Here is a 139,970-nt window from a genome sequence, read left to right as displayed (position 1 = left end):
AAACATCATGACCAAAAGCAACTTGGGGAGGAAAGAGTGTCTCTGGCTTACAGGTTGAAGCTTATCATCAGGGGCAGCCGAGGCAGGAACTCAAGCAGGGCAGGCACCTGGCACAGCAACCACAGAGGAATGCTGTTCACTGGCTTGCTCAGTCTGCTTTCTTATGCCACCCAGGCCCACCTGCTCAGGAGGAGCTCTGCTGCCCGCCGAGGGTTGAGTTCTCCCACATCAGTTATGAACTAAGAAAATGCCTGTGGACTTGTCTACAGGTCCCGTGGTGGAGGCATTTTCTCAGCTGAGAGTCTTCTCAGATAACTAGCTTGGATCAAGTTGACAAAAAAGCAAACAAAACAACCTCCCCCCCAACACACACACACACACACACACACACACACACACACACACACACACACACACACAACCCAAAACCAACCAGGATACAGAGAAAATCAGATCCACCAAGACCAGTAGAAGAGACTTACATTTCTTTTAATGTTTTAATCCTTGTGTGTTTTCATAGCCTTTATATCTGTCACATGGGGGCTTCCATAGGCAATTCCATTATTTCTACATCAAAGCTAGACTCCAGCTGTGTTTAAAAATTCTTTTTAGATTTACTTACTTTATGTATATGCGGTTTTTTGCCAGCATGTATACACATGTACCACATGCAGGCACGATGCCCACAAAGGTCAGAGAGACAACAGATCCTCTGGAGCTGGAGTCACAGGTGGTTGTGAGCCACCATGTTGGTGTTGGGAACTGAACCGAGATCCTCTGTAAGAGCAACAAATGCTCTCACCACTGAGTGATCCATCTCTCCAGACCCCTCCCAGCTTCGCTTTAAAGATGGATTCGTTTTAAAGTTCACAGGTCAGGTGTCTTGGTACGAATCTGTAGTTCCAACTACTCTGGAGGCAGAGGCAGGAAGATCACTGGAGTCCAGGCCCACTGGGGCAACATGACAAGACCCTGTCTCGGAAAATAAATTTCAAAAGAAGTCCATGGAAGACCAGAAAACTGGGCCTGACCCAAACAGAACAGAACAAAGGATAAGACAAATTATGTTAGCTGTTAAGCAGATTCCCATGTTTACGCACCTTCAGAATGGCCTTCCTTTATTTACAGCTGCAGCTTTATAGAGAGCACACCCAGAGGCATTCCCGTCCATCACTTTACTCTCCGTGACCATAAACAGAGCAAGCTTAGAAATGGGCTAACCCCTATATGAATCTGTAGGGTCCCTGAATAAAAGCCCTATGCTTCCTTTGTTAGGGAGAGCATTGCTTTGGAGATGACTCCCCAGCTCTATTTCCCACTATAGGAAACCAATCTCTGCCCTGTCATGTCTTGGCTATGCACACACATTGGCTTTGCCCTCATCAAGCTGTGAACCCAATGCATTTACTTATCCCATATCACATATATGTCTTGTTTTGCTTTCTAGCTTCAAAAACAAACCAAACCTGAAAAAAAGAAACTTGCTGACATCTTCAAACCATTCACATCAAATCAATTTCCCTAGAAAACTCTGTTAGAGTTGTTTGTGGGGGTGGGGGGGAGCTGAGCTAACCTTAGCTTCCTCTAGGACAGACCCACTTCAGCTCTATCTCAAGGAAAAGCCAGACACGCCCTTTTCTGCTACCATGTTCCCATCATATTTTTCTTTTAGAGTAGTTGACATCTGTTTAGTAACTACTTGATTGCTAATTTTTCTCTCCTTCAGGTAATGTAAATTATTTTAAGGGTAAAGATTTACTTTTTCTCAGCTGGAGGTTATGAAACTCACGTATAATCAATCATAGCACTCGGTAGGCTCAGGCAGGAGAGGTCAAGACCAGCCTGGGCTACATAGAGAATTTGAGGCCAACCTGATAACCTGTTTCAAAAAATATCTGATAAAGTTTATAAATATCAAAGTAGGGATTGGAGAGATAGCTCAACCCTGGTTGCTCTTCCAGAGGATCTGAGTTCAATTCCCAGCACCCATATGGTGGCTCACAAACATCTGTAACTCAGTTCCAAGGGATGGAAAGCCCTCTTCGGCTTCTGCAGGCACCATGAATACATGTACTGCACAGACATACATGTAGACAAAACATCCATATACATAAATAAATTTTTAAAAATTAAACATAAAGAAATATCAAAGAAACATTTTCACATATAATAATACTTATGATAAAAGCTGATTCCTGGGGCTGAAGAGATGGCTCAGCTGTTAAGAGCACATGATCTTAAAGAGGACTGGAGTTCTGATCCCAGCACTCACGTCTGGTGGCTGCCAACAGCCTGTAGCTTCCGTGCCAGGGGTTTGATGTCCTCTGACCTCCGAGGGCACTGAATTCATATATATAAACCTACACACACACACACACACACACACACACACACACACACACACACACACACACAAAACTAAGTTAAAACAAGGCAGGGCATGTTGGTATATGTCTCAGAATGAAATATAGAACATGGGACATGGTGGTGAACGTCAATCCTAGTACTTGGGAGGATGAGACAAGCATGTGTTGTGAGTTTGAGGCTAACTTTGGTTACATAGTGAGTTCTAGGACAGTCTGGGCTGCAGACTAAAACCCTCTCTGAGCAAACAAACAATAAACAAGTACAAGAAGAGGGCTGGGCTATAGCTCACTGGTAGAGTGCTTGCCCAGCATGGGAAACCCCCAGTTCAATCTAGAACCAGGACTAGAAAAAAAGAAGGTTGTGGTAAAATCTTTTGTGTGAAGTCGTACAATTGTTGGTGTCAATAGACACTAGTATAATCCTTTTGGAATGTAGAAATCTTTATTGAGTCATAAAAATGCTTTCTTTCTTAATTGGCTGTTCAAAGAAATTATTTGGAGGGAAATATCAATAAACAAAACCCATTATTCATTTTACTAAAAAGAAAATTAGATACAAAACTTCCCAACAAACCCAGATTGCTAAACTTAGATTCTAGCATATCCAGTTGGGGGTATTATACAGTAATTATTTTAGAATGTGCATTGCTTTAAAATGAAAATATAACAATTAGTTCAGTGGAAAGGACACTAACATGCTAACACATGTTCACTGTGGGTTAGCGATGTTAGCTTCATTTGCTTATAAAGTATGTAAAAGGAAAACCAGTTGTGTCAGAGAGATAAAGTATTTTTGCTTTTCTTAAAAATTTCTTTTATGTTGTCAGAAGAAATGTTTTTATAATTAAGAGAGAAAGAAAAAAAGAGACCCCTCAAGCCTAAATCTGACAAAAATCATAGTGGTTATGTCTCCCAGGCCCCTTAGATGAAGATGAGAAGTCACATCTGAAAGTCCCAGAACAGCCCTGCTTTGATGTTGGGTAGACTAAACAACCAGATGTTCCGCTGAAGTTTTCCATTTCCATCTGAAAGGCTGACATTATGTAGCTATAGCCTGAGTGTATAACCCATGTCAGTTTCCATAAGGTTCAATGACTTGCTAGCATGGCCCCACACAGCTGTCCTGGCCTTTTTCATGGTGCTCACAATGGCCATCTATAGCCACAAGTGTACCTAAGTCTTTGATTGCCTATTACCTAGAGTGTGAGGGCTCAACTTAATCCTTTGTGCTGTGGCTCCTGCTGATTCTCATTGTTTCCCTCCCTTACAGAGTCTTCCTACTGTAGTTGCTAGGAACATTCCCTGACCTTGAGACACCAGGGTTCCATCAGTACTGTCACTGTTTCTGCTCTTTAGGGGATGCATTCCCACCATTCTTTGAGCTGTTAGGGGTCAGAGTGCTTGGGCTTTGTGTTCACTATAGAACTGAATCTCCCACCACCACCTCCTGTGGCATTTTGAGCTCCATTTTCCCAACAAAGAAAGGGAGAAGAAGTTAAATATCTCGTCTAAAGTCATATAACCAGAAAGAACAGAGGCAGGGTTTAGCCCAGCTGATCCCAAAGTCTGATCTGGGTGTGATGGCACATGCCTGCAATCCCAGCACTTGGGGAGCTGAGGAAGGAATAACACTCTGTTGTAGAATATTAGTTTAAGGTGTGTTACATTTGTTTATGCTGTGGAACATTTGTTTAATGATGCAAAGATGTGTTGCATTCCTTTATGTTGCATTTGTTTAACTCTGTGAAGCTGGGTTACTTTGTCTGCCTAAAACACCTAATTGATCTATTAATGGCTGAACGATCAATAGCTAGGCAGGAGAGAGAAATAGGCCAGGCTAGCAGGCAGAGAGAACAAATTGGAGGAGAAATCTAGGCTAAAGAACAAGAAGAGAGAGGAACAAGAAAAGGAGAAAGAGAGGAGGACCCCAGGGACCAGCCACACAGCCACCCAGCCAGCCATGGAGAAAGAAGGAAAGAAAGATATATAAAATAAAGAAAGCTAAAAAGCTCAGAGGCAAAACGTAGTTAAAGAGAAAGGGCATAATTTAAGTTAGAAAAGTTGGCTAGAAACAAGCCAAGCTAAGGCCAGGCATTCATAAGTAAGAATAAGTCTCCATGTGTTTATTTGGGAGCTGGGTGGTGGGCCCCCAAAGAGTAAAAAACAAAACAAAACAAAAAACACCAACTACAGCACTCAAATTGGAGGCCAGCCTGGGCTGTAGAGTAAGACCTTGTCTCAAAAAACAAAACAAAAATTAAAAATTGTAGGTATAGTTATGCCTGTCTTATACTTCACTACTTTCTCCTTAAAAAAAAAAAAGACGTTTTTAAAATTTTATTTAGTCATTAATGTGCATGAGTGTTTTGCCTACATGTATGTAGTATGTGCACCTACCAGTGTATGCCTAGTGTCTGTAGAAGTCACAAGAGTGTCAGATCCCCAGGAATTGAAGTTATAGATGGTTGTGAGCCAGCATATGGGTGCTGGAAACTCAGGTCCTCTGCAAGAGCAGCCAGGGCTTTTAACCATTCAGTCATTTTTCCAGCCTCCTAAATCTTAAAAAAAAAAAAAAAAAAAAAAAAAAAAAAAGGAGCCGGGCGGTGGTGGCCCACGCCTTTAATCCCAGCACTGGGGAGGCAGAGGCAGGCGGATCTCTGTGAGTTCAAGGCCCGCCTGGGCTACCAAGTGAGTTCCAGGAAAGGTACAAAGCTACACAGAGAAACCCTGTCTCGAAAAAACAAACAAACACACAAACATTTGCTGGGTGATGGTGGCACACACCTTTAATCCCAGCACTCAGGAGGCAGAGGCAGGCGGATCTTTGTAAGTTCAAGGCCAGCCTGGTCTACAGAGCGAGATCTAGGAAAGGCGCAAAGCTGTACAGAGAAACCCTGTCTCGAAAAACCAAAAAAAAAAAAAAAAAAAAAGGATATAAGCTATGAACTATGAACAGAGGAGTTTTATTCCCAGTACTGAGGAGGCAGAGGCAGGTGGATCTCTATGAATTTAAGGCCAGCCTGGTCTACATAGTGAGTTCCAGGACAGCCAGAGGTACATGGTAAAAACCCTGCACCTCCCCACCTCCCCATGCTGGCTGAAATTTAAACCTGTCTTGTAGCCTCTAGGCTTAAAGAGGAAGGAACCGCCGGGTGGTGGTGGTGCACGCCTTTAATCCCAGCACTCGGGAGGCAGAGCCAGGCTGATCTCTGTGAGTTCGAGGCCAGCCTGGGCTACCAAGTGAGTTCCAGGAAAGGCGCAAAGCTACACAGAGAAACCCTGTCTCGAAAAACCAAAAAAAAAAAAGAGGAAGGAACCGCCGGGTGGTGGTGGCACACGCCTTTAATCCCAGCACTCGGGAGGCAGAGCCAGGGTGATCTCTGTGAGTTTGAGACCAGCCTGGTCTATAGAGCGAGATCCAGGATGGGTACCAAAACTACACAGAGAAACCCTGTCTCGAAAAATCAAAAGAATAGAGAAAGGAAATAGGCATGGTAGTGTATATCTGCAGACCTGGATCGTGCTGTGTAAATTAGGCTGGCCTAGAACTTGCCTCTGCTTTAAAACTGCTGGGATTATGGCCATGCACCACCACATCTGGCTTTTTGCTGTTTGTGAGAGATAGGCACCTAGAACCTGACATCTACCCCAGCCAGACTGGCCTCGAACTTGTGGCAGTCCTCTTTGTTTTGACGCTGCACGCGGAGACCTCCGGCTGGCCAGGGTATCCCACGCAGGAGGGAAAACATGCCGGGCAGATGTAGCGGCCAGTGGCGGCATGTCATTCACAACCCAGGTGCTGCATCCGCACAGAAATAAATTTATTATAATAGATGAAGAGAAAGATAGGGAAAGAACAGAGAGGAAGAGAGGGAGGAGGTTCGAGGGTGCACACCTCGTGGGAATGGAGAGAAAGAGAGCAGAAGAGAGAGAGGAACAGAGGGGTTTTTCCTTAAATCAGGCTTTTACATCAGGATGCAGGGCGGCCCCAAGGAGTGGGTGTCCAAGGGGTGGGTCAGAATATTACACTCTTGCTCTGTTTCCTTGGTGCTGGAATTACAGGTGTGTACCATTACGCTTGGCTCAGAACAAGGTTCCTTTTGTTGTTGTTCTTTTTATTTTATGGTTTTTGTTAGTTTGTTTTCCCCAGACAAATCCTTACTGTTTAGTTTCTGGCTGTCCTAGAACTCCTGATCATCCTGCCTCCAGCGTGCTGGGATTACAGGCGTGTACCTCCATACCCTGACACCCTCCTTCCCTTTTTCCGTTTTGTTTTTCAAGATGAGATTTCTCTATGTAGCCTTGGCTGTTCTGGAACTTGCTCTATAGACCAGGCTGTCCTTGAAAGAAACTCAGAGATTCACCTGCCTCTGCCTCCCAAGTGCTGGGATTAAAAGTGTGGGCCACCACTGCCCAGTTTATGCTCTGCCCTTAAAAAAACAACAACAAAACTTTTATTAAACATGTTCTTTGAGCCGAGCGGTGGTGGCGCACGCCTTTAATCCCAGCACTCGGGAGGCAGAGCCAGGCAGATCTCTGTGAGTTCGAGGCCAGCCTGGACTACCAAGTGAGTCCCAGGAAAGGCGCAAAGCTACACAGAGAAAACCAAAAAAAAAACAAAAACAAAAAAAACAAAACAAAACAAAAAAAACATGTTCTTTGACAGTCTCATACATTTACATAAAGAATCTGGTTACACTTACCCCGACTCGCTCTTACCTCCCTCCTACCTCTGTCAACTCCCCACTCCTCCCAACAAACCCCTTTCTCATATTCTTTCTGTTCTGTTTTGTGGCACCAAGCTTAACCAGGGCCATCTGTGTGACCACAGGGTTTGGAACTGTCCACTAGAGCCCTCTGGGCTCACCAGTGGGTGCAACTACAGACAGTGACTGTCCCAGTCCTGCTGGTTTTCGAAGTGGTATTTTCCCAGCACGAAAGCACTGTTTCTCAGTATAACAAAGACTAAACTCTTATGTAAATTCGGTAGTAAATAGACAAAGTTTATTTTTATCTTTTTTTTATTTTTTTATTTTTTTTTATTTTTTTTTTTTTTGGTTTTTTCGAGACAGGGTTTCTCTGTGTAGCTTTGCGCCTTTCCTGGATCTCACGCTGTAGACCAGGCTGGCCTCGAACTCACAGAGATCAGCCTGCCTCTGCCTCCCGAGTGCTGGGATTAAAGGCGTGCGCCACCACCGCCCGGCTTATTTTTTTATTTTTGAGACAGGGTCTTACTATGTAGCTATGGCTCTCCTGGAACTCACAATGTAGATCAGGCTGACCTTGAACTCACAGAGATCTGGCTACCTCTGCCTCCCAGGTGCTGGGATTAAAGGCACATGCCATTACACCGGGCTCAAAGTTTAATTTTTATTTCTACTTGGAGAATTATATTTTTTATAAAAGTTTACAAATCATAGCTTTTATTTAAACTTTTTTTCTAGTATTAAAAAAAGTTGCCTTGATGGCATATTAAGATGTAAAGCTTGGATGTGAGGGTGATCTGGCTGCGACATCTGTCACCCCATTGATCGCCAGGGTTGATTCAGCTGATCTGGCTGGCTAGGCTGGTGTCCCCTTCTTCCCTCACCGCTCCATGTGCGTCCCTCCCGAAGCTGCGCTCAGTCGAAGAGGACGACCTTCCCCGAATAAAGGAGAACTGGTCTTCGGTCAAGGGTATATGAGTAGCTGCGCCCCTCTGCTAGAACCTCCAAAAAAGCTCTCAAGATGTAAAGCTGACAGGCATATGGGGCATGCCTTTAATCTCAGCACTCCAATGAAGGAGCAGGCAAATCTCTGTGAGTTTGAGACCAGCTGATCTAAGGAGCGAATTCCAGGCTGGTCAGGGCTGCATCTTGCAACTCTCTCTTAAAAAAGACTAATTTAAAAAAAAAATTAAAAAAAACCGCTAATACTAATTGCTTGGAGGGCAGTTAGATGCCCCAAGTGGAACCTAGTCTCTAGGTGCTGTCTTACAGATGGAACCAGTGCTCACTGAACCAGCATTTTGTGTTTTGTTGGATCAGGCACTGCAAGTAAAAAGCCAAGGAGTCCACACACCTGCATTTGTGTAGTGTTAAAAAAGAAAAGAAACAGCCGGGCGGTGGTGGCGCACGCCTTTAATCCCAGCACTCGGGAGGCAGAGCCAGGCGGATCTCTGTGAGTTCGAGGCCAGCCTGGTCTCCAAAGCGAGTTCCAGGAAAGGCGCAAAGCTACACAGAGAAACTCTGTCTCGAAAAACCAAAAAAAAAAAAAAAAAAAAAAAGAAACAGAGACCACAAATCAAAGAGCTGGTCATATAGCTCAGCAAGTAAAGACACCTGCCTTGGAAACTGACAGCCTGGGTTTGATCCCGAGACCCACATGGGGAAGGAGAGGATGGACTCCTCATAAGTTGTTGCTGACCTTCTTTCATGTGTGTGCCACTAGTAATAATACTTTTTTAGTTTTGTTTTGTTTTGTTTTGTTTTGTTTTGTTTTGTTTTTACAAGACAGGTTTCTCTGTGTAGTTTTGGTGCCTGTCCTGGATCTCGCTCTGTAGCCCAGGCTGGCCTCAAACTCACAGAGATCCGCCTGCCTCTGCCTCCCAAGTGCTGGGATTAAAGGCGTGCGCCGCCGCCGCCGCCGCCGCCGCCGCCGCCGCCGCCGCCGCCGCCCGGCAATAATAATTTTTTTAAAACACACAAACTGGTGGTTGCAGAGATAGCTCTGTAGTTAAAGAGCATGGGATCCTCTTTCTGAGGATCAAGGTTCGGTTCTCAGGACCTACATGGAAGCCCACAACTGTCTGTAATTTCAGCTCTAGGGTGATCCAACACCCTTTTTGGACTTCTTGGGCACCAGACACCCTTTGTGTGTGTGTGTGTGTGTGTGTGTGTGTGTGTGTGTGTGTGTGTGTGTGTGTGTGTGTTAGTTGCATGCAGATGGTTGTGAGCCACCTCATACGAATGCTGGTAACTGAATTCCAGTTCTCTGCAAGAGCAACCTTCACTCTTAACTTCTGAGCCATTTCTCCAGCCCCAAGCTTGGGACTTTTATCAACTGGTTTTTGAGAAATACTGCTTTATCCCCTGGCATGCAAACAAGAAAGTATGTGGATCTCTATTCTGTTAGCAGGTAGTTTGTGTCCACTGGGAAGGCCATCCAAGGGTATAGCCAATATTTATATAGGAGGTCAGAGATGCACAACTGAGGAGCACTAGAAACGCCCTGATTGAACTGCTCTGGAGTTCATGTTAGTGTTTGACTTTCAATTACATTTGCCAAAAGATTCTTTCATTGATTAACCCAGTTTGAATTCATTTTCTATGACTTGCAACAGAATGGATCCTAATTTGAAATACAGATGTATATGAAGACTATGCTTCAACTTCCATTTTCCCTTCTGCTCCAGATTTCCAGAAAGTGGGATGGAGCTAAATCCTGTGTTCAAGGAGATAAACAAAGAGAAGCCTGATGTTAGATGGAATAAAGGGAGTGGTGACCTTAGGGCAAGATTCTACCAAGTTACTTTCCAACTCATAAAAAGGAATTAAAGCAAAGCTTAGAGCTGGGTGTGATGGTGCATGCCTTTAATCCTAGTACTTGGGAGGCAGAGGCAAGCAGATCTCTAAGTTCCAAGCCAGGCAGGTCTAAAGATCCAGTTTCAGGACAGCCAAGCTTAGGCAGTGAAGGAAACCATCGAAAACAGAAAGCTTATGAAAATGTATTTGAATGAAGGGGCCATGTTCCAGCCCCAGTAAGCAGTATAACTTGGCAGCTTTGGCCACATGGTTCTGAATTTAGATTCAAGGATAGAAGAAAGGGGTTATGGAATCTCCCTTGAGAATAAAGAAAGCCACTGAATCCAGGTGTATGTCAGGGGTGTCTCTGCATGGAGGCCTAGAGAGGCCATTGTGTGAAGCTGTGAAAGTGAAGCCTGGATTGCCTTGGAGAACACAAAATGTCAGAGATGCCAGAGTCATGGGATACCTCCTGAGGAAAGCTGCTAATAGCAAGTGGAACCAGCCCAAGAGAGAGAAGTGTGTTGCAGTCAACAAAGTTGAATGGAGTTGGAGATCTGAAGAGCACTTTGACATCAGACATGCAGATGCTGAGTTTGGAGTTTGCCTGGCTGGTTTTTGGTCTTGCTTTGGTCCAGTATTTCCTCACTATGCTCCCTTTTCTACCTTTTGGAATGGCAATGTATATCCTGTGCCATTATATGTTGGAAGTATGTAATATGCTTTTTCATTTTGATTTTAAAGGGAATTACAGTTAAGAGATTGCATAAGTCACAGAAGAGACTTTGAACTTCAGACTTTTAAACAAGTTTGAGACTGTTATAGACTGTGGAATGTCTTTCTGTATGCTGTGAATATGTGTTGCTCTGATTGGTTGATAACTAAAGCCATTTGGCCTATGGCAGGGCAGGATGGAACCAGGTGGGAAAATCCAAGGGAGATAGTGAGAGGAGAAAGGAGACGCCATCCCGCCTTCCAGGGAGCAGCATGTAATGGCACAGAGGTAAAGTCATGGAACACATGGCGACATGTAGATTAATAGAAATGGGCTGAGTTTAGTTATAAGAGCTAGCTAGCAAGAAGATTGAGCCATAGGCCATGGCCATACAGTTTGTAATTAATATAAGCCTCTGTGTGTTTATTTGAGTTTGAGCTGCTGCGGGATGGGCAGGACACAGGAAGATTTTTTTAAAGTTGGACTAAATGCATTTTGCATTATGGTATGGCTACAAGCCTATGGGGGCCAGGGAGTGGAATATGGTTTGAATAAAAATGGCCCCATAGACCCCATAAGGAGTGAGGAGTGGCACTATTAGGAGGTGTAGCCTTGTTGGAGGAGGTGTGGCCTTGTTGGAGGAGGTGTGTCACTAGAGAGTGGGCTTTGAGGTCTCAGAAGCTCAAACCTGGCCAGTGTGTCACTGTCCCTTCCTGCTGCCCGTGGATCCAAATGTAGAACTCTCAGCCGCCTCTCCAGCACCATGCATGCCATGCTTCCTGCCATGACAATAATGGACTAAACCTCTGAATTATAAGGCAGCCCCAATTAAACGTTTTCCTTTATAAGAGTTGCTGTTATGGTGTCTCTTCAGAGCAATAAAACCCTAAATAAGATGCCCTCCCTTTGGGCTAGAGAGATGGCTCAGCGGTTAAGAACATTCACTGTTCTTCCAGAGGTCCTGAGTTCAATTCCCAGTACCCACATGGTGGCTCACAGCCATCTGTAATGAGATCTGGCACCCTTTTCTGGCCTGCAGGCATACATGCAGACAGAACACTGTATATGTAATCAATAAATAAATCTTTAAAAAAAAAAAAAAAAGAAGATGCCCTCCCTGTCTTGCTTCCTCCTCTTTCTTTCTGTGGCGCTTAGAATTGTACCAAGGGCTTTGAGCATTCTAGGCAAGCATTCTACCATCAGGCTTTATCATCAACCCTTTAAAAAATTTATTAGTGTGGGGCAGGGAGATGGGTGTGCTACAGTGCACACGTGTAGGTCACAGGACAACTTGTGGGAGTTGGTTCTCTCCGTTCAACATGAGTTTGGGGGATTGAATTCAGATCATCAGATTGGTGGCAAGTGACTTTACCTACTGAGCTATTTGGACATCCCCCTTTTAAGTTTTTAAATTAACTTGTTGCATTTTGCGACAGGGCTGGCCTCAAACTTGTGGTAATTCCCCTGCTTCCTTAGCTTCCTGATCTCTGGGATTGCAGGCAAACACCACTATGCCTGGCTTGTTTAATTTGTATCTATTTTCTGAGATCTGGTCTTACTAAGTTGCCAGTGTCATCTTTGAACCCACTCTGTCACCTAAGCAGGAAGGCTTGGAGCTTGCAATCCTCCTGCCTCAGCCTAGTATCTTGTTATAGTTCTGGACTACCAGGCCTGTTTTAAAAATATTTTTTAAAAGTTTTTTTGAGACAGGGTTTCTCTATGCGGCCCTGGCTGTCCTGGAACTCACTCTGTAGACTAAAATATTTTATTTTAGAACGTGTGTATGTGTGTGTCTTTGCAGGTGCCTTCAGAGGTCAGAGACACTGGATTCCCCTAGAGCTGGAATTATAGGTGCTTGTGACCCCCTTGACATGGTGCTGGGAACTGAACTTGGGTCCATGGAGGAACAGAAAGTGCTCTTAACCACTGAGAATCTCTCCAGAAGGTGAGGTCACAGGACTCCTGTCTTGTTTGCTTGGAGTTTTCTCACAAGTGTTCAGAATTCTCCTCACATGATTCTATTCCTGGATCATGTTCCAACAATTTACTAACTAGAGACAAATATTACTTTCTTCAAGATGTCTGCCTGAATGATCTCAATCATATTTAAAAATTCCCTTTGCTTTTGTGGCATGTTGTAGCATTGTAATTACATTTATTTTATCTTTAGCAACATAGACATCTCAGATGTCAACATCTCCTTCACTAAACCAACGGGTTTAGGATTGAAGGATCCAGGAATATAGAAATATAAAATTGTGAACCTAAGGGGAAAAAAAGCTGACAGACCCCTTTTTTATTTTTTATTTTTTGAAACTGGCTCTCACTGTGTAGTCCTGGATGGCTTGGAACTCACTATGTAGACCAGGCTATGCTTGAACCCACAGAGATCCTTGGGCCTCTGCTTCCAAAGTGTTGGGATTAAAGGTGTGTGCCAACATGCCCAGACACCAGGCCCATTTTTAAACTTCTCTTTTTGACTAGGTGGTATGTGAGCAACTTATACTGTAATATGTTTTAAATGACTGTATTACAATTATTATTTAGTGGGTGTGTGCCACAGTGCATGTTTGGTGTTCAGAGGGCGGCCTCTGCAGGTCTCAGATCTCTTTCTACCATGTGGGCCCAGGGAGCAAAGTCAGATCAGCAGGCTTAGTGGTAGGTGCCTTTACCAACCAAGCCATCTCACTAGCCTTGTAGTATGTATTTTGTATTTCTTTATTTTCGGGGCAGTTAGAGGAAATACAGAATGCCCCATTTCACAGCAGACATTTGTCAGCCCTCATGGCTATGTAGGGAAGACATGCCTATGAGTCTGAAGAAGTGAATGGGGACAGTACTTTATCCTAAAAAAAAAAAAAAAAAAAAAAAAAAAAAACCCAAAACAAAAGTTCATAGCCAAGGGAAGAGTTTGAAGAGATTGAACAAACAAAAGACTTGTTTTGGCTTTGAGAACAAGTATTCTTTATTTATGGTGCTGGGAATTGAGCTCACGGCTTCATGTATGCTAAGCACATGCTCTACCACTCAGATTCGTCCCCAGTTCTGAGGATAAGCATGAACTGACTTTTCAGTCAATCAATTTTTGTATTGCTTTGAAAAAAAATCTAACTCATTACTGTTCACTGCTCTAGTTGGAGGTGTGAGCCTGGGAGACTGGACCTAAAAGTGAAACGGAGTAAAGTCTCACGCAGTAGCCAACTTTATTCAGAGCATCAGACAGTTAATATCCTGAGAGTTAAGAATCATCTCCTGAATAAAGTATACAATCACAAGGACAAGCTGCACATGGCAAAAAAAAAAACATGTTTTTTTCCATAGAGGCATATGAATAACAACAGCTGAAGGATACTCACTTCTGTCTGCTACACCTTGGAGGAGCAGGAAAACACATTCCAAGAACAATTCCATGTTTTTGAGGAAGCTGAGGTCACAGGACTCCTGTCTTGTTTGCTTGAAATTTTCTCACAAGTGTTCAGAATTCTCCTCACACGATTCTATTCCTGGATCATGTTCCAACAATTTACTAACTAGAGACAAACAGTACTTTCTTCAAGATGGCTGCCTGAATGATCTCAATCACATTTAAAAATTCCCTTTGCTTTTGTGGCATGTTGTAACACCGTAATTACATTTACTTTATCTTCAGCAACTTAGACCTCTCAGATGTCAACATCTCCTTCACTGAACTAACAGGCTTTTGGATTTAGGATCGAAGGGTCCAGGAATATAGAAATACAAAATTGTGACCCTGAGGGGGGGAAAAGCTGACAATCATCAGCTCTAAAGGTTAACTGCTAACGATGGCTCTCTGCTTATAGTCAGCTCCTCTGTCAACAGCTAGGGGTTAACTTTTAACCCCCCTTGCCCCTTATAGCCAAAAACTGCCTGGACCAAAGTTAACTTTTAATAGATGTTTCTACATGACTCCTAGCACACACCCCATGCCTGAGGCTTTTCCTGTTACTATAAAAATGGGGCCAGAACCCTCCTCCATTGCCACAGCTTCAAAATCCAACTCTGGCTGTGGTCTCAGCTAGCTGATAAGCTTTTGTGCCCCATGGTGATATATTTTTCTTCTTCCTTTTTTTTTTTCTGAAATAAAGTTTGCTTCTGGTTTAATAGACTTTGGTAGTCTGTCCCCCATTATTTTGTGACCCCAGACCCAACAGGATCTGTGTTAGTCATCTGCCTCTCAGGCGAAGCAGGTTAGAGAAGTACCAGGGGGTCTTTTTTAGATGACAGTCCAAGGGCAGAGCTTTCTTGAAAGTCTCTGCCTGGTATTTATTTGCAGTAGTTGGGAGCCAAGCTGTCACAGGCTAGGGGATTTGGAACTGTAGAATAATTACAATCTTGGGCTAGGGAGGTGACTCAATGGGCAAGGGCACTTGTCATGCAAGCCTGGTGTCCTAAAAGCCTGACATGGTGGCCCTTGTCTATTATCCTAGCACTACTACAGTAAGATGGGAGGCTGAGACAGGAGACCCCTGCCCCCCGAAACTTGTGGGCCAGCTACCCTATGGTACACAGTGTAGGGACAAACAGCAAGGAGGAACCAAAGTAGAGAGTGAGGACCGTCCGTCACCAAGGGTGTTCTTTAACTCCATACGCATGCCATGGAGAGAGTACACCCACACACACATGTACACACACACACCTCATGCACCTAATGCAAAACATTAATATTGAAATTATATTCTTAATGAACAATTACGACCAACAAATGCCAACAAAATTTATTTATCTGACTGTAGGCACAATGGGAAATGGATATCTGAATAATTCTATTATGGAGTATAAATATATAGCTACCTGTTTTTGTTTTTGTTTTTTACTGAAAAATTTGTTTAGTGCTGAGGATCATTTGAATCTAGGGCCTCACACATTCTACCACTGAACTATATACCCAACTCTATCTCAAAATAAAAAGTAAGAGTCTTGCTAAATTACCCAGACTGGTAATTTGAACTCTCTTTATAGCTCAGACAAGCCTTGAACTTGGAATTCTCCTGCATCAACTTCCTAAGAAACTGGGGTTGCAGGTCTATGTCACCACATCTGATTCTTCAACATCTGTTGTGGTGAAAAGATGGAATAATGGGGCATTGAACATGGGGGCTCAAATTATAAAAATATTTCTTTGGACTCAACTCAAAATTAAAAGATAAATTATTCATTCAGACACTTTATGTTATTGTAATTTTTCTCTTTAAAATTATTTCTTGAGCTGGGAGTAGTGGCTCAGAGGCAGAGGCAGACAGAGCTCTGAGAGTTTAAGGCCAGCCTGGTCTACATAGCGAGTTCCAGGCCAGCCAGGGCAACACAGTGAGGACTGTCTCAAAACAAAAGTAAAACCAAAATTCTTATTTATTTATTTTTAATAGAGAAATTCATACTTTGTAGTCTGGGCTGAATTGGAACTCATCATGTAGCCCAGACTGGCCTCAGACCCATGTTGATCCTCCTGCCTCAGCTTCTGGATTACAAACGTGTACCTCCACGCCTAGCTATGGTTTTCTTAAAAACAAAACAAGAGTGATTGTAAAGATCCCAAAAAACAGCTCTGGGAGCATCAAATGACTGCTGTTTGGCTGCTGTGTTGCCAACAGAGGGAGCCCTTGCTACAAACCTAAGGCAGTTCCTACAGGCTTGAAGGCGGTGGACGGCCTGGGGATGGGGGCAAGAAATAGACTAGAAAGGCTCAAGTGTTAGGTAGGTTGGTGTTGGGAATCAGCAATCTTTCCCCCTTTTCTTCTCTTTATTTTTTTCTTTTTAAAGTTTTTATTCATTTATATGTGAGTGTTTTGTATGTATGTATGTTTGTGCACCAATGTGTGCCTGAAGTGTCAAAGGCCAGAAGAGGGTATGGGATCCCCTGGGACTGGAGTTAGAGACAACTGTGAGATACCATGTAGGTGCTGGGAATTGAACCTGGATCTCCAGGAAGAATAGCCAGTGTTCTTAACCACTGAGCCATCTCTCCAGCCCTGGGATCTAGTTCTTGCATGACGATGTTAGTTACAAAGGGATAATGTTAAGTTACAGGTATTTTGAAATAGTGTGTTCATGTGTGTGTATGTGTACATATATATAACATATATAATTTATAAACGTATATAATAGTGTGTATATGTATGTGTGAATATATACTATATACATGAATATTAATATACTAATATATAGTTTTTGAAAAGCCCTTACAAGCAACAGCATAATAATAAAAAGCTCTATATGCTGATACAATGATCTCCTTTCCTCTCTCCCTCTCCTCCCTTCTTTCCTATGGACATGAGCTGATCAGACAACCAAATAAAATACCAGGACACTCTGGCAATAGACCTACATTACTCAAAATAAAACTGTCTCTTTTGTGTCCTCTTGAACTCCAATTGTAGTTGTGTTCCATGTTTGCATGAATGCTTGATTTGAATTCTCCAATGATGCTATAACATTTGAGTTCATTCAGTGGTTATGGGTTACCAGTTCCCAAAGTTTTAATGTAGGTGACGTTCCCGTGGAAGCTGCTGAAATGAGATTCCTGGAGTCTGTTCTCAGACATTCACTGCTGGGTGATGAAGGTCAAGAACCTATTGTTGTCTTTGGTGCTGTGGGTTGAACCCAAAGCCTCATTGGTGCTCTATGCTAAACAGTCACTCTGGTACTGTGCTGTGGAATAATCCTTTTGTACACTGTGAAGATTTGTCGCTGTGATTGGTTCAATAAAGAAATTGACTGGCCAATAGCTGAACAGGATAAAGTTAGGTGGGAAAGCCAAACTGAGAATGATGGGAAGAAGAAGGATAGAGTCAGGGGAGTTACCAGCAGATGCAGGGAGAAACAAGATGAGCATGCCGTATTGAGAAAAGGTACCAAGCCATGTGGCAAAGCATAGATAAGAAATATGAGTTACTTTGGGAGAGAGAGCTTTTGTTTTCACAGGAAATGAGAGGCTATGGATTTATTCTGGGCTAAGGAAAATCAAGTTTGATTGCAGAAGACCCCCTGAAATCCTGACTATAGATAGATATAAAGAAATAAATCTAGAAGAACTACAAGACACGTGATGTATATTTTACCTGCTCAAACATAAAACAAAAAAATCACCTTTGGCTGACTTGTGTACAATGCATAGTCTATACTTGTATTAATGCAGATATGTATGTTACCTTTAAAGTTTATGAATTTTCAGAGCAAGGAGACCAGACACCAATGAGAATAAATGGCCCAGGTGATCCAGTATTTCAAATGCCTCTGTTACAGTCTTCTCAGAATTCTACATCCAGAACAGCTTCAAGGCTGCTGACTGAGGGGATCCAGTCTCACAGACTACTCCAGTCAGGACTTGACCATAATCCTGCATTTTCTCAGGGTCCCCCAAAGATTACCAGTGCCCCCAATCAACAGAAAGTACTCTAGAGAACACATCCACATTCCCAAAAAATGGATTATGGATATTTATTATCATTTAAGGGGGGTTGGTTACAAATTGTTATTGGTAATGATCAGGAAAAAGCTGAACAAAGGATATTAGATTCAGGGATCTTGTTCTGAAAAAGAAAAGGGGGGATATAGAAATGATAGGATAAGCCGGGCGGTGGTGACGCACGCCTTTAATCCTAGCACTCAGGAGGCAGAGTCAGGTAAATCTCTGTGAGTTCGAGTCCAGCCTGATCTACAAAGTGAGATCCAGGACAGGCTCCAAAGCTACACAGAGAAACCCTGTCTTGAAAAAACAAACAAACAAAAAACAAACAAACAAAAAGAAATGATCGGATAAAGGGGTAGATTATTGAATCTACTTTAATTAAAAAAACTATTAATCTTAAATATTTTACATTGGTGTGGATTTTGGTTTATTGATACAATTTTTTTTTGTTTTTTTTGAGACAGGGTTTCTCTGTGTAACTTTGGTACCTATCCTGGAACTCACTCTGTAGCCCAGGCTGGCCTCGAACTCACAGAGATCTGCCTGCCTCTGCCTCCCGAATGCTGGGATTAAAGTCATGTGCCACCACCGCCCAGCTATTGATACAAATTTAAAGTTAATTTCGTTATACTGTATGTATATTTCTATTCTTTTTTTTAGGGTATTGTGTTTATGCTGTTCATTTAAAAATGTAATATATAATTAAAAATACAGATTAATAGTCATCTATAATAGTCAAACTTATAGTCACTTTAGGTATGTTTTCAAGGTCATACACAGATATATTTAGATAGATAGATGGTCTTCAAACACTTCAAAGACCTACAGAATATGCCATTTTATATGTTTAATAACCTAAGGCTTTTCATGACAGTGAGACACATCTGCTCCTGGCAGCACCAATCTACTTCAGAGAAGATGATGGGCATTGAAGAAACTCCATATGGAGGTTGTTTTCTTTATGGCAAAAGCTAGCCATGTGGGCAAAGAACTGCCCTTGCCTCAATTGCTGACATTATACTGTCCAAACTGGACCAGCAGGATGCAAGAAAGGCAGCTGCTAAACTTTACCAGGACAAGGTAGGACAGTCCCCCAGAATTCCCTGCTTCACAGGAAAGTCTGAAGTGTTAATCTAACTAATCTTTATCAATAAAAACTCAGGAGTCAGATATCTTGGTAAAAACCTGAAAGATCAGAGAAGCAGGTGCTGTGGGATGGTCTGTATGTCAAATGTGTTGCTGATTGGTCAATGAATAAATCACTGATTGGTCAGTGGCCAGGCAGGAAGTATAGGCGGGACTAACAGAGAGGAGAATTGAGAGAACAGGAAGCTAGGTGAGGGAGACACTGCCAGCCGCCATCAGGACAAGGAAGATGTAAAGTACCGGTAAGCCACAAGCCACATGGCAAGGTATAGATTAATAGAAATGGATTAATTTAAGCTGTAAGAACAGTTAGCAAGAAGCCTGCCACGGCCATACAGTTTGTAACCAATATAAGTCTCTGTGTTTACTTGGTCGGGTCTGAGAGGCTGTGGGACTGGCGGGTGAGAGAGATTTGCCCTGACTGTGGGCCAGGCAGGAAAACATTAGCAACAAGCAGGGGAGCAGTCACAGTTGCTTCATACCTCTTTAGTTCCTCCATCCAAAAAGGCCGAGATCCTCTTTCAGCCCCGCCTTGCTGCTACTCCTGTATGCTATCTGTCCTCAATCCTCCAAACCTCTATGGTCAACTAGTGACTAGCTCTGCCCTCTGACTCCAGACAAGCTTTATTTTTCAGAACACAATCGAAATATCATACAACAAAAGTCTGTCAGATATACTAGGCCTGTAGGCCAGAGTTGGATGGCCCAATGTTACAGAGAAACTTTGAACCACTGACCAGGCAGTCTGATGTCCCTGTCATTAGGTAATATTTCATCCTTCTGGGGTCTTTGATGGAGTTAAAGATGAAATAGTTAAACTTACAGTCTTCCTTAGTTATGATAGAAAGCAAATTAGGTGTAAAATTTTAGACTCACCAGGAAAAGATAGATAATAGAGTATTTTCTCTAATTTTGCCAAACACAAATGGACTAGATATTGTAACTGTAATTCTTTTTTTTTCCAAGACAGAGTTTCTCTGTGTAGCTTTAGAGCCTGTCTTGGAACTCACTCTATAGACCAGGCTGGCCTTGAACTCACAGAGATCTGCCTGCCTCTGCTTCCCTGAGTGCTGGGATTAAAGGTATGTGCCACCACCGCCTGGCTGTAACTGTAATTCTTACTTAATAATTGTTTTTGTAGTATATAATCTTACTATGTTAAAGTTAAAACTTTGCTTTTTAATTAGACAAAAAAGGGGGAAAATGCTATGGAATAAACCTTTTGTACACTGTGAAGATTTGTCGCTGTGATTGGTTTAATACAGAAGCTGACTGGCCAATAGCTGAACAGGATAAGGTTAGGTGGGAAAGCCAAACTGAGAATGATGGGAAGAAGAAGGGCAGAGTCAGCAGAATTGCCAACAGACACAGGGAGAAGCAAGGTGAGCATGCCGTATTGAGGAAAGGTACCAAGTCACATGGCAAAGCACAGATAAGATATATGGGTTAATTTAAATACAAGAGTTAGCTAATAACGAGCCTGAGCTATTGGTCGAGCATTTATAAGTAATCTTAAGTCTCCTTGTTGATTATTTGAGAGCAAGGGGTCAGGACAGGAAAACTCCACCTACAGTACTGAGCCCAGTTGTAGTACAAGCCATAGTGGCTTTTTTCCCCCAGAGGGCACAGACCAGACACTTTGATAGTATCAGCAGTCTGACTTCTGAAGGCATATAGGAGGCATGGGATGAGGGGATGTGACTGTCTTCATTTATAAGTTGACAGATAGAGCCACCAGGAACCCTGAGTGGCTTCAACTTAAGAGTCTCAAGGCATGAAGTAGAGGCTTAGTAGGGGAGAAGCCCGTGAGAGAGCCTCTGTCACATAGATCCCAAGCAAAGCACCCCAGCAGCACCTTCTGCCAAGCTATGTACTGTCTAGGAGGCAGTACACAAAGCCAAAGGAATCCAAATGAGCCTTAAGAGCTCTGACTTGTAGTTTGGACTGAATGTGACCCATTTCCACTCTCTTTGTACATATGTCTCAGCACAACACACACACACACACACACACACACACACACACACACACACACTTGACAGTCTCTGTTCTCTCCTATTTATCCCTTTGGAATGAACATGTCTATCCTATACCCATTCTGTATTTGTATTTTGGAAGCATATGATGCTTTTCTTTTTTTTTTCTTCTCCTATTTTATGTACATAGGTGTTTTGCCTGAATGCATGTCTGTGTGGAGGTGTCAGATCCTCTGGAACAGGAGTTTACAGACAGTTGTGAGCTGCCATGTGGGTGCTGGGAATTGAACACGGCTCCTCTGGAAGAGCAGCCAGTGCTCTTAACTGCTGAGCCGTCTCTCCAGCCCTTTCTTTTTTGTTTGTTTGTTTGTTTTTGTTTTTTGTTTTTTCGAGACAGGGTTTCTCTGTGTAGTTTTGCACCTTTCCTGGATCTCCCGCTCTGTAGACCAGGTTGACCTCGAACTCACAGAGATCCACCTGGCTCTGCCTCCCGAGTGCTGGGATTAAAGGCGTGTACTACCACTGCCTAGCCCCCAAACTAATAATTGTCTTTTTCTTTTTTTTTTTCCCCCAGAGCTGAGGACCAAACCCAGGGCCTTGAGCTTGCTAGGCAAGTGCTCTACCACTGAGCTAAATCCCCAATATGATGCTTTTTTAATGAGTTCATAGCTGGAAAGAACTTTGCCTCTGTATGGAGAGTGCCTTGAATCTCACCCACATCTGATTGAGCCTGGTACTCCTTAAATGGTTCAGCCTGACTTTGAGCTTGAATTCCTTAGCTTTCCTAGTGCTGGGGTTTACAGGGATGTGTCACATCTGATTTTGATGACATTATGAGAAACTTTGGATTTTGGCCTTTTCTTTTTCCTTCCTTCCTTCCTTCCTTCCTTCCTTCCTTCCTTCCTTTCTTCCTTCCTTCCTTTCCTCCCTTCCTCTTCCTCCTTTTTTGAGTGCTAGAGATTGGACCCAGGGCCTCTCCCATGTTATGGGAATGTTCTATTCCTGATCTACATTGCAGGTTCCTGGGTTTGAGGGTTGATAATGGAATGACTTAAGACTAGGAAATATTGGGATATACTGAATGAACTTTGCATGTGAGAAGGACATGGATTTGAGGGAGCTAGAGGTAGAATGATGCTGGCTATGTGTTTATGGCCTTCAAAATTTGTATTCTGAAATCCTAGCTGCCATTGACTAGCAAGTGATTTGTTCTTGATGGCTCTGTCCTCATAGATGGGATTAATAAAAAAGACCCCAAAGCCAGGTATGATGGCATACTGAACTATAGTCCCAGCACTCAGGAGGTAGAGGCAGGATTAGCAGAGTTTGAGACCAATCTGGGATACAAAGTTTGTTTGTTTTTTAAACAAAGGCTCTAGAGCAGTGGTTCTCAAACTGTGGGTTAGGACCCCTTGGGGGTCAGACGACCCTTTCACAGGGGTCACCTAAGACCATCAGAAAACATATTTACATTACGATTCATAACAGTAGTAAAATTACAATTATTAGATAGCAACGAAATAATGTTATGGTTGGGTATTACCACAACATGACGAACTGTATTAAAGGGTCACAGCATTAAGAAGGTTGAGAACCACTGTTCTTGGGGGCTTAGGATGTAGTTTAGTGGTAGAGCACTAACCTCATGTACCCAAAGTCCTAGGACGGGGGAGGAGGAAGCCTCAGCTCTTGAGTCTTCAGCTAAATGCAGATGCAATAAATAGACAACTTTCTCTCTCTCTTTCTCTCTCCTTTGCTCTTAGTTTTTTCCCTTTTCTTGGTAGTACTGGGGATTGAATTCAAGGCCTCATACATGCTAAATGCATGCTCTACATTGAGCTACACCCCTAAACCCAAGACAACCCTCTATAAACCAGGAAGCATATCCTCACTGGCACCTCTGCCAGTGCCCTGGGAGAACACTTCTGCTGTTAATAAACCACATAGTCTGTACTATTTTGTTATGGAAACCTGAACGGACTAAGATGGTCTCTATAAATTTTTAAAAATGTCAGCATGGGCTCATGGATTCTTTATTTTATTTTTTGTGAGACGTGGTCTCATGATGTAGCTTGGCTGGCCTGGAGCTTGCTATATAAATTAGGCTGGCCTTGAACTCATGGAGGTCTGATTGTCTCTGCCTTCTGAGTGCTGGGATTAAAGATGTGTACCACTAGGCCCTGATTGGATTCTTCTTCCTACTCCTCCTCCTCTTTTTTGTTTTGTTGAGACAGGGTTTCTCTGTGTAGCTGTGGTAGTTTGAATGTAATTGGCCCCATAGGGAGTGGCACTATTAGGAGGTGTGGCTTTATTGGAGTGGCTATAGCCTTGTCGGAGGAAGTATGTCACAGTGGGGGTGGGCTTTGCGGTTTCCTATGTTCAGAATACTGCCCAATGTGTCAGCCAACTTCCTGTGGCCTGCAAGATATAAGACTCTCAGCTATTCCTCCAGCACCATGTCTGCCTGCACGCCACCATGCTCCCCTTCATGATGATAATGGACTGAACCTCTGAAACTGTAAGCCACCACTTAAATGTTTTTCTTTATAAGAGTTGTGGTGGTCATGGTGTCTCTTCACAACAATTAAAAACCCTAAGACAGAAGCTGGTACCAAGGACTGGGGTATTGCTGTGATGTGTTTGTTTGGAGGAAAGCAGAGGAATGCTTTAAGCACTGCTTAATGGGCTATGCTAGTAGGAGTATGGAAGACAGAGGTGCTAAGAGTGAGTTGAACTGTTGAGGGCTCACTCAAGAAGATTCAGAGGAGAAGAATTTTAGCATGCCTAAGGATCTTTCTTGTGGTATTTTGGTGAAGAAAGTGGCTGCTTTTTGCTTTTGTCTGAAGACTCTGCTGTATTGGGTTTCTCTTTGAGTTGCCAACTCACAAACAATAACATGGAGACTTCTTATTGATGATGAAAGCTTGGCCTATAGCTTAGGCTTGTTCCTAACTAGCTTTTACAACTTACATTAATCCATTTATATGAATGTATATTCTATCACGTGGCTTTACCTCTCTTACATCTTGCATCTCCTGTTTCCTTTCCAAGTCTCTTGGTGTCTCCCACATGCTTAGATTCCTCCTCCTCTTCCTTTCTCTCCCTGGAAATCCAGCCTATACCTCCTGCCTAGCTATTGGTCATTGAGCTCTTTATTTATTTTTTAAAATAAATATTTTATTTATTGATTGATTTTTTGTTTTGTTTTTCGAGACAGGGTTTCTCTGTGTAGTTTTGGTGCCTGTCCTGGATCTCGCTCTGTAGACCAGGCTGTGAGCTCTTTATTAAACCAATCAGAAGGTGCCTTGGCAAAGACACATCTTCACAGTGCACAAATATTCTGCAACAGTCTGCCTGAGGCTAAAGTGAAGAATTTTGAATTAATTCTGTTGGCAGAGGAAATCTCAAAATATCCTAGGATAGACTCTATCATGTGATTTTCAGTGGTAACACTAATGAAGATTTATAACGAAAAGGAGCAAGCTGAGCAGGGTAAATTACAAAATGTAGTTGAGAAAATGAGCACCAGGAAGTGGAATAGAGCTAAATTCTGTATTCAAGGAGATAAATGGATTAAAAAATGGAATAAAGGGAGTGGTGACCTCAGGGCAAAATCCCACCCAGCTAGTTTTCCAACTTGTGGAAAGGAACTAAAAAAAAAGTTTGGAGTCAGATGTGCTGGCACATACCTTTAATCTCAGCACTGGGAAGGCAGAAGCTGATGGATCTCTGAGTTTGAGGTCATCCTGGTCTACAGAGCAAGTTTCAGGACAGTCAGGCTTAGGCAGTGAAGGACAGAAAGCTGGTGAAGATGTAACTGAATGAGGGGACCATGTTCCAGGCCCCAGCAAGCAGCAGAACTTGGCAGCTTTGACCACATGGTTCTGGCTTTAGAGTAAAGGAATAGAAGAAATGGGATATGAAATTTGCCTCTGTGCCTAAAGAAAGCCACTGAGGCCAGGCATTTGTCAGGGTTGTACCTGAGTGGAGGCCTAGTAGAGAGACCATTGCATGAAGCTGTGAAGTTGAAGCCTGGATTACCTTGGAGACCCCAAGATGTTAGAGATGCCAGAATCGAAGGATACCTGCTGAGGAAAGCTGCTAACAGGGAGTGGAACCAGCCCAGGAGAAGTGTGTTGGAGTCAACAAAACTGAACAGATTTGGAGATCTGAAAAGTGTTTTGACATCAGACATTGGAGTTTGCTTGGCTGGTTTTCGGTCTTGCTTTGGTCCAGTATTTCCTCACTGTGCTCCTTTCCCTATGTTTTGGAATGGGAACATATATTCTGTGGCACAATATTTTGGAAGTATGTGATCTGTTTTTTTATTTTGTAGGGGATTACAGTTAAGAGATTTCGTGAATCTCAGAAGAGACTTTGAACTTTGGGCTTTTAAACATCAATGAGACCGTGATAGACTATGGGGACTTTTGAAATTGAACTAAATATATTTTGCATTATGATATTGTTACAAGCTTATGGGGGCCAAGGAGTAAGAGTGTGGTAGTTTGAATGTAATTGACCCCCATAATCTCATAGGGAGTGGCACTATCAGGAAGTATGGCTTTGTAGGCTTTCTTATTGCCTGCAAGATGTAGGACTCTCAGCTATTCCTCCAGCATGCGACCATGCTCCCCTTTATGATGATAATGGACTGAACCTCTGAAACTGTAAGCAGCCACCTCAGTTCAATGTTTCCTTTATAAGAGTTGCCATGGTTATGATGTCTCTTCACAGCAATAAAAAACCCTAACTAAGACAGTAGTCCTGAAACTTGCTCTCTAGACCAGGCTGGCCTTGAACTCAGAGATCTGCCTGCCTCTACCTCTGTCCCCCAAATGCTGGGATTAAAGATGTGTGCCACCATAGCCCCACATTTTGGATTCTTCTTTTTTTAAGATTTTTAATTATGTGTATGTGTGTGTGGCTGAAGGGCAGGGCTATGTGTGTCTGCAGAACCCAGCAGATGATGATGGATCTCCTGAAGCTGGAGATCTAGGGTGAATTATCAGTATAATAGGTACAGTATGAATATACAGGTTTAGATATATCAGAGAAAATAAATGTACCATTGTGAGCCACAGGATGGAGGTACTGGGAACCAAACTTAGGTCCTCTGCAGGAACAGGAGGAGTTGTTAACTGTGGAGCCATTTTTCTAGCCCCTCGTGAATTCTTTATGATTCAATATATTATTATATTATAAACTGCGGCAGTGTGCATAATAAACATAACCATTTAAAATATTGGAGAGATGGCTCAGTGGTTGGGAGCACTGACTGCTCTTCCAGAGGTCCTAAGTTCAATTCCCAACAACCACATGGTGGCTCACAACCACTTGTGGTGAGATCTGGTGCCCTCTTCTGGCCTGCGGGGACACATGTAGGCAGAATACTGTATACATAACAAATAAATAATCTTAAAAAAAGAAAAAAGAAAAAGAAAGAAAAAAATATTTAAAATTTTTATTTCGTATATCCCCTAATTTGAACAGAGGAATCTTTTCATAGTGGCTCAGGTGTCTCTTTGGCTGGGTACAAACAATTTACAAGCACTTTATCCAAGAGGACACATGCTAGGATTGCTCTCGGCTTTCTTTGGTCTGGCTGTGCTAACAGCTGTTTCTCAGCAGAGAAATGTCGTAGTGGATAACGGTTTTCACCAAGATCCGAGCATTACTTGTGTCCACGGTCACTGGGAAGAATCAGTATCAGTGTAACGGATACAGGATGGATAGATGGGTTTAGATATATCGGAGAAAACAAACAGTAAACATACAGACGCATAATGCACACACAGACACCCTGCTACCTCTCTCTAATTCCAATGCAGTGCCACACTGCCGTGTCCTTTCGGATCCTGCTTTGTGTGTTGGTCAGCCTAAGTCTCTTTTAGAAACCGATACTTGAGATGAACTTGAATTATTCAAGAGCCAGTCCATGCAAAACTCTAGAAACAGATGTTTAGAGTCAGAAGGAAGAGCAAGCACAAAAGCCCGAGGCGGAAACAAACAGTGTTTGAGAAGCAGACCAGCCAGTGTGGCCGGATTGTGCTGACTCCCCGAAGAGAATGGTCTGAAATGAAATCAACCCCTCAGGAAGGAAATGCTGTATATGAAGCTGTGTATGATGTAACAAAGATGCTTAGAAGTATTTTAGTAAACTATGAGGATGCCGCAAGGTTTTAAGAAGAGGCTGTGGTAGCTTTTTTTTTTTTTTTTTTTTTTTTTTGTCTCAAAAGATGACTTTGGTCATTGTATAAAGAGTGAACTGTTAAAGAAGAAGCAGAGATGACGAGGAGACTTGTGGTAATCTAGGCAAATGGAGGACATCGATGAGGGTAGCAGCAGATGACGCAGAAAGAAAAGAACAAATTGGTGTCCCTGAAGGTAGAGACGTACCAGTTCTGAATCCTCAAGTGAATTCTGGATGTATATGTCATTGCATGCTGTCCTTGCATGAAGTTCTCAAGTCAAAATATCAAGCAAAGATACAAGTGGGCTGGAGAGATGACTCAGTAGTTAAGAGCACTGGCTGCTCTTCCAGAGGACCCAGTTCAAGTCCCAGCAACCACATAGTGGCTCACAACTGTCTGTAACTCCATTTCCAGGGGATGACACCCTCACACAGACATACATTCAGGCAAAACACAAATGCATGCAAAATAATAATAAATAATTAAAAATAAAAACCAGTAAGGGCTAGAATCACTTTATGGTAAAGAACAAGAAAAGCAAGATTAGTAAGGACGTGGTAAGAGGCTCAGAAGTTCACAATTCAGATTCAGCTTCCCCTGATTTCACTGGATACCAGGTTTCAAAAGAAAAAAAAAGTTATTCAATATCATACTGAAGGCTGCGTATGCCAACCTCTGCATTTGTTTGTGTAAACATTTCCTTAATGCTGTCATCTTTTTGATTGTTACAAAATGTCACATTCATTGTGTTTCCAGGCCATTCTTCTAATGAAATGGTTGACAGGTATGCCAATACCTTTTCTGCTAGAGGTTCCCCAAGTAAAGGCTCTGGGGGATGCTTGGCTTCTAGAGAATGGTCGGAAAACCAGTCATCAGCTTCTTCCACACTTTGGCTGTAACAAGATCTAGTGACTGACGTTGACAAGCTCAGTGTCACACTGCTGCCATTTGCTCCTGAGGTCATCTCAGGCAACTCACGGTCAACGGGGTCTGGAAGGCAGACTTCATCTTCAGAGTTGACGGCTGTTAAAAAAAAAAAAGTCTACTATTACATATTGACAAGTCAAGTCGTCTTTTCTTTCTTTCTTTCTTCTTCTTTTTTTTTTAAAGACAGGGTTTCTCTGTGTAACCCCAAAACTCGCTCTATAGACCAGACTGGCCTCAAACTCAGAGACTGCCTCTGCTTCTCGGGATCTGGGATTAAAGGTGTGGACCACCATGCCCGGCTTTTTCAGAATGACTATGTATTTATCTGTTTATCTATTTATTTATTTGTTTTGTTTTTTTTTTTGAGACAGGGTTTCACTGTGAAGCTCTGGCTGTCCTGGAACTAGCTCTGTAAACCAGGCTGGCCTCAAACTCAGAGATCCACCCGTGCTGGGATTATAGGTGTGCACCACCATGCCCAACAGACAAGTCTTAATTAAGAGTATTTTTAGGGCTATCATGGGTAAGACAATGCTAGAAGGGAAAACACCAAGTTACTATCATCTGTACAATATTAAATATATGATATTTAAGTATTCTAATCCAGGAAAATATTCTAATTAGGTTGGAAACCTCAGTTCTACAGTGTACCTTCAAAAAGTTCCTTAGAGCCGGGAGGTAGCACACACCTTTAATCCCAGTACTTGGGAGGCAGAGGCAGGTGGATCTCCAAGTCTGAGGTCAGCCTGGTCTACAGAATGAGTTCCAGGACAGCCAGAGCTGTTACATAGAGAAACCCTGTCATGAAAAACCAAAAAAAAAAAAAAATTCTGGTACCACTATAGAAAACCACAACCAATCAAAACTCAGAGGTGTGGAGCACAGTCCCAATGGCTACATCTATAAAACACTCCAAGACCTAAGGCTCAGGGGACATTGTGGAAAAGGGAGTGGAAAAACGATCAAAACCAGAGGATCGGGGGTTTGCTGTGAGAATGTGTCTGAAGCTGCACCCATAAAGTCTCACCAACATGACGGCCAAAGCATGAGCTGAACATGGATGACACCCATGGGCATGTCAAAGTGGATGGGGACAGCCCCCAAGGCCTCAGCCCTACATCAAGAACTATAGGAAGGCGAGGGAAGCTGGGAGCAGGAATAGGACAACCAGTTGGTTGTCCAATATCAGATGGTCAGTCCTGGAAACACAAGCAATGCTACAGGGACTGAACAGGTTGTGCTTAGGAACATCTATGGATATCCATATAAATATTTGCAGACAATAACGAAAAAAGAGGAGGTCATGGATTTGAAGGAAACTGGGGAGAGGTCCGCGGGAGAATTTGCGGAGAGGAAAGGGAAAGGAGAAATGTAATTATAAAAATGTTTTTATAAAAAGGTGTCTCGGGCCTGGAGAAATGGCTCAGTGGTTAAGAACACACATTGCTCTTGGGGAGGACTTAAGTTAGTTCCCCAGCACTCTAGTCACGTGGCTTACACCCACCTGTAACTCCAGCTCTGGGGATCTGACACCTTCTTCTGGACTCCATGGGCGACTAAACTCACTTACACCCCCCACCCCCACCATTATTCATTTATTTTTTTCAGATAGGGTTTCTCTGTGTAGTTTTGAGTGGCTTACTGGCCTTTACCTATGTAGACCATGCCGGCCTCTAACTCAGAGAGATCATCTTTTCTCTTCCAAGGTGCTAGGGTTAAAGGCATGTACCATCATGCCTGCCTTAATCTTTTTTTTTTTTTAAACTTTTATTCTTTGTGGATTTCAGGTCATGTATTTCGATCCCACTCCCTGTCCCCTTGCGTCTGCCCTCTGCCCTTGCAATGCCCACCCCCCAACAAAACCAAATTTAAAGGAAAAAAAAAACAAAAACCAAACAATACAAAGAAACAAAACAAAAACAAAAACAAACAAACAAAAAAGAAGAGTCTTGTCGTGGAAGCTGTGGTGTGGTCTGTTGAGTCACAGTTCACCCTTTAGTCTGTTCATCTTTACTGGCAAGTGTTCTTTACCACTAGTCATTGGTCTGGCTCGAGGCCTCGGGTTTCTGCTACACCACCGGTCATGGGCTCTCCCTGGGCTTCCTCTTGGATATTCTGTTGTGGTCCTGTGTCGTGGTGATCCTGCTATTTTGGATCTGTAGGTTTGTCTTAACAGTTCATAGATCTGGTGGATGTTGGGGTGGGCCGGTTCGTAGTCCTGGTTCTGGGTCTGGGTGGTAGCTGGGTTGGTCTGCTCGCTAGCTTTCCCTCATCGTCACTACCTGGATGAGCTCTCCAGCACCGCCTGGGCTAGCTCACCCCATGCAGCCTACAGCCAGGAGGGGCGGGGGAGTTCTCCTGTTCTTGGGTCCTCAGATCCGGGTCCCCCACATTCACATCACCAGAGCCAGCTCTACTGTTTTGTCCAAGGCAAGGTGCAGCACCCTCTCCCCTGATTGCTGTAGGGAGCATGGAGGGGCTTGGGGTCAGCTCTCTTACTCTTATGCCCTCGGGCCTGGCTCACCTGTGACCCTGACAACAGGGTCAGCTCTAGTACGCTGCCCAGGCAGAAAGCAGAGGCTGCTTTCTCCGCGACCCGGTGAGAGTCAGGGCTAGCTCTCCTACTCCTGTGAACCCAGGGTCAGCTCTCTCACCTGCCACAGGTGGTAATGGGTGGGTGGGGAGGGCATCTTTCCCTCACCCATGCCACCACATGGGAGATTGGGGGAGGGGGCCGGGGTCAGCTCTCCTACTCTCATGGCCTCAGTGTCGGCTCACCTGTGTCCCCGACCACAGGGTCAACTCTAGTGTGCTGCCCAGGTGAGGTGCACACCTAGAGTGAGGGGTGAGGGCCATCTTTCCCGAGTACAGGGGCAAGCTCTCCCCTGAGGGGTAGGGACAGCTTGCCTGCTGCAGTATCCAGCAAGGGGCAGGACCAGCCATCCCAGGGCCAGTGAAGGGCAGAGACGGCTCAGCACAGCATGGTTCCAATGATCCCCATGCTAACACAGTCCGTGGACATCACCACAGACCCCAGCTGCAGCAGGACCATGGACCCAGACATGGCCCTGAGCAGCAGCTCTGTCTCAGATGTCACCACAGCCCCTGTTGGTAGCACGGCCCAGCAGCCCCATGGCCCTCGGGCATCAACATGGTCCAAGGTGACTGGCCAGACCCCGGGCATCTGCAGAGGCCTTGGTGTCAATTGGAGCCATGGACACCACCCCAGATCCTGGCTTCCCCAGGGCCATGGACCCAGACATGGCCCTAGGCAGTGGCCTGTGCCCAGACATCTCCATGGCTCCAGGTGGCAGCACTGTAAATTTTTTTTTAAAGCTTAATTTTTTTTCTTAATGATTTATAGTTGAATATAGCATTATTATTTTTTTAAATCAATGAATAGAATCATTTTAAAAAAAAAAAGGCATTTGGTCCACAGTGAGTGGTAAGAATCCATGCATGGAGGCATTTCTTCTTCTTCTTTTTATTTTATTTTATTTTATTTTTTTGGTTTTTCGAGACAGAGTTTCTCTGTGTAGCTTTGCGCCTTTTCCTGGAACTCACTTGGTAGCCCAGGCTGGCCTCAAACTCACAGAGATCCACCTGGCTCTGCCTCCCGAGTGCTGGGATTAAAGACATGTGCCACCACTGCCCGGCACATTTCTTCTTTTTAAACCTTCCTTCTTCCTCCCATCCTTCTTTCCTTCCTTTCTGTCCTTATTTGTTTATTTATTTGCTTATTTATTTATTTATTTGTCTTGAGACAGAGTCTCTCTACATAAGTGTGGCTGTCCCAGAACTCCTCACTGTAGACCAGGCTGGCCTTGAACTGACAGAGATCCTCCTGCCTCTGCCTCCTGAGTCCTGGGATTAAAGGAATGTGCCACCAAGACCAGCTTTGAATTAAAAAAAGAAAGATTTATTTTGTTTTATGTGTGTGAGTGCTTGGTGTTCTTGGAGGTCAGAAGAGGGTGGCGGATCTCTTGGGGTTGAAGTTATGGAAGGTTGTGAGCTGCCATGTAGGTGTTGGGAATCAAACCCTGGTCCTCTAAAAGAGCAGCTGATTCTCTTAACTGCTGAGCCATTCTCCAGCCCCAGTAGGTATTTCTATAGAGCCTTATGGTCTACAAAGCATCTTATCATTCCAGATCTCGTTTATTATCTGAACAGTTCTTCAGGGAGTTATTGTTGGTGCCACTTCACAAACGAGCAAACCGTGACACAGAGAAACCACCCACCATCAATTAGACACAAGGTGGGTTTCAACCTAGATACTAAGTTGCATGCTTTTCCTATTAGACTCCACAGTGGACACTTTAAAATGTTTGTGGCCAGGAGTGTTGGTGCGATCCCTGCCCTTGGGAGGCCAAGGCAGATCAGAGTTGGAGACCATTGCTCCAGGCCAGCTAGGGGTAAGTAGTGAGATTCTGTCCCCAAACAAAACAAAGCCAAAAATGAAAAACAACATAAAAAAACCCAAGTAAAACCCCCCAAAACCCAAAAGTTAAGTTTTAGAAAATATCACAAAATTCCTAAAATACATTTTATAAGACTTTACATGTTAACTTTTTAATATATTAATTTTTTCACATTAAATTTAAAATTGTTAAAATACATTTTATATTCATTTCTAAAATTGCGTAGGACAAGTTTTGAGATATAAAGATATGGCATAAATATCTAAATGGCTACAAAATACCCAAGGTTTTTGTCCTTAGCCTCTTGATTCTTTAAGATTTAAGAAAATATTTGCTACACAAATACTTCTAACAATTTCTTGAAAATAAAAAGTACCTTTCATTTGTGTTGTTTCCCTTTCTCTTTTCTCCGCCTACAAAAAAAGTCATTTGCCTTTTTTAAAAACGAAGGAAATTTGTATAGCTTCTATAATATATTTATATATTTATATTAGTAAGAGATGCAATATTACAAATTTTTGATAGAAATGTTTTTTCTATAATATGTTCTTTTTTTTCCCAAAATATTTTTTTTTTTTTTTTTTTTTGGTTTTTTTTTCTGTTTTTCCGAGACAGGGTTTCTCTGTGTAGCTTTGCGCCTTTCCTGGAACTCGCTTTGGAGACCAGGCTGGCCTCGAACTCACAGAGATCCGCCTGCCTCTGCCTCCCAAGTGCTGGGATTAAAGGCGTGCGCCACCACCGCCCGGCAAAATATTTTAACAGAAAAGAAAACCAGTTATTTGAAAATCCGAGGGCTGGAGAGATGGCTTGTCGGCTAAGAGTATACACTGCACAGTATTCTTTTTCCACACCTGTGACACCTGGTCCACTCTGAGAGACTGCATCGTCCACTCACGTGGGTGAGGCTCCTGCGGGAGCTCTACCTCCTAAGGTTCCTGCCACCTCAGTGCTGTCCTTGGAGGGCCAGTCTTTGAGCTCATGACCCTCCGGGAGACGGGCCACCTCTAAATGTTGGGAGCAACTGAACTGCATCTCAATGAAACTGTTATGTGCAAAACAAAAGTGTTCTGAAAATAAAGCTTTTCAAAGAGAAAGTAAATATAACCCTTGAGCTCTATTGTTAGGCTGACTTTTGGAACATTTTATTAACAGTATGACCCAAGAAATAAAAACAGAAATTAAGCAGGGTGGTGGTGGCGGGCAGCGGCGGCGTTCGCCTTTAATCCCAGCACTCAGGAGGCAGAGGCAGGCGGATCTCTGTGAGTTGGAGGCCAGTCTGGTCTACAGAAAGAGTTCCAGGACAGCCAGGGCTACACAGGTTCGCCACCACCACCTGGCTCCACAATATATGAAGAACTCTTAATTTCAATGTTAAGGAAATAATCCAATTAGAAAATATAAGAGATTTAAAGAGCTATTTTTACTAAGAGAATAGATGATAAAGATATGAAAAGATATACCAAACACTTACTGGGAGATAAAGATTAAAACATAATATGTTGTCTTATACAGAGAGGAACATGGATCTTGCCTTGGCGTGGACTACTTCTGACTGACCTGGGAGGTGGCTGCTAAAGGCTTGGATGGCTATGGAGACTTTTTTACTCTTATTACATTTGTGTGTGTGTGTGTGTGTGTGTGTGTGTGTGTGTGTGTGTGTGTGTGTGTGTGCACTCATGTGCTTGCTTTCATGCAACTGCACACATGTAGAGGTCAGAGGACCCCTTTTCGGACTTGATTCCCTCCTTGCACTGTGTGTATCCTGGGGACAGAACTGAGGTCGTCAGACTGGGTTGCAAGCACCTTTACTCACTGAACCATCTTACTGGCTCCAAATTTCTTAGAGTAAGATAATGAAGGGGCTGGGGTGGAGCTAGTGGTAGAATGCTTGCCTAGCACGCACAAGGCACTAGCACTGCAGGTCAGGATTGAACATACACATGCTCGTGCGTACACACCTACCCCCCCCCCCCAACATGGGTTGGTCACCATAGATCACTCATCTTTTCATTAAATCTTTCTCTGTAGCATGGAGAACTTTACCTTGTTGCTACTCTGTCATCTATGTTTATACAATATTCTGAATTCTTTGTTGTGGTTTCAACAATGTTCATAGCATCTAAATTAGGGGTAAATCCCATCTCGAGAAAACACTTTGGAGAGATTCTAGGTTTGACGGAGGACTAGAAACTGCTTCAGTGTGATCAAGTGAGGAAGAACTGTGATGTGTAAACACAAAGAGTATGCCAAAAAAAGGAAGTGAGGGAAGAGCTTCACCACAAGAGGTGCTGTAGCACAGCAGTGAAGTGTGGAGAACCAGGAGGGGGAGGCATCACCTGGAAGGCCAAGCCCAACACAGCTCCACCTCCAGGCTCCCAGCAGAGGGAGGGGGAAGCAGAAGCTTCTTCCAACAGGTTATCCAGGGGGTCCTGGTGAGAAGCCACTGGCATTCCTACTCACAGGCTACATTCACAGCTCTCACAAGCCTCAAAACCAGTGACTTCTCTTGTGGGATGGGTCAGCAATGGGAAGGGATTTCCCTGACTTAAAGGGCTGAGGCTGAGTGTCATCTTTAGAGGCGACATACTGTTTAAAACTGAACTACCCTTGGGTCCTGAGAACAGAAGCTAATTATGTCAACAACTTGAATTCAATCTGTCACAGCCCCAGCCTGAAAGACGGCTGTAGGAGACAGCTGTAGAGTGTAGAAGGCACACTCTGAGAAGCCCCAAAGTGCAGGTATCTGGTAGCTCCACCACTGGTCCCTGGGGGCAGATATCATCAATATAACTTGGAAGTCAGCAGGCAAATCAACTTCTGGAGCCACCTATCTGCTGGGAGGTTGACTACTGTAGAGTCCGTGCATTTTCAAACTCCAGCTAGCACTTTTCTAGAGGACCCAGGTTCCCAAGTCAAGTGACTCAACAACCACCTGTAACTCCAGCTCCAGAGGCTAAGACCACACACATATGCGCCTGCACACAGGCAATTAAAAATCAAGATTTATTTTAATTTACAATTTTGTGTATGTGTGCCTCTCTGTATGTGTGCAGTACTCACAGGGGCCAGAGGAGGGCATTGGATCTCTGATCCTCTGCAATAGCATCTCATGTGCACCCAGCCATCTCTCCAGCCCTGCTAAGTGGATTTTGAGAAGATGAACACAAGTTTGCCTGTATGGAGCTCAGTGCTATGGATGCTTCTCCTACCTCTGATCAAACAGGCAGAAAGAAACCACTCAACTGGAACTTTCACCGTCTAGAGGGTATGAATTGGGAACTCTTGGGATGGTGGGAGACTCTGTCCAGCTCACAGACTGAGAAGGCTAAGTGTGTCCAGCAGAGGCCTGTGGTACACAGAGAAGGAACACTACTGACATGCAGACGGCCCTGACTGACATCAGACATTCGTACAGTACTGACCCCTCACCACCAGCATAAATCACGGTAAACAGAGCTCAGAGCCCAGTTTAACTGGCCCCAGCCCTAGACACATATTCAACATCATACGTCCTTGGAGAACTGTGACGACTGTGAGCAGTTCCTCTGCTTCTCTTCTAATGGTGAATGCTAAAAACACTGACAGTAGCCAGTGCTGATGTGGATGCGCCGTGAAAGAATGGTTCTCCTTCCTGGCCAGTGGGGATGCGAAATAGACACAGTTTCTCATTAAAACCACACACACAATATGATTAATAACAATTCTCTCTGGTATCTTCCCAAGTGAGCTGAAAAGTCATGCCCATACAAAAGCCTCCACAAAAGTGTTTGAAGCACCTTTGCTCATAATGGCCCAAACTTTGAAGCAAACAGGATGTCCTTCTGTGGGTGAAAGGACAAATTGAGCTGATAGTTCATTTTTCTTCTCTTTTGACTGTAGTCTATCTAGGTCTGGGATCGTTTCCTTTTTGTCTGTGTAGGCTCCATGCAAAACAGTGTTGCCAGATGGTTACTAGACAAGTGGTTGCTGAGTTCAACTTGAATTCGAGGCAGAGGCTGTGTAGCCAAGGCCTGCCGTCCTATCTGTCATCAGTCTTTATCTGAATGCCATTAGACCATCAGTTCGTTTGTTTAGCTCGGCTCTGTCATAGATTTCCATTTTTCCCTTGCCGTGCTCTACTTTGTCCTTCTGATGCTGTTTTGACACAGAACATTGTTAATTGTGGTCTGCTTTTCTCATCAGTACCACACGAGCATCTTGAAAGTAGGGGCAATCTCTTAATCTCCCCAGCAGGGGAGGGGCAAGATCTTCAAACATAATATGGATTAGTAGATCTTTACCAAATTGAATTAAATTACACTTAACTGGTTTGGTCAGGCTATCTGGTTATCTGAGATTTCTTATCTCCAAATTTCTTTTTTTCTGCTCGTCCCAAGAATGTTTTTGCATGCACGCCCCCAACCCACCATTACCTTCATCCTTCTTCTAAGCCTAATATGGAGAGTGTAGGGTTTTGTTTGTTTGTTTTTTGCTGAAAGGTATATAAAAGCACCTGGAGATAGAATATATTTTCATTTAATTTTTCTGTTCTTTTAAAAACTTTATCACCCTCCAGAATATAAAAGAAAACCAGTTTTTCTATTGTATGAACCTTTGGTTTGGATAATTTAAATTTTAGCTCCATGCTTTTGTATCTTAAACTAAAACATAATAGTGGACCTATTATTAGCCTTCTAATGGAAAGACAACATGCTGGTAACATGGTCTAGGGATCTCCAAGGAGTCCGCTTTAAAACAAGACACTACCTGTGGTTGAGGTTGGACAGCATGAAAGTTTCGGGAAATGAAAACACACTGAGAATGAGATTTAATCTTCGGTTTGGATGGTCTTTGCTTCAGCTTTTCATCAGTTAATTTAACTTGGGAACCTTGAAATATTTCCCTGGAAAACATTGTACAGAAAATATTATTAAACAGGAATCAGATTTTATGATTATATATGCCAATTAAGATAATCATCTCTAACACTTATACACGGGAGTTTGAAGTCAGCATGTTGCAGACCTTTAAAAGTAGCCATCCAGCCTCCTAGACTGAGCAGTTACTGGGTTCTTTTTTTTTTGGTTTTTCGAGACAGGGTTTCTCTGTGTAGCTTTGCACCTTTCCTGGATCTCGCCCTGTAGCCCAGGCTGGCCTCAAACCCACAGAGATCCACCTGGCTCTGCCTCCCGAGTGCTGGGATTAAAGGCATGTGCCACCACCACCCGGCAAGCTACTGGGTTCTTAAACTTTCTTTTGGAAGACAACAATTGTTGGACTAGTGAGACCCTAACCTGTGAGCCATTCTAACAAATCCCATATATATATACACACACACACATATATACACATACGTACATACACATATACACACATACATACATATATACACATACATATACACACATATACATATATAATGTATATTATAAACCCCCACATATATGTACATATATACATACATATATATACACATTATTATATATAGTATATAATATATAATATACATATATATTTATTCTATCAGTTCTGTTTCTCTTGATAAGCCTGACTAGTAACAATATTTTAAAAAATGATGTCAGACAATGAATATTATTGAATGATACAAAGAAAGGAGTTGTCAAGCCACAAAAAGACACAGAGAAGAGCTGGACATAGTGACTCACACCGGTCATCCAGAGCCTGGGAGGCTGAGGCAGGAGGATTGTCGTGAGGTTAAGATCAACCTGTGCCACCTAGTGAGTTTCAAGCCGGTTAGGCTACATAGTTAAGCCCTGTCTAAGAAAAAGTCTGAGAAGGCTACAGTCTGTATGATTTGACATCTGATTGCAACTCTATGAACCCACTCTGGAAAAGACTGAATTTCTGAGGCCTGGGAAGACAAGTGGGCGCCTGGGGTTAGGGAGGGGGAGGGGCGGATAGATGAAGCACAGAGGAATTTTAGGGCAATGACAAAACTCTGGCTGATACTGTAACTGTATGTGCAAGTCACTCTACAACTGAAAACCGTGGAATGTACATGAAGAGGAAATCCTCATGTCAGACGGACGTTAACAGCCTGTTAACATAAGTTCTTCAGTTTTAACTCCCCCCAAACAATAAGAATGGGGCCATCTATTTTTCCAGCGGTACTAGGAAGTTTCCAAGTTAGTTCTAGAGATCATCATATTGGATTCCTTCATAAGATATGAACAATTAAGACCCAGTCACTCGGGGCTGGAGAGATGGCTCAGCAGTTAAGAGCACTAGCTGTTCTTCCAGAGGTCCTGAGTTCAATTCCCAGCAACCACATGGTGGCTCACAACCATCTATAATGAGATCCAGTTCCCTCTTCCGGCCTGCAGGCAGTAATGAGATCTGATGCCCTCTTCTGGCTTGCAGGCATACACGCAGACAGAACACTGTATACATAACAAATAAATAAATCTTTAAAAAAGGGGGGGTCTGGAGAGATGACTCAGGGGTTAAGAGCACTGGCTACTCCTTCAGAGGTCCTGAGTTCAATTCCCAGAAACCATATGGTGGCTCACAGCCATCTATAATGAGATCCAGTTCCCTCTTCCGGCCTGCAGGCAGAACACAGTATACATAATAAATAAATAAATCATAAAAAAATAAAGAAAAAAAAAAAGATCCAGTCACTCATTGAATTCAATCCACTGAACAGGTATTTAACCTATATGTCAGAAATGTTGAGTGTCAAACATTTAAGAGTGTGCTGGGGGCAGGGCCTGTAACCGTCACCTTCATGGCCTGTTACGTAGCTTATGTACCAATAAGGAAGATAGACACTACAAGAAGATGAAAAATTATGGCTGTGGGAAGTGCCATTGAGGAAAGTTACCGGGTGCTGTGTGTGAGTTTGTACAAAGGGAATCAACCTGGCTAGGGAGGTCAGTGAAGGATTTCCCGAGGAAAGGGTGATTGGACTAGGCTGCTAAAGAGCAAGCCTAGTGGTTAGGTCAAATCTGGTAGAAAGGGAGAGATGTAGAAGAGATGTTATTCTAGGCAGATGAAATATCAAACACAAAGCTATGAGGGCCGGAGTTCTACCATGTAGGAGAAACACAAAAAACAAGACAGAAAATAGAGTGAGGTGCGTGCAGGGGCAGATCACGTGGGGCCTGAAAAGACAGGCCACTTGGGTTTCTCTTCAAACCGATGGGAAGTCCTTTGAAAAACAGTGGGCATGGGAGAGAAGAAGCGAGTGATCTGATGAGATTTGCATGTGGAAAACGTATGGCTGAAGTGTGGAGAAGACATGAACCTGACATTGAAGGCAGGGTCAGCTATAAACCCAGGTACAGCTGACCGTGTGGAGGATCAGGAAGTCATGGAGGGTGCAGTGGCGGCTGACAGAATGAAATGGATGTGAGCCATTTACAAGGGGAAAAAAACTGAACTTGGCGATAGTTCAAGTGTGTTAGGGTGGGAAACAAGAGGGACCTGTCAGGTGTGTCTTCTGCTTTGAGAAGAAAAGCATCTCTCCTTTGACTTGTTATGGTTTGCATCTGAAATGTCACCCACAAACTCATGCTTTGATGACGCTGCTTGGGAGAGGCTGAGGGACATTTAGGAAGTGGAGCTTGATAACTTTCTACTTTCTGGCCCACAGATGCCACACACTCCTGCATCTGTGAATGTGGCCGTGCCTTTCCCACCGTGACAGGCTGAAATCTCCTGAAACCATGAGCCAAAATAAGCCACTCTTCCCTTAAGTTATTGTGTCAAGTATTTCAGCCACTGTGATACAAAAGCACCTAATACAATTCTATGTGCGTCTCCAGCTTCTGTCCCCTTTATTAGTTTTCTAAATACAGACACACATACACACTCCTCTTGAAAGAGACATCTATACTTTTCTTAATTTTCTCACATATTGTCCTCAAGGATCAACCTCGGAACCTATCATTGCACTAACATTTCATCAAGGTTACCAATGACCTCCACCTCCCGAAATCAAAGAGTCACTTTTTTGTCCTCATCATCCTCAGCTTCAGGATTTCAGTATAACTGGCTCATACCTCCTTCTTGTAATATTTTTAAATTTCTACTCCCTTGACTATCCACCCTCTGGGTTCTTCTTAGATACTGATTTTCTCTACTTAGTTGCATTGTTTCCAAATGCAGGTAGTGTGAAGGGCACAGCCAAAGGTCATCTTCCTTCCTTCCTTCCTTCCTTCCTTCCTTCCTTCCTTCCTTCCTTCCTTCCTTCCTTTCTTCCTTCCTTCCTTCCTTCCTTCTTTCCTTCCTTCTTTCCTTCCTTCCTTTCTTCTTTTTCATGACAGGGTTTCTCTGTGTAACCACCCTGGCTGTCCTGGAACTCGCTCTGTAGGCTAGGTTGGCCTTAGACTCACAGAGATCTGCCTGTCTCTGTCTCCCGAGTGCTGGTCTAAAGGTGTGCTCCATGGCCCAGCTACCATAAGTCATTTTTCAAAAACCCCTCAGTGGTTGGTCTCATCCAATTCTATGGCTTTGGAATCTCTAATACCTAATCTTCTATTGTGGCTTCTCAGTTTCTACCAGCACACCCAATTGCAACACAGTATTCCCGTTCTGGACTGTAAATAGGCTTTTAAACTCACGTTGAACACACAACTCTTAGTTTATCACACACCCCCACACACAGATCCCCTTTATGATAATTTCTCCATCCCAGAAAATGGCACGACCCACTCAGCTGCCTGAGACAAAATCCCAGGTATCAGCCTTCACACTGCTGCCTCACTCCTCTTCCTCCTCACTTCACTCATTCTATCAAGTCCCAACTCCACCTGGGAAACACATCTCAGGTCCAAACCCTTCTTTTGTCTCCTCTAGTCGTATTAGTTCAAAACAGCCTCAGCTCTCACAGATGAAAGCTAGGCTGCTCATTTGCTACTCTTTCGTTGCTCCAGCCAGTTCCAGGCTCTACAGAGGAACGTCGTTTGAAAATATAAGCCAGAACTGTCATATCTTGTTATTAAGAATGCATGTTCGTTTTTATCAGCAGTCTCTTAAAAAGCAATCATGTGCTGGGCATTGTTGGCACACATCTTTAATCCCAGCACTTGGGAGTCAGAGGCAGGTGGATCTCTGTGAGTTCGAAGCCAGCCTGGTCTACATGTGCTATTATGTGCTAAGCCATCTTGTTGGCCCTTAGGAAATTTTGCACAAGGCGTATTTAATAAATCTTTGAACTCAAGTCTCAGATTAAACACAAACTCCTTGTACAGGTCCCCCTGGTGCACCTTTTATGTTTGCTCATTTCTCTGTCTCCTGTCCAGTCTAGGAAACAAGAACCTTTCTGTCTTGTTCACAGCTGCATCCTAATTCCAACAACAATGGAAGACAGTTAACAGATATTTCCTTTATTATTTATGTTTTATTGTGCATTCACGAAATATTTGTTGTAACAATGAACAAATGAATACTTTCTGACTTGTGCATGGCACAGAGACAGTTGCTGAGGTAAGATCACTAGGAGAAAATGTGGGAAGATGATCTTACTATATATATATATATATATATATATATATATATATATATATTTGGTTTTTCGAGACAGGGTTTCTCTGTAGCTTTGGAGCCTGTCCTGGACTAGCTCTGTAGACCAGGCTGGCCTCGAACTCACAAAGATCCACCTGCCTCTGCCTCCCGAGTGCTGGGATTACAGGCGTGAGCCACCACTGCCTGGCTTATATTTTTTAAATACCAGAATGCAAATTCTGAGCTGAGTAAATAAGTAGAAACACAAAATTTTAGAGTTGAAAAGAAGGCTTCTGTAGTAATCTTTTGTGTTTTTCTGGAGGGAGAGCATTTTCAGACCACATCAGAGCATTCTGTCAGTTCTCTTGGCTCCTAAAGAAAGGGGGTCTTGCCCTTCAGTCATGTTCTAACCTCCAAACTGGTAGGTTCTCCCCTAATTTCTAGCTTTAGATTATAATCAGAACCAAGTCTTTCAGTAAGTAAAATAGGACTTGTTAATCCCTCAAATTTTTTCAGAGCACAAAGATTGCTGTTATATTGCTCCAATCCTTCTATCAGGCTATTTAATGCACGCAGTCTTTTCCAACCACAGGGTCTCCAACTAAACCCCAGATTGTAGAATCAATTCCATTATAATGATTTAAATTTAATAGTTGTGGAAAGAGCCCTTCATTGAGTTTTCAGGTAAACTTTCTAATAAACCTTACCTTCGTTTGCAAATCAGGAACCACAAAGCAGATGCCAAAGCAAAGAAACCAATTCCCAGACTAATGGCACCAGCAGCCAGAAAATAGATTAAGTAATTAATAAAACCTGTACAAATAAATGATAAAAGATCATTTCATGCACATGTCTCAGTTCATTAGGTAAATAAGTGAGGTGATATTTACAATGATATAACACATGTTATATTAAGACTGACCAAGGAATCAGAGAGCCGGAATTCTAGTCCTATACAATCCAAATAAACGGGAGGACCCAGAGTTAGAGAACAGCATGGGATGCATCATGGATGGAATTGGGAAAGCATGCAGGGATCTCACTTAAGAGATGGCACAGTCGGAGCCCATGCCACAGAAGTAGCTGAGCCAAAGCTGGACAGCAATTGACACAGTGTTCTGATTTTTTCTATTCTCTTTGCTAGCAAACATCTCCCAGCATCTCATAAGGCAGCTCACCACCATCTGTAACTAGCTACGAGGGTCCCATGCATCTTGCCTCCAAAGATACCTGTATCACCTGCACATATCCACATCTAGGCGAAAAAGAAACAGAAACCTTTAAACATCTTATTTCTTTTAGGGCTGGGCATGGTGGTACATGCCTTTAACCCCAGAACCCAGGAAGCAGAGACAGGACAATAGCTGTGAGTTCGAGGCCAGTCTGGTTTACATAGTGAGTTCCAGGACAGCCAGGGTTATACAGAGAAACCCTGTCTCTAAAATAAAATAAAATAAATAATTTAAATTTTACATGTATTTATTTAGTGATGGGATCTCAAAGAATAAATTAAAATAAAAAATGAAAAGGAAATAGTTTTAATGTGCTGAAAATGAAGATAACACTAGGAACTTAAGAGAAAATGGCGAAATGCCCAATAATCATGTAAAAACTTTACTAATTATAAGTGTAGTATACATTAAACCACAAATAAAATGCTATGAAGACTACACCCAATATATAATGTGGAAAATGAAAAAGATTAAATTTAAACTGTTGACAAGGGAACAGGAATCTGAAAGTCTCATTCACTGACAGAGGGAATACAATTTGGGAGAAGCTCTTGGAAACTGACTGCTTTTATTAAGCTGAATAGATGCACACTTTACAATTCAGCAGTTCAACCAATGAGAACACACACAGCTCAGGTCCACATACACGTTAATGAAATCTGTAGCAGAGTCTTTAGAGTAGGGTGATTTGAGGTAGCCCAACATTTGGGAAATATGTATTGTGTATTGAGACTTCAGAAAACTCAGCACTCAATACTTAAGCAATACATCAAATTTATGATGGCCATTATCTGTGGGTGAACAAGAGAAATACAAACTGACTTTTTAATGTTCCATTCTTCAAATGATACACAGCTAATATGACAAAAATGTTCATTTAGGAGATTGTGTGGGTGTTTGTTACTGTCCTTTTTTTTCTATTTCATTCTTTTGACTTTTCTCTACTATTTAAACATTGTAAAAAATAGAATGTTCTAAATTTTGAAACAAAAAGAATATTTACGTAAGGAAAAATGTCAATGGGCTGTTATTGGGCACAGGCTTCTAGAAACTTTTCTACATTATCACATTCCTTCCAGGGGTAGAGTACTTCCTTAATGTAAGTAAGGTCCTGGGGGTTATCTCCAGCAATAGAAAAAAACTGAGACTCAGGGAAAGAGGAACAAAATCGACAAGTTTATATTAATCTTATAGCCAAGTGAAAAATTTGAAGCACAAATTAATCTATTAAAAACGAAGAACACAATTACAGACACAGCAGAAGTGGGAATAAGAAAATGCTATCAATAATGAACACTAATAAATTTAAAGATTATTAAAATGATGAATACCTAAAAAAATAAATTTCTAAAAAGTGAATCAAGACGTGAAGAACCTCCTATGCTGACCGCGCTCCAACAGTGAACGTTCCTAAGACCTGCGGGAGTTTCTGATCGAAACGCGGCTAGCACCAGCCCCACAAAGAGACACAGTACCAGAAGGGCGAGGATTCTTTGTACGCTCAGGGAAAGGCGTCATGACCAGAAGCCGAGTGGCTACGATGGACAGACTAAGACTATTTTCCACAAAAAAAGGTTAAAACTGCACGGAAGATTGTGCTGAGGCCTTAGTGTGCTGAGCCGGACTGCAGGTCTACGAGGGCACTGGCGAGCAAAGAGATGCGAACGTTGTGAACCCGAGGCTAAGAGAAAGTAATTTGGTTCTAAGCTGATTTTGTTAGGAAGACAATAAAATCATGAGCTTTTACTCAAAATAAGAAGAAAGGGGATAAAAAAAGAAAAGTAACAGAAAATCCAAGGGAACACAAATTCGTTACATTGAATCAGCAGTTACAAATTTCCCCCAAAGTAATTGGTGGTCCCCAAAAGGTTACAATTTCTACTTGTATACCCATGATGCTAGCATTTCTTATCTTATACAAGTTCTTCCAGAGAACAGAGAGTCATTGCTGGCTGTTCCTCCAAACACATTTTCTTCTTTGTGGGCAAAACGCTAGACTGTCTCAGCTTCCCATACCATCAGATGAAGCAATGCGACCGAGTTCTGACCAATGGAATCTGAGGGCAATGATGTCATAAAAACCTTCTGTAGCTCTTTCTTCCCACCTGTGGGGGACAGAGGTGATCCCCAAGGGAACTGTGGAAGTCACAGGTTGATAGCCCCTCCATCAGTCTACTGGATCTGACTGACATCATAGAAAATTCAGCCTCACAAGATCTCATATTCTTTGCAAGGGCATGTTCTATATTCTCTAATATAGAATAGAAAGAAACACTTGAAAACCAGTAAAACTTGGAAATGATGCATTTTGAAACAATATATGGGCAACAAGAAATCTCAAGGAGACAGAGAAAAAAATTTAATGAGTATAATGAAAATATGATGGTGGTGGCTCAGGCCTTTAATCCCATCACTCAGGAGGCAGAGGCAGGTGAGTCTCTGTAAATTTGGCGTCAGCCTTGTCTACAACGAGTATTCCAGTACAACCAGGGATGTTACACAGAGAAACCCTGTCTCCAAAAATCAAAAACAAAAACAAAAATAAAAAGTATATTTCACAGGGGAAAAAAATTAAAGTTTTATTCTCAGTGAATTACAGAACTAGAGTCCATAGTCTAATAGCTCATGTGAGAGATGCTCTAAAGATAAACCATTATTTCTCTTGTGATTTCTGCTTTGCCTGTTTTTGTTTGTTCGTTTGTTTGTTTTCTTCCTTTTTTTTTTCAAGACAGAGTTTCTCTGTAACAGCCCTGGATATCCTGGAACTTGCTTTGTAGACCAGGCTGACCTCAAACACAAAGATGTGCCTGCCTCTGCCCTCCAGAATGCTGGGATTAAAGTCGTGCACCATCACTGCCCGGCTTTCTTTGCTTGTGTGTGTGTATGTGTTTTAATTCATTTTTTATTTGCATTCGTGTTTTGCCTCCATGTATGTTTGTGTAAGGGTGTCAGATCTTGGAGTTACAGACAGTTGTGAGGTGCCATGTGGGTGCTGGGAATTGAACCCAGGTTCTCTGGAAGAGCAGTCGATGCTCTTAACCACTGAGCCGTCTCTCCAGCTCTCTTTGCCTGTTAAGTGAACGAACTCAAATGAATTACATAGGCACTCAGTGAACTCCTTCTGCTATTCCCTGTGGATAGTCTAAACCTCCTCTTTTTTGATAGTGTTCAATGCCATCTACTTACTATTACTCGTTTTAGAACTTTTATCTCGTGCTCTCACATTATGCATCTCCTTTCCCATCTGAAAATGCTATCATCCTTTTCTCTTCTTTTCTTTTTGAGATAGTGTCTCACTGTGAAACTCTAGTTGGCCTGGAACCAGGCAGGTCTCGAAATCAGAGATTCACTTGCCTTGGACTCCAGAGTGCTGAGACTAAAGGTGCTTGCCATCACGACTGGTAGAAATATTTTTTAAAGATTACGTGAATATGTGTGGGCCAGAATTTACACATGTGTACTGTGTAGGAAGGTGCCAACAAGCCAGAAGAGGGTATCAGATTTCCCTGGAGCTGGAGTTACAGGTTGTGAGCCACAGGGTGTGGGCGCTGTGAACCAAATCCAGGTCCTCCTGCCAGAGCAGCAAGTGCCCTCACCTCTGAGTATCTCTCCAGACCCCCAATTCCATAAACCTTATAGTTACATTGACTGGATAAAAACTTACCTCATATTACACAAGGAGATATCTGAGCCTTCCCTCTTAAAATTACTCTTCAATAACTTGGGACAACTTCTGCATGAATTTACATGAGTTTTATTGGGGATGCATTTTTCCAGTTCACCAAATTATTCCTCAATAGAGTTCTTCATGAGGAATGAGGAAAAAAAATGTTTTTGATCAAGAAGAATGTGTTGGCTGGACATGATGGTTCAGGCCTTTAGTCCCAGTATTTGGGAGGCAGTCTTAGTCAGAACTCTGTGAGTTCAATGCCAGCCTTGTCTATGTAGTGAGTTCCAGGTGAGCCAAGGCTACACAGTGAGACCCTGTCTCCAAAGGAGAAGGGAGAGGAGGAGAAGGAGGAGCTGTGGTTGACATATTTCCTTCTACATTTCGCTTGCAGGAGGCTGAGAGTTAAGTTTTACTTTAAATATATCTATTGTGTAGATTTTTCTATTTTATAAAATATTCTGCCAATCATTCATTTTGACTTCTTACTGTATTTTTAAATGTCTTCTTTAAGTTTGGCTATATTCCAGACATAAGGAATATCGGTGACTGGGGAGATGGCCCAGTCAGTAAGGTGTTCATCACCTACTGCAGAAAGACCTGGGTTTGAAGTCCAGTCTCCATGTAAAAAGCAGAGTTCAGCAGCATGAGCCTGTAGTTCCAGCACTGTGGTGGCAGAGACAGGGGCTCCCTGCAGCTTGCTGGCCAGGTAGTCTAGCCAACAAGCAAACTCCAGGTTTAGTGGGAGACCCTACCTTGGAAATTAAGGTGGGCAGTAATTGAGGAAGACACTCCACATCAATATCTGACCTCCACATGCACACACACACACACACACACACACACACACACACACACACACTCACACACAGACACCTGTACTCACATAGGCACACAAAGGAACATGTATGCACACATACAATCATGCAAAGAATACCACATGTATTAAAGACAATGTTCAGGCTTTACCATCATAAACCCGAAAGAAGAGCTTAATATTTATTATGCCCAAATCAATATTTCTAGTTACAAAAAATACGTTCCATTTTCCAAATGGACAATGTAAGTAGTTTCCTTCTTTAGATTTGTGTTTTCCATTATTAGCTGTATAGCTAATTCATCCTAAGGCATCGATCTGGACATGGCATTACATTTCAGTACAAGCAAGTTTCATAATAGATGCCAAGACAAAACAATAACTCTTTGCCATAAAATGGAAGTCCAGACAAAGACATATTCCATATTCAATAACCAAAACAGTAACTGTAATAAACAAAAACTACAAAGAGAAATTCCTCTGGTCAAAAGAAAATGTAGCATTCATTGAAGCGCCTCTAGAGACTCATTTCCCCCTCCAGAAGCCAGTCAAATATTGGTGGAAAATGTACTGAGCTGCATTCTGATTCTGCATCTTGACATCTACCTTGGGGAGATACAGGAAAGATGCTTGGAGCTAATGAGTTTTAAAAAAAATTAAATCTTGAAAGAACTATTAAATATTTGTTACTAATCCTGTGAGGATAAAACCCAGCCATTCTTAATTCTCAAAATAGAACACCCACTTTATTACCTGTGCATGTTCCATATAAAATATACTGAGTTCCTTTGAGAAATAAGTGACTTTGTATCCTTGCCAGATCCTTGTCTTAAACTGATGGCTATCTGACCCTTTGAAGTCAGTGTGGGCAAATGAAATCTGAAATATTAACTACGCAATAAGTAAACATTACAAGCAGTAAGTGACCCTCTAGGAAGTGTATTAGTATGACAGTAGATTTCTCTTTCTAAAGAAATGCCTCTCGGGGGGTGGAGAGAAGATGGTAGATTCGAGATGCCCAGAACTTTCCTATGCCTCCAGAAATCTGAAATAAAACCTCAGGAACATGACTGCAGGGAGGTGTGGATGTCATGGAAAGACAGGGAAAGAAGGGAGGAAGTAAACAGCAGACAGAAAAGAGGTAAAATCCAGAACTATCGGCCCTCGAAGCACTAGGTAAAATGGCTGGGGAGTAGGGAAGTGTAGGGAGAAGACAAACCTCCCTAGGCTCCGCGAGGCAAGAGCTCTGACAGCTCTGCAGAAATGCAGGTCAGGAAGGAGCATCTACCACGTACAGCGAGCACTGGAGAGGGAGGCCCTGCATCTCCTAGCTGACCCACTACTGCTGCGGAAGGGGATCCTACATTCTACATTCTCGCAGAGGTCCTACATTCATACCTTTCACTCAGGAAAAGCAGAAGACCAACAGCTCCCCGACCCCCAGCTAAACAAGTGACCACTCAGAGCCTGGATGTAACTAGTACTGTGATACACACACACACACACACACACACACACACACACACACACACACACACACAGATCTGCTTGGGTTGAAAACGTGAGTCTGAAGAGGGAATCTGGGGATGATTATGTCAGGGCAACTTTGGTTGAAATTCTGGTAAAAGGAGAGATCATGGCTGTGTGTCCTGCTTGAGGCTAGGGCACTCAGGATTACTCTTGACCCTCTGGCGCAGATGGATCAGCTTTACTACTTTCTATATTCTCAGAGGGCCAGAGAGACTTGGTGGAAAATAGCTGCTGCTCTGGGATTCCTGGGGCCAAACACACTCTGGCTGGTAGGAGGGGGCATCCAGGAGGGGGCTGGGTAATGTGATCCTTAGTCTCAGCTGGTTGGAGCAGCGGAGAGGAGCTGCTCTGTGCCCTGTTTTGGCAGGTCTGCACACAGAAAAACACTCATAGGAATTCAGCCTAGAAACTGGCATGGTGGCATGACCCTGCAGGAGGGCAGGGCAGGTAAAGACCTGCAAATATTCCTTAGTGCTGTAATCCAGTTGGACATCAGAGAGAAAACAGTTGCCCAGAACCCTAGCAAAGTGCTTAAGGACAAGTCTGGGATGGGGACAAAACATTTCCACCCTCCCTCTCTTCAGCAAAGAAGAAATAATGACTTTTGCATTTTCTTTCTGCCTAAATTTGTTTTTTACCTCATTATTTCTACCATCATTCCACATGCTTGTCTCTTTATCTTTTTATGATATCCATTTGTTTTATTTAAAATTATTTTTAGATTTATTATACATGTGTGAGTGTTTTGCCTACATGTATATATGTGCACCATGTCCATATCAGGTGCCAGAGAAGGTCTGAAGAGGGTTTCAAATCCCCGGGACTGAAGTAACAGAGGTTGTGAGCTGCCATGTGAATGCTGGGAATCACTCTTGGGTCCTCTGCAAGAACAAGTGCTCTTAACCCTGCACCAGTTCTCCAGCTCTACATCCGTTTATTTTATTTGTGAGGGCTAGGGGAAGGGTTCAGACACATGCCGTGGTGTACGTGTGGACATCAGGGGACAGCTTGCAGAAGTCAGTTCTTGCCTTCTACCACATGGTTCCTGGGTTTGGAACCAAGGTTAGCACGCTTGGCGGCAAGCACCTTTACCTACTAAGCCATCTTGCTGCCCCACCCCCCACTCTTTCTTGCTTCTCTTTTCCTTTTCCCCATCCTCTGTTCTTATTTAATCATTAACATTAGTTTGAATAATTTTTAAACATCTACTTTGTAAGTATTCTAACTCTTTTCTAACCTTACTAGGGATGAAGTTCATGTATCTGGCTGTAGACTGGAAGCCAGAGAACAGGCAATCTTTACTTACAGTAGCAGACACTCTAAAGAGTTCGAAGTAAAAGTCATACCCAGGACAACAACAGCATTAGTGGAAGAAAATGCTGGGGGAAAACCCCACTCTCCTCATCAACTGGGTACCTGAAGCTACTTTACAAAGACCCCCGCTGCGTGGCATCTTGGTGTCCTGAGACCCTTCGTAAACCACACTCAGGAAGTTCAGAGCGAGTATCGGGGACTATACACTCAAATCTAGGTAGCAGACTACTATTAGACTTCAGAGGAAACAAGCAAACAAACTTTGAATCAGGACCATGCATCATTCCATGAGCTGAAAACTTGATGGAACCAGAATACAGGGGAACTTTACACAGATTCTAAGCAGTATGTGGGAAATAATTGGAAAGGACACACAGGGGTGAGGCCAGCTTTGAAGGGATGACAGAGGTATGTCCAGAATCTGAGACTCTGCTGGTGAAGCTTTGCCAATGGACTCGACCAGCATCTATAATGCAATCAGCCAAGAGAAGGCCCAGATGGGAGAACCCAACACAGAAGAGCTACAAGGAGTGAGGCAGGCTTCTGCGAGCTGAGGAAGATGTACTGACAGACTCCAGACCGAACCCCACTGTCAGGCCACATCATACGTATATCTCCACCCAGATCCTCCCCATATCTGTTCCTCCCTCATTTGACACCCAATGCCGACTTAGCAGTCAGTTCGGTTCTGCTCTGTTCTTGCCCTGTATCACCTGTCCTTTCCTCCTTACCCACTCCCTTGTTATTTCCCCTCCTACAGGACACAGATTGGCCATGGTTTTAAAGGTCTCTGTGTCTCAGCTTCCTGAGAGATGGGACTCTTTTACATTATCTGACTGCATACCTTTCTCCTTCTCTACAGTCTACCATGAGTAAAAATTTCCTCAGCTCTCTGCCTCTTTTTGGTCCTAGAACTCCCCTCTTTCCTCTGATTTATCAACCCAGTACTAATCACTAGCCTTATTCTATTTTTTCTTTTGTTTTCCTTTCTAGTCATACCCACAGTAAATAATTTATTAAAACACAGTTACCAGTGGCCCTTTACTCCATAACATGATTGGCACTTAGGGGGTAATTGGTTTGTAGTTGACGATTTGTAGTTGTATTTTCATAATGAACCTACTCTTGACTGCCATTGTAGGCTGTAGTGGTTTGACCGAGAATGTCCCCCATGGGCTCTGCTGTTTGAATACTTGATCTCCAGTCAGTGGCACTGTTGGGGGAAGTTTCGGAAGTGTGGTCTTGCTGGGGGAAGTACATCACTTGGAAAGGACCACACAGGGGGATTTGAAGTTTCAAAGCCTTGGACCATTCCCACTTGGCTGTCTCTGTTTCGTGCTCATGATTGGAGATGTGAACTCTCAGATCTTAGCTTCCAGCTCCAGCTGCTGTATCTGCCGCCTGCTGCCATGGTGTCTTTGCATTATGGATTCTAAAGCCTTCTGGGATGATAAGTCCAAACAAACTTTTCTTTTATAATTATTGTGGCTGTGGTTTTTTTGTTTTTTGTTTTTTTTATCACAGCAATAGAAAAGTAACTAATACACAGACAGGGGAATGCTAAAGATGGAGCCTGGTGAAATGTAGACCAGTCTAAAAGAAAAAACAACACCATGATCCTACTTCAATCTAGTCCCTCCTGAACACTGCAAACACTTCTGCTGAAAGAAGAAAGGTGATCTAAATAAAAACCAAATTGCATCAATGACTGAACTCCAGATGCACAAATCTCAACACAAAAACAGAAGAAGCATGAGAAAAGAAATCTCTTCCAAAAATGAACCACCTAGCAGTAATGGCTCCCAAGAGAATGACATAAACAAAATCCCTGACAATAAATCCAAATGAATGGTTATGTATTCAAAGAAACCAGAGCACACAAGTAAACTCCTGAATTCGTTCTGTGAGAATACAAACAGCCGAACCAAATAAGAGAGTATTTACAATTCAGCAAAGAGATAGAAATACTGAAGAAAACCAGATTGAAAAAACTCAGTGGAAAGACTCCCCAGTAGGGTAGGACCACTTCTGGAGGCAGTCCTCAGTTTGGGGGTGGGCACTGGGAGTAACTTTTCCTATCCTCAAGGTCTCCCCTTTCTCTGGGTCTGCTGGAGCCTGCCACCTGTTCAGCTTCTGCCAGATTCTATTTCCCATCCCCCGCACAGTGTCCTTTTCTCTCTGTCTGACAGAGCCCGTGTCCAGCCTCAATACACTCTTTGCTTTTCTAAGACAGGGTTTTGCTCCGCAGCTGAGGTGGCCTTGCAATCTTTCTGCCTCAGCTTCTCAAGTGCTGGAGTTATCAATATACTCCTATTTATTTCTAGCCGGACCTTGATGTTAGTAAGAAAATAGCTTATTAAGGTCCATTGTTTAAACTAAAATTTCTCAAACACTCTGAGTTCAAAGACAATAATGTACCTATTTATGACTGATTGCTTTACTGTAATCACCTTAATAAGTATGATGGTGAATATAATACTTCTTAGTGTTAAAATGCTAATAAATAGGAAGACCAATTAAGATATTTCTAAAGCAGAGGCTGGAGAGATGGCTCAGTGCTTAAGACCGCCTGCTGCTCTTTCAGAGAACCTAGGTTCAGTTCCCAGCACCAACACGGCAGCTCACAACTGTCTATAACTCCAGTTCCAGAGAACCAACACCCTCCTCTGCTGGCCTCTATGAGCACATGGTACACAGACAACATACCTATAAGCAAAACTACTCATACACATAAAATAAAACAAATACATCTTTTTAACTAAAAACACGTATTTCCAAGAGGAATAGAATCTCTAGTGGTGAGAATTTAGTAAAATGAAAGTAACGTTAGTGCCATGGTCTACCGTTTTATTTCCCCCTCAGAATTAGAAAAGTGATGACTGGTAAGCACATTCAAAGTGATGAGGTGAAAATCTATGTTACGTGAATGTATACATAACCACTATACTATTTAATAGACATACTGTCTAAGAAGGGAGATGGCAAGAAATAAAAAAATAAAGAAAGCAAAAAGAATGTAACTTAGAACTCCTTGAAAGCGCATCGTTTCTGATTGCTCTCTAGCTCAGCTCACCTTTTAACTTCAGAGAGTGGAGAGCAGAGATGGAGGTAGCTCACCACTGCTTCAAGAAACCAAGGTTGGGGCTGGAGACATGGCTCAGTGCTTAAGAGCACTTTCAGAGGACCCAGGTTCCATTCCTAGCACCCACATGGTGGCTCACGACTGCCTGTAATTCCAGTCCCAGGGAACCCTCCTCTAGCTTCTGTGGGTACCATGCATGCACACGGCACCCAGACATACATGCAGGCAAAACTCCCACACACGTAAGATAAAAATAAGTAAATCTTTAGGAAAAGGGAAGGTTACCGCTATGTACCATAGGAGGTACATTTTTGTACGTGGAGGGTGAGTGGCATAATAATTGATTTATCCCCAAAAGAAGTCTCTGCAGTGACAGAGGTACATGAGGACAACAAAGAAGAAAATCCTGGTACATAGTTTCAGTGGCATGATATTACTGGTTACTGGTTGTTATACAAACTACATGGTCATATTCAGCATGATGTTGTCTACAGGTTTGTTGTATATGGCCTTTCTTATGTTGAGATATTTTCCCAATATTCTGGGTCTCTTCTGGACTTTTATCATGACGAAGGTATGGTATATTTTGTCAAAGACCTTTCTTGCGTCTACTAAGATGATGGTATGATTTCTACCCCTGAGTCCATTCATGTGATGCATCACCTTTACTGATTTGCAAATGTTGAACCATCCCTATATCTGCAAAGAGATGGAAAAAGGTATTCCAAGCAAATGAAACTAGGAAAAAAGCAGACATCGCTCTTCTACTATCCGGCAACATAGACTTCAAGCCAAAAGTAGTTAGAAGAGATAAAGGTCACACCAATTAAGGGAACAATCCATCAAGAGGATATTACAATTCTAAACGTGTATGCACTGTACTTGGTACATCCAATTTTATAAGACAACTACTAAATATAGAGTTGCAGATGAACCCCAACACAGCAATGGGTGACTTCAATATTTCAGACTCTGGCTATGTAGTCAAGGCTGAGCTTGAACTCGAAATGCTCTGGCCAACTGGCTCAGCTTTGCAGCATGTGGTTACTATTTCCCAAATGGCATCCTTCTGAAGTGCTTTTCACCCAGTTGTACTTCTTGCAAGCACGCTTGTTTTTAAGGTTGTGGTCAAATGCTACCTTCTCTAACAAGGCTACCCCAGTATTAGCAGTTGGAGTGAATTCAGCTTCTTCTCTCCTCATCTCCACAGTTTATCTAAGGCGCCATCAGCCTATCTCTTGAGTACATCACCTCACAAAGTCACATAAAACCACAACTGGAACCTGAAAGGCACTGGCAGCATGAGAAGCTGTCTGGTCACTTCTCCCTTAATTTCAGCTGGCTTCCACCCAAGCCCTCCTAAATAAATCCACAGTCTAAAACTCACCACACAGCTTGCTTGGTGAACTCAGCTTCAGGGGAAAATCCACCAAACCTCACACCCAACCAGAATGTTTACTTTTACACTCCCTTTCCTTGAGGAAATTAGGAGTTTTCGCCACCATGATGGTCTTTCCCACTATATGGTAAAGGTTTTCAGAGGTGGGGCTCAGTTCCCACTACATGGTAAAGGTTTTCAGAGGTGGGGCTCAGTGTCCTCCGCGGTGTCCAGACTGCAATCCTTATTTGCTGGGCTCAAGGAAAAAACAACATTCCCTCAAGCATCATGTGGAAGCTAGTGGATATGTGCATGCAAAAACAAAGCCAGCAAATTAAGTTTGCAATATAATTCAAGATCAAGACAGACAAATACCATTTTAGCACTGAAAAAAAATCTAAAAATGTCCACTACTGAGAAGAACGTGAATGCGTGTACATGGCAGATGAGTGTTATTGATAAAAGATAAACCTTCATTGTAAGAGATGTCTGATTTAATTTTTTTCTTGAAATTACGTTTGTGTGGCAGTGGGTAGGGTTGGGGTATCCATGCAGGCTTTAGCACAGGTATGTGTCTGTCCTCTGTTTCCATCGGGAGGGTCCTGGATATCAAATTTAAGTCATCAGGCTCAGCAGCAAGTGCTTTTATCTGATAAGCGATCTCACTAGCCAGCTCACAAGTTGTTTTTTTTTTTTAAATATCCAATAAACAATCAAAAAGGGACTAGAAAAAAAATGAAGTTGTTTCTTCCTTAGGACAGGAGAGTCGGTAAAGACACGGCACTACCGAGTGACTGTGGCTTGATGTGTTTAGGAAACTTCAGTGGACTTGTAGTGGAAACTGTTAGTTTAATGTGGTGAAGGAGAAGCAGTTATGAATATTCCACAGCATGATGCCAAAAATGAAGACCTGTATGAATCCCACAGCGAGATTCCCAGTGCTGCTTGCTCAAACTCTTCCTTCAAGGAGTCTCTACCATTTACAGCCCTGTCTCGAGTCGTTAATCTAACAGAAAGGAGTTTGGGCACTTTCATCATTTTTCACTCAAGACAGACACAAAAACCTCCAGTGTTCATACCGTCACAGTGCTTCTACGTTAGGAATGGGAAAATAATGTCTCAGAAACTTTCTCTAGAAACCTAGGTGTGTCAACTGGCTACAGTCACCGTAACAGATATTTGAGAGGAAGAACTTGAAGGAGGAATGTATTTTCTCTCCGTTTCAGAGTCCATGAGTAACTGGGATCATTGCTGTAAGCCTGTGCCATTCCAGAGCATCAAGGCCGGAGGATGTGGCATAATGAAACTGTTCAATGGGTGGGAGCCAGGTGGGTGAGGTGGGGAGAGAGGGAAGGAGGGGGCGTATTTTCACATCAATGTAATGTCATTTTACATTGTTTGAATATGAAACAATAACCTGAATATGATGCAGATCATATTCATAACCTGCATATGACGTACTTCAAATTTATACCTGTGTATTTTATTTCCTTTTTAATTAAAAAAATTCCAGGTGTCTCTTTTGAAACTCATCTCCATCACTTATCAATTTCAACATTTCATAGACAAGTTCTGATTCTTTGGGGCATTTTGGCCTTAGCAGCTATGTGAGACAGCTGGGTGGAACTCTTATGAAATGTTTGAAGAGTCATCACACGGCTGCATTTCAGTCTCATTTTCTGGTAGTTGAGAGTGTCAAGTTAAAAGGCATAAGGCTTGTAGTGTTTCCTGAATAAATTCTGAAGGTGCTGCTTTCTTTCAATTTCTAAAATAAGTTGAATAACCATTCCAATGTGCTTGCTTTATCCCCAAGTCCTTTTCCTATTAACAAGCAAGTCTCCACCCTCTATAATTTCACTCTTGAGTTTTTGTTGATATTTGTTCAGTAGAGGCCAGGAAGACTGAAGGACATTCAGTAATGTTTGCATTTGGGGAGTAAGCTTTGGCAAAATTTTTTTTTTCTGAGACCATTTGTCAAGTGTTTCTTTTATTAAGCTACTTACAGGACTCAGTGGCAGAGAACTTGACTTGGTGCTGGTTGAGAAGTGTCACTTGCAAATCTGTGTGTGTGTTGAAGGGAGCTCCCAGCTCTTGGTGCTATTGAGAGGTCATTGGGTCACTACGCTTCTGTCTTCATCAATAATTAACCCATTGACGATCTGTTGACAAATTCATAGCTGAATGAACTATGTTGGAGGAAGTGGGTCACCAGTGAATGCCTTGATGGTACATGGGTTCCCCTGACGCTTCCTCCACCCCTCTGCCTCTTTCCACCATGAGGTGAGCAGCTTTCTTCTTCTGTGGCTTCCCAATGGCCTGCTTCATGGTGCTTGGGCCCCTAAGCCACAGTACTAAGAAGCGACAGAAGTAACCACAGACCGACATCTCTGAAGTGGAAGGCCAAAGCAAGTCTTTCTTCTTTCAAGTAAATTTCTCACGCGTTTTGTTATGGCGGCAGCAACAACAACAACAAAAAAATGACTCACATACTCGTGAGGGTGGGACCGTGGGACCGTGGGTGACCTTGGGCACGATTCCCATCACCACAAACAATAGACCACAGCCCTCCATGACACACTTAAATAAAACATTGTGATAGCCGGGCAGTGGTTGCTCACGCCTTTAATCTCAGCACTCGGGAGGCAGAGGCAGGTGGATCTCTGTGAGTTCGAGGCCAGCCTGGACTACAGAGTGAGTTCCAGGAAAGGTGCAAAGCTACACAGAGAAACCCTGTCTCGAAAAACCAAAAAACAAAACAAAACAAAACAAAAAAACATCGTGAGATAGCCCCCTTTATTTCCTAATTTAACACATAAAACGGTTTTGAATGAAGTGATTGAGTAGATCACAAGCTTTTAATGTTCTCAAACTCCCCTGAATTTGAGTTTAAAAATGTTAGCTGAAGCCGGGCGGTGGTGGCGCACGCCTTTAATCCCAGCACTCGGGAGGCAGAGCCAGGCGGATCTCTGTGAGTTCGAGGCCAGCCTGGGCTACCAAGTGAGTCCCAGGAAAGGCGCAAAGCTACACAGAGAAACCCTGTCTCGAAAAACCAAAAAAAAAAAAAAAAAAAAAAAAAATGTTAGCTGAAAAGAAATCTATTTTTTATTGTTGATTTGAAATAACTGTTTCTGACTTTCTGAAAATAATTGGCTCACTGGGTAAAGACACTTGGTGCCAAGCCTGATGACTTGAGTTCAATCCTCGGGATCCACGTGGTGGAAGGAGAGACCCTACCCCACAAGTTGTCCTCTGACCTCCACATGTGTGCTGTGGTGTGCTCCCACACCTGCACACAGAGAGAACAAACAAATGTGATAAAGAACAGAGTCGGCTAAATTTAATGCCAAGGGAGGGATTTACTGATTCCTTTTTATTTAATTTTATTATTATTATTATTATTATTATTATTATTATTATTTATTATTTTGGGTTTTTTTTTTTCGAGACAGGGTTTCTCTGTGTAGTTTTGGTGCCTGTCCTGGATCTTGCTCTGTAGACCAGGCTGGCCTCGAACTCATAAGAGATCTACCTGACTCTGCCTCCCAAGTGCTGGGATTAAAGGCGTGTGCTACCACCGCCTGGCTCCTTTTTATTTTTAAGGACTTTTCTAAATGCATTTATGAACCAGGTATTGGGTCACACTGTCAGTATCTATTAAAGTATGTTCAGTAGATATTCTTGTCAACTACCTTCTTTTACAAACTCATTATTATTTTTTTTCAAAGATTTATTTATTTATTATGTATACAGTGTTCTGCCTGCATGCCAGAAGAGGGCGTCAGATCTCATTACATATGATTGTGAGCCACCATGTGGTTGCTGGGAATTGAACTCAGGACCTCTTAACCACTGAGCTATCTCTCCAGCCCCATTTTTTTTTTTTTTTTTTAAAGACAGGGTCTCTCTACATAGCCCTGGCTTTCCTGGAACTCACTCTGTAGTCGAGACTGGCCAGGCTGGGCCCTGAACTCTGGATCATCCTGCCTGCACCTTAAGAGTAGTGCTACGATTACAGGCACATGCCACTGTACTCAGCTTTGTAACATGTAATCTGATGCCTTTATGTTCCTTCACTTTTTATAACGCCTTTTTTTTTTTTTTTTTTTTTTTTTTTTGGTTTTTCGAGACAGGGTTTCTCTGTGTAGCTTTGCGCCTTTCCTGGAACTCACTTGGTAGCCCAGGTTGGCCTCGAACTCACAGAGATCCGCCTGGCTCTGCCTCCCGAGTGCTGGGATTAAAGGCGTGCGCCACCACCGCCCGGCTATAACGCCTTTTGATAGTTAAAGGAGAACTGAGTGTTTTTATTGTTTAGTTTCAGTAAATATACATTTTGCTTGTTGGAGATGGGTCTTCCCACACAGCACAGGCTTGCCTTTCATCTTCCTGTCTCGGCCTCCTGAGAGATGGGATTACAGGAGTACATCACTCCATCTGGCTCTGTAAACAGATATTTTAATTTAATTGGTATTTTCTTTTGTTTGCTTTACAATTTCTAAACTATTTCTAGGGAAAGGTTTTGTTAACAGTTCTTTACTTTATCTCATATTTTGTGTTGAAATCCCCACCTGTTCTAATAAAATCACCTCCCACCCTTTAAATAATTTAATCTTCGGAGAGTGGTCTGCTTTGAATATGAAAACAGTAGTTAACCACCTAAAGTAATTCAGCTTACCTCTGATCATCAGTCTCCTTCATTTGTTATGAAAAGCATTATAAAACAGAACCAGACCTTAATAGAGCCGATGTTTTAAATCACCTCACTTTCAATATTAGGTAATTAATTATTATGATACTGTTTTGATTTGAAACTTTTAAATTTGTTTTTTTACTTTGTTGTATGTGTCTGGGTGTTTTTGCCTGACTGTAAATCTGTGTACCACAAGTGTACCTGTGCTTGAGGAGGCCAGAAGAGGGTGTCAGATTCCCCAGAACTGGAGTTACAGACTTGTGAGCCACAGCAGTAGGGGCTGTGTCTTGCACCTGGATCTTACGGAAGAGCAGTCAGTGATCTTAACCATTGAACCATCTCTCCAGCCCTCTTCCCTGTAAAAATTATCTATTTATTCTAAGTTAAAAATTATTTAAAAAATTTATTTTATTATATATGGATGTTTTGTGTGCATATATGTATTTGTGCCACAGGCCAACAGAGGCCAGAAGAGTCAGATCTCCTGGAGCTGGAGTTACAGATGGTTGTGAGCAACCTTGTGAACACCAGGAACTGAACTCTGGTCCTATGGAAGAGCATATGTTCTTAACTGCTGAGCCATCTCTCCATCCCTCTTTTAGGAAAAGAATTTTTATTTTAGATACAGACTCACTATGTAGTCCTGGCTAGCCTGGAACTTACTATGTAGACAGCTGGCCTTGAACTCAGACAGCCGCCTGCCTCTGCCTCCTGGGTGCTGGGATTAAAGGTGTGCACCACCATGTCCAGTTATGATTATTATTTTTTAAATCTGAAGGAATAGTAAAAATATTGGGGAAAATATTCTAAACAATGTACAAGGAGATTAACTACATGTAAAATGTAGCTCTTTTATGAAAGTCTGATTCTATTAGCTTAATTTGGGAAAGGTTTTAAAAAATCACCTCCTCAAATGAAAGTCATGTGAGTCCCTTGCTAAAGAGTATGAGGAGTCAGTGGGACTGTGTGCATGAGGAGCTGATCAAAGTGCACGGTGGTACCCTGAAACCGTTAGCCCCGCCCACTTCCGGTGCTGCTCTAGCCTCACTCACTGTACCTCACAGCAAACGGACATCGATGAAAATTTAACTTCTGCACTCTTTGACTAAAGTGGGTTTTTCTCTGATTCTTTTTTAAAAAATAATATTTTATTGTTTGAGAAATTTAAAATTTAATTTTATTTAATTAACATTTTCCATTTATTTATTTTACATGTTTCTCTGATTCTTACTTCAGGTTTTACCACTTAAATCTAACTACACTTTTTTTGTGATATTTTCAAAGTCTTGCCCTTATCTTTCTCCCCTTTAATTTGCTATTACTCTCTGGCTCCAACTCCAGATCTATCTCCACCCCCCACCCCCACACCTGTCAGCATAAAACTTTATAGTCCATAAACATAATAGTATGACTTTGGGTTTCATTAAACCCTAAAAGCACATCAATCATAGGATCTGAAGAAAACAACAACAAAACCCAAAACCAAAAAACTTTGGGGTTCAAATTAGGCTCAGAACTTAATTAACTTTGAGAACTAAACAGGATGTTTTAGCCTATCTTGATTTCATATCCATAATGATTCTTGGAATTGCATGCAATAATGTAGTGTACAAAGCATTTACCACATACAGTGGCATACATTAGACTTAAATAAAATAACTTAAATAACTTACTTTTCTTAAGTGGCACAAATGATTACATGTTTCTTTTTGGTTTTTTGAGACATAGTTTCTCTGTGTAACAGCTCTGGCTGTCCTAAGAACTTGCTTTGTAGACTAGGTTGGCCTTAAACTCACAGAGATCCACCTGCCTCTGCCTCCCAAGTGCTGGGATTAAAGGTGTACACAACCACCTCCTGGCCTATAATTTTCTTTTCTTTGCATTTTCCTCTTAAAACATCTATGCAACAAAAAATAAAGTAAAAAGTTATCTCTCCCCAAATTGTTCACACACACACACACACACACACACACACACACACACACACACGTGCACACACACTTCCTTCTCCACTGTTGACAGTCTGCTCTACATCTTTTTTTCCCAGAGCTGAGGACCAAATCCAGGACCTTGTGCTTCCTAGGCAAGCACTCTACCACTGAGCTAAACCCCCAACCCTTGCTTTGCATTCTTCTACACGGATTCACTTTATCAGTCACCCCTAAGCTTAGGTATCATTTCCCCCTGAAGTGTTCTCGGACTGTCATGGTCAGTAGTAGTTTTCACCTTCCATTACTTCCACCAGACCTTGGGCCACCTCTATCACCATATCAGAATATATTTGTTACGGTTTGAATGTACCCCACCCCCAGTCTCACGGGTTTGAAATTCAACCCCTACCTGGTGGTTCTGTTTTCAGAAGGGTGCAGACACCTTTGGGACTGCGGCCTGGCAGAAACGAGTTCCTGGGGTGGGCTTTGAAAGCTCCACTGCTTCTGGTTCCAGCGTTCTGCTTCTTCATCTGCTAAGATGTGAGAGCTGCCACACTGTGCACCCATTGTTACCAGCGAGTTCTCAGTGCGGTGCCTCCCTCACCAGGGTGGACTGTATCCTCTGGCTCTGTGATGCAAAACGAACTTCTGTTGCCTTAAGTGGCTTCTTTATTCTCTCACAGCAATGAGAAAAAGTAACCAAGACCGAATTTTAGGTGTTTAATGTTTTACTTACACCTGGCCTTAATTGTGAGTATTCCAAATGGGAGATTTCTTGCCAGTCTTTATATCCCAGTTTGTCAGAGTGCTTTACAGATTTTTTTTTTTAAGAATAATGTCTTACTATGGTCTATTGGAAACCCATAAAAAAATCCCACAGGGGTCTAGGGCTATCGCTCAGTGGACAAGGTGCTGGCTGAACAAACCTGAGGATCAGGGGTTCAGATCCCCAGAACTTACATAGAAAGTCAGGCTGCATGTAATCCTACAACTCAACATTCAGAGACAGAGAATCCCGGGGCAAGCCAGCTAACCCGATTAGCCAGAAGTGTCAAGCTTTGGGTTCAGGAAAAAATCCTGCTTCAATAAATAAAGTGCATAGCAACTGAGGAAGAGACCCACACACATGCATGCACACCCCTACACACAAGGGAAAGAAAGGAGAGAGGAGAGGAAGGGATGGAGGGAGGGATGGAGGGAAGGAGAGAGGGAGGGAGGGAGGGGAGAGAGAGAGAGAGAGAGAGAGAGAGAGAGAGAGAGAGAGAGAGAGAGAGAGAGAGAGAGAGAGAGAGAGAGAGAGAGATTTGCTCGTTCTTCCAGGAATTCAAGCAAGAGGAAAGCCACTGATTTCAAAACTCGCCAACCCAGTGGACTCCATGAGAAAGCCAGAGTGCCAAAGGGTGCCCTGCGGTTATCTTTGACCTGTCAAAAGGAGATCCCTGGTTTGTCTCCAACAAAGAAAAGTCTTTTTCCCCACAGAGAGTTTGAAGCTTGCTGTGGCGGCAGAAATGGAGAGAGGGGGGCAGGCTGGGGCGGGGCGGGAGTGCTGGGAAGATAACCCAGACAACCAAAAGGGCTTTAGAGTTGAGTTGAGCACTTTTGTAACTTGGCAGCGCCTCGAAGACCAGCTGAAAATCAGCCAGAGCCTTGCACCGGAAGCTGGCTCAAGGGGTAAAGATGAATTCCAGGGAGGAAATGCCAGGGCTAGCAAGAGGCTAAAGCCAGTTCTTGTGAGCCGAAACCTGGGGTTCAGATCGGAAACTCTTGTTTCTGGGGAATGGTTGGCCACTGTCCCTTGGCTGATGTAGTACGGAGGGGATCAAGCCTCTTCTCTTAGCCCATTTTCACAGTTCGCTGTCTGGACTCAGGTTCCGGATAATCTTCCTTGGCAGCTCATCAGACCCAGGGAATTGTCCAGTCCTTCCAAGGCCCCGCCCTGGGGAACTTCACTCTTGCCCCTTCTAGGTAATTAATGGCCAGAGGAACCCTAGACTGGGTCCCCGGAGCACAAGGCATATTTTAGTCACTTACTATTCACATGCAGTGTATTTTGGACACATGCAATCGATTTGTGTGTGTGTTAAAGTCCTGGGGGAAATTAAGGGTTAAACAGCTGGCTTTGGTCTCATTAATTTTGACATTAATTTTGGTAAGTAATTTTTTTTTCAACCAACATGTAACAGTGAACATCCATGTACCAAATCTTGACAAAATTAAATAATGCTTTTTGCCCTCAAGGAACACTCAAATTAGGTATAATACTCAATCTGAGCATGTCAGTTCACGTATATATTAAATTCCATGAGCATTTATTAAACATCAGTCATGTCTTAGGTTCTAGGCTGGGTACTGGGCATAAAAATGGAATCATTCCTTGTCCTAATGTCTGAGCTCACGGTCTTGGGTGAGGGACAGGACAGGATAAAACAGACAACCATGATCTTTCAAAGTTCAGGACAGGTGCTGTTAAATGCTGCTGCCCAGGTTCAGCACAAGCAGAAACACAAGGTACAGAGTTACTACGATTGAAGGGACTTGGAAAGGCTTTGTGGAGGAGGCAGCATGTGAAGTAGGTCTCAAGGGAATGGACGGATTTTCAGGTAGAACTCTGGCCGCCGTTTTGGATTTCCTCGCAGGCCTTAGTTGAGAGACTTTTACACTCTTTTTCTTTTATTTTCTACTGCTGCCCAGTTGACTTTGTCATCCACCTCCCAACCCACCCTTGGTTTATTTTCTTGGAAGTAGCCTCGGCCAAAGTATCGCACTTACAAAAGAGAGCTGATCTTTATTAGGAAAAAAAAAAGAATTTTCACTTTTATGATTTTGTTTTAGCCAAGTCGACAAAGTGCTGTGGCCCCATCTGCTAGAAAAAATAACCTCAGTATGTAGAAACAGATGTTTAAAGTTCAACTCATCAAAATGAGATTCCACCTGTAATAGGAAGCAGAACAACGTGGATGCAAGAGGAATGCTGTGAGCTGGCAGTCCTTGCTGTTGCCTTCCATTTCCTCAGGAATGTGTAGCTACGGGTGAAAGCTTGCTAGTAGGAGTATGCTTCTGGTTTTGTCGTCTGGTGATATGGATCATCAGTACTATTCAAACACAACTACCCTAGCATCGTTAAGAGGGCAGTAGTCATGAGAAAAAGTTATTTTTCAGCTAGGGACCTTAGCAAATAACAGGGTTATCTTAGACAGAGAATTCATGACTGCTCTGTATTGGGGACAGAAATGGACACTGATTAACTCTGTTTCAAGTGCTTTACAGCACATTCAGCTGCTTTACTGCACATTTTACAGGAATCCTGTGAAGGGAATATTCTCCTTTATAGGTGAGGAAATTGAGACTGAACAATAAATAGCTTGCCCAAAGTCCTAACTAGATCAGCATCCTAAGCCAGTGTGTTCTTTCCACTGAGTAACAGTGTTTCCAATAGTGGAAACACATGGTGGTTAAATTACATGCACAGCTCTGGAGGGAAAGGGATCCTGACTTGTCAGGAAGTCAGGCTATACCTGGAGCTGCAAAGGGATAGTTCTGGAGGGAAAGGTATCCTGACTTATTGGTTAGTCAGGCTATACCTGGAGCTGGGGTGTGGTGGGGGATGGTCTTCCCACGGGAAGTAGCAATCCCACTCCTCTCCTAGAGAGAGCCATTACAGCTGAGCTCTGCTCTACCCCCCTTAAGGGGGGCTTCCTAGCAGAGGTATCCTTTTCTTCTCTCCGGCCCAAGATGTTGCTGCTTCTGCTTCACTCTGCTGGAGGTGAAAAACCCGCTGCAGAAATGTAGCAATCTCCTCCAGCTCCTGCAATAAGTTATTACTTTTTTCTGCTCAGCCCCTCTAAGGGAATATCTCAGCAAAGGTTCTGCTCTGTCTGCGAAAGAAGATCTTCACCCAAAACTCTTTTAAGAAGGAGATTTATCTGGGAAGGAGGAATCCTGGAGAGTGGCTGCCTCTGCCAGGGTGGAGAAGGACAGCCCACAAGTGAATAGGCAGAAAGGCCTTATATAGGGCTTCTCAGGGGTGGAATGTTACCAGGAAGATTTTCTGCTCAAGTTGGTCAAGGGTAGAGTTGGCTCTGGTTTCAGGGCCAAAGTGTGTTTCTTTCACAGCCCTTTTTAGCCTTTTGGCTCTAGTTTCAGGGCCAGGGTGTATTTCTTTCACTGGCTCTGGTTCTAGGGCCAAAGTGTGTTTCTTTGGCTCTGGTTTCAGAGTCAAGGTGTGTTTCTTAGGTTCTGGGTTCAGGGCTAAAGTGTTTCTTTTTCTAGCTCTGGTTTCAGGACCAGGGTGTGTTTCTTTGGCTGGTCCCCTTTCCCTACACTATCAAGTGGAATATCTGAGATACAAATCTAGGTCTGATTTTGTGGGCCTAAGCCTGTGTCCCTTTTCTTTGTTTTTGACCTTTGCCTCCAAGTTTATTTAGCCCCAGACAATATGTAGTAGAACAGACTGAGTTTTAAGTTATAATTAGCAAGACGAGGCTGCCATGAATAACCACACTGTTAGAAAAACGTACAAACAGAAAACACATGAACATTATGAATGAATATGGAAGATACATTAACTTCATTACTTATTAAATCACAGCCTTTCATTCATGAATCCAAGAAATGTTTGTCAATTCCTTATTTTTGTGAACAAAAGTTCTAGTTGTGAAGTTTACATTCTTGTTGGAAATGGAAATGGTAAGAGAAATAACAACTGGTGAGATACGTTGCACCTTGGTTGGTCAGTGCTGGGTAGAAAAGCAAACTGTGAATGGGAGTAGAAAGGGTGTGGGGATTTCTGCAGTTTAAAAAAGGGTGGCAAGAGCAGGCTGTACCTGAGAGAAGTTGGAGGTGGAGCCCAGCAGACGTTGTAGGAAGTACAATCCAGTAGATGAGATGCAGAGCGCAGAGGCTTTAGGGCCATTGTGGCTGGGAAAGAATTTCTGCTCCATCTGCAAAAGAAGATCTTCACCCAAAACTCTTTTAAGAAAGAGATTTATCTGGGAAGGGAGAGTAGCTAGCATAATACGGTCAAGTGATAATGAGAGTGTCCGTATGTTGAAGAGCCTTGAGAATCTTAAGGGCTTTGACTTTTGCTGTCTTTACTGGTGTCCCCCGCCCCCCACCACCATTCCACAAGATCGAAATACCTGTGGGTCAGTAAAGGGCATGGAGATAAACCATTGCAAAGACTGTTTCAAGGAACAGCATCTGCTTTATTGCAGGAGCGACCACTTGTGTAGTGGAAACCTGTCGACTGGGACTGGTTAGCACATCACCTGGGATTGCAGTGAGCACTCTTACCATGAGGGCTCCCTCGGTGCAGGAGAGGAGACATGTAGAGTGCAGACCCGGGCTCAGGCCTGCTACCAGTAACCGGCTACTCATGCTACTTCAGAATTCAGCGTTCTGACTTCTGTGGCATGGTGTGCCACGCTTCTTATTTGGAAGTGCAGTGTGCCCAGTAGACTGGTGGCCAGATCACACCTACATTTTCTCCTATAGACTTTCAGTATGAGTAAAATGGAAGTCATTGGAGGATGTTGAGAGGATGATGGCCTGATCTTCCCTGTGTTATGATAGTATCAGCACGGCCACTGTTTTCAGGCTATTGAAAAACAGCATGGGAAGAAGCACAGACTGTAGCAGGAATCTTAAAAGTTCTTATTAATAAAAATCAAACCCGGGGCCAGTTATTGGGGTGAAATGCTGGATGGTCAGAGAGACAGAACAGGCCACAACTAACCTCACCTGGCCAACTTCTCAGCTGGTCTTGTTTCCTCAGACTGGAAGCCTCTGTGTCCTCATATCCGAATGGCTCTCAGCTGAACTGTGCGACTAGAAGCCTGAAAGCTTAACCAGCCAAATGCTTCTAGTCTCTGGTCTTCACGCCTTATATATCTTTCTCTTTCTGCCGTCGCTCCCTGGGATTGAAGGCTCGCTTTCTGGGATTAAAGGCGTGAGTCACCATGCTTGGCTGTATCCTTGAACAGATGGATTTCTGCCTCTGGAATGCTAGGTTTAAAGGCGTGAGTGCCACCATTTTCTAGACTCTGCATCTAGTGGCTGTTCTGTTCTCTGACCCCAGATGAGTTTATTAGGGTGCACAATATTTTGGGGAACACAATACCACCACAACAGACCCCCTTACTAGGTTACTGCAGCAGGGAGGCTGGGTAGAGATCCGACAAGAGATTAGAGGGAGACTCAGTTCATGCTAAGAATTGCCCTAGATAACCCCGTTTCCTCACCTGGCTGCATCTCTTCATCCAAAGGTAATTCCCCCCAGTGTCACTAGTTCCATCTATTTCTGTCTTTTCAAATTACCCCTCTCCTCCCGCTGTGTCCTTGGGCACAGGATGATGACAACTTTCCTGCTATTAAACCCAGAACCATTTCTTGTGGTTTCCTTATTCTTACAGCTTCTAAGTATTCCTTTATAATAAGCCCTGTTGAGTTATCATCTTTCAAATGTACCATCTGTTTCCTATTGAGACCCTGACTAATAAAATCAAATTTTTAGTTTAAGATGCAATCAATGCTTTACGTACACCTATTAAGTCAACCTTGCTAATTTAGTCAATCCATACATAAATATTTGATATTATTGTATTTTAAAATCTGATTTATCAGTTACTGACATATTACATTAAAGTTTCCTGTTACTATTGGTAACATCTGCTGTATTTTTAGAAACCAGGATTCTCGATAGGAAAAAAAGGAACTAGAGAAATAATACAGAAGACAGAAGGGCCTTACAAAAAGCCCGTAAAGAGTATCCCTGACTTGAAATGGTTTGAATCAATGATTTTTTTGTTTAACTACAATGCCCCAAAACTGAATGCATTCATCAGGAACTGTATTTTGATCTTTGCCAGGCTGGTGACAGGAGACGCACTATCCTCATGCATTGGGCAGCAGCCACGAAACTGCAGCTTTCTGTCAGCTAATACTCTATAGTGTACTATGTTGCTAAACTATGGGGTTTGGTGGACTGGATTAAGTATGTTTTGCCAACTTCCAATGGTTTTAACAAGGTGGGCATATGTGGTACTCAATTTGAACTCGGGGGTACTAGCATAACTTTTGAGATATCACGTGTATATGTGTGTATCTTAGCTCTGCCCTTCAAAAAAAAAAGAGTAAGCACATTGGCAACTGTCACAGCCAGATACTCAGACTGTGGTCTTGAACTAACATGTACTGCCTAAAGAAACTAGGGCTTCTAAATGTTCAACCCATGGTCCATAGCTGGGCAGCCCTGCCAGTCTATTTAGCAAGGAAACTAGCAATGAGTTCCAGAGTTAAAAGGACATACACCCAAATGTGACATGGCTTTCACTTTCCCAGATATGATGAACTGAGTTTCAGCGAGGTTTATAATCACAAAAATCTCGAACCCATCAAAAATCTGTGAATTGAAAATGATAAAACATTGCCCACATTTAATGATAGGGAACATTTGTATTGTTTTGAAAGGTCAAGAATTTATAGTTTCTTTCCTACATATACTACACCATTGGGAGACCAAATAATAGATGCAGAGAAGTATCACTTTACTGAAGCATTTCAACAAGTAAAAAAGTAAAATTAAAATTAGACTATCAGGCTGGAGAGATGGGTCATCAGTTAAGAGCACTGGCTGCTCTTCCAGAGGACCCGGGTTCAATTCTCAGCACCTACATGGCAGCTCACACCTGTCTGAAAATCCAGTTCCAGGGCTTCTGACTCCCTCATACAGACATATATGTAGGCAAAACTGTAGCACAAATACTAATTGGTCTTAATAATAAAAACCCAGAGCCAGATATTGGGGTAAATGATGAAAGATCAGAGAGATAAAGGAGCAAGCCACAGCCACCTCTTACCTCTAGGACTCCTCAGTTTGAAAAGGAGGCCAAGCTCTTGTCTCTGCCCGCTTTATATTCCTCTCTCCACCCAGCCATATCACTTCCTATTTCCTCCTCCCAAGTGCTGGGATTAAAGGCTTGTGCCTCCCAAGCACTAGAGATCAAAGGCATGAGATCCCAAGTGCTGGGATTAAAGGTGTGAGCCACCACTGCCTGGCTTCTATGGTTAACTAGTGGCTACCTCCGCACTCTGATCTTCAGGCAAGCTTTATTTGTTATCGCACAAACAAAATATCACCACACAAAACACCAATGAACATAAAATAAAAATAAATTGCCGGGCGGTGGTGGCGCACGCCTTTAATCCCAGCACTCGGGAGGCAGAGCCAGGCGGATCTCTGTGAGTTCGAGGCCAGCCTGGTCTCCAAAGCGAGTTCCAGAAAAGGCGCAAAGCTACACAGAGAAACCCTGTCTCGAAAAAAACCAAAAAAAAAAAATAAAAAAAAATTATATGCTTAATAATAATAATTATGATGATGATGATGATGATGATGATGATGATGATGATGATGATTATGTGTCTACTCGGAAGTCAGAGAACAACTTTTGGGAGTCAGTTATTAATAAGGTTGGTTTTAATGTCAATTTGCCACAAATTATAAACACCTAAGCAGGGAACTTCACCTGAAGAAGTATCCTGATCGCCCTGATGGATGTGGAAAGACTCACCCTGAATGTGGGCAGCATCTTCTGGTAGTGTCCGGTATAGAAAGGGTCAGCAGAAGGAAGAACATCTCACCTTTTGCTCCTTGGCCTTCCCTCCTGCCAATGAGCAGATTTCCCCTGTTGCTGCTGATGCCGGACATAGAGTTTCCAAACTCTCATCATAGACTAGGGACCAGCAACTCTCCAGGTACCTTTCAGCCTTTGGGCACCAGGTTGGAACTGCTGAGGCATCAGCATGTGGACAAAGCAACCACCAGTTGCCTGGCTGCCCACCCACTGAGGACAGCCACTGTGGAACTACTCCAATTGCTGAGACACTGGCCTCAAGACCAAGTAACTACTGGGTTCTCAGCTCGCAGGGGTTGTGTTGTTACTATTTTAAAGGAGCCAGAGGAAGACAGCAAGTATTTTGATCTGAATTGCTCGAGTTGACTGGAGAAGTTGGTTTGAAGCTGACATCAGGCCAATTTTTTTTTTTTATGAGCTTCAGTGTTTTGCCTGCATGTATGTCTGTGTGAGAATGCCAGGTCCCCTGGACTCCAGACAGGTGTGAGCTGCTATGTGGGTGTGGGAATTGAACCTAGGTCCTCTGGAAGAGCAGTCAGTGCTCTTAACTGCTGAGCCATCTCTCCAGCTCCCCAGGTCAATTTTTTAATGCATAAATTTAATAACATTAAGTATCTGAGTGGTGATGCCAAGGAGGCTATTAGATAAATAGGTCAAGAGTTGAAAGAGAGATCTGGCTGAAGTAATAAAAAGGAGATGTGGCGAAAGCATGGGATCCTCGGGTTCTTTGTCCATTAGTGTGTTTTCATGTAGTGTATGCCTAAAAAGAAATGGCATCCATGGGAGGGTGTGCAGAAAAAAGATCCACAGGTTGAGAGGCAAGGGGAAATCCTGGTTGGTTATGTGACCTTATGAAAGTAAGGTCTCCTGTGGGCCTGCCCTAGACTTGAATCAACATTTTCAAAATTAACCCCTGACCTAGTATCCTGGAACACCCAGAGCTTGGAGAAGCAGTATTAAAAAGAGTTGGGTCAGAGGGAAACCAGGGACCAGGGCAACTGCTCTGCAGAGATCACTGGCAGCACACAACTGGAACCTGCTGGGGACACAGTGACCTTAGACATCCCAACTCAGGTCTGCAACCTTTGGGAAACCAGAGCTGGGAGACAGAGTGGGCTTGGGAAGCAGAGCGCGGCTTGTTATTTATATTTAAGGGGCTATAAATTGAGATGGCTAACTTTCAACAGATTCAATGTGTGAACAGTGAAAGTCTGCCTTCTACTTCAGGTCCCTTCTCACACACTCAGTGTTAGCAATTTTATAGTATGGCTGCAGTTTTCTGTCATATTAGCGGTTGTAACCTAACAGCTTCCAATTCACGAAGATCAAATCATTTCCAAATTTTGCCAATACAAACTCTGAATGATCTTTTACGTATGTCATTTCTAACACATGTAAATTGTATGTGTGGTGGAAATTTAGGTTAAAAATATGTGTGTTTGTGATTTTGATAGGTTTCACCAAATGGCCATTTATTACGTGCTAACATCAACACTGCAAGGAAATAAACATCTTCACATCTCTGCCACCCTGGTAGAATAGTCACCTTTTTCCTTTGCTAGTTTAGAAGAAAATTCTCATCACAGTGTGGTTCTGATGATTGTTTCTCATTTAAGGAAGATTTTTCTAATGTGTATGTGTCCTTTTTCTGCATGCATGTGTGTTCCTTGGAGCTTCTGGAACTGGAGTTATAGACAGTTGTGAGCTACCATGTGGCTGCTGAGAACTGAACTCCAGTCCTTTGGAAGAGCAGCCAGTGCTCTTAACTGCTGAGCCATCTCTCGAGCTCCCAGGAAGATTGTTTTTTAATGTATTTGAAACATTCCTATATTCTTCCTGTGAGCTATCTGCTGCTTGAAAACTTTTTTGTTGTTTTTTTGAGGGTTTTTTTTTTGTATTTTTTTTGAGACAGGGTTTCTCTGTGTAAGCCCTAGCCATCCTGGAACTTTCTCTGTAGACCAGGCTGGTCTTGAACTCAGAGATTTGCCTGCCTCTGCCTAATCCTGAGTGCTGAGATTAAAGGTGTGCACCACTACCACCCGGCACCTGAAGACTTTTTGAAGAGAAAAAAGAGTTTCAAGGCATTTTAAAAAAATGTCATAGACAGTAAAATATTTCTATTATTCAAATTCACTTTTTTAAAAAAGAAAGTATTTCAAAGAGACCTTAGGGAAATTTCAAGGATAAAGGTCACAGTTTTATAAAATCTTATAAATATCAGTGACAATTCCCCTGAGGACCTGCTCAGCAAGGCTACCATGAGAAGTCACAGAAATGGGTCTTTGAACTGGATAAATCTTTCTGAAGTATTATCTAGCCTCAGGCATTTCATTAGAACAACACAAAATTGACCAATATTATATTCATTGATGGTGAGCGATTAAAGGTTTTTTTTTAAGATTATTTCTCAAAGGTTTTTCTTTATCTCTTGAAGTTTTTTTTTTTTTTTTTTTTTTTTTTTTACCATGTATCAGTTCCCTTTGCTTAACAGATCCTAAAGTTAAGTCATGAAAATAACAATAGCACACACACATAATTTCATGTGTAAACTTGCATCTACTCTACACACTAAAATGCCACAGATTAAAGTATCCATTTGACGTTTTCATCGCCAACTGACCAGTTTGAGATTTTATATAAACAGTTAATACAGAAAATACTTTTAAAAAGAAACATACCCGTGCTGAAGCTGGCTGGATCGGTTCCTTATTTAGCTGAGGCTCTTGGAAGGAAAATAAGGAAGATTGCTTGCAGCATTAGGATAAGTTAAATGTCATTTTAAAGCTTTACTTTTAAAAAACAAATAATTTACATTTATATGTCTCCCTATAAATGTTTGTGTAGCCCCAGCCATTTGATGAAACATCCACAAGATGGTGCCGTGGTCAACATGTTGGCATAGGAATGTGAGAATTAAATGGGGGCACACCGACACATCATTATATGGAAGACTGCCGTCATACCTTCACGACTCTACTGCGATACTACCCACTAGTGCACGTAGTCACTCGGATGAATGCATTTCCTACCAGTGGGTTTTGTTCTTTGTAATCCAATTTCTCCATCGGGCCTGTTAAGTAATGACATATATTTTAACGATCTCTTGCTCAATCTTTAATGTCAGGATTAAAAATAGTATCCTCGCCGGGCGGTGGTGGCGCACGCCTTTAATCCCAGCACTCGGGAGGCAGAGCCAGGCGGATCTCTGTGAGTTCGAGGCCAGCCTGGGCTACCAAGTGAGTCCCAGGAAAAGACGCAAAGCTACACAGAGAAACCCTGTCTCGAAAAACCAAAAAAAAAAAATAAAATAAAATAAAAAAAATAAAAATAGTATCCTCTGACTAGTATAAGTTAAACCTAGATATGGGCAAGGCCTTTGCTATGGACGGAAGTGAGTTCCCCCAAATCCATAGTTGAAGCTCTCAGCTCCCATGTGAAGATCTGTGGAGATGAGTTTTCAGAGCGATGACTATGGGTAGATGAGATCTTAAGAGTGAGACTTTTGTTAGTGGGCTTGCTGCGTTTGAAAAGGAAACACACAAAGGATCTAAACTCTTTCTCTTTCTACCAGGTGAGGACATCACCAGAAGATAGCCACCTGTAAGCCTGACTATGCTGTTACCCTGATCTCAGACTCTTACGGCCTATAACTATGGAAAAATATATGTCTGCTTCTTTCGTCCTGTAGTCTATGGTATTTTGTTTTAGAAACTCAAGCAGACCTCTTTTCTGTCCTCCCCTCCTCCTCCTCCTCCTCCTCCTCCTCCTCCTCCTCCTCCTCCTCTTCTTCCTCCTGCTCTACCTCCTCTCTATACATGCTGGGGAGACCCAAAGGCTCATGACTACCACAAAATAACTTATTCACTGAGCTACAGATCCCATCCACAGACAACTTTAGCAAAAAAAAAAAAAAAAAATAGTAAAATTTCAGAAAGCAATTTTTTAGAAGACCTGTGTAGCAGTTTGCTTTCTATAGGTGTAATAAAACACTGACCAAAAGCAAGCTGGAAGGAAAGGGTTTCTTTGGCTTATGTGTCTTGACCACAGTCTGTCATTGAGGGAAGTCAAGGCAGGGAACTCAAGCAGGAGCAGAAGCTGGGGGGAGTGGGGAGCTGCTTGCTGGCTTGCTTGGCTTTCTTTCTTTCTTTTTTTTTTAATATTTTTAAGATTTAATTTTATGTTAATGAGTGTTTTGCCTGCATGTAATTATATGTACCATGTGCATTCCTGGTGCCCATGGAGGCCAGAAGAGGGTGTCGGGTCTCCTGGAACTGGAGTTACAGACAGTTGTGAGCTACCATGTGGGTGCTGGGAATCAAACCTGCATCCTCTGTAAGAGCAGTAAGTGTTCTTAAACCCTGAGCCACATTTCCAGCCCCTTGGTTTGCCTTCTTATATAGCCTAGGACAACCTGCCCAGGGTAGCACCACGCACAGTGGGCGAGGCCCTTTCACTCTAATCATTAACCCAGAGGATGCCCCATAGGTCAATCTGATGGAGACAATTCTCCAGCTGAGTTTTCCTCTTCCCGGGTGACCTCAGTTTGTGTCAATCTGAAAAACACTAACCAGTATAATAGAATAGATAGAACTGGTGTAGTTAATAGTGTTTAGCTGTTAACTATTGTTTATAACTAATGATATATAATTATTAATCCTACTGAACTGTTGGCAGTGTAGGTTAACATAGCTGTAAGGATGGTGATGTTAGTGAAACACGTTATGTAATTATTTATTAGATTTATTTATATTTTATGTGCATGAATGTTATGCCTGCATGTATGTCTGTACCATGTGTATTCAGTGCCCACAGAGGCCAGAAGAGTCTCTTGGAATTGGAGTTACAAAAAGGTTATTAGCCACTTTGTGGGTGTTGGGAACTGAACCTAGGTCTTCTTGAAGAGCGGTCTGGGCTCTTAACTATTGGGCCATCTCTTCAGCTCCTAATATAATCACATTTTTGTTTGTTTTTCCAGATAAGGTTTCTCTGTGTAATCACTCTGCCTGTTCTGAAACTCACTTCCAGGCAGTAGACTAGGCTGGCCTCAATCTCACAGAGATCTACCTACCTCTGCCTCCCGAGGGCTGGAATTAAAGGTGTGCGCCACCACTACCCAGATAATATAATCATTTTAAGAGCATTTACTTGAGGAAAAATTTGGAGGGGATTCTGATGGATAATCAGGGGTCATTTTCAAAACAAGCCAGTGGTGTGCAGGGGGAATAAATTAAAATTTAGGAAGGCAGCTGAAGAGAAAAGTGAGGAAGTGGGCAGAAGTGAAATAAAAATTCTGATTATGATGAAGAAGCACGGAACTGTCTCTGGATTTCCTACAATCATTTGAAAGTCATTATTTTAGAAAATTATCACTCCACATATTCCCATTAGGGTGTAGTCATTATTAGTTAACTCTGCTTGAAATCTGCAGGCGTTCTTTGGTTCCTCAGTTTTTCACCTGTGCGGCACATCCATCATAAGATTTTTGCCAGTCCTTCTGGTCAATAGTTTTTTAAGTATTTTTATTTTTAATTATGTGTACACATCTGTGTCTCTGTGTGTGCATATGTGAGTGTGGACGCATGCAGAGTCCAGAAGAGAACATCAGATCTAGAGCTGGAGTGACAGGCAGTTGTGAGCTTCACAATGTGGGTGCTGGAAATTGAACTAGGGTCCTTTGCAAGAGCAGTACATGCTCTTAACTGCCAAGCCATCTCTTTAGCTGGTGTTCAACAGTTATCATTATACTTTCTATCTCATTCTTTTTGTGTGTTTGTTTTAAGACAAGGTCTCACTATGTAGCCTTGGCTGTCCTGGAACTCACTTTGTAGACCAGACTGGCCTTGAACTCACAGAGATCTGCCTGCCTCTGCCTCCCCAGTGCTGAAATTAAAGGCATGCGCCACTGCATCCAGTGTTTTTACCTCATTCTTGAGTCACTGATGATTTTTTGTTTTATGTTTGAGCAGGTAAACGGCATCTGTCAACTTTATGTCCATTTAGACTGTATAATGAAACTGTAATATAAATCTCTATCCAGGCCATATGAAAGGATGGTGTGTAATAATATGTCATGAGGGCTCTGTAACCAACAAGATTTATCATGTCTCATCTAATCTCAGAGCTGTTCCCATGTCAAAGGATCAGCTAAAAGGTCACCTGTCCTGTAGTCTTTTTTGGCTTCCTTCCCCATGTCTGTAGCCAAGATACTCCAAAGGTCTCCCCCAGTTAAATATGATCTCTATTAATCTGGAAGGAATCCACAGTCTTTTGTTTCCTGTGGAAACAAAAGCATAACCTCTCCCCCAATGCAACTTGTCTGACTTCTATTTTGAAGTTAAGACATTTTAAAAATATATAGGTTGGTTTAATTTAGAAGTTTCCTGTTATAGAGTATTATTTTAAGATGTGTTACATTTATTTATGCTGTGGAATATTTGTTTAATGATGTAAAGATGTGTTGCATTCCTTTATGTTGCATTTGTTTAACTCTGTAAAGGTGTGTTACTTTGCCTGTCTAAAATACCTGATTGGTCTAATAAAGAGTTGAACCGTCAATAGCTGGGCAGGAGAGAGAGACAGGTGGCTGGCAGGCAGAGAGAACCAATGGAAGGCGAGAAGGAGCATGAGAAAAAGGAGAGGAGGATGCTGCGGGGGGGGGGGGGGGGGGGGGGGGGAGCCACCCAGCCAGCCACAGAGTAAGAGTGAAAGTAAGATATACAGAAGTAAGAGAAAGGTAAAAGCCCAGAGGGAAAAAGGTAGATGGGATAATTTAAGTTAAGAAAAGCTGGCTAGCAACAAGCCAAGCTAAGGCCAGGTATTCATAAGAAAAAAAATAAGTCTCCATGTGTGATTTATTTGGGAGTTGGGTGGTGGGTCCCCAAAAGACCAAAGAGCAAAAGAGTAGAAAAATTAACCAACAACAGTTTCCATAATCCAATGTATTGGTGAAATTATTAAGGCCACTCCACATAGTTAAAAGGAGATTTATTTAATGGCGTAACTTACAAATTAAGGAATAGGTAGGTCGCGGAGTCTGGGGAAGGTGTATCACAGTCCAGCGGTGTTCTCTGGAGCTCTGCTCGGTCCACCTCTCCAGTCCAGGGTCCCGCAACAGAGAGAGCACCCGCCGATCCAGATCTCGGGTCCCCCGGCGCCTCCCTTGGCCCCGCCTTGTAGGCGTGACAGTTGCCAAAGTCTCAATGGGGGTTGAAACTTCCAGATCAAAGCTGGAATGGCTACTCACTACATCTCCCCCTTTTTGTCTAAATAAGAAAGTTCTAACCTAATACAAGACTATATACAAAGGAATGGTTATCAAATATTGTCCAGGAATAATGAGGGATAATGACCTAGATAAGATGGAAGTACAACCAACGCAAACAATATCAAGCAAGAAACACATACTAAAGTCCAGAGAAGTATAGAGCATAGGTAAATGGCATGTTACAAAGATCATTCCAAAAGGTGTCCTATCCTAAAGAACCTGAATCTAATACTTAATATGTTCTATCTACTAAGTTGTAACTATAACTGCTAGTCTTCAATCCCATCAAAGACCTGAGAAGGAATATAATGGTACCTGAGAAATGGTAGATGGATGCAAACAACTTTCGGGAATCTTGCGAGAGTAGACGGAGACAGCTGGCAGCCTGGACAGTCACCTAATGTTTCTCAGCATTGTTGGTGCATTCAAATTGGCTACAGGCCTAAAGTATCTGACAGACCATTTTCAGAAGCAGGAATTCTGAAAGACCATCTTACCCTGTCTTGACAGAGTACAGTGGTCGCTTTCCTTGTGTCCCACTTGTCCAGAAAGGATAGCATTGCATTAGTACTGTCAGTCGTTGAGGCAAGGGCAGTTCTTTGCCCAGTAGGCCATTTTGTGCCAAGAAGACAAACTTCCAAATGGAAATGTCTTAGAAGCCCAACATTCTCTCGGGATCAAATTGGTGCAGCCAGGAGCAATTATGTCTCACATCAACAGAATTCTAAGTTATTTAAATGCCATATTCTCTAGGTCTATGAAGTGTTTGAAGATTACCTGTCCATCTGACCTATGTATCTGTAAATCTGGATAACCTAACTAACGTAACTATAGAGATGACAAGCATAGGTGACTATAAATCTATAAGTCTTATCTACCGAAATAACCTAAGGACTAAGGAGGGAGCCACCCAGGCCTTTGGAACTTGCCCCACGTTGGGCGCCAGATTGGTGAAATTATTAAGGCCACTCCACGTAGTTAAAAGGAGATTTATTTAATGGCGTAACTTACAAATTAAGGAATAGGTAGGTCGCGGAGTCTGGGGAAGGTGTATCACAGTCCAGCGGTGTTCTCTGGAGCTCTGCTCGGTCCACCTCTCCAGTCCAGGGTCCCGCAACAGAGCGAGCGCCCGCCGATCCAGATCTTGGGTCCCCCGGCGCCTCCCTTGGCCCCGCCTTGTAGGCGTGACAGTTGCCAAAGTCTCAATGGGGGTTGAAACTTCCAGATCAAAGCTGGAATGGCTACCCACTACACCAATGTCTTTTAGCAGCTATTGTTTTTTGTATATTAGCATTTAAAAATTTCAAAGTTAACAAGACACCATAAAGGATCCAGACTCCCTGTGTATTTTCCATCCTTACATGGCTTTTTTTTTGTTTTGTTACTTTACTCTCTCTTTAAAGACTTTATTGTTTGTAAACTATTTATTTTTTCCATGACTATCTATAACCATTTTTTTCTTAAGCCTATGCACATTGTTAAACACACTGTATCCTGTTTAGAGGTTTTCCCCATCTGCTTTACTGTGTATCTGTAACCTTTTCTGTGTCCATGAGCAAAACCTTAAACCTGGCACATGGCTTAGCTCATGGCACGCGGGTGGCTCAAGCATGCAGGCCACTGCGGGGAGATGTGTCTTCGTACTGCAGCCAGTATGAGAGACACGAGACTAGAAAGCCATGTTTGGCTCCACTTTTGTGTGTTTAGAACCCTTTTTAAAGCTTTCTCAGGTCTTATATGGATATATGTGGCCGGATGCTGGGCGCCATTTGTAGTTGGATCTTTCCCTTGGGACTGCTGGTTCCCCAATAATGACACAAAGACATTATTATTTATGAAAGCTTGGCCTATGACTTGGGCTTGTTTTTAGCCAGCTCATAACTTGAATTAACCCATGTCTATTAATCTACATATTGCCAAGTGGCTCAGGGATTTACTGTCCTCCAGCATGCCTTGCTCCCTCTGTGTCTCCTGGCGATGCCGACTTGCTTCTTCTTGGTGTCCTCTGTGTCTGGCTGTCCCACCTATACCTTCTGCCTAGCTAATGGCCATTTAGCTTTTTATTAAACCAATAAGAAGGTGCCTTGGCAAAGACACATCTTCAGAGGATACAAAAAGATTAATCCATGACAGCAGCATCGTTAGGAGGTGGAAGCTAGTGGAATGTGTTTTGGTCTTTGGAACCAATGCCCTAGGAAGGGATTAATTCATTTCCCACGAGACCAAGTTAGTTCGACAAAATTGAGTTGTTATGAGAAGAGTGGGTTTGACTTATTCTTCTAGTGCACTTTTGTTGATAATGGAACACCTGAGGTTTATTTAACTCACAGTTTCGGAGACTGGAAGTCCAGATAGTGCCAACCCTGGCAAAGGTCCTATGACAGATAGCAGAGCATTGCAAGAAGAAATCAATTCTGGAAACAGGGAGGAGACAGTGACTCCTATAACCCATCTGAGGGTACATCCCCACTTTACCTGGTCACCCTATTACAACTTCTACTACCATCACAACTGACTTCCAGGCATGAGATAGCAGCTTTTGAACCCACAGCAACCGTGATTACCTGCTCAAGGTCTCCACAAGGTCAACCCAACAGCACTCTGTCACGGAAGGGAGAGGGACTCATGGTTTCCCACACCTTCCAGATCAGCTCTTGGCAGTTAATGATTGATGGGGGAGAGAGACATTTTCTTCAGTGGTGTGGCCATTGGTAACGTGCCCATACTCCTATAAATAACCCTAATTAAAGTCATCGGGTCTCTCTCCCCCTCTTCCCCCCCCTCTCTCTCTCACACACACACACACACACACAAAATGTGAAAGCAGAAAGAAGGGGTCTAGTTGATGAGAAGGGCTTCATGGGAAAGGGAGGGGAACAAGAGAGGTCATTGTGGGTGGGAGTAGTAAATATGGTCAAAATATATTACATACATGTATGAAACTGTCCAATGAATTCAGTTATTATGTATTAATTAATATATGTTAATTAAAATTTTTCAAAGTTTCCACAATTATCTCAATATCATTACTGTAGGAACAGAACCTCTGACACATGGGCTTTTAGAGGGCACCACACACTTTCAGAAGGTCAAGGGTTTGGGGGAAGCTTGTAGTTCTGGCCTGGGATTTCTTACAGAGTTCTGTTGAGACACCAGTTATCTGCAGATTTGACTAGATCAACAGCATCTTCTCAGTGCCCACTTACATGGTCAGCTGGTTAGAGCTGGTTTCTGATCTCTGTACATCAACTTTTACCTGGGGTTGCCTGAGAATTTTCAGAGCATGTTGGGTTGTTTCTCTTGAAGTGAAAGTTCAAAGCAAATCCCAAAGAGAAGCTACCATACCTTTTATTTCTGAGAATGGGAAGTCACACAGATGTTACTTCCAGTGTATTCTACTGGTTACATTGACTAGCCTTACTCATAGTGATAGACCAAAAAAAAAAAAAAGCATGAACATTAAGACATCATGGGGTCTGTCAACGTTGAAGACAGGTCTACCTTATTTTCTCTCACCAACTCTAAGTAGATTTCATTAGTTATTGACTTATTCTTTCTATGTGTGGGGAGTAGAAGAAGCCCCGGGTGAGGGAAGTCCTGAGTGAATGTGTACTGTTGACATGGGCAAGGCCATGTCAAAAGTCTAATGCCTCAGGCCCATGGGAAAATGGCAAATTTTCCTGCGGTGTGAGGCTCAGAGGGATGACAAAACCTTTCTTGGTTTTTGTGCAGATGTTGACAGTGTTTGCAGAAAATGTCCACCATAGCCTCCTCCCTTGGAAATTTACAGCCTGGAGACTGGTCCCCTGTAGACACTACTTCTCCAGAGATTAGCTAAACCTGCCTCCTTGTTCAACTATGTATCATAGGCCTGCCTCCTTGTTTATCTGTATGTGGTAATCCCACCTCCTTTTTTATCTGTATTTAATAACCTTGCCTCCTTGTTTATCTGTATGTAGTAACTCTGTCTCCTTTTTTATCTGTATGTAATAACCCCGCCTCCTTGTTCAGCTATATGCAAGAACCCTGCCTTTCTGTTCAACTCTGTATAATAAACAATCGGTGCTTCCAGGGTGCTGCAGTTTCTCCATCAGAGAACCCAATCCACTTGCTCCCATGTGTTCTGTGTGTCTGCCATTTCTTCATTCCCTCCCTTCCCCAGTCAGGTCCATACCTGGGGCTGTGCGAGGAACAGCTCCTATGCTTCTTTAAGACTTATTTTTATTATTTTAAATTGTGTGTATGTGTGTGTGTGTGTGTGCATGTGTACCTATCTGTGTGTTTGTGTGTGTCTATCTGACTCTGTGTGTGTGTGTGTGTGTGTGTGTGTGTGTGTGTGTGTGTGTGTGTGCATCTCAATGTAGGTACCAGCACGTGGGATCCCTCTGAGGCTGGAGTTATAGGTGATTGTGAAATGCGGGGGTGGGTTCTGGGAGTTGAACTCAGGGCCCCTTGAAGAGCAGTACATGCTCTTAACCATTGAACCACCTCTCCAGGCCTTACATTCTCTTTTAAAATATAGTCATATTCATATATTCTCCTTTCTCTTTTCATACACAAAGTGACCATGCTTACTTTTCTTACAACTTCCATTTTATGTTCTGGAAGCCCTTCTATGTCCTATGTGTCCTTCTCATTCTTTTTCGTGGCTGTTCACTTGCCTGTGTGTGGGAACCGTAATTTATCCAGCTGATCTATGTACTGGTGTGTAGTTGTTTTCAGTGTTCTGGGATTATAAGTAAGCAATCATTTCTCCAATCTCCATCTCTTCCTTCCTTTTCTTTCTAACCCTCAGGAATTCCCATAGCACATGTATTGATTTTCTCATCTCTCAGGGCTGTGAGACTCTGTTTATTTTTGTTCAACGTCTTTTCCTTTCTGTTTTTCAAAAGAAGACTTTCAATTGAGCATTTTCATATGCATAATTGAATGCAATTGAGCCTCCAGATCTATGCTTTTGGGTTCTGTGTTCTCAATCATCTGCAGACTGATGTCACCTGTACTGAATTTCCTTGGCAGTTTTTTTTTTTCATTTAATCTCTAAACAACAATGGTATAGTGATCATTTACAAAGTATTTACATTGTATTAGTTGCTACAGTAGCCTGGAAGTGATTTAAAATGTACAAGAGGAAGTGCAGAGGATATCTACCAACACTTTGTCATGTTATATAAGAGACTTGGCCAGGGCTGGAGAGATGGCTCAGCAGTTAAAAGCACTGGCTGCTCTTCCAGAGGTCCTGAGTTCAATCCCCAGCAACCACATGATGGTTCACAACCATCTATAATGAGATCTGATGCCCTCTTCTGGCATGCAGACATACATGCAGGCAGAACATAGTATACATAATAAATAAGCAAATCTTGTGAGAGAGAGAGAAAGAGAGAGAGAGAGACACACACACATACACACACACTTGACCAACTGTGGATTTGATCACCATGTGGGTCCTAGTACCAATTTCCTGTGGATACCAAGGGATAACTAGATATGGGCCACAAATTATTGCATAATTGTGGTCCCAGAAAGAGAGAGGAGGCAGAAAAATATTTTTAAATTAATGGTCAAGTTTTTCATGTTTGATTAAAAATATTAATGTCTACATCAAAAAAGTTCAGCGACTCAGGAAGCTCCATTGAGGATATATGTACTCAGAGACACCCAGAGTCATAGGCTTCTGCAAGTCAGGCTTAGAGGGTTTTTTCGTAAGATGATTTTCTAAAATATTTCTAAACATTTGTTTCCAGATGGCTGTGTGTTTGCTACTAATTACACTCAAGGTTGCTTTCTGAAGAGTGTATTGTCTGCATATTTTGTGTGTAAGACATCCCTTGCCGAATGGCAGGTATTTTAGGTTCTTTTTTTATTTTATTTATTTTTTCCTATGCTGGGGCTCAAACTCAAGGGTTCGCACATGCTAAGCAAGCACTCTACCACTCACCCATACCCCAGCCCAGAGTCCATTTACGTTAATAAGTGACTTGGATGGAAGGCACCAACCCTAACGCGTCTTTGGATTAGCTGCCATTTTTTTTTTTCCTGGCAGAGAAATCTTCCCGAGGGAGGTTAGAGGAAAGCTTGGAGAGTTAACCGTCTTGCTTGGAGGAACACACACGTTTCAGTTTGTTTTCTAACTCCTCTGGAGGAGTTTAGATTGTGGTCTATAACCAGGGACGAGTGGAATTCCCTTTCATCTTGGCTCGACAGCTGGCCAGTTCTTGCTGGCACCCATCCCTCTCTTTCACTGTCCTGCTGCAGACACCAAGCATCCACCAACGCCCATTGCACACTGGCGTTTGCTAACCTCTTTATGTTGATCTCCATGTCTATGGGTACATCAATTCACTCCCAGGATTTTACAGGCAACAGTTTTCTGAAGCACTTTCCCACGTGTGATGACAATCAGCTTGCCCTCGTGGAGTTGTATCCTTCTACAAGGTGCCAGGCTACTAAGACAACACTCAGGATTTGAGTATTTTTGTTATAGCATCATCTCTTTTTAATACTGAAGACTCCATCAATCAAGTTCATCCATAACACACAAATGACATGCAACATTTTAAACACGAAGAGATTTTTGTTTGTTTGGTGGTATTTTTTCCTTTTATTGAAGACAGACTTGTTTTTCAGACAATATATCCTAATTACAGTTTCCTCTCCCTCTACTCGTTCCAGTTCCTCGCCACCTCCCCTCCCATACGGATCCACTCTATGTCTCTCATTAGAAAACCAACAGGCTTTTAAGGGATAATAATAAAATAACATACTATAATAAGATAAAACAAAAACTAACACATCAGAATTGAACAAAACAAACAGAAGGAAAAGAGGCCAAGAGAAGGCACACGCTCACACTCAGGAATTCCATAAAAACACTTGACTGGAAGCCATAATATATACGCAAAGACCTGGTGAAGACCCATGCAGGCTCTCTGCATGCCACCTCAGTCTCTCAGTTCATATGTGTGTTGTTCGGCTGATTTAGAAGGCCTTGTTTTCCTGGTGCACTCCATCCCCTCTGTCTTTTACATTTCTTCTGTCTCCTCCTCCATAGGGTTCCTTGAGCTCTGAGGGGAGGGATTTGATGGAGACATCCTGTTTCAGGCTGAGTGTTCCAAGGTCTCTCACTCTCTGTATAATGTCTGGTGGGTCTCTGCATTTGTTCCCATCAGCTGCAGGAGGCAGCTTCTCTGATGATGGCTGAGCAAGGCCCTGACCTGCTTCAGTGGCTGGAGTGCTAAACATGAAGAGATTTAATACCGGGAATGAGGCACTTGGAAAATGTCTGGAAGGTCATGGGGTGTCTTGGAATGATGACTAGCCTAAGCCTGAAGTGATACACTGGGGACAGTTCCCATGAAGGTCACCACAGCACCTGTGCTTTAGGTCACACAGTGGTTGAGGGAATCTTAGTGGTAGAACATTTGTGTGGCATACATGAGAGTCTGTTAAAGGAGCTCAAGAATTAAGGTATAAAATGGGGAGAATACACTCACAGATACAGAACAAAATAAACACCATGGCTTACCCAGCTGTTGTCCTCTGTTCTGCCGAAGGGTGATGGGAACCAACCGGCAGGTGCAACCACCCAAGTGAGAGAGTGAGCATACCCCTTCTCAGTTTTAACTGGTCACATACCCAGAAAGGGCCATGCCCATCAGGCCAGATAGCACAAAGGTCATTGGTTGAATGGAACGAATTCCCACAACACCTGGGTTTCAACAGTGCAAACAAGACCAGAAAGACAGAGACATAATTCTTAAATTTCCCAAAATCTTCTAATATACAGTGTGAGAAAAATCAATCCAAATAATGTATCATAACCCTTTAATGTGAACAATTTCAATGGAAATTTCTTTATATTACTAAGTTTAGTTGCATTTTTAAAGTATATCATTGGATTTGATTAGCAAATATTCAGAATTTTACATGTATTTTCTCAAGTGAAATTGGCCTGTGAGATATTTATAGTTTACTTAATTTTCTTCTTTGTGTGTGTATGTGCGTTGTGAATGCTTTTTTTCTGTATATGTTCCTATGTGTGTGGGCGTACATGGATGCATGTGTGTAGAAGCCCAATGTTGATACTAAGGATCTTCCTTCATCACTGTGCATCTCATACTTTGAGGCAGAGTCTCTCAGTCACACCCAGCACTCACTGATTCAGCTACTCTTCATACACAGCTTGCGCTGGGGACTTGTTTTTTTTTTTTTTTTTTTTTATGGCTGGAACAAAATGCCTGAGACAAACAGCATAAGGATGAAGGATTTGTTTCGGCTCAAAGTTTCCAGGCCCAGAGTCCATCATGGCGGCTGGAGTCTGTCCAGAAGCGGACCAATTTTGGAGGATCAGAAAGCAGAGAAAGGAACCAAAGCAGGGCCTGGCTCTGATCTTTAAAGCTCACTCGCAGTGACTTACCTCCACCAGCAAAGCCCAACAAACTACCACAACAGCACCACCAACTGGGTACCAGGAGCTCAAACACGAACCTGCAAAGAGACACAGCAGGTCCAAACCACAGTAGCATGTCAAAATGGCTTCCTGGACTAGCCTGATAAAGTATATTACTTGTGGGGGACTCGCCCCCACCTCTCCCCCCAGGGTACTCTTTAGGAGTGAGGGATTAGAGATTTAGATAGAAATATATAGGGGAGAGAGACTGATGGAAACACAGGATAGCTTGGGAGGGCCTGGATTCTAATCCACAGGCCCCTTCTGTCTCTTCTAAAGGGCTTTTTAAAGGAATGCCAAGGAGTGGAGCAAAAGACCTCCCCCAGTACAGCCAAGTGTAGACCCTTCCAAACACACACAGTGGTCAATCCATCCCCTTATGCAGCACTGCTGGGTAAAGCAAGCTCAGATCTCACTAGGAAACCTCTGTGGGCTCCCACAGTTATTTCAAATGATTGTAATGCTTTCAGTGATGCCTGAATTCCTTTCAGGCCCTGAAATAAGTGTTTGAATCTCCATGTGCACTACTGAATCTTTTAGGCTCTACAGTATCTCAGTCTTCACAAACACTGGCATGGTTGTCTTTTCCATTATCCCCAACCGTCTCTCTTCACCTGCTCATTAATTTTGTCACTACAAGGTTTCTAGATTCTTGTTTGCATTTTAGCGTCTTTACTGACTTAGACTTATTTTTTCAGGTTGTAGACTCTGTTCTTTCCATATTTCTCAGTCACATTTGCATGCAGCCTGTGTTTAGTAAGATGATATCTCAACCTTTAACTGGGCTGGGGTTCTTAGAAAACTACTGTTAAAAGTAGACTTAAATAAACATTTAAAAGCTACCCGTAAAGCTCTGTTTCTGTCGTGTTAGGTGTTTAAATGACTTTTTTGGATAAACACTAAGTGTCCCAATCAATTATTACTGTGTCAAACTAGAAAGGATAGTTAATTTACTCAAATAAGAGAATCAAAAATTTAAAAACTATCAACAGACTGGAATGATGGTGGGCTGACTTCTGATAAGATGCAGTTTCATAATAATTAATTAAGTTAAATAATTTTGAATTTATGTCAAAAAATCAATTCTACCAGTAAATTACAGCTATCAGCTGTGGTATATGATATAGAACAATATTAGAAACTTCATTTTATGATGAACTTGGTGTGAGTCTCCAAGTTTTTGTTGTCTAAGAGTCAATGCTCGCCGGGCGGTGGTGGCGCACGCCTTTAATCCCAGCACTCGGGAGGCAGAGCCAGGCGGATCTCTGTGAGTTCGAGGCCAGCCTGGTCTCCAAAGCGAGTTCCAGAAAAGGCGCAAAGCTACACAGAGAAACCCTGTCTCGAAAAACCAAAAAAAAAAAAAAGAGTCAATGCTCATCCACATTAAAGTATTTAGCAGTGAAAGTATAATATTCTCTATTGTGGTAAAACCACTCCTTGCACCAGTAAATGGTCCTATACCCATACACACAGAGTTAGCACTGAGTGGATCTGGTGGGTTAAAAAGGTGTGAGAGCACGTGAAGGGGGGAGGGAAAAGTGGGGGCTTAGAGGGAGAGCTGGAGGTGGAGTGGAGCAAAACACATCGTGTGCACGTGCGTGCGTGCGTGCGTGCGTTCGTGTGTGTGTGTGTGTGTGTGTGTGTGTGTGTGTGCGTGCGCGTGCGTGCGTGCGTGCGTGCGTGCGTGTGTGCGTGTGTGTGTGTGTGTGTGTGTGTGTGTATGATAGCCTCAATTAAAAAGAATGGTTAAAAAATACTCCTTGAATGTAGAAATTCCATTAGGATTGGTTTACTTTAAGAGATAGGACAAATTGGAGCATGACAAGAAAAGGAAAGGCTAAAAATTAAGGAAATTCCGGCCTACCTATAAAGAAGATTTTGAAAGAAATATAATGTTGGCTTGGAGTGAGGGGACAGCAATTAGACCATAAGGGCCTTCTTCACGTTAGAAGGGCAGCTGTGTGAGAGAAAATTAAGAACAATTTTGTGTGGTGATGTAAGAAAGTATAGAGATACTTTTAAAGCTTGAAGGAACAACTTTCAGAAAAAAACAATTTCTGAAATGAAATTCATATGCATTCCCTGTCACTGGAATGTTGAACATGTAGCCAACCATTTGAGCCCTTAGATACTTTGAAATTTCACTCAATTAAAAAGTTTCAAATGTATTCTGATAATAGATAACTTTCTGAAGTATTTTTACCCCCGCCCCCCAACACCCCAGACAGGGTTTCTCTGTGTAGCCTTGGCTGTCCCAGAACTCACTCTATAGACCAGGCTGGCGTCAAACTCACAGAGACCCCCCCTGCCTCTCCCTCCCAAGAGTGCTGAGATTAAAGGTGTGCACCCCCTCCCCCGTGTCTGAAGTCTTAATATTGGACTCTGGAAAGGAGCAGTGTGGGGAAGATCACAGACCCTGCAGCATGGGGGTCAGGCCCCACTCTATCACTTAATAGCTCTGTGACCTTGGCAAACTATTTAATTCCACGTGAAGACTTGACTTAGCCAAAAACATGTTTCTTCATTTGTCAAATGAGGATAATAGTGCTTACCTATGAGATAATTATAAGAATTTGATGACTTAATATTTATACAGTTCTTAGAACAGTGACTGACATATTGTAAGCACCGTACAAGTATTCTCAAAAGCAATGAGGATATTAGGATTGGAGAGATAGCTCAGCAGTTAAGAGCACTGGCTGCTTGCTCTTTCAAAGGACTCAGGTTTGATTCCCAGAACCCACATGGTGGCTCACAACCATCCATAACTCCAGTAGGGCATCTGGTGCCCTCTTCTGGCCTCTGAGGCAACCAGGCACACAGGTGGTGCACAGACATATATGCAGGCAAGACACACATACACATAAATAAAATTTTTTTCTTGGTTTTTCGAGACAGGGTTTCTCTGTGTAGCTTTGTACCTTTCCTGGAACTCACTCTGTAGCTCAGGCTGGCCTCGAACTCACAGAGATCGGCCTACCTCTGCCTCCAGAGTGCTGGGATTAAAGGCGTGCACCACCTCTGCCCGGCATAAATAAATATTTTTAAAGTAATGAATAATAAGGACTTTAAAATTTTTAAGGAACTTTTCAGGACTGGATTCTCTATGTTATAAAGTATGCTTAGATGTTGAAACACAGTTTTTAATTCTAATTTAGAGTTTTCTTATTTTTAAAGTCTTGCCACAATTTAAAACTGAACAATAACATCAGTGAATTGCTGATCAAGGGTATGGACACGCTGACACACCAAAATTTTAGTTAGGCTATATTAGGTTATTGCCCTCCACATTTACTCTGCATCAAGTTTAAATTCCAAAGTATTTCTCCCCTATTTTAAGACTCATCTTTCATCACTTTCTTCTAACTTTCCCTAATGCAGCAATGCCCTTGCTTAACCAGCTTGTGCATCTGGAATTGCAACATAAAAGTCCCCAAACAACACTTGAGAAACCATGATTTATACTTAATGTGTTACAGGTGGCTTCTTAGGAGAAATGCTTATTTCTCCTGTCATTAACATGATGAACTTCTAAATTTTCAACTTGCTTTTCTGTTAAAAGTTTACTGTAGTTCATTCTCTTCCAAATTTGGTTTCATATACACAAGAACAAGTTTACCATTTAAATCCTAATAAAAGTAGGTGAATATTTTAAATTTCAACAAAATGAGTTCCTCCTATTAAAAACATCATATGCTACTTAGACTAAACTGTACCAGATTTGATTACATATTCTAGAAATCATCTGGTTTAAAAAAAAAGTACATTAGATCACCAGCAAAACCAAAAGGAATGTAATAAGTGAGGGGAACTCAAATGTAAATTATATCAGAATGAGCAGCTACTGTAAGTTTCTAATTTTTAAAGATTTATTTTACTTTATGTATGTGAGTCTTTTGCCTGTATATACGTGCACCACACGCATGTTTGGTGCCCTTGGAGGTCAGAAGAGGGGGTCAGATCCCCTAGAACTGGAGTTGCAGGTGGTTATGGGCCACCATGTGGGTGCTGGAAACCAAACCCAGGTCCTCTGCAAGAGCAGCCAGTGCTCTTAGCCACTCAGCCATCTCTCATCCACTACTAGAGGTTCTAAGATGTGCTCTGACTTCTGGGAAACCAACTGGCAGGCAATTTACAGCCTTTGATTCTAATTTTTGGGAAAAGAAAAGTTTAAAATGAAACACATACTGTGACAATCAGGTCTTTAAAACATTGTCCATTCTTTGCTGGTTTAAATTTTACTTTAAAATTAATGCAAAAACCAAGCACTTACAGATTCAGATAGCTTTGGAATGATACTGAAAGCATCTTTTGATTTAAAACAAGCATGTTACATGACAGTAACAAAAGGGAGCTGAAATTCAGTATACCTGCATAGATCATCAATCAAACACCCACTGTTTAAGTAAACAGTAGTTAATTTTATAAACCCTATTGTGACATCTCAGGGAAACATTTTATAATGGTTAGATGAAAATGGTTGTTTTCCAAGTTTTTTTTGGGGTTTTTTTTTTTTTTTGGTTTTTCGAGACAGGGTTTCTCTGTGTAGCTTTGCGCCTCTCCTGGAACTCACTTGTTAGCCCAGGCTGGCCTCGAACTCACAGAGATCCGCCTGGCTCTGCCTCCCGAGTGCTGGGATTAAAGGCGTGCGCCACCACCGCCCGGCTGTTTTCCAAGTTTTAACTGTGACAAATGAACTTTAAACATGCATGAGGTGCTTTGTTGGTATCCATGGGAGGCCTGCCCTTTTCTGAATAGAAACGGAGGAGAAGCAGATGTGGGGGAAGGTGTAGGGGAGGTGGGAGAAGGACTGGGAGGAGAGGAGAGATGCGAAACTGTGGTCAGAATGCAAAATAAATAAATAAATAAAATAAACATGCATTTTTATACAGGCATTTCTGTATTTTTTGAATTTCAATGCTGCTGTGGTGGTTTGAATGAATATGGCCTCCACAGAACCATGGGAAGTAGCACTATTAGGAGGTGTGGCCTTGCTGAAGGAAGTATGTCACTGGAAGTGGGCTTTCAGGTCTCGGATGCTCAAGCCAGGTCCAGTGTGTCTCTCTTTTCCTGCTACCTGTGGATCCAGATGTAGAACTCTCAGATACCTCTCCAGCACCATGTCTGCCTACATAATGTCATGCTTCCCACCATGACAATAATGGACTGAACTTCTGAACTATAAGCCAGCCCCAGTTAAATGTTTTCCTTTATAAGCGTTGCCATGGTCATGGTGTCTCTTCACAGCAATAGGAACCCTGACTAAGACAAATGCCATCATGTTCTTGTCAGCTGATCAAATGAATAATCAGTGCTAGCTTAAAAGACTTGCACATTTCACTGCTTTCATGGCTACCCTTAAGGACAGAGCTTAGATCTGGCCTTATCTTATACAGAATTATTTATTCATCATTTAAATCGGTTGGCTGCTAAAATGATTTCTGGGGCTATGAATAATTTTCTATATTTGAATGTATTCCTGTAACTGACAAAGTAAATGAAGCTCCCTCTTTTCAGTATTCAAAGCAGGAGTCTTGAAGCTGTGTTTTTTGAGCCTATGAAATACACACACACACACACACACACACACACACACACACACACACACACACACACACATCTTATAGTTTATGGATGTCACCTAGGTTACCAAAAGAACACAAAGAAGTACTTAATTGTGTCTGGGATGTCCTGGAAAATTTTTCTGGATGCAGTAATGATTGAAATAAGATGTAAAATTTTGTAGAAATTTCTAAGGAAAGTTGAGGGTAAGGTAAGAGGATAAGTATTCCAAGCATGTGGAATACTATAAAGAACAGCAAGTGTTTTTGTGCTATTCTTAGAATGAAGAAGAGCCCTGAAAAGACAAGGTCCCATCAAGAAGTGTCTTCAATGAAGTCCTATAATTTACAGTTTTATTCTGAATAGGAGCCATTTTCTAACTGTTGGTCACATTACCACTTTCTGTTGAGAAAAATAGAGCAAAATGCATTAACTTCCCACCTCCACAAACTGAAGCGTGTGAGCACCCCTGCAGCTACCAGATTTAGATCCAGATGATTTTGGGGCATTCTGGATTCTCTTGGCTCTTTCTTTCTTTTCTTTTTAAATATTTATTTATTTATTTGTTTGTTTGTTTTATGTGTATTCCTGTGTCTGGAAAGCTGCACGTGTACCACGTGTGTGTTGGTACCCATGGAGGCATCAGGTCCTCTGGGATTGATGTCACAGGTGATGTAAGCCACCTGATGTGAGTTCTGGGAACGGAACCCAGGTCCTTTGGCACAGCAGTACATGCTCTTAACTGCTGGACTATTTCTCCACTCTTCGTGCCCTTTTCTAATCTACAGCCACCCCTCACGCAGACAACTTTAGATTGCCATGGGTTAGTTTTGCCTAGTCATGTATCCTTTTCTTTTGGACTTAAAACTAAAAAGTTCTTAGGCTGGTGAAGTGGATGAGCAAATCAAGGCACCTGCTGCCAAGCCTGAGGGACCTGGGTTTGATCCCTTGGATCTACATGGTGAAATGAGAGAGCCAACTATTACAAGTTACCTCTGACCTCCACACAAAGACCATGACACACACACACACACACACACACACACACACACACACACACACACACACACACATACACACACACACACACACACACAGAGAGAGAGAGAGAGAGAGAGAGAGAGAGAGAGAGAGAGAGAAAGAGAGAGAGAGAGAGAGAGAGGTATATACACACATAAATAACGAAATAAAACAGTTGTTTCTGTATTCAGCGTGGATTCATGAGATCCATCCATATTCATGCACTGTACCACTGGCACTTGCTCCTGTTGTCTGGGAGCTGTGCTTATGACTTTACTACAGTTTTTGTCCACCTTCTGCCTGGTATTCTTAGTCCTTCTCCATCAGTAGTTCTCATAGTTTTATTTCTTGCTGCTGTGATTAAAATACCCTGACAAAAACAACTTCAGAGAGAAGGCATTTCTTTTTTTAGCTCATTAATTCTAGGCTACAGTCCATCACTGCAGGGAAGTCAAGGCAGCCCGAACTTGAAGCAGCTATTCGTATTACAGCCACAGTCAAGAGCACAAAGAAATAAATGCATATGTACCTACCAGCGCTTAGCTTTGCAGTCTCCATTCTTATACAATCCAGGATGCTTAGGCTCAGGGTGTCACCCACAGCGGACAGGTCTTCCCATATCAATTAATGTAATCAAGATAATCCTCCACAGGCATGTCCATAGGCCATCCTAATATAAATAATCTTTCTTTGAGACTCCCTTACCAGGTGATCCTAGACCAGTGGCTCTCAGCCTGTGGGTCGCGACCCCTTTGGGGGATTAGAGCGAACCTTTCACAGGGGTCACCAAAGACCATAGGAAAACACAGATATTTACATTACAATTCATAACAGTAGCAAAGTTACAGTTATGAAGTAACAACGGAAATAATTTTATGGTTTGGGGTCACCACAACATAAAGAACTGTGCCGGGCGGTGGTGGCGCACGCCTTTAATCCCAGCACTTGGGAGGCAGAGGCAGGCGGATCTCTGTGAGTTCGAGGCCAGCCTGGTCTCCAAAGCGAGTTCCAGGAAAAGGCGCAAAGCTACACAGAGAAACCCTGTCTCGAAAAAAACCAAAAAAAAAAAAAAAAAAAAAAAAAAAAAAAAGAAACATAAAGAACTGTATTAAAGGGTCGCACATTAGGAAAGTTGAGAACCACTGTCCTAGACCATGTCAAGCTGACAATTAAAATCAGCTATCACAGTAGCTATTCTGGTATATGTGAATTATTGTCTCTTGATAGTTATAAATTGTATTTCCATGATGAGAATATTGAAAATTACTGTCAGTTTGGATATCTTCTTGTAGGACGACCTGTCCACTTCTTTCAACCATATTGAAATTTTAAAATGACTTTATCAGGCCTGGACAGATGGCTCAGCAGTTGAGAGTACTTGCTGCATTTACAGAGAACTGGAGCTCAGTTCCTAGCACCCATGACAAGTGGTTCACAAGTTCCTGCAGCTCCAGCAGATCCTCTTCTGGCCCCTTCTCAGGAGGACAAATGTTGCGTGTTGTCTTTCATATGTAAATCTGAATCTGGCTTATTTTGCTTACTATGATGATCTCTAGTTCCATTTTTCTTGCAAATAACATAATTTCATTATTCTTTATAGCTGAATAAAACTCTTGTGTACATACATCACATTTTATTTTTTTTCATCTCAACTATTATGTACATATGAGTTAGGGATGAAGCTTCATCATCTCTCCTACAGAGAGTCAGCTAGTCTAGCATTTTAGAGAAATCCATGTTTCTCAATTGAAGCTATAACTGTGTTGTAAATTTGGTGACTAGAGATAGGGGAACCTGTTTCAGAATTCTGTTCTGCATCGTTAGAGGCCTATATCTCTACTACACCTAAACCATAATATATCAATTGCTTCCTCAACTTATGGTATAAGGTCATATAGCATCAAAATTGATACATTGATATGCTACACATAAGAACTTTATGGAAAATCTTGAAGTCTTATTTTTCATAATGATTTTAGTTGTCTTAGTACTTATGCATTTGTATGTAAATTTTAGAATCAGCCTGGCAATTTCCATAAACCCCCAAAATCTTCTAGGATTGTGAGTGATATTGTAATAGAATAGCAAACTGGTGTTTTTGTAATACTGATTTTTTTCTCTGTGAACATTTTTTTTTTTTGTTTTCCATAGAAATTTGTTCATTCAAATCTATTCAGTCAGCTATGAAGAGTCTTCCTGTGTCAACTGGGCTGACAAATAGACCGAGATGGAACAAGCCCATCGCTCGACGCCTGGATTTGTTTTCCGTACACACTATCTATCGTACGTGGTCATCTGTTGAAACGGATTTCTTTCTACAGGTCTTAGTTTTAAACACCGTCAACACTATGAATTCTGAACAAACTGGAGTTAGTTCCTTTGTTTTAACTGATAATCCTCAACTTCACCACAAAATAAAGAGCATAGGCCAAGGAAGGCGTAACCAGTCACTCATCTGGGACTGTATGGCTTCTATCACTTGGGGTTTTCGGAATAGATGTGTTTGGGCCCCATTCAACTGCTAAAGAGGATTACATAATGAATATGCTACATTGAAATTATATGATATAGTATTAATTTTAATCATCAGTAGCTTGAACAGACTCATTGTTACTCAAAATTTAAAACCTGTTTCTGAGTCCACCAGGAGGTGGTATGTGTACATCACCTTGTCACCCTGTACTTGGGGGTGGGTGTCATGGACTACTTCAGTGGAAAATTTTGCCTTATAAATGAGTCACAGAAATTTTAAAAGACAGCTTTAGTTGTCATTTTAAGAATAACAAAGGGTGAAGATTCCTGAATGTTTAAAATCATCACAATTTTGAAATTTTTTTTTTGTTTTTTTTGAGACAGGGTTTCTCTGTGTAGCTTTGCGCCTTTCCTGGGACTCACTTGGTAGCCCAGGCTGGCCTCGAACTCACAGAGATCCGCCTGGCTCTGCCTCCCAAGTGCTGGGATTAAAGGTGTGCGCCACCACCGCCCGGCGAAATTTTTGAGAGTTCCTGGGGACACTGATTTATTATCCCTGGATCTTGAAAAGTAACATGCCAAGAATTTGAAAATACTGAGAAACTTGCTTTTTACGCTGTATGTCACAATTCTAAAATGTATCATTTTTGATGAATAAATGTACTTTAATACATTTTTTGAAGAATACCATATGCTTTAATTAAATATACATTGTAGTACTGATGCTGGCAGGGTAGAAGACACTTCTGTTGAAAATTATATATACACACATATATATTTATGTTTAAAAGATTTATTTATGTTTATTTTATGTGTGTGAATGTTTTGCCTGCATGTGTGTATGTGCACCACGTGTTTGCTTGGTGCCCAAGGAGACCGAAAGAGGGCCTCAGAGCCACAGTTAGCCATTGTGTTGGTGATGGGAACCAAACCTGGGTCCTCTGCAAGAGCAGTAAGTATTCTTAACTATCTCTCTAGCTCTTCCCATTGAGAACTATAAAAACTGGTTCATACATGACAAGATGAGAGGAAAAGGCAATCTCTTTGAAACAACAATTTTAAATTAAAAGTGTACTCAGTAGTTTGTAGTAACTGTATACATGTTATAACAACATGTACATATTTAGAACACCCCAGGACTCTCTTTATGAGAAAACAAACAATTACATGATTTCTAATTTATATTAACTTTTTAAAAACCCAATCTGTTTATATGCTTACTCCTCAGACAAGATCAATTATTCTGGGGCATACACTTTTAACACCATTATTAGAGTGGTTTGCAAATTACAAAATGCTCTTTCTTGAGAGTGGAACAGCTTTCACTTCCTGTTACAACCAACATTTGCCATTCAGTAAATGAAAAATGGAATGTGTAGCCCCAAACACAGATATACTTGAGCAAACTGACCGATACACATTATTGTTTTAAAAATAAAGATTGTGGGCTCTATGCTAGGAGTCCCAAGTAGGCAGTGTCAAATGGAGCCTGCTTCTCTGCCTCCTGGGTCATCACATCTCTTGGAGGTGTTATAGGCCTTGAGACATTGAGCTTTTTTTTCCTCTGCATCTTTAAAATCTGAAAGGAACGGATCAGTGTTTCAGCCACACACACCACAGCACCTCCACTGTCAAACTCTCCACAATAATTGGTTGCAGGAAATAGAGGGACCCACTGCCTCTTTGCAAAAATTTCATATTCATCTTCAGCCACCTGATGGGATCTACTTATAATATGCAAATCATGCTTATGGAGAAATCCCCCCAACCATTTGTGAACCAGAAGGGAAAGTCACTTCCTGTAATTTCCATCCCTGCCTAAGATGTCCTTATAGGGATCAGACCACAAGATAGCACAACCAAATCGGATGTGGTCCATCAATTGGTTGCACTGTTCACCCAGACTGGTCCATAGATTGACAATCTGGTGCTATACACCCATAATGGACTATTTTCTCATCCATGATGACTGACGTGAACTTTTCCCACCGTTAAATCTTCCCATAGTTGTGTCTTCTTTTCCATTCATCATGAAATCCATAGATTCTATGTAGCATAGCCATAGCTTTGGGAAGAACAGACTCTCTGGATATTTGATGTTGTCAGCTAGTAAGAGGCAGTCTCCAGAGATTGTCTACTTTGTCCCCATAGTCCCCCAGAAACATAGTGCTTTCTGGAGGGAAGCCAAGTTCCAGTGAGAAAGGCAAACTGAGAAAAACCTCCTGAGACTTTAACCACAGTCCTCAGATTTCATTCTTCTGTAGTGGAACAGTCTTACCTGGCTTGAACTCTCTCACTTCTTTTAAAATGTTTTAAAATTATATATATATATATATATAATTATATATATATTATATATATATATATATATATATATATATATATATATATATAGAGAGAGAGAGAGAGAGAGAGAGAGAGAGAGAGAGAGAGAGAGGAGTGTATGCCATGTCATGCATGTGGAGGATGTAGGGTAGTTTGTGGGAGTTAGGTTTTGTCTTTCCAGTATGGGGGTTCCAGGGCTTTAACTCAGATCTCCTGGGCTTGACAGCAGGTGCTGAACCATCTCATAGGCTCCAACCCTCTTTCACCTCTTCAGTGATGCTGTGTTTGCCGGTGTCTGCCCTTTCCTTGTGGGATGACTCATCCCTAACGGGTTTGAGGGCCAGACGGCTCAAACAAGTAAAAAAGATACTTTCTGAGAGTCAGCCTGGGTCTGCCTGATGGTCTTAGCAACAGCAGCTGAAACATGATCTGGAGATGACCTGGACCAATGAGGGGCAGCTATGTCACACCAGCTGATGCATATTCATCAGACCTCCCCCCAGGGTGGGGTGGAAGGTATATAAGGCTTGCCTCTTCCTGAATAAACTGAGCTTCTTGTTTCGACATTCTCCTTGAGTCTGTGTGGTTTGACTCTGCGCCTACTTGGCCCCGCCCCCAAAGGGAACAACAGCAAGGACCCTGCTCCATTTCCTGTCCACAGTAGATGTTCCCTGAGCCACACCTCCACAGGCTGCTGCCCAAGACTTGGGCCAGTACACAGAGGCAGTAGCTGTGGGCAGCAGGCCTCTCCTGGTGGAGTCCTTGTCCCACCCACCCTTGTCCCCTGCTTCCACCTTTTCTGTCCCCTGCTTCCTCCTTTTCCCACTGGAACCACTAGCATCTTGGTTTGGGTTTCTATTGCTGTGAAGAGGCACCGTGACCACATTTTCATAAAAGAGAACATTTAATTGGGGCTGGCTTACTGTTCAGAAGCTTAGTCCATTATCATCATGGTGGGAAGCATGGTGGCCCACAGGCACACATGGTGCTGGAGAAGGAGCCGAGAGTTCTACATCTGGATCTGGCAGGCAGCCGGGAAAGAAATCAACCCTGGGCCAGGCTTGAGTACTTGAAACCTCAGAGCCCTCCCCCAGTGACACACTTCCGACAAAGCCATACTTCCTAATAGTGCCATTCTCTATGAACCTATGGGGGCCATTTTTTTTCAAACCACCACAATGAGCTGGCTGTCCAGGAACATTTCAATTAAGGTCTTTAATTTTTCTCATCAACAGTTTGTAGTTTTCCATGTTGAGAGCTGTTTCACTTTTTACTAGATTTGTTTCTAAACAATGACCTTTCAAATGTTATTGTCAGTGATACTGTTTTGTAAATTTCACTTTTCTGTGATTTGCAGAAATACAATTAATTTTTGTGTGTTAACCTTGTCTATATCTGCCTTCCTAATTTATTGTTTAGATTTTCAATGTATGCATCATTATCTGTAAATAACATTTTACGTCCTTTCCTACTTCCATACCTTAAAAAAAACTTCATTTTATCATAATGTTGAGTAGTGAATCGCAGACATAGTATGTCTGTAAATGCAGGAGGAAAGTGTTACCCCTATAACTTAGCTGCAGGCCTGAGTACCCAAGACCAAATTCAGGTTGTGAGGCTTGCCCGCAGTCACCTTTATCTCTTTAGTTTTCTTGAGACATAGTTTCATTGTGTGGCTCAGGCTGGCCTGGAACTCACTGCTTGTCTTGAGCTCCTGGTAGTCCTCCTCCTTCAGCTCCTGAAGTACTGGCGTTGAGAGCGTGTTTAACCACACCTGACACAGTTCAGGTTTAGTTCCTCCCTCCCGGCTCCCCTCTCATTTGGTGAGTTTTTGTCTTAGATGAGCCTTGAACTTTATCGTGATGTTTTTGCTGTCACTCTTGCTGACTAATATGAAGAAAAACACCAATATAAGAAGAGAGCAAATATGGTTTTCTTCTTACTCGGTTAATCAATAGTTTTTCAAATGTTGAATCCACTTTGCTTCCTGGAATACATCTAAGTTGACCATTATGTATTATAATTTTTAAGTGTAACATTTTTTCATTTGTTGATACCTTATTTAGAATTTCAGTTTCAAGGTTCATAGTAGAAAAATGATGAGCGATATTATTTTCATGTATTATCTTTTGCCACGGTTAGGATTACGGTTATATTGTCTACTATCTACTGAGGCTGAGTTGGGAGGTACTCATTGTTTTGCTGAAGTTTGGAAGAAGTTGTGTTGATGTAACTTTTCCTCTCTCAGTGTTTGGAATGGCTTTCTAGAAAGGCATTGCAGGCCTGGAGATTTCTTTGTCAGGAATTGTCAGGGCTTTAATTGTGAATATAATTTCTTTACCCAAAATGAGACCATTCAGCTCTTTCCCATTATATATTTTGGAACTATGCTATTGAATGGATATAAATTTAGGATTCTCATGTGCTCCTTCTGAATTGACACTTTAATCATCATAAACTACTGCTCTGTATCTATTAATAATACCTTTTGCTTTAAAGTCTCTTTTTCCCCATATTAACACAGCCCTGATAGTTTTCTTTGGGTTGGGATTTATTTTCAGCTCTCTCTTTTCTCATCTCTACATGAGTCCTGAAAACAGCACACAATTACTTCCTGTTTTGCAGTCATCTGGATCATATTTATCTAACATCAGTACCGACATATATGGAGTTAATCTACTACCTAGCTGATTTTGTGTGTGTGTGTGTGTGTGTGTGTGTGTGTGTGTGTGTTAATCTTTCTTTATTTCTCCTCTCCCTTCCCCTCTTCTTACCGAGCTGAGGTTTTTTTTTTTTTTTTTTTTTTTTTTTTCCGAGACAGGGTTTCTCTGTGTAGCTTTGCGCCTTTCCTGGGACTCACTTGGTAGCCCAGGCTGGCCTCGAACTCACAGAGATCCGTCTGGCTCTGCCTCCCGAGTGCTGGGATTAAAGGCGTGCACCACCACCGCCCGGCGAGCTGAGGGTTTTTAGTTGCACATCTTTTTGGTATTGTTCTCATAAAGATCACTTCACAGCCAAATTTCTCAACCTCAGCCCTTTGACGCTCTGGGGCAGCCATTCCTTCTGTGACAAGACGGCCTTTGCATTGCAGGGCCGTGAGCAGCAACCTTGGCCTCTGCCCAGTAGCAGTATCCTCCTTCCCTTCCTGTTGTGCAAACTATCTCCAGATATTGCCACAGAGTGCCTGAACTAGCCAAATCAACCATGTTTAAGAACCCCTCCTCCAGAGTATTGTCTGATAGTGTTAATCCCACTGGTCGAGAATAGGACCATCACCACCACCATTTAAAGCCAAACTTGAAGCAAGCTTGAATTAAAGACTGCCAGGTTGATAGACTCTGGCCAGGCCCATCTCTGGGTTCCCAGGAGATGGACACAAGTCACATCCTGCAGAGGCTTGAAGAGGCAACCCCCACAAAGGTATTCCCATCAGGTCCGATCAGTGCCAAGCATGTATCCTGATGCATTTCCTGCCATGTACCTCCTGCCCATATGTGATCAAGCATGTGACTGTAGTTGGGTCAAAGAAACTTGTTTAGGGAGTGAAAACATGTGGTCCTATAAACAGTAGCCTCCAGCATTTCAGGAAATACCTGTCCTTGGGCAAGGGCCTTACAAGTCAGAGGCATTTTTCTTTCATGGATCTCTTAGGCACAGTAATTAAAATTTAAAACGTAATTTTGGCTCTCACATCAGCTACACAAGGCAAATGGTATCCGTAATGTAATTTACATGAAAAAGTAAAAGCACGAAAGTAAAATTAATTAAAACAATGTTTCTTTTTAAGTAGGTCTAGCCAAGTAGTTACCACTTCAGTATGTAATCAATGTAAAAGTATTATCTTTTATCTTCTTTTCTCGTTATGACTTGGAAATTCTGTGTGTGTTTCCATTCTCACTCTGAACTGAGCAGAGGAAGCAGCCACAGGCTTCTGCATTTGAACAGCTAGTCTTCAGCTGGTGGTTCTGTTCTGGAAGGTTTTGAAACCTTTGAGAGATGTTGGCTAACTGGAGGAAGGAGCTTGCTGGGAAGTAGGCATCCAGGATCACAGCCTAGGCCTACTTCCAAGCCAACTGTCTGCTTTCGGAGCTCAGACATGACATAGCCAATCACCTTCCACCGAGGCTGCCATTGCCACAAGCTGCCCCAACCATTAGGCTTTTCTTCGCCTTGATAGACTGAATATATTTTTCAAACCATGAGCTTAAATAATTCCTTTCACCTTTTTTTTTTTTCTTTTTCAAGATAGGGTTTCTCTGTGTAGCTTTGCACCTTTCCTGGAACTCACTTGGTAGCCCAGGCTGGCCTCAAACTCACAGAGATCCGCCTGGCTCTGCCTCCTGAGTGCTGAGATTAAAGGCGTGCACAACCACCACCCTCCTTTCACCTTTTAAATGGCTGTCAGTTATTTGTCACAGTGATGACCAAAACAGGAAGATCAGACACAAGAAGCTGGTATCAATCCATGGGACTGTTGCTGTGATAAACCTGACCATGTGGTTTACAGGCCTTTGCAATTGGTTTGTGGGGGAAACGTGGCAAAGTTTGGGCTAAGAGATCCCTACAGTGTGCAAACAGAGCTACTGGCCCCTCTGGCGGGAGCACAACAGAATGCTGACAGAGACTCAGGAAGGACTGTGCTCTTAAGTATTTTGTGGGGTTCAGGTGGGGTGAGGATGTTTATTTAGGATTGGGTTAGACGCCATTCATATTAATTCTGGTAAAGAATCTGGCTGTGTTAAACTCATGCCCTGGAAATCGTGAGTTAGGCTGAATTTCCAAGTAGTGAACTAATGTTTTTGGCAGAGGAAATTCCCAGACAGCATGGCATTAAGGCTGTGGTGTTGATATCACTTGCTGGATTTAGCTTGGTTTACAGTGAGAGTCAGCAGAAAAAGAGCAGAAAGATGCAGGAAAGGCACAGTTTGGTGCCTTTGGAAAGAGGTGTGAATCCTTGGAGTTGCAGGCAGTGCGGGTGGGGAGGAAATAGTTGTAACCGTTGCTAGTAAGGAGAAGTGTGTTGTGTGGGGCCATAGGAACGGTGCCCTGAGGGCAAGACACCATGTTAGCTTATGATTTTTATCACGGCCGTGACAGAAACATCTTAGGAGGAAGGGCTGGTTTTAGATTACGGTTCAGAGGACACAGCCCACAGAGGTGGAGAAGGCTTGACCACAGAAGTGGTCCATGACCACAGCAATGGGAGTGTGGATGGTTAGTTATGTCACGTCAGAGGTCAGAGTGGGAAGCTTGGGGAAGAACCAGGGCCAGGCTATAATCAGTGGCCACTCCATAGTGACCACTTCCTTCAGTGATGTTCCAGTTCAAAACTTCCCAAAATGGCCTCACCAGCCGGAAAGCAAGTGTTAAACACATGAACCTGTGAGGACATTTCACACTAAAGCTATAGTATATACAGCCTGTGGCTGACACATTGAGCAATGCTCTAGAGACTTCTCTATCCTTGCTCTATTGTGGTCATTAGTAAATAAGGCAGTGCTACAGTTTTAGAATCTCTCCAAAGACCTTCTCGGAAAACGCTCAGGCTCCAGCATGGCACTCTGGGTGGGTGAACTGGGTTGTAATGGAGAGTGATGCTGAGAGAGAATATCCCGGATCTTCAAGTAGCTGTTCTAAATTGTAGAGAGACACCTGTGTACTGTGGGATGGTCTGTATGTCAAATGTGTTGCTGATTGGTCAATAAATAAATCACTGATTGGCCATTGGCTAGGCAGGAAGTATAGGCGGGACAAGGAGGAGGATAGAGCTGGGAAGTGGAAGGCTGAGGGGAGACACTGCCAGCCGCCATCAGGACAAGGAAGATGTAAAGTACCGGTAAGCCACAAGCCACGTGGCAAGGTGTAGATTAATAGAAATGGATTAATTTAAGCTGTAAGAACAGTTAGGAAGAAGCCTGCCACGGCCATACAGTTTGTAACCAAAATAAGTCTCTGTGTTTACTTGATCGGGTTTGAGCGGCTTGGGACTGGCGGGTGAGAGAGATTTGCCCTGACTGTGGGCCAGGCAGGAAAACTCTAGCTACACCTGTGCTTCCTTTAGCTATGAGATTATCATCTTTTTATTCCTTCCATTTGGAAAATTAATGTATTTAATCAGCCTGCAGGAATTTGAACTGGAATTGGACCTCAAAAAAAGAAAGAAAGAAAGAAAGAAAGAAAGAAAGAAAGAAAGAAAGAAAGAAAGAAAGAAAGAAAGAAGGCGGCACAGGGACTTTCATCTACATGTATCAAGGGATGACCCTAGAGACAAAGAACTGAGCCAGGCCTAGAATGGGAGGGGGTCTTCCACCCACTATATCATTTAAAAAAAGGTGGGGGGATTCTTTCCTTTCTTCTCTCTTATTATCATCCATAATTAAATTTTATTTATTAAATGAATAAATGAACACCTTGCAGTGAAAAAAAAAGCCAGAACAGAAAAACATCTACATGATGTAACTGCACTTGTAAGTTATTTGTGCAGGGAAAAATTATCTTTCATTCATTTAGATTTTTACAAGTTAAAGCTTGAAATGTATGTTTTTCAAAATATCCTCTCTTTTCTTTTTTTTTTTTAATTTCTGAGGTTATAGTATGATTATCTCATGCATACACCCCGCCTCCTGTTGGAGGTTATTTTCACTTTGAAAAAATGAAAATGGGAAATATTTGAGATACAAAATCTTTTTTTTTCCTCAGGCCTGGACTTAAACAAAAAACCCTCTTGGTGACATAATTTATAGATGTATAACAGAGCCTCCCTGTGAGGACAGAGGCAGCCTGCTGAGAAGAGACAATGGAGAAAAGCTGGGGCCAAATCTCCTTCCTGAAAAGGAGGGTAGGCTGCCTCACACCTTCATCTAAGTATCTTCCAGCCTTTGCCTGCCTGATGGTTTTCCCTGAACTGAGAGACTGCCTCAGGTATGATGGAGAGAGTTTGGATTCTTTCTCTCTCCAGTTTGGCCAAACTATAAGTAATCCATTTTCCTTTATATATTTTTGTTTTCTAATTATTCTTTTTTTTGTTTTTGTTTTTGTTTTTTGTTTTTCGAGACAGGGTTTCTCTGTGTAGTTTTGGTGCCTGTCCTGGATCTCGCTCTCTAGACCAGGCTGGCCTTGAACTCACAGAGATCTGCCTGCCTCTGCCTCCCGAGTGCTGGGATTAAAGGTGTGCGCCACCACTGCCCGGCTTCTAATTATTCTTGAATACATGGAAACTGAAGTGGCAGGCCATAACCTGAGAGACACCATGTGTGCAGCCAACAGCAAGTCCATAAAGCGTGGCCTAGCTAAGCTCTTGGGAGCCTCTGTCCACCACAGCGTGCCCCAGGTCATGGGCTTTTATGTCGTCTTAGCCTGTGGAGATGCAGTCTTGCTTTGGTCCCATCCTTCGTTAGTTCATTATTCCTTCCTTCTGAAATAGGAATATTTAACCTGTGCTATTACTATCTCTTAGAAGTACCTAACGTTCTTTTTTATTTTCACAAAGGCTCACAGTTAAGTTTATTTTGAGTGTTGGAGAAGATTGAAGGCTGTAACTCTTTGTGTTTGTTTGTTTAACAACTCTAGAATAATTTAGAAATGAGCTAAATGCATTTTGCGTTGTGAGAGGGACACCAGCTTGGAGGGGAGCAAGGAGAAATACTACAGTTTGTATTTTAAATTTTTCCAAAGGCCACATGTTAAGATTTATTCTCTGGCTTGGTGCCTTTGGAAAGTGGTACAAATGGTAAGGGGTGGGGCCTAGCAGGAGGTCTCCTGATTAGTGGGAGCACCCTTGTCGGTATTTGTGAGGCCTGATAAAAGCCCTAAAGAAAGTAGGAATAGAAGGAACACATTTCAACATAATGAAGGCTAATGTGCAATAAATCTGTTGCCAACATTATTTCAAATGAGTGAAAAGTCAAAGAATTTTCTCTAAAGCCAGGCACAAGATAATGGTGCCCTTATTCAACATAGTGATTGAGATCTTAGCTAGAGCAATAAAACAAGAGAAAGAAATAAAGTGGATAGAGTAGTAAAGAAAGAAGTCAAATGTTTCCTGTTTGCTGGAGACATGATACAATATTTACAATACCCTAATGACTCCACTAGAAAGTTCTTAAATCCTATAAACACTTTCATCAAAGTAGAATACAAAATTAGTAGCTTTTCTATGTTATGCCAATAACAAACTTGCCAATAAATAAACCAGGAAAAAAAATCCCATGCACAATAGCTTAAAAAAAAACAAAAACAAAGAAAGAAAAGAAGAAGAAGGAGGAGGAGGAGGAGGAGGAGGAGGAGGAGGAGGAGAAGAAGAAGAAGAAGAAGAAGAAGAAGAAGAAGAAGAAGAAGAAGAAGAAGAAGAAGAAGGAGAAGAAGATTCCCAACCAAAGAGGTAGACAATCTCTACAATGAAAAAAGAAATTGAGGCAGATGTTAGAATATGCACAGGCCTCCTATGCTCACGGATTCGCAGAATTAGTTGTGTGGAGATATCTATATTACTCTAATACACAGACTTAACACAATCCTCGTGAAAATTCTCCTGACATACTTTACATAATCAGAAAACAACAACCACAAAAAACAACCTAAAATGTATATAGAGGCACAAAAGGCTCCAAAGAATCCCAGCTATGGTAAACACAAGAGCAAAGCTGAAGCATCACTTTACCCCCTTGAAACTGCACTACACAGCACAGTAGCAAAAACAGCGTGGTCATCACACAAAACAGACACGTGCTCCAGCAGAATAGAATAGAGGTTCCAGAAATAAGCCCATATGAACACACACACACACACGCACACACACACACACACACACACACACACACAATGTACCAAGTTTTCTTTTTTGAGTCACCAACCAGCTCCCAAATCATGACACAGAGACTTCTTATTAATTATAAATGCTCAACCTAGCTTAGGATCCTTTCTGGCTAGCTCTCTTTAACTTAAATGTTTCTCTTTATCTACCTTTTGCCTTTGTTTTTTTTTTCTTTCTTTCTTTTTATATGTCTTTCTTTCCTGCTTCCTCAGGTGTCTGTCTGTCTGGCAGCTGCCTGGTTTCTGGCCCCAGATGTGTCCATCTCTGTCTCCCTTGTTCTCCCCTCCTTTCTCCAGAGTTCTTCTACTTATTCTCTGTCTGCCAGCCCCACCTATCCTTTCTCTGCTATCGGCTGTTCAGCTCTTTACTAGACCTATCAGGTGCCTTGGGCAGGCAAGGTAAAACAGATGCAACACATCTTTACATAGTTAAGCACACATCCTTACATGGTTAAACAAACACAGCATAAGCAAATGTAACACACCTTTACACAGTTAAAGTAATATTCCACAACACACACACACACACACACACACACACACACACACACACACACACACACACACAAATCCTACTCAAGGTTTGGGGACATGTCTCAGTGAGTAAAAGCGCTTGTCACACAGATCTGATTAACCAAGTTCAACTTAAAACCTGGAACCCACATAAAAAGCAGGATGGCATGGCACACATCTGCAGTCCCAACACTTCTGAGGCAGGAGGGAAAGCAGAGGCAGAAGAAGTTTATGGGCCAGCTAGCCTGGAGTGTGCCACATAGCTGCAGCAATAAGAGAGACTCTGCCTCAATAAGGTGGGAGGTGAGAACTGATCTCTACATCCACTTCGGCATGTATCTGCTCCCTACCCCCACATTCTAATTCAAAATGTATCAGAGACCTTAAATTAGACCCGAAACTGCTAGAGGAAAGCATAGGTAAAGCACTCCATGATACAGACACAGGTAAGGACTTACTGAAAATGGACTCCAGTAACACAGGAAGTAACCCCAAGAATTGGCAAGTGAAATTGAGTGAAATTAAAAGGCTTCTGCACAGCAGATGAACGAATCAGTAAAACGAAGAGACAGCCTGAAGAGTGGGAGATATTTACCAAGCACATATGTGACAGGGGATTAATATCTGCATAGAACTCCAAAAATGAAATACCAATAAAGCAAATCATCCAATCAGAGAGTTGACTAATTAAATTGAATAGACAGCTCTCAAAGGAAGAAATTCAAATAGCCAATAAATATTTGCAAAAGTGTTCAACATACTTAACTGCCAAGGGAAATACAAATTAAAACAGCCTTGGAATTTCATTTCACCCCAGTTATCATCAAGAAAATAAAGGACAGCAAATGCTTGCCAGGGTGTGAGCAAAGAGAAGCCCTCATAACTGGCTGGTAGGAGTATAAACTAGTGCAGCCACTATGGAAATCAGTATAGAGGTTCCTCAAAAATCTGAAAATAGAATATTCATAAATATGATTCAGTGACAACAGTCCTGGGCATATACACAAAGGACTCTAAGTCAGCATGCTAGAGAGATACATGTGTGTGTCTCTGTGTTTATTGCTACACTATTAACAATAGCCAAAATATAGAGTTGGCCATCCCTCAGACAGATGTTTGAAGGAAATGTGGAATATATGCACAATGGAATTTTTTCAGATACTAAAAAAGAATGAGATTATGAAGTCTGTAGGAAAATGTATGGAACAGTGTGGGACAGTTCCACACAGTTAAACTGATCAGTACGTTAAATGAAACAAGTCAGATTCAGAAAGACAAAGATTATGTGTTTTCTCTCATATGCGGAACCTTGGTTGTGTGTCTATGTATAAAACACGAAGTGAAAAGGAGACTATGAGAAAGAAGGAGGTCCAAAGGAAAGGGAAGAGGAACAAGAGAAGGAATCGGAATGTATGTGTCATAATAGCAAAATGGGAGAATGTGGGGGGTTGAAAGGGGACCAACAAAAGGGAGAGAAGGGGGCTGGAGAGGGTAGTGGTGGGGCAAATGAGAGCAAAGTTTAGCAATTTATATGTAGGAAAGAAAGTCACAATGAAACCCACTTCTTTGCTCACAAACATAAAAAGTATAATTAAAATTATAATTTTTCTGGAAAAAGCAAACTTAATTTATTAATTCTTTCATATTTCATACAATGTATTTTGATCATATTTATCCCCATTTCCCCCCTCTAATCCCTCCCAGATTTATCCCATCTCCCGACCCACCCCAAATTTTGTGTCCTTCCATTTTTTAAGAACCCATGAGTTCCCATTTGTGCTGCCCATATACTTCTGGGTGTGGGGCCATCCACTGGAGTGAGGTTGACCTACGAGGAGCCACACCCTCAAGAAAATGGACTCTTCTTCCCTCAGAAGCCATCAGCTGCCCTCAGTTAGAGGTGGGCTAATGAACTCCTTCCTGCTCCATGCTAGAGTGCCCAGTGATCTGTGTAGACAGCCACCGCAGCTATGAGCTCAAGAGTGCAGCAGTCCTGTGGTGATTGTATTCTGGTTTTATGCAAGCTCTGGCTCCTACAGTCTTTCCTCCCCCTATTCCATGGTGGTCTCTGAGTCTTTGGAAGAGGTGTGACATAGATGTCCCATTTGAAGCTGAGCACCTCTGTGACACTTGCTCTCTGCACTTTGACCAGTTGGGAGTTCCTGCTTTAACCACTCTTCACGGTACAAAGAAGCATCTTTTGTGAGGACTGAGAACTGAACTAGCTTGTGGGTAGAGAGAGATGAACGTATAGGGTAATTTGATACTATGTCCACTTGGTACAATAACAGTGTCACCCCCGAAGCTAATGAGTTCCCCAACCATGGGTTCTTGTCCAGATTTACAGTACCAGGCATGTGTTTCCTCCTGTGGAGCAGGCTTTAAATCTAATCTGAAAGCAAGTGGTTACCCCCATGACATTCATGCCACTCTTGCACTCATGGGCACCTTGTCCTGCTGGTCATTTTGTTGCAGCAAACTATCAACTTTAATGCAACTATAAATGTCACGATACTTGTATCAAATATTAAGCAATACAGATTTTATAACTTATTTGCACAAATTGTTTGTTATTCAATTTTTGTTATTTTAAGTCTAAAATTTTAATTGTTTTCCAGTTTTTTTACAATGTATCATTCTGGAAAAATGTATAACTTTGGTAATGTATTTTTTTGTTGTTGCAGCAGAATATTACCTATCCTTCCTCCTATATCCTATTCACAAGTCAAATTATCACTATGACTTTGAGTGAATTTTTTAAATTAGTAAATTAATTGAGCTATTTTCACTTAGGTATTAGGGATTTGGGTTTCCTTTTTATGAAATATATGTCATTTTTGCCTCTTACAGGTTGCTTACTTTTCATTGATTTGAAGAAGTTTTTAATCTATCTTTCTAGAATGGGTTATCTATCCTTTTGGTTATAAGCCTTTAGGGGATGAACCGTCACTCCAGCTCAAGAGTAGCTCATTGTAATCATTTCATATTGAAAATATTTCCCCCATTCTATAATTTTTATGGACTTTTCTATGAATATATATCATACTAAATAAGATTCAAAAATTTATAGGCATGATGAGATTGAGATGTTTGTTGACCATCCAAGTGAGAGTATATTGACCACAGATGAAAATTTGGGGATGTACACTGACTCTCAGAATCACTGTGTCAGATTCTCCACTAGCCCTCCTAGCCTGATGTCAGTTACTTGCTCAGCATCAATTACCTCATTGACCAATTCTATAGACTCTATGGGAACAAGTAGCTTTACAACTGAATCTTAGAGTCTTGACTCCTTCCACAAATTCTAGGATTAGATGAAGAACAAGAAGCCAGATGACTGGGAATTAAAGAATAATTATATCTGTGAGAAGCAAACGGGGATAACACAGCAAGGGAGGGAGGGAGAGAGGGAGAAGGAGAAAGAGAGAGAGAGAGGGAGAGAGAGAGAGAGAGAGAGAGAGAGAGAGAGAGAGAGAGAGAGAGAGAGAGAGGAGAATTTGCTCATTCTTCCAGGAACATAATAATTAGTAGACCATCTTTCTGCCCTTTGCGTTTTATCTACTCTCCCACTGTCTTTCCATCTCCAAATTGTACATATTTTGACAGGTCCTGCTCAATGGGTCCTTTTCCATTTTAGCTCCTGGGTTGTTTTTTCACTCAGCTCTAACGGAACCTTTCCTCTTTCTTACCCATGATGCTTACTGTTTTCACTCACATAATTACCACCTCTTCACAAGACAAACTGGGCCCAGCACAGTGCTCCAGAAAGTTATTTCATCCTTTCTCCTGATTCTTTCAAGGTCATTCTGCCCAATTTTTATTCCCTACTCCTGGCTGTTGTCACAGGCAGATTCCATAGCTTTACAATTGTGCTTAGTAATTGTAAAAACAAACAAACAAACAAAAAAAAAACAAAAAAAACCTTCAGAGGGCTGGAGTGGGTGCTCAGTCCGTAAAGTACCTGCTGAGTAAGCATGAAGACCTGCGTTTGGATACCCAGCACCCAGGTATAGGTATAAATCTGGGTGCCGTGGCTTGTGTCTATGACCCTAGTGTTCTGGAAGGAGAATCTCTGGAGCTCACTGGCCACCCAGCCCAGCTGCATCAGTAGCCTCAAGTTGAGTGTGAGACCCTGTCTCAAACAAAGTGGAGAACAATGGAAGAAGGCATAAGTGACTGCCTCTGTAGTCACACCAAACACACCTACATGAACATGTACACACACCCACACACCTACACTCAAATGAAATAAAAAACTCAAAACTCTCTTACTTAAATAAATGATGCATCTCTTTTGAAACTAGAAAAGTCAAATCTCAACACTCCTACTTCAAATGTTTATACAGGTTAATCTTCTCTTCCACCCAGGTTGGAATTCTAATTCAGGGTTAGAAGTCTTTGTTAGTGAAAGTCGGATAACTGACTTGTCTCTAGTCTGCCATTTCTTCTCCCTCATTCACAACGCTGGTTTGATTTGGAACAGGAGAGAAAGAGGGAGGGAAAGACACACTTGATTGATACAGTGAAAGTCTGCCTTGGGGGGGGGGTATTTCTTCTCCATGGTAATTATACAGTTGGGTTACATTTTCAACAAAGCAGGTCTGTGGCTTCCTTTAGACTCCTTTCTGATTCCTGGAGATACACTATAATCCTCAGTGTCTCTCACAGCCTACCAAGTACAACTTCCTTTAACATTAAAAAAAATTCTCTGTAGTTAAAAAAAATTATTGAAGCTCAGTTTCTGGGAGTCCACACATCTCTTACAGTCACCTCATCCAAACTTTTTTTTTTTTTTTTTTTTTTTTTTTTTTGTGGAGTCCCTTTCAAGGAAACTTAATCTATCATCGTTGTAGGACAGTGGTGGGACAGAAAACAGACTGTAATAATTTGACCACAAGAGGATTGGGGTGTGTGTGCGTGTGTGTGTGTGCGTGTGTGTGTGTGTGTGTGTGTGTGTGTGTGTGGTCTTTGCTCTAAACATACTGCCTTGGAATTTAATACGTACTGAAACTTCCAGGAGGGCAGTGGTGGTACATGCCTTTAATCCCATCACTCAGTGTTGCAGGATGTTTGTGCACACTGACTCTCTGAGACTGCCAGTAAAGTTTACCTTGAATCAGAGGGCAGACTGAGCGATATGGCTGGAATCAGCCATAGAGGTTTTGGAGGATACAGATAGAAAGACACAAGAATTAGTAGGGAGGGACTAAGAAAGCTTCTTGAGACTTTTGGCTCAGGGAAGGAGAGAGAGGAGGTCGCTGGTAGATTCTCTGCCACTTCTCTCAGGTTTTGACCCCAATATTTGACTCTGAAACAACTTAGATAAATACATCACTCTGAAGATAGAGGCAGGAAGATTGCTGTAAGTTCCAGGCCAGCCTGGTCTATAGAACAAGTTCCAGGACAGACTCCAAAGCTACACAGAGAAACCCTGTCTTGAAAAACAAAAACAAAACAACACAAACTTTCACAGAAGTCAAGGGGTAGCACAGAACTCTGTTTTGACAAGACTTCCACTCTTGTACTACTTTATCACCAAAATATTCCTTGGTACCTTCAAAAATAATCTTGTCACGACGTACTTATCCCTGTTAGACAAAACCCTTAAGCCAGACATGGTAACATACACCTGGAATCCCAGGACTTGAGAAGGGAAGGCAGGGGTCAAGCATCAGAAGTTTGAAGTAGTCATCCTTGGCTACGCAGTGAGTATGAGAGCAGCCTGGGCTACATGAGACCCTGTCTGAAAATAAAAACAAAACCAAACAGAGCTCAGAGCCCCCAGGTCTTATTTCCCACCTACCTCTGACACTTTTCTGTTGTAACAGCCTACATCTTGTTTTACATGTAGTTCAACCTCTCCACCATCATAATTTCAAGTGTTGACTCTAACCATCATCTCCTGCCTTTCACTATGGACCATCCAAGTGGAAGCACTGGATGGAGCCAACTTGAAAGTATCAGCAATTCTCTTAGTCCTGCTGAGATGCGTTGTGGAATACTGTTTTAACTAGGCTAAGATGTGTTACATTTGTTTATGCTGCAGAATATCACTGTAACTGTGTAAAGGTGTGTTACTTTTGTTTATGCTGCATTTGTTTAACCATGTAAGGATGTGTGTTTAATTACGTAAAGATGTGTTGCATCTGTTTCACCTTGCCTGCCTAAGACACCTGATTGGTCTAATAAAGAGCTGACTGGCCAATAGCTAGGCAGAGAAAGGATAGGTGGAGCTGCTAGGGAGAGAGAATAACTAGGAGGAGAAATCTAGGCTAAAAAGAACAAGAGAAGGAGGAGAGAATAAGGGGTGCACCTGGGCCAGGAAGCCAGGCAGATGCCAGACAAACAGACGTAGAGAAGCAGTGAAAGTAAGATATACAGCAGTAAGAAAGGTAACAAGACCCGAGGCGAAAGGTAGATAAGGAGAAACAGACTAATTTAAGTTAAAAGAGCTAGCCAGAAATGTGCCTAAGCTTGGCCGAGTATTCAAAACTAATAAGTCCCTGTGTCATGATTTGGGAGCTGGTTGGTGGCCAAAAAGAAAAGGCTTGGTACAAGGATGTCTTCCTTGTCTTCCATTCGGTTTATGATGACTCTGTGCCGTCCTTAGCTAATTTAAACTCTGTGGCCGATGGCAAGAATTTCCCGACTACCACAGGAACCCCTTTCCCTTTCTCTGGCTTTGTCATACCCCTATGGCAAAACTAGTTAAATCCAGTTCTCATTATACTCACAGAACTAAATGTGGCTGGGGAACACGCCACTGCATTGCTACTTTTCACCTTTAACTTAGGATCACGAATCTCCGATGGGCCCTTAGTGGTATCCTGAGTTCATTCCACATTGCCTAACGTTTCCACTGCCACCCCGTTAGAAACTTTTTCTTTCCTTTACACTTTCAGTCCCTCAGAGTCCCTGACTTCTCCTCCCTCACTTCTTTCCTCCTCTGAGTCTCGGCTATGATGGCTGGATGGGCTGAGCACACTCTCGAGGTAGCGAGAGGAATCCACGGAAAGAATGTAGACAATGCGAGATGAGTTAGAGATGTGGCTGAAGTCAAAGATGGGTTGTGAATACATGATATGGGTGCCCGAGACACCAGAGATGGGGTGCCTGTGTAGTAATTGTTATGTTAAGTGTGGTGCTGCCTAAGAATGAGAACAGTTAAATCTGGAATCAGTACATTTCAGTGCTTGCTATTTTTCCGACTCAAAAACAAATTCAGTTTCTTGCCTAGTTAGGATATGATGTGAATTTTTATTACCCTATTTACTGCATTTTGATTACATTAATTTTTTATGGAATTTATTTGGAGAGATGAGACAACTTACAGTTTTGTTAAATGTACAAACTGGAGAATGATTCAGAATAAAATGGGGAAAAAATGCCATAAGTTCAGTGATGTCAAACTTCTAGGAAAAAAACTTCAAAAAATATTCAAGTGATTTTTTAGAGCACAGTGGTGGACAGCTACAGGCCCAGTACTCTGGAGGCTGAGGGAGAGGATCACTGGAACATCAGAGTTCAAGATCAACCTGGCCAACATAGTAAGACCTTATCTTGAAAAAGAAAGTGTATTTTTGTGGAAGTGTGTGTGCATGCTCATATGTGCACCTGTGTGATGAGGTTATAGGACACCCTCACGTGCATCCTCAGGAACACCTCCTTTGAGAAAAGTAGCTCGTTGGCTTGAAGCCCACCAATTAGGCTAGACTGCCTGGCCAGCAAACCCCAAGGGATCCTCCTGTTTCTGCCTCCCCAACACTGAGATTACAAACACTCACCACCGTGTCCAGCATTTTCAGATGTGTGAGTTCTGGGAACTGAATTCAAGTCCTGGTGCTTGCAAGCAAAGAGCTTCACTGGCTGAACCATCTCCCCCAACACCGAGAAAGTTTTGTCTTTACTTATGGATAGCTTTTTGATCTAATTAAAGATGGAGAAGATCTTAGATATCTTTAAAAATAACATTCATATTTATGGGCTATATTATGATAATCCCAAACATGAATATATTATGTAAGGATCAAATCAAAATAGTAAGCATTTCCTCTTCCTCAAATGTTCATTTCTGTGTGATGGTAAATTTCAAACTCTTTTACTTTGAGATGTGTAGCAAATTATTGTAGACTACATTTAGCTTTATTGTGCTATAGAAGACAAAAGATAGCTATTTCCTAATTTTATTTTGATATACATAATCTAACCTCTCTTTATACTCCCCACCATTCCTAAATTTAAGCGCACACTATTCCACTCTCTGCTGCTAGGTTATTAACTTCTGAGGTTGACATATCAGGAAATACAGCGTTTGTCTTGTTGTGTATAGTAAGTTCTTTCGTTTGCTGCTGTGGGATGTCTTTCTGTACACTGTGAATATGTGTTGCTCTGATTGGTTGATAAATAAAGCCATTTGGCCTATGGCAAAGCAGCCTAGAGGCAGGCAGGAAATACAAGCAGATAGACAGGAAGAAGAAAGGCAGAAGGGAAGAGATGTGAGCCAGCTGCCCAAGGAGCAATATGTAATGGGACGCAGGTAAAGCCACGGAACATGTGGTAATAATTATGATTAATAATTATGAGTTATTTTAAGTGTAAGAGCTAGTCAATAATAAGTCTGAGCTAATGGCCAAGCAGTTAAAATTAATATAAACTTCTGAGTGATTATTTTATAAGTGGGCCATGGGACTGCAGGGGCCTGGAGAAAACTTGCAGCTACAATTTACCATAATATACATGTTTCATCATGTTCCCACAAACAACAGAATTACTTTTGTTTCTGTGGCTAAATATTTCATTATGCATATAATATGTACTGTTGCCTTGTTCTGTAAATCCATTGATGGATGGACATCTAGGCTGATTCTGTATCTTAAGTATTATGAATAGCACTAAATGTGAAGCCAGCAGTGGGATTGTTACATTATCATTACATAGGTAGATCTATGCTCAGTTTTTGTTTTTGTTGTTGTTTTTTGTTTTTGTTTTTGTTTTGAGACGAGGTTTCTCTGTGTAGCCCTGGCTGTCCTGGAACTCACTCTGTAGACCAGGCTGGCCTCAAACTCAGAGGTCTGCCTGGCTCTGCCTCACAAGTGCTGGAATTAAAGACGCACACCACTACCACCTGGCTTTTGTTCAGTTTTTTTGAAGAACCTCCATACTGTTTTTCCATAATGGCTTACTAATTTATACCCCTATCAACAGTATAGGGGTTTCCTTTGCTTGGTAACATTACATTTTGTCAATAACTATTCTAAATATGGTGATATGATATCACACTGTGGTTTTGACTTGCACTTTTTGATTAAAACTTTATCATAAAACTTCCCCATTCCCTCTTCCATCCCTCAGCTGTACATGGAGTACCATGGGGAACAAGGCCTATCTACTTGAATCTGGCCAGGTCCTAGATCAGCCATCTCTCATGGTGCTGTACCTATACCCACTTGACATGTTAGCCCCCATTTACCAACAGGCTTACATTTAGTTGCAGAGCAGTACAAAGCCTGGGATTTCTGTGACCTTCATTAGCACCCAGGAACTTGCAGCCAGGACTATGCAAGTGAGACCCATGGTCATCACTAGAGCTGAGGCCCAGACAATGTAACTAGTACATATGAGCCCTCAAGTAGCCTATTTGTGGGCTCCCCGTCTTCATACATCTGGGTGGTAGGACACTGTTGTGAACACTTTGTAATGTTGCTGATTAACTAGATTACTTACAAAAACAAAACAAGACAAACAAACCAAAAAAGCCCTTGCAAGTAAAAAACATTATGCAACAAGATTAGCCAGACCCAAAGTCTACACATCTCAGTGAACTTCTTCCGTACGGTTAGAATAGCCATTGTGAGGCTGTGGCAGTGAACTTCTTCCGTACAGTTGGAATAGCCACTGTGAGGCTGTGGCAGTGAACTTCTTCCGTATGGTTAGAATAGCCATTGTGAGGCTGTGGCAGTGAACTTCCGTACGGGTAGAATAGCCATTGTGAGGCTGTGGCAGTGAACTTCCCTATGGTTAGAATAGCCATTGTGAGGCTGTGGCAGTGAACTTCCCTATGGTTAGAATAGCCATTGTGAGGCTGTGGCAGTGAACTTCCCTACGGGTAGAATAGCCATTGTGAGGCTGTGGCAGTGAACTTCCGTACGGGTAGAATAGCCATTGTGAGGCTGTGGAGATTCGTGTTAGATTTTACAAGTTCATTATCAAATATATTTTTTACACTTACCCACTACCAGAGCATAAACAATCCTTTACAGTTAAAACTAGAAAAATACTTAGATTTATATCCTCTTTCATGACACCACCTGCATTTAGTCCTTCCTCATCACCTAATATTTACCCTTTCTTGCTCTCATTTCTACATATCACACTGGATCCACATGTAAATTTGTGTATATGTATGTATGTATGTATAATTATAGGCATGCATGAAGGAAAGCATGAGGTTTTTTCTTTCTGATTGTTTGACCTCACTTAACATTATACATTCTAAGTTCATCCATTTTCCTGAAAATTTTGTGATTTCATTTTTCTTTAGGGCTGAATAGTGCTCCATTTGATTCATGTGTCAGATTTTCATTATTCATCTACGGTGAACAAACCAGGTTGATTCTAATTCCCTTGCTGTCGTGAATTAAAGAGTGGTAAGCAAGGGGGTGCAAACACCTCTGTGGTGGGTTATGGAGTTCTCTGGGTACATGCCTGAGATTGACATGGCTGGCTCATATCGCAGTTCCATCTTAAATTTTTTGAGGAATTTCCAAATCAGTTTCCATAATGGCTGCATTAATTTGTATTCCTACCAGCACTGGATAAAGGTTCCTCCAATCTATGTCCTCTCCAATATTTGTTGTCAGATTTTTTGTTTGTTTCTGTTTTTTCCAGACAGGGTTTCTCTCTGTAGCCCTGGCTGTCCTGAAATTCACACTGTAGACCAGGCTGGACTGGAACTCAGATCTGCCTGCCTCTGTCTCCCGAGTGCTGGGATTAAAGGAGTGCTCCACCACCACCGCCTGACCTTGTCAGATTTTTGATGCTAGACAGTCTGTCTGGGGTGAGGTGTATCTCACAAAGTAGTTTTAATTTGCATTTGTCTGATGCCTATGAATATTTAATATTTAAAAAATAGTTATTGGCCATTTGTGTGTCTTTTTCCTTTTTTGAAAACTGTCAATCCATTTGTCCATTTGTTGGATGACAGTTTTATTTCCTTGGTACTTAATTCCTGTAATTCTTTGTAAATTATTTTTGATGACTAGAGATATTGATCATCTTTTCATATACTCAGCCACTATTTGTATGTCCTTTGAGGATTATGTGCTTGATTAGCTTACTCATTTTTCAGTTTGTTTTTCTGATGTTGGGATGTTTTTTAGTTCCTTACATATTCTGGATATCAATCGGTCGTTGGATTGATGGTTATCACGTCTCTCCCATTCTGTAGGTTGTCTCTGCCCTCCACTGACTGTTGCCTTTGCTTTCATATAATTCTACTTGTCTATTTTTAGTTTTGATGCCTGTGATTTTGGTGTCACATACACAAATCATCGTACATATGTGCATGTGTGTGTGTTTCCACTGCCTTCTTAAAGTAATTTCACATTGTCTTGTCTTATATTTATGTCTTTGATCCACTTTGAATTGACTTTTATATATGATAAGAGGTTTGTTTTTCTGCCGCTGCACACATGCCCAGTTTCCCCAGCACCATTTATTGAGAAGACTGTCTTTTCTTTGATGTGTGTCCTTGGCGTCTTTGTCAATTATCAGTTGGCTGAAAGTATGTGGATTTCTATGGCATTCTTTTTAATGTTTTATTTTTAAATTATGCATGTGTGTATACGTGCACGTGTGTGTGTGTGTGTGTGTGTGTGTGTGTGTGTGTGTGTGAGAGAGAGAGAGAGAGAGAGAGAGAGAGAGAGAGAGAGAGAGAGAGAGAGAGAGAGAGAATGCAGGTGCCCTCAAAGGCCAGAAGAGGGCATTGGATCCCCTGGAGCTGGAATTACAAGTGGTTGTGAGCCATCTGACATGAATGCTGAGAACTAACCTCGGTCCTCTGCAAGAGCAGTACATGTTTTTAACATCTGTGTCATCTCTGTCCAGCCCCATAGTTTCAATGTTCTTTATGCTGTTTTATTGTGTATCTGTTTTTATGCTACTACCATGCTGTTTTGGTTACTGTAGTACTATAACTTTTTATAATTTGTTAGAAATTACATTACTTTGCATATAAAATAATGGGTTCCAGTGCAATGTTTTAATTTTAACACATTATATCATTACAGTTTCTTTCTTTTTGGCTTATTTGGTATTTGCTTTTTGAGATAGGAGTTTACTGTTTGTAGCCCAGGCTGTCTTCAAACTCTCTATATAACCTGGAGTGGCCTTGAACTCCTGATTGATCCTTCTGCCCGTCCCAAGTGCTGGGGTTATGAGAGTTTCTGCTGTGGGATGGTCTGTATGTCAAATGTGTTGCTGATTGGTCAATAAATAAATCACTGATTGGCCAGTGGCCAGGCAGGAAGTATAGGCGGGACTAACAGAGAGGAGAATTGAGAGAACAGGAAGCTGGGTGAGAGAGACACTGCCAGCCGCCATGATGAGAAACAGATTGTGAAGATGCCAGTAAGCCACGAGCCATGTGGCAAGGTATAGATTAATGGAAATGGATTAATTTAAGCTGTAAGAACAGTTAGCAAGAAGCCTGCCATGGCCATACAGTTTGTAAGCAATATAAGTCTCTGTGTTTACTTGGTTGGGTTTGAGCGGGTGAGGGACTGGCAGGTGAGAGAGATTTGTCCTGATTGTGGGCCAGGCAGGAAAACTCTAGCTACAAGTTTCTATTGTATTGTTTTGTTTCCCTGTTGCTGTGATAAAACCTGGACCAAAACAACTTAAAAGGATTTGGATTTATTATATCTTACAGGTTAGAGTCCATCATCATCAAGGGAAGCCAGATCCGGAGCACAAGCAGGAACCTGGAGCCAGGAGCTGATGTAGAGACCACGGAGGAACCTTGCCTACTGACTTGCTTCCTGCTTGCACTCCACTAGCTTCCATATCTAAGCCAGGACTACTTGCCCAAGAGATGGTAGGCTAGGCCCTCCTCCATCAATTAGTAATCAAGAAAGTGTTCCACAGACATGCCTATAGAGCAATCTGATTGAGGCAATTCCTCAGCTGAGGTTCCCTCTTCCCAGATGTGTCAAGTGGACAACCAAGAACGGCTAATAGCCACCATACTCTCTAAATGTGTGTGTGTACTTCATTCAGCATTGTGTGAGAGACAAAGGACATACATACATGCTGAAGGCCATTCTTCTCTTCTACCAAGTGGGTTCCCAGGATTCCCCCATCCCACTTCCTCCAGCTAGGTTCCACCTCTTAAAGTTCTCTAACTTTCCGCCGGGCGGTGGTGGCGCACGCCTTTAATCCCAGCACTCGGGAGGCAGAGCCAGGCGGATCGCTGTGAGTTCGAGGCCAGCCTGGGCTACCAAGTGAGTTCCAGGAAAGGCGCAAAGCTACACAGAGAAACCCTGTCTCGAAAAACAAAAACAAAAAAAAAAACAAAAAAAAAAAAAAGTTCTCTAACCTTCCTTAACAGCACCACCTGATGAGAACCAAGTGTTGAATCACATGAGCCTGGGGCTGGGCTGGTGGGGGGGACACCACACAACACCCATTTCCCCACTGAACCCATAATAGTTGTTTTCAATTTCATTTGTTCCATGGAAGTTTCCTTTACATATCTTCCTTGGTGCGTTGTTTGTTCAGATGCATTTTGTTTAATTTCCATGCTTTTGTATAATTTTCATTGTTCTTATTGTTAGCTGCCTTTATTTTTTGTGGCTAGTCAGAGAAGATCCATGGCATGGTCTGATTTCATACCATTTATTCAGACTGGTTTTACTGCTTAACATACAGTCTGCTGTGAAGAAGGCTTCACTAGTCGGCGAGGTTGTGTTTTCTGAAGCTGTTGGATAAGAGAAATGTTGTACACATGTCCCTCGCAGCCCTTTAGTTTGGGGTGCCGTTTAACTCCACTGGCTCCCTGCTAACTTTCTCATCAGGACAAGCTACTTGTTGTCCCAGTTATCATATGTGTATCTACTTCTGCCTTTTGATGTGTTAGCATTTGCTTTATATATTTGTTCTGGTATTGGTTTATACTCTATATTCAATGCTGAATGGATTCTTTTACCAGTATATAATGACCTCCTTTGTCTATTTTCATAGTTTTTCACTTTGCCCATTTTATATGGTGTGATTGTAATATTTCTGATCACTTCAGTTGCCATTTTTAATAAAGTATCTTGTATTATCCTTCACTTTCAGTTTTGTGTGTGTTTACTGGTGAAATTAGATTCTTACAAGCAGCATATGATTGGACCTTCATCTCTATTTTTCATTTTTATTCATTTTGTGTATACACATGTGTATGTGTGTGGGCACATGTGTGGAGGTCAGAGGACAACTTGTGGACATGGGTTTTCTCTTTCCACCCTGTAGGTCCTCGGGGTCAAATTCAGGTCGTTGGGCTTGGAGGCAATCCTCTTTATCCTACTGTGCCATACCACTGGCCCCAGTGTGTATGTCTTTGTGTTGCTTGGGACCAAAGCTAAGAGCTTATACATGTCAATCAAGATTGTGCTTTATCATTGAACCATGCCTCTAACCCCAGAGCTGAATTTTAATGTTCTTTTAAAAACATTAAGTGGTTGTGTTGCGAAAATGGCTCGATAGTGCTTTCTATGCAAGCCTGGGGCCTGAGCTTAAATCCCCAGCACCCACCAGAGCCCGGTGTGGCAGCATGCATCGGCCATCTCCGTGCACAAGAGAACAGCAGACACTGCATACATCTCTGTGTTTGATTTTTATCTTCTTACTTACTTTCAGTGCTGCAGATCAAACCTGAGGCATCTTGTCTACTAAGCAAGTATGCTACCACTGAGCTACACCCAGCCCTGTCTTAAATTTCAACTGTTAAACACAAATAATTTTGTATGTTCATAGAAATTGTAAAATTAAAGTAACTGAAGTTCATTTCTTCTTCATTATGTCTATTGTCATTATTTGTATCAAGTTTACCATTCAAATGTGGAAAAATATAGCCCCATAGTCATTAGAGACAGGGAATTAGAGTGTCTGTAATGAATGCAGACTATTCTGAACCATTATGAACTTACTCAAAACAAATGTGCAGCTTGGTATGATTGTGTTGGAGCCTGACTCAATTATTTCTATGTAGAATATATTGTTTAAATAATAAAAGGGGGCTAACTGGATGTTTGTGTATATGTTACAGCTCATAATGCACTGCACAACTGTCTAAAACTTAAACCAACAGAATATGTGGGAAGATGCATATTTTGTCAATGGTGTATTTTTAAATTACTGGTAGATGGTGTTAATAAGAGGGCTTGGCAGTTAAGAAAACTGGCTGCTCTTGCAGAGGACCTGGATTCAGTTCTTAGCACTCACATAGTGGCTTACAACTGTCTATAATTCCAGTTCCAGGCAATCCAATGCCCTCCTCTGGCCTTTGTGGGTACCAGGCATGCATGTGGTACACATTCATACATATATACATACATACATACACACATACATGCATACAGGCAAAGTATTACTATACATGTAATAAATATAAATCTTTTAAAAAACCCGTATCTACCTTTAGTCGTTTTTATTGCTGTTTTTGTAGTTCCTATACTTATATACTGTGGGAGAGCAGCTCCCACATTTATTTATCCCAGGGACTCTTAAGGAGTGAGGGATAAGAGATTTAGATAGAAATAGAGGGGAGAGAAACACAGGATAGCTTCAGGTGGGCCTGGATCCTTATCCACTGGCCCAGAACTTTATTCCAAAGGTCTGTTTATAACAATGCCAAGGGGAGGGACAAAAGACCTCCCCCTTGCTAGATACAGCCAAGTGTAGACCCTTACAAACACTTGGTACTCAGGCCCGTGGTCCAACCAACATCTTATGTAGTCCTGCTGGGTAAAGCCCCTCGGAAACATAGGTGGGCTCCAACAACATACTTAGAGTTTACTCCCGTACTGCCTTCATTCAGAGCAGACAAAGCCATGGTGGGGAGCATGTGACAGAACAAAGCTATTCACCTTATTGAACCAGGAAGCAGAGAGAAAAAGGGGCAGTCATGGGCATGTTCTTCAAATGCACCCCTCAGAGACCTACTTCCTCCAACTAGGCCCTACCCTCTAACAGGAATCCATCCAAAGACTTGCCAAGAGGACTACCAGCTGGTGACCATGATCAACACAGGAGTCTGCATGCAGGATGGCAGGGCTTGGGGGTGGGGAAACTTCCTATCTAAACAGTGACCGTCTGCTCTTGGACCCTGAATCTTGACATCTCCCTCTTCCATAATGCAAACTATATTTAGTTCATCTCCAAGAGTTTCCAGGCCCAGTGTTTCTCAAGCTCCAAATTCAAAGTCTCCTCTGAGACCCAAGATAACTTTTCAGATGTGATCCTTTGTAAAAAAACAAAACAAAAGATGACCTATGCATACAATGATGGAACCGACCTAGAGTAAATCCCATTTCAAAACGAACGCATAGGAGACACCCGAGGAAGAATCAAATCAAGACTGAAGCCAAACATTAGATCCTGCAGATCCAGCGCACACAAGTCACATGACAGTGTGATATCAGCCTCCAAGGGTTTGGGGAGCCCCACCACTAAGGCCTTGTTTGCTCTCTTCCACATGGCTTCTCTCTTGGGCTGACTTTCCTTGCTGCCTGTGGTTTTCCTTGATAAACATCCCATAATCTTGGCATCTCAGATTTCTTGGGGTCTCCATTCAGCTTCAATTTTACTTTCATAGATTCATGCATTTCCGTCTCAAGGGCTGCCCACAAGGCATTCCAACCATGCCACACACTGCCTGGCATCCAAGGCCTGTCTCTGGACTCTTGGTGGCAACCTCTGCAATCCCCAACTCTCAGATTCTGTATGCCTGCACAATCCCTATCACGCAGATGACACCAAGGTCTGCTACTAAATGCAACAGTAGATGAAGTCCCTTGTACCAAGGTTACTGTGGCCTCTGAATGCCTACACAGCTGGATGTGGGGAAACACATTGTTAGGCACCCCCATGTGAGGAGGGTGCTCCAGAGCTTTCTTCTCAAAGCAGTGTCTTTCAAGTGAGTTTACACATGTATACTCTTGAGCCTATGATGCACAAGGCCCAAGCAATTCCTAAGATGGCTCCTAGGTATCTTTCTTAGTGTTTGTACAAAGTATGTGCCTGTTTTAGTGATGCTGAGCTCTAGAAACTCTACCTTCCCTGACCTAACTTTTTGTGTGTGCCTTTTTCAGCCAAATTGCAAGTTTCCAAATCCACCCACTCTACTTTTTGTTCCTGATTCTTGCTGTAAGTCTGGCTGAAGGAAGTAATAACCATGCCAGATCCTGAATGCTATGCTGCCCTGACATTTTCTTTACTAGTTAATTAGTTCACAGCTTTAAACTCAGTGTCCCACAAATTCTCAGAGCATGAGCAAAACATGAACAATTTTTTGTAACATGATTAGTCCCTACATCTGTTCCTAATACAGTCCTCATTTTCTGTGCAACACCTCATTGCCTACATCTTAACCAAATTTAGGTCTCCTGAGCTCACACCGGAACCACTCATTAAGCTTCACTTACAGTATTGTAAACATCTCTAAGCATTTCCAAATTCCTCCCACCAATCAGTCCAAAGGTATCTGAATCACATAGTCAGGAAAGGTCACAGCAATGACCTCACTTCTTAGTAGCAATTTTCAGTATTAGCAATTTGTCACTGTGATAAAATAACGAGAGGAACAATGTAAGGAAGGAAAGGCTTGTGGTTCAGTTTCAGAGGTTTTAGTCCATTGCCAATTGGCCACTTTGATAAGAGCTGGTGTTGAGACAGGACATCATGGTGGGAAGTACATGGTGGAACAAAGCTAATCACCTCATCATAGGCAGAAAGCAGATAGAAAACAAGAGAAGGGCCGGGCGGTGGTGGCGCACACCTTTAATCCTAGCACTCGGGAGGCAGAGCCAGGCGGATCTCTGTGAGTTCGAGGCCAGCCTGGGCTACCAAGTGAGTTCCAGGAGAGGCGCAAAGCTACACAGAGAAACCCTGTCTCGAAAAACCAAAAAAAAAAAAAAAAAAAAAAAAAAAAAAAAGAAAGAAAAAGAAAAAGAAAACGAGAGAAGGTCAGGAAATGTTATATTCTTCAAGCATGCATTCCTCTAATGAGGTCCCATCTCCTCACAGCTCTCCCAGTAAGAACTCACCAATGAATAAGTCCACGGATGAAGTTAGGGTTCTTGTCATAGTCTTCTTTCTATTTTGCTGTGATAAAATGCTGAGCAAAAGCAACTGGAGACAAAAAAAGGTTTATTTGGCTTACATGTCCCTATCAATCTATCAGTGAGGGAAGTCATGGCAGTAACTGAAGCAGAAGTCACGGAGGGGTGCTCCGTGCTGGCTTGCTCTCCCTAACTTTCTCAGCCTACTTTTTTTTTTTTTATAACACCCATGACTACCTGCCCAGAAGTGGCACAGCCCACAGTAGGACCCTCCCACATCAATTAAGAAAATGCTGGTAGAGGTGCTTTTCTCAATTATGTTCCCCTTTCCAAAAAAATAAAAATAAAAATAAAAATAAAAATAAAAATCAAGAACAAAACACAAAAAGTTAGTCAGCACAGCCCTCATGCCCCAAACACTTCTCAATAGCATTACCACCTGGGGACCAAGCCTTTGGTATGTAAGCCTTTGGAGGAACATTTCATATGTATAATATAACAGAGAGGCAAAAAAAATCTTGTCTAAAGTTAACGAAGTTAGGAAAGATTCAGAATCAGGCATTTGCATGTATGTATGTTCATTGTGTGTGTGCCTGATGCCCCTGCCTCCAGAGGCCAGAAGATGGCATTGGGTCCCCTGGAACTGGACCTACAGACAGTTGTGAGCTGCCATGTGGATGCTGGGAACAGAACCTGTGTCCTCTACAAGAGCAACAAGCACTGATTAACTGACTGATGGGCCATCTCTCCAGCTTCTCTTTAATTTTTTTTTTTTTTTTGATACAGGGTATCACTGTGTAACAGTCTTGGCTGTTCTGGAACTAGCTCTGCAGACCAGGCTGGCCTCAACTTACAGAGATCCACCTGCTTCTGCCTCCTGAGTGTGGAATTAAAGGTATGTGCCACTACCGCCGGCTCCTCTCTAATTTTTTTTTTTTTTTGTAGTGCATAAACTTTATAAGGAACAGAAGGGCCCATTTCCCCACATTGTATTCGGTCCAGTAGAACCCAGGTTCACAGTGCTCTTGCTCACAGTCCTCAGTGGAGACACTTCAGGCTTTGCCACTTAGCACATTCTCCAGGGCTCTGGTTACCTCACTAGCACTCAGGTTGTTGGCCAAAAGTGAAGCAGGCCAGAGCTTGGGCTGCACCTCCGAACATTAGCGGATTGGAATGGGGAGGCCAGAGTACTCCTTCTTCAGTTCCTCAAAACATTGCTGGATGAACTCCTTCACACCCTGGCTGCTGGGCGATGTAAGTGATTGTGAATCAATCCCACACAGCCCCAGCTCCTTACAGATCACTCGGCTAGCAGCGGCGGCTGCCATCCTTGCTCCTTTCTAAATCTTAAGTGCTGCTTTTCTATAATATTGAGGAATTTGCCAGACTCCATTTTAAAGGCAGGAGCCATTATGCTGTATTTTTGAAAATAAGTTTCTATTTATTGTAAGAGCTGAATTGCTCTCTGTTTCCTGGAACCTGACTTTCCCTAACCCACGACTTTGATTGGTTTTTTGAGAATACCCTGACCCACACTGACCCTCCCTAATCACATGGTGGGTGACCACATGATGGTTTTTAAGGTTTTTTTGTATTTTCTTATTGCCCCATTGTCTCCCTTCTGTAAAACTGCTCATGATTTTACTCCTTAAAAGAGGCCCAAGAGGTGGATTTGGGACTCCTCTCTTTAACCTGACTTAGGAGGCAGTCGCTGGCCTGCTCTTGGGTGCGACCCAATAAAAATCAAGCTTGCTTCAAATTTGGTTCAAATTGTGCTAGTGGTCTTATTCTCACAGTTGGGATTAATTATATAATGGCTCCCATTTAAAACAGTGAGATTAAATAGGACTGTGCTTGTGACTATGATCTGGTACCAACTGAAAATATGTCATTTTATTATTAATGATAATGATAACAATAATTATACAGATCACTTGTTGGGACACCTTCACATACTAAGTATCATAAAAGGCATTTTTTAATTTAATTTTAAATTGGAATGGTTTTAGACTTACAGAAAACTGAGTATTGAGTAGTACAGAGTTCTCATGTAGAACCAGAGCTTCCCCTGGTATTAAGCCAGACATTCCTATGACAGGTTATTACAATTAATGAGGCAATAGATATATTGATAAGTTGGTAGTTTGCTTATGTTTCCTTGTTTTTTTTTTCCTAATGTCCTTTTCTGTCCCATAAACTTGTCCAGCATCTTAATTATATTGACTTCCTGGGCCTCTTGGACTTGAATGTTTTCTTGTGGGGCTTTTTGTTTGTTTTGCTTTGTTTTTGTTGTTGTTTTGTTTTGCTTTTTATTACCATGACATTTTGAAGATCACCAGTCAAGTACTGTGGTAGTTTGAATGTAATTGGTCCCCAGAATCTCACAGGGAGTGGCACTATTAAGGGGTGGGGCTTTGTTGGGATGGGTATGGACTTGTTGGAGGAAGTGTGTCACTGCGGGGGCGGGCTTTGAGGTTTCCTATGCTCAGGATACCACCCAGTGTCTCAGTCGACTTCCTGCCACTTCAAGATGTGGAACTCTCAGCTACTTCTCCAGCCCCACATCTACCTGCATGCCGCCATGCTCCCCTTCATGACAATAAATACACTGAACCTCTGAAACTATTGTGGAGACCCACAGAGGCTATCTAGTGACAAATTACTCAGGGTCAGAGAATCTGAGCTTGCTTTACCCAGCAGGGCTGCATAATAGGATGATTTGGCCAGGGGCATGGTTACCAGGTGTGTGAAAGGGTCTACACTTGGCTATACGGTGTGTTTTGATCTTGCAAGGGGAAGGTCTTTTGCCTCTCCCCTTGGCATATTATTAAAAAAGCCCTTTTGAATCAAGTTCTGGGCTGTTGGGTATTGATCCAGGTTCTCCCAAAGCTATCCTGTGTATCTTTCTCATCATCATCTAGGTCTATCTATCTATCTGATATTTTCTCATTCCTCTCTCCTCTACCTAAGAAACCTTCAATAGGTGAGAGCAGGTCAGAGCTGGACTCCCACAGTCTCACACAAACTGTAAGCTGGCCCCAGTTAAATGTTTTCCTTGTAAGAGTTGTGGTCATGGTGTCTCTCCATAGTAATAGAAACCTTAACTAAGATAGGTATATTATAAAACTTCTGTGAGAATTGGTCTAATTATTTTGTCATGATTAGACAGAGCTCAAGGGGTGTTAGAGAAGATGGTAAATTTGAAGTGGCATTCTCATCACATCACTCTTGGTGTTGTGACCTGCCTGAAGCCGTGCTTGTCAGCCTTTCCTACTGTGAAGGTCTTCTTTGCCCTTTCAATACTATATACAGTCACTACGTGTAAGGAGTGTGAAATTCAGCTTTCCTTCCTGTAAGGTATATATACTCTGCATCACATATTTGGAATTCTGAGTGAGAGACTGTTCTCAGTTTCTTCACTTACTTGTCTATTTGTCAGTATGGACTCGGATACTTACTTTTGGCTTAGGTTTGTAACCTAATGCTATTGTAGTTAATGTCCTGCTCCAGTTGTCCCACTGTTGGTCATTGTCAATTCTTTCAGTCAGTCTGTGTTCCTTTGACCATATCCACCAGTGTCTGTATGTGTATACGCTCAATAAGTTCTTATTCTATAATGCTGTGACACAATCCAGACTCACTGGTACATTTCCTGTCCCAGTCCTAGAATGAGCCATTTGTCTAAGAAGCCCTGGACCCGAGACCTCCTCACTCACGTGCTCATTGTTGCTCGGATATCATTCGCTGGGGACTCTTAGCTGAGAAAACAAAGGAATACTTGTACACACTAACCCACGCACACACATATATCTGTAAATGTTTCTATATGTGGCCATCTGAACCTTTTAAGTTAAACATGTGTTCCTACTGATATCCCCAATTAACCCGCTACTACAAGGATCAGCCTAGCCTGGTCCCCTGGCTAATGAAAGGAATCTTATATACATAGCTTTATTTCATTCTATGGGGTATCTACATTTTCTCATTTTATAGATGAAAAAACTTAGGGTTGGAGATTTTTTACTTTTTATTTTTTCAAAGACACTGTTATTAAGAGGTGAAACTAGAGTCTGCTGGCTCTTTTTCAGATCTTCCTTCATTTAATTTCTATTTTTTCCTATTCTGTGTCATGTTCAGAAATATGTTTTGCACTGAGAGGAAGAGTGTTTACAAGTTAAAATGCAATGGAGGTATTCGTGTGCTTCTGTCACTGCTGCCTCCACACTACTACCACACTGGGAGCCTGAGGAGGGGCACCACCACACAAGCACCACACCACCACCACACCAGCACCACACCAGCACCACACCACTACCACACCACCACCACACCAGCACCACACCACCACACCACCACCATACCACTACCACACCACCACCACCACACCAGCACACCACTACCACACCAGCACCACACCACCACACCACCACCACACCAGCACCACACCACCACAACACCACTACCACACCACCACTACACCATCACCACACTACTACCACACCACCACCACACCAGCACCACACCAGCACCACACCACTACCACACCACCACCACACCAGCACCACACCACCACACCACCACCATACCACTACCACACCACCACCACCACACCAGCACACCACTACCACACCAGCACCACACCACCACACCACCACCACACCAGCACCACACCACCACAACACCACTACCACACCACCACCACACCATCACCACACTACTACCACACCACCACCACACCAGCACCACACCACCACAACACCACTACCACACCACCACCACACCACCACCACACCACTACCACACCACCACCACACCACCACCACACCACCACCACACCACCACAACACCACTACCACACCAGCACCACACCAGCACCACACCACCACCACACCATCACCACACCACCACCACACCATCACCACACCACCACCACACCACCACCACACCACCACCATACCACTACCACACCACCACCACACCACCACCATACCACCACCACACCACCACCACACCACCACCACGCCACCACCACACTGGGAGCTGGAGAAGGGGCACCACCACAGCAGCATCACACCACTACCACACTACTACCACACTGGGAGCTGGAGGAGGGGCACCACCACACCAGCACCACGCCACTACCACACCACTACCACACTGGGAGCTGGAGGAGGGGCACCACCACACCAGCACCACACCACCACCACACTACCACTACACCACTACCACACCACTACCACACTGGGAGCTGGAGGAGGGGTACCACCACTCCAATACCACACCACCACCACACCACCACCACACCACTACCACACCACTACCATACTGGGAGCTGGAGGAGGGGCACCACCACACCACCACCACACCACCACCACACCACTACCACACCACCACCACACTACCACCACCACACTACCACACCACCACCACGCTGGGAGCTGGAGGAGGGGATGCAAATGCTGATACAGCTGAAGTAGAGTTTCTGTACAGAATCTAATTATCCTGGAGAATTACTTACAGCAGGAGCTAAGGGTGGTGTGGCTGTCACCTTTTGATAACAGCAGGAGAAAATTCAGTCTCCAAGCAGAGGAGAATGTGAACAAAGCCAATGGCCAGAATCTGATTGCTTGAGGAGTTTAGAGATAGAAGAAACCAATAAAATTATGTAGTCAGCACATAAAAATGCCACCCAGCCCTCAGTGGTTTATCCGATAGCAAGTGGTCAGCTCTAAAAATGTAAACATGAGCAACATTAAATGGATATAGCAGGTTGTAATTATACATTTATATATATGTATACATGTAATAGCAATAATTAAAGAAAAGTGAGAAAAAGAGGCAGTAGAGAGATGGGGTGGGTCTTGGAAGAGTTAGGGGAGGAGCAGATTAGCGAGTGAATATGATCAAAATATATTTTATGAAACTCTCAAATTGCATACATTAATAGAAGGATTACATTTTTTAGAAAGAAAAATGATGCTCAGTTTTTAATTGATACCACTGACAAGACAATATATTTATGTAAAAATCAGTGAAAAGAGACCAGAGAATCAAACCTGAGAGAGGAAGGTGGCAGTTGGAGAGGTCCCACCATAGTTATAAGCGCTCAGCTTTGGACCATGAATCCTCTGGCTGAAGCCTGTCCATGATGACCACTCACTACTGTTAATACATACCACATTCACTTAAGTTCTATTAATAGTGATTATGAAACTTCTTTATCTGTAGATGATTCTCAGATTCATTCTTGGCATCTGGAAGTTGCAGAGAGGGATTTTGATACTTGGGTTTTGAGTCTGTCAGGATGGAAGCGCTCATAGAGGTTATTACAGCAGCCAACTTCTATCCAAACAGCTGCAACACATCTGTATTCAGCATGTGCTTTGTGACATGAGGGCATCTGCCCTCCATGATAGCCATCCTAAACTATTAGGAGAATCTGAAGATCCCAGTAACAGGTCATTTTGTTCCCTCAAACCATCTCCTCTATTTCTGATGTAAAACTCTGTCATAGTGGTCACTGTGTGATGACTAGAGAATATTTGTCAGTCAAGAGTTTGAACTTAAATATGGAAAACAGGCAAGCTTTTGGAAACATACCAAGTATGTGAATATCTCAGAATTAAATTTTGCTCTCTGTATGAGAATGACTACATATTTGGCAAATTTGAATGGTCTTGGAATAGACTTTGTAGGGGTTTCATGACTGAATCATCTAATAATTTCTTCAGAAATTTTTACAGGAGAACAAGTGAGCTATAACCCCAGAAGCCTCGCAAGAAAACAGTTAAGTCTCACACAGTTTTTAAACTTTTAATTACATTTATTTATTTTTATGTGTGTATGTATGAGTGTGTATGTGCACACACACATACCTGCACGCATACCACACACACACACACACACACACACCACAGTTCACATGAGGAGGTCAGAAGACAACTTGTGGGAACTGGTTCTCACCTTTCATCCTGTGGGTCCCAGGAATTGAACTCTGGCTGCCAGGCTTGGCAGCATGACCAGCCCTTCCCACAGTTTAGAAGACACACCAAGTCCATGCGAACAGCAAGCAAAAGAAAGATGGATGCATTGGTAGACTAGACTTCAGTGAGAAAATGCTTCACGTAGCTGGCACTCCAAGGAAAATACTATTTTTGTAGGTGTTGCACTCTGTGTATTTCAAGAAAAGGTGATAATTGGCATTCCCAGCAGAACAGCCTGTTTTCAACTTAGCTGAGATTATTGAATCTAACAGTCAGACCTATCAGTGACAGGTCCAATGAGAAATCCCTTTCCAGTGTTTGAGAGTGCACCATTCCACACACATTTTAAATTTAATTTTGTTGTTTTTTTTTAAGGCTTATCACTTTTTTTTTTTTTTTTTGGTTTTTCGAGACAGGGTTTCTCTGTGTAGCTTTGCGCCTTTCCTGGAACTCACTTGGTAGTCCAGGCTGGCCTCGAACTCACAGAGATCCGCCTGGCTCTGCCTCCCCAGTGCTGGAATTAAAGGCGTGAGCCACCACCGCCCGGCAAGGCTTATCATTTTTAATTATGCTTCTGTGTGTGAGCCTATCTGTAGGCATGTGAACGTGACTGCGGGTGCCCACAGAGGCCAGAAGCATCAAGTCTCCCTAGAGCTGGAGTTATAGGTTGTTTGTTGTGAGCTGCCTGATATGGGTGCTAGGAACTGAACTCCAGTCCTCTGAAAGAGCAGTGCACACTCTTAACCACTGAGCCATCTTTCCAGCCTCATTGACACATTGCCATAGTCACATGAAGAAAACTGTGTAAATTCATCATTGTGGAGTTCTCCACACCTACTAGCCATTTAGGTAAGTGCATGGCACTTTTAATTAAAAAAAAAAAAAAAAAGACTGGTTGGACCATCTTGTCTTTCAGACTAGCTTGGACTGTTCCAGGGGATGTGATGCCCTCTTCTGGCCTCCACAGGCACACATGGAGACAAAACACCCATATCCATTTTTTTTTTTTTTTTTTTTTTTTTTTGAGACACGGTCTTTCTACATAGGGCCTCTCTAGCTGTCCTGGAACTTGCACTGTAGACCACGCTGGCCTTGAACTCACAAAGATCTGCCTGCTTCTTCTTCCCAAGTGCTGGGATTAAAGGTGTATACCACCCTCACACTTTTTAAGTTAAAAAAAGAAAAGAAACAGCACATATTGAATAAAAAGTTATAAATAATGGAAAGGGGAGGCGGAAACAGTACTACTTTGGGGAGACAAAGCATACAAGGCATGGGACTGAAAGGGGCCTGTTCATAACAGGTCATCTTGTTGAAATGACCCTGAATTAAAGTTTAGAGATTTTGAAATTACAGTGTTTTGATATTATGCACACTCCATTAAGGACCAAATTATTTTTTGAAGGTCTACTATTAATTATATACCACCTCACTAGACTACTAAAAAACTATTCAAATTTCTCTTGCATTTTCTAAATGCTCCATAATTTCCTCCTAAATTCATAAAGACTATTAAGTATTATGTTTTGTTGATGACTGAGAGGGTCTTACTATGTAGCCCAGGCTGGCCTTGAGCTCATGATCCTCTTCCCAAGTACAAGGATGACAGTTGTGCATCAGCATGCCCTGGTGAATGTTGTATCCTCCTCATGTGTAAGTGTGTGGGTGTGTGTGTGTGTGTGTGTGTGTGTGTGTGTGTGTGTGTGTGTGTGTGTTTGCAAATGTGCAATTTCTCAATTGCTCTCTGCCTTATTCTTTATTCTTTAAGGGATTTCTCTGTCTCCACCTTCCTAGTGCTAGAATTACAGGCAGGATCCACCTGCCCAGCATCCACGTGGGTGCTGAGGATCTGTGTTCTGGTCCTTACACTTGCCTGTAGTATTAGTTACTTTTCTGTTACTGTGATAAAATACCATGATCAAAAGAACTTATAGAAGAAAAAGCTATTTTGGTTTATGGTTCCAGATGGAGCATCCATACTGTTGGGGAAGGCATGACACGCCATCATGAGCAGGAAGCTGGCTGGTAACATTTTCATCCCCACATAGGAAGCAGAGAAAACAGGAAGTCATGTGATTCTATAAACCCTCAAAGTCTGCCTCCAGTGACTACTTCCTCCAGCAAAGCTTCACTCCAAAAAGCCCCATAACATCTCCAAACAGTGCCACTGGCTGAAGATCAGAGGACAGAGCCAGCCACTAGATTAGACATAGAGGTCAGGCAGTGGTGGCACACACCTTTAATCCTAGCACTCGGGAGGCAGAGAGCCATCTGGATCTCTGTGAGTTCAAGGCCACACTGGGCTACATGAGATTGATCCAGTCCAGGAGACAAACAGGGCCAGGCAGTGGTGGCACACACTTTTAATCCCAGTATTTGGGAGGCACACACACACCATTAATCCCAGCACTAGGATGGTTGAGATAGGAAGTGAAATGGCTGGGTGGAGAAAGGCATATAAGGTGTGAGGAGACAGGAACTAAGGCCCTTTAGATTGAGGACTCAGGGGCATTCAGTCTGAGGATTCGTGGAGTTGGCGAGTTGAGAAGTGGCTGTGGCTTGTTCCTTTGTCTCTCTGATTTCAGCATTTACTCCAACATCTGGCTCCATGTTTTTATTATAAGACCATTTAGGATTCGTGTACCAGGTTATATCAACTAAAGCACTTACACAAAGCAGGAGACATAACCAAAAGGATTAAAGAGGATTTACAAAGGGTCGCTTACAGAGATGGGGTGGGCAGGTGAAGATTTTAAGATCGAAACAAGTCTGAAGCCGAATAGTAGAGTGTTCTTAGCATGTGTGAGGCCTTGGGTTTAATATCTAGGACCAAAAACTAAAGATCAAACACAGCCAGAAGCCATTAATATCCTATGGCCCTGACACATAGGCTTGGCTAAAATTAATTACATTTAAGTAACTAGGTTGTGAGAAGGCAGCACAAGCCACATGCAGGTAAGTTGGCATGCTATGTAAGCAAAAGCCAAGTCACCGCTCTTGACTGTAGGATCCGCCTGTGTTATAAACCTCACATACCGTGAGTGACATCATATATAGTAGGAGGCATGTAGATGTAACAGTCTTATTATTAAATAAGAAACACAGAGCCAAATGCAGAGTTAAAAGCCCAAGAGGTCAGAGCAGTAGTAAGAGCTGATACTAAAAACCCTTCTTCTTACCCTTCCTGCTGCTGCCGTCCTTCCCCTCAGCAAGCGACCTACTTCCTGTGTATCTGTCTTTGTATTGACTTTCTGTTCTGCCTTCTCATTGATTGTAGACCCAACCACATAACCTCCTTGTTACTGCCTGTCTATACAGACCTCCAGGTCTTCTGTGGTTGGTATTGAGATTAAAGGCGTGTGTCTCTATGCTGGCTGTATCCTTGAACACACAGAGATCTGCCTGTCATGTGATCAGTATTAAAGATGTGTGCCATCACCACCTGGCTTCTGCTATGGCTTGCTATTAGCTCTGACCCCCAGGCAACTTTATTTATTAACATACAAATAAAATCACATTTCAGTACAAATAAAATATCACCATAGAGGCAGATCATACATGTGTACTGAAAGTGTAAGTGGCCTTCCACGCACACACTTTCTTGAACAGCAGTAATAATTCATGTTTAAGTATAAGGAACCTTTCTATTTTAAAGAGTTATACTTCTGAAATTTTGCATACAAAGTTGTCGTAGTTAAGCAATCAGGGTAATTTTAAGGTTACATTTTTTTTTTTTTTTTTTTTGGTTTTTTCGAGACAGAGTTTCTCTGTGTAGCTTTGCGCCTTTCCTGGAACTCACTTGGTAGCCCAGGCTGGCCTCGAACTCACAGAGATCCGCCTGGCTCTGCCTCCCGAGTGCTGGGATTAAAGGCGTGCGCCACCACCGCCCGGCTACATTTATTTTTAACTGATATCTAAAAGCACAAAATTATACATGCTAATGGGATATTGTGTGGTGTTTATTTAATTGTATAGATTCCGTATTGTTTGGCTCAGGGTAGACATAGCTGTCTCCTTGAACATTTCCTTACGGTGAAAACTTTCGATATCTTTTCTTCTAGCCTTCTGAATTAGCTCATTATCATCAGCTACAGTCACTCTGCTACAGTGCACACCAGACATTGTGCTCCTTTCTCTAACTTAGAACTTCTTGATCAATTTTCCCCATCCCCTCTTCCTCCTCTCCCCAGCTTCAGGTGATGACCATTCTATTCTTCACTGAGATGAATTTCCAGACCCCAGAGGTTAGTGAGATCATGTGACACTTACCTTTTGTGTCAGGCTTATTTCAGTTAATATAATGACCTCAGTTGCATCTACATCAAGTCAGGGTAACTTTTATAAGACTAGGAATGTTTCATAGAACTATGCCCTATATTTATGTGTTTCAGATGAAGAAAACTATTCTCTTGGGGCCTAATGATGAAACCAGAGAAATTAGCAATAAGTTGAACAGAAATTTTAAACTATATTTGAACAAAGATGTAAATCAGGTCTTTTTCTGTTTTAAATGCACTAGTAGTAAATTTTCAAACATCTTAGAAAAATTATTTCAAAGAACTTTTTATAAACTCGCACATGCCATTGCACTGTCCTATTCCATGTGAAAAATATCTATTCAGCATCTGACTTTAAAAAAAACTAGCTCTAGTAATTAAAAACATCTATGAGAAAAGATTTTTTATAGATTGCATAAAGTAAGTTAAATTTGAAAATATGCTTCACATGAACATACATTAGAGCATCATGTGCGCTGAACACTGGACTTATTTCTCACATTCTCCTTCTACCTCATTCTATATGTGTATAGAAGTGTTTTGTATTTATAAGAGAATCTAAGCAATTAACCAACAATGCTACTGCATTATAGATCAAGTCTGTTGTTTTTTTTCTGGTATCTATTCATACAGGCACTTTGGGTTAAATTGACTCAGTGCCTGAAGCTGAGCATGACTCAAAGCCACAGTGGTTATTTGAGAGATCATGGCACCCTTAATTAGAACCAGTGGAGCTCAATAGTGAAGGTAAGAAGTTATCTGATTCTTAATACATATATGTGTAATATACGTATACATAAAATACAGTCTATTCTCATGCTATTAGATGACATAATAGAGTGTGTGCGTGCGTGCACGCTTGACTAGTAAAAAGGTTAATAATCTTGAGTAATGTGGGTGATGGAGGTTAATTAAGTGAGACAGGAAATGCAGCAGATGAAATGGGTTTTATGGGATAAAAAATTGAGAATTTAGCTTGGGACTTTATCAATTTTAGATGCCTGTTAGACGCACAATAGGAGACATCAAATAAAGAGCTGTAAAAATGAGTTTAAGAAGAACCTACAATTCCTTGGGGTTCATTTCTAGTAGTAGAGTTGCTGGGTCAAAGGTTATGTGCATGTTTACAGTGTTGTCCTGGAGCCAGCTGGCTGAGATGGAGGGCGCAACAAATTGAACAGAAATGGTGAGTGTGCAGCCATCTGAGGGAAAGCATTCGGTTGAAAATGAAATGCAGCTTTGCTCTAAGAGTTACCTAAGTGATCTTTTACGGTGAAAGAGAGTCAATCTCTTCTTATTTTTAATAGATTAAAAACAAAATGAATGGGTATCATGGCTTGGAAAGATTTTCCCTCTAACTATTAAGATAATCATATGGCTGTACTCATATATTTTGTTAATGTAGTGAATTAAAATGAGTGACTAGTGAATGTTAAACCAACCCTGGACTTTTGTGTAAATTTCACTTGCTCAAACTATGAGCAAGTATATTGTTGATATATATGCTTTTCAAAACACAGTCTCAGGGTTGGGGATTTAGCTCAGTGGTAGAGTGCTTGCCTAGCAAGCGTAAGGCCCTGGGTTCTGTCCTCAGCTCCGGAAATTAAAAAAAAAAAAAAACAGTCTCAGGATGTAGCCAGGCTGGTCTTCAATTCACAGTTCTGTCTCAGTCTCTCTGTCTTTCTGTCTCTCTGTCTCGCTTTGTCTGTCTGTCTGTCTGTCTGTCTCTCTCTCTCTCTCTGAGACTATGTAGCCCTGGCTGTCCTGGAACTCACTATGTAGACTAGGCTGGCCTCGAACTCACAGAGATCCACCTACCTCTGCCTGCTGGAATTAAAGGCATGCGCCGCCATGCCTGGCTTTGCCTCAGTCTCTCAAGTGGTCACAGGAATTGACACCATAACAGGGTTCATGTTGCTGAATCCTATTTACTAATACTTCATTTCAAGTAAATACTTTTGGAAGCATTGTTTCTTTAAAATTAAATAGTTCTGTTTACTTTTCTCCTTGTTCTGCTAAAGTACCTGGCTGGCTACAGCAACTTAGAAGAGCAAAGATTTATTTTGCTCACTGTTTAGGGGAATACAGCCCACCACAGCAGAGAAGACATGGTGGCGGGGTGCTTTCCTGGCAGGAGGAGTGTGCAGTGGAACACCTTATCCACATCCTAATGACTATGAAGCAGAGTAGGACAGGAGGTGGGCCAGGCTATAAGGCCCTCCCTGAGTGACCTACTTCCTCCAGCCAGACCCTGCCTCCTGAAGGTTCTAGAACTTCCCCCAAATAGTACCACCATCTGGGACCAAATTAAATACTGTAGAGGACACCACAACCAAATCATGTGTTCTAGTTCACTTGCTGTAGCTGTGATAAACACCATAACCCTAAGCAACTTTGGGAGGAGAGATTTCATTTCATTTTACGGGTTACAGTCCATCACTGAGGGAAGCCAAGGCAGGAGTTGGAAGCAGGAACCACAGAGGAAAGCCACTTACTGGCTTGCCTGTCTGCTTCCCTTACATAGCCCAGGCCCACCTGACCAAGCCTGACACTGTCCACAGAGGGCTAGCCCCTCCTATATCAACTGCCAGTTAAGAACCCCACACCCAGACGTGCCCAGAGGCCAACCCAGTGGAGCAGTTCTTCAGTTGTGGTTCTGTCTTCTTAAGTGGGTCAAGTTGACTGCTAAAGCTTACGACAGTACCATACCACTAATGAAGTCGTGTGCAGCTAGTTTTCTTTGCTGGAGTATTTTAAACTACAAATTCAATGTATTTAATAGCTATTCAGCTGCTTGGATTTTTTTTTAAACTTCCTCTTGATTTAGCTTTGATTATTTGTTTCTTTCAAAAGTCAACTTAAGAGCTGGGTGGTGGTGGCACACGCCTTTAATCCCAGCACTTGGGAGGCAGAGACAGGTGGATCTCTGAATTCGAGGCCAGACTGGTCTACAAGTGAGTTCCAGGATAGCCAGGGCTACACAGAGAAACCCTGTCTCAAAAAAACGAAAACAAAAAGAAGAAGAAGAAGAAGAAGAAGAAGAAGGAGAAGGAGAAGGAGAAGGAGAAGGAGAAGAAGGAGAAGGAGAAGGAGAAGGAGAAGGAGAAGGAGAAGGAGAAGGAGAAGGAGAAGGAGAAGAAGAAGAAGAAGAAGAAGAAGAAGAAGAAGAAGAAGAAGAAGAAGAAGAAGAAGAAGAAGTTGTCTTTTCCATTAGAATTTATTATTGCCCAAGTCTATATTTTCCTTTAGATATCTATAGTGATTAAATCTTTATCTCCAAGCATTTCCACCCTGTAGCTGGGGATGAAACTCAAGACCTTGTTCAGGCTTGACAGGAGCTATACCCTCCTCTGCTCCTCCAGATCCTATTTTAATCTGTAACAGTTCTGGTCTTTTTCTTTGACAACACTTTTTTTCTTCTAAAGAATTTGGTCAATTGTTTCATAGAATGTCTCACCATCTGTGTTTATTTGATGGACTTCTCAAGATTACATTATACATTCTTGGTAAGAATATTTCACAAGTGATATTGTGTACTTCCCACTGTATCACATCAAGAAGCACGTGCCAGTAGTCCCAGCAG

General features: G+C 42.3%; 1 protein-coding gene and 1 pseudogene across 1 annotated transcript; one reads left to right on the top strand and one right to left on the bottom strand.

The window, feature by feature from the left end:
- Nucleotides 1-27,962: 27,962 nt before the first annotated feature.
- CUNH1orf185 (chromosome unknown C1orf185 homolog) lies at nucleotides 27,963-113,886 on the bottom strand. Its single transcript, XM_052717192.1, has 5 exons — nucleotides 113,742-113,886; nucleotides 42,825-42,930; nucleotides 37,417-37,552; nucleotides 33,047-33,083; nucleotides 27,963-28,348 (listed from the first exon to the last, which is right to left on the bottom strand). Exons 1-5 carry the CDS (start codon nucleotides 113,884-113,886, stop codon nucleotides 27,963-27,965), a joined length of 810 nt encoding a protein of 269 aa, XP_052573152.1.
- A 17,414-nt stretch (nucleotides 113,887-131,300) lies between these two features.
- LOC128096974 (serine/threonine-protein phosphatase 2A 55 kDa regulatory subunit B alpha isoform-like) lies at nucleotides 131,301-131,889 on the top strand (annotated as a pseudogene).
- The last annotated feature ends 8,081 nt before the right edge of the window (nucleotides 131,890-139,970 follow it).

This window comes from Peromyscus californicus, unplaced genomic scaffold (genome assembly GCF_007827085.1).
Source record: "Peromyscus californicus insignis strain IS unplaced genomic scaffold, ASM782708v3 Scaffold_5__1_contigs__length_169319896, whole genome shotgun sequence".
In the NCBI taxonomy this organism is placed as follows: Eukaryota; Metazoa; Chordata; class Mammalia; order Rodentia; family Cricetidae; genus Peromyscus; species Peromyscus californicus.
This window is presented reverse-complemented; position numbering and strand designations above follow the sequence as displayed.

Excerpts from the sequence above, each read along its gene's own strand:
- CUNH1orf185 (XM_052717192.1), bottom strand. The coding sequence starts at position 113,886 with ATGTATTCACAACCCATCTTTGACTTCAGCCACATCTCTAACTCATCT. Across the intron at positions 37,553-42,824 it reads TTCCTGATTTGCAAACGAAG|GGAAATATTTCAAGGTTCCC; the intron begins GTAAGGTTTATT and ends AATGTTTTCCAG. Across the intron at positions 33,084-37,416 it reads CTGTCCAACCTCAACCACAG|GCGGAGAAAAGAGAAAGGGA; the intron begins GTAGTGTCTTGT and ends CTTTTTTTGTAG.